This window comes from Haliotis rubra, unplaced genomic scaffold (assembly GCF_003918875.1).
Source record: "Haliotis rubra isolate DU_JTF1 unplaced genomic scaffold, ASM391887v1 Scf674, whole genome shotgun sequence".
NCBI lineage: Eukaryota > Metazoa > Mollusca > Gastropoda > Lepetellida > Haliotidae > Haliotis > Haliotis rubra.
The window spans coordinates 283627-427805 of record NW_025767384.1 but is presented as its reverse complement, the minus strand read 5'-3'; the positions used below and the strand labels follow the sequence as shown (position 1 = coordinate 427805).

Genomic DNA, 144179 nt, shown 5'->3' with positions numbered 1-144179 from the left:
TTGTTTTCGAGGTGGTAACATGATCATACCGCACATACCGCATAGTTGTCGTGACATGCATAGAGTTTCAGAACAGCTTTTTGTAATGTGTCAGATACAGTCATTATCGTAAAAAGACATACCTTAACGCCGTCGGAAGAGGCGCACCCTGATGTTATCATAATGTGATACTGTAACTCTATCCTATTCCAGTATATGGATTATACTTGCTTCAGTTTCTGTAGAATGTGGTCGTATATTGATAACTGATAAAGAGTAAATTCGCAAAGCTCAATAATCATCCCTAGTGCTGCCTCGACACGTTCCATTATATTCGATTCGCGAGACCAATTGTTCCTTCTTCGATCATGTGACACACTGTTAAGCACAATTCTATGGAACTGCTTTCTGCGACAGAATATTAGAATGTCTACATCGATGCTTGATATGCTGATAGGACAGAGAGAGGAGAGAGGGATTACATGTAACGAACAAGTCGCCAGCTATTGATCCGGGGCGGTGGGACAGCCGAGTGATTAAAGCGTGTGCTCGTCACGCCGAAGGCCTGGGTTCGATTCCCGAAATGGGTACAATGTGTGAAGCCCATTTCTGGTGAAATTGTTGGAATATTGCTATGAGCGGTGCAAAGATAAACTACTCCAACTTATCCTAGATCACACACCCCACACACAAACACACTCCCATCACCTTTCGAGACAATATCTAACTCTACTACCACGTACATCGCGCCGCACAACTACAACTCTTTCCTAACAACTTCAGACCTGGCAAAGACTTTGCCTCCCTCAGTGTCGAGCGTCGTTGCATTATGTATGCCTGAAACGGGGAAACAATCAACAATGAAAGGAATTAAAACATTAAAAAAAATAATAACATACATAAACTCTCATAGAATTATTTTATGCTTATGGAACAAACCAGCGTTACAGCTTTCTTATAACGTCAAAGTAGATACTGATCCACTTTAATAGAACCCGCCCCCTGTTGGCGCCATGGGAACTAACGCCATGTACTTTTTAATGTGGTTATTGTTGTCCAGAACCCCAACACAATCCGATAACGTCAGTCTCACAATCAGGACATGCACGTGTCTTTGTATCTATATGTCAATGTACATCAAGATACAGCATGGCACGTGTGTTGTCCAGGAGATAACGGCATCTCTGAAGGAAATCCTTGTTCTGATCAACTGAAGCGCCACCTGGATGAAGCGTCCTGGTGAAAGAGTTTCACTGGTTGTATGTGTCTGTTACGGAAGACACAGAGGCTAATCAGACTGGGCTCCGACAAGGCTGCCACACAATTATACCTAACAGGAGAATAAGACATTCCTTTTCCCGACACTGCCTCCATTATCACCAGTAAAACACTTACCGTGCTATCTCACTGACATTCCATTCGAAAAACGCAAATGTATATAGCTATATAGATATGGCGCCTGTCAAGTTAACAGTATTAGGTTTCGAAATTTGAGATCTTTTTAAAAAGAATTGGGTTTTTTGTCAGCACTTAATTGCATGTGATATGCCTCGTTAATGCGCATGTTTTAACATCTATCAATCTCCCCCACCCCCACCCCAAATTTATCGTCCATGTGCCACAAACTCTCTCTCTGCCACCCTCCCCGTTATTATCAATGCTTCAGACATGGTATCACTGTGGCCAACCTGGTCGTGATTTCATCTGATTCTGTGATGCATTGTACATTTGTATCAATACCAGAAGAATCAAAACCCATATCTGCATCTCACAACCACGATTAGCTATAGCCATTAGTGGTAATTGACGAAGCTGGATTGCATCACTATAGTGCAGTCCGGAATTTGAGTGTGGAATATTCATCCGTTTAAAGAGGCCATTCATCCGAGAATTTGACGCATGCGCAGATAGGTTTCAGTGACCGAGGCGAAGAATGATGGGACTATAACGAGATTAAGGTCTCATTAAGAAGCTCATTCAGAACTAGTTTGAATATATGATATATTATACTCTGCTTGAATATGCAATCGGTTTAGACATATGAATGCTTCACGTCTTGTACCTCCACACAACGGCACCTTAAAGCTCCCGACAGCGCACCGACATGCCTGACCGGCAGGGCGGTGTGATAGCCTGGTGGTTAAAGCGTTCGCTCGTCACGTCGAAGACCCGTCGGTTCCACACAGGAGTACAATGTGTGAAACCCATTTCTGGTGTCCCCCGCCGTGATATTGCTGGAGTATTGCTAAAAGCGGTGTAAAACTAAACTCATTCACTCACTCCTGACCGGCAAAGTTCTATGTCTACCTGTACTTAACATATATCGCGTTATCGTCCGACAATATACGCCAATCACCCCTCGCTGTTGGGCAGTGGTTGTGGCTTGTAGCAATATTCCAGTGATGTCTGGCTTGAGTCATTACACACGTGTACGCCATCAAAACAGGGCCTTAGGCGTGACGATCGAAATCATTAGCCTACCCATCATCCTTAGGATATGAATTTTACTTCTTGTAAATATGCACACTAGTAGTAGCAGCAGCAGCAGCAGCAGCAGCAGCAGCAGCAGTAGTAGTAGTAGTAGTAGTAGTAGTAGTAGTAGTAGTAGTAGTAGTAGTAGAAGTAGTAGTAGTGGGTGAGTGAGTGACTTTAGGTTTACGCCTCTTATAGCAATATTCCAGCAATATCACGGCGGGGGACACCAGAAATGGGCTTCACACATTGTACCCATGTGGGGATTCGAACATGGGTTTGCGGCGTGACGAGCCAACGTTTTAACCACTAGGCTACCCCACCGCCCCGACACCAGAAATGGGCTTCGCTTCACACATTGTGCCCATGTGGGTCATCGAACCCACTAGACTTCCCACCGCCTTTAGTAGTAGTAGTAGTAGTAGTAGTAGTAGTAGTAGTAGTAGTAGTAGTAGTTATGAGTGAGTGAGTTATTATTTAACGTCACATCTGCAATATCTCAGCCATATCGTGACGAGAACTTATGTGACATTGAAATGGAATAGATGTATATTATAAAAACCTGTCGACGAAGGACAGTAAAACAACTAGAAGTAGTAGTAGTAGTAGTAGTAGTAGTAGTAGTAGTAGTAGTAGTAGTAGTAGTAGTAGTAGTAGTAGTGTGTGAGAGAGAGTGAATATGTCGAACTTTGCATACGTAAGCCGAGAGGTAGCCGACCCCTAGTCAAGATACAATGAGGAGATCCATATAATACGAGTTCACTTACGTTCACAGCAAGTTCTACTCAGTGGGTTCAAACACTACTTTGTCTGTCAGTATTTTAATGTATGTCAATCTAACAGTTTATTATTACCGTAATTACGGAGAAACATTGTCTTGGTTTCTCACCAGGCAATAATTACATCGTCTAGACATAGAGCACATAGTTTCAGATGTCAGACGCAGCCTCCATCTTGTCTTGAGGCTCAGGTGCCTAACTTTGTGGGAACTTTAAACCACGTTAGTAGATGAAACCTGATTAATCCTACTGTAATAATATAGGATGCAACTGGAGGTAATCGTAATCAGTTTGGAGTTTCAAGGTATTTTTCCTGCAAAATAAACATGATTTTAATTTGAAAGCGAGAGTTTAACCTTGGAGTTTCAAATGCTTGAATGAGTAAACAATATGGCATTTCCCACTGTAGGTGAGGTGAGGTGAAATTGGGTTTAACGTCGTACTTGAGAATATTTCGATCATATGACGACGTGCATGCGTGTGTATGTGTATGTGCGGCTGCTTGTACTAGCCAAGGCTTAAGCTGGTTTTATAGTGCTAGCTCACTGAGATACCATGCCGCAGTGAAGCATGAATACCCCGCTCAGACACATTATACTGACTCCGAGCCGACCAGTCCTTGCTGTACCCATTAATGCCGAACGCCAGGCAGGGACCAACAAGTACCATATTTTAACGTCTTTTGGTATGACGCGGTCGTGGATCGAACCCGCGACCTTCCGCTCTCCGGGCGCCCACTGTAGGGGTGACAGATTGTAGAATAGTGACATGCAAAGACGGCTAACCCAATATATGTCTCAGCCATCTTTAACAACATGTTGCCAACTGTAGATGTGCTTAGAAACGAGTCGGTTTGGAAAAAAACTCCCTCTCTCCATGCATCTCGACCTTCAACATGGCCGAACCTGACCAACGTCCGTTACTCTTCATCGTCTAAGGCTGCGGAAATAGTTCAGGATTGACCTTTCTGTTTCCATATTGCATGAACAGAGAGTACAATCCCGATCTCCAGGTTAAACATTAATCGGGTGATATACTGGTTGAAATAAGGCAACATGTACATCATTGCTGCCGGAAATACACACAAGTATGACCGTGTATTCCATTTGAAAATGAGCCAGTCCCACCCTACATGGGAGACAACTGAGCCAGTCCCACCCTACATGGGAGACAACTCAGTTTTGTGACACAGAGGTTGGTGTATGTTTTACGTAATTGTATGTGTCCAAAATAGATTTTGTTACCAAGTGTTTGTGCAGTGTATCATGATATTTCGATAACCAACATTCACCATTCACCGACGTGACCTCAAGACAGTTTTGTTAATATTGTTAATTTTTAGTTATAGAAGTATCAGCCAGATACCTGATATAAATATTACGTTGGCTAATCACAAGTTAAAACATTGATTACACAACAGTCTCGTTTCCTGCTGACTGGGTTCTGTCCTAATGTGCAACTTAGTACAATAACCAGTCCAGAATTTTGAGACCTACTCATTCAACTGGATATATAAATATTGGTCAGTATTATTTGATACATCTATAATCACTTGTATATTGCAACACTCCGCTCCTTCTAATCCTTGCAAACACGTCGTGCAGTGTGCTCTGTCGTACAACGTGTACTGACAAACGGAAATCTGGACATCGTGGAAATCTCAAAGCGAGGCTGGGCCGCTAGAAACGTTTGGCAGTCTGGTACGGACTTGATATTATATCAATCACATTGTACGTTACACAAATACATTTAATAAGCGCAAAGAATACATAACAGGAGTAACCAATGAGCCAGATGAATTGTTAATCATTTTGCGCCCTCATCAAACAGGGGCAGTCTGTGACGTGTTAGTTAAGGTCATGCTGCCTCGCCACAAAATATAGAACTACGATTTTTTTAAAGTTTAAAATTACAATTATGAAACAAGGAATTATAATTTAGTGTAACCGTAATTGCTTGTAGTGTCTCTTTTCGCCTTCGATCGAGACAATTCTGATCGACTGAAAAGTAGGTCATTGTCTGAATTGGTAAATGAGACTCATGTTTCGGTTTGTATCCATGTGGAATGTTACATAATGAAAGAGATACCGCATTACCGCATTGGATGATATGTCGCGTATTTTTTTTAGAAGTGATGTCAAGAGGATATACCACATATCGCCTAGTCTTGCACGTTTAATTTATATCTTATGAATAACAACCGAAACAAATGATTCAAAGAGGCAACTGTAAGTAGCTAAATATCAATTCTAATCGTGGACCAATCAGCATTTTCTGAATTTTTTTTACAAAAGAGTGACACGTATTGTATGGTGATAGACTGTATGTTTTGTCCCTGTTTGAATGGGAGACGCATTAACGAAAACGGTGTTGTTGAATATAAGTAGCAACCTCCTGCCAATTTAAGAACAGACACAAAATAATGGATAACAATCATTGGTTTATTGCGTTTAGCGACGTTTCATTGTGATTTAGTTCGACTTGACAATCTGACTGGATTGTCTAGTGGTGTCGACGATGGCACTGATTATGTATCAGACATGTGTAGTCTGACACAGTGTTCATTAGAACGTGACGCTGAGGTCGTCGTCATATGACTCCAATCAGTTTCGACGTCCCCTTTCACATTAAAACATATGGCAATAGTCCTATATGTCCTATATTTCTTAACGATCATCATCACAGCGTTTAACAAAATGTGCGTTATATCTTTTTAGATTGTGTATCATCAAGATATGCGTATTATATTTGGCACAAGTTTCCGTTAAATAGACTTAAAGAGCTAAAAAAGCAACACCGTGAAGATAGTTATATGTCCGTGTCTAATAATGGCCTCTTTGATGTTTTTTAATGTTAAAATAGAAAATTACGTTTCTGTTACGCACACCACGTGTGTCAAATCAAGATACAGCAGATAATTCCAAAGACAGAGTATAGGATCTGTTACCCATTGATGGCTCTTTGGGCTAGAGGTTACTTACAAGTGATTGAAACTCTCGAACAAGGATAAGTATGCCCCCGAGTGCCCCCGGGAAGCAATTAATGCGTTTGTTTACTTGTATGGGTTTGTCTGGCGATCATATAAATATATTATCCTCGTGAATGTTTTCAATATCTTAAATCTCGCTGTCTCGTCATCTGCCAAAAATCGTCAAATTTAGACCTCACATGGACTCCAGATGGTGGGACTGGTGTCACGTGACCTGCAGATGCCTGGCGCAAGTTCGACGTGTGCCCGGTAGGTAATTAGATCGTGTATCAGATTACTTCACATGTGCTTCATCCGATAAGTATTTACACGCAAACTACATGTATCGACTCAGTGTGGAAATGTTTATCAGTGTTTAACCAGCGGTTGAAGAACTCGAAGCCTGGTCAATTTCATTTTAAAATATACAGGTATGAAACATTTACTCATACTGCGCAGTAAAAGTGAAATAACTCGTGTATCTCGATTACTTAAATGAAGTACACTTGCGTAGTAGTATTCTTGTCTTGACGTTATTTATCACAAACACTGCCATTCCTAAACTCTGTCAAAAAAAGAAACGCAACCCCTGTATTTTAGAGATTTTGATCTGAAGTTTTAGGACGACACGGCATTTTTATTATTTAAGACAGAAGTCTGAAATTTGGCAGAATAATAACCCAGATGGGCATGTTTAAAATTGTCATTTCAAAAGTCATCTCACAGACACCAGTTTGTCACCAGGGGGGGGCGTCTTTCTCAGTATCTCGTATGAGCACCACGCGCTGCAATCACTGCACGGCATCTCCTTGGACAAGAACGGATAAGACGCTGGATTCTTTCCTGGGGAATGGCTCTCCACTCCTCCTGCAGTGCAACGGCAAGCTGTTGCAGCGTCTGTGGCGGCGGCTGACGTTGACGTACGCGTCGATCCAGAGTATCCCACAGGTGTTCAATAGGGTTGAGGTCTGGTGATTTAGAGGGTCATGGCAAGACATTGACGTTGGAATTCTGCAGAAAGTTCATTGTTGCACGTGCAGTATGAGGCCGGGCGTTGTCCCGTTGAAAAATCTGTGTCTGTTGGTCAATAATCGGGAGAAGGTGAAGCTCTAACACGTGGTTGATGTAACGTTGGGCTGTCAGGTTCCCTGGAACGATCACCAAGTCTGATTTCTGGTTGTATGAGATGGTTCCCCAAACCATGACGCTTTCTCCGCCAAATCTGTCCACCTGTCGGACGCAGATGGGCGCAAAACGTTTATGACGTCTCCTATACAGACGCTGTCTTCCGTCGTGACGTTGCAAAGAAAACGTGATTCATCAGAAAACCAGATTCGCCTCCAGTTTTGTAAAGTCCGTATCCTTACGTTGTTGCACCACCTGAGTCGTCGGCGTCGATGTAGGGGGCGTAGTACAGGTCCAACAACTGGTCTACAGGCACGTAAACCCGCTTCTTTCAGACGGTTCCTAATCGTTTGAGCTGACACTCTCCTCAAACCTGGTATTTGTGTGGCAGTCACGGTTCGTAGGGCATGCTGATTACGCAGGTGATGGACCCGGATGTACCGATCTTGAAGGGGGGTCGTGATTCTTGGCCTTCCACTTCTCGGGCGATCGTTGGTCAAATTGAAGTTGTTGTAGCAGCTCCAAAGTCGGGATATCGTTGTTTTGTGAACATTTAGGTGCCGTGCAACAGTTCCAAAACTTTCTCCGGCTTGAACACGACCAATGCCGATATTTCGGTCGGCAGCACTCAATCGTGGCATTTTTAACACAGCTTTTCGGCGACAACTGAATGAATATAATACGGAAGCACATGGGCTTTTATACACCCCTACATTAACTGCCATTTTCATGATTTGCATGTGTTTTTTTTTGTGCGAAGTCACCATGAGGGTCATTTCATGCGTTGTGACGGAATAAGCAATAAAATACACTTATGCGTACAAATGCAGTTGTTTGGATGGTAATCTTCATTAATTACGTGTATCATTTCAATACATTCGAATAAAATTTAGTTTGGAAGCAATAACTTCATTCAAACGAATTTTTCATATCTGAGGACAGGGGTTGCGTTTCTTTTTTGACAGAGTTTATTTGTTTCTCAAACCTTCCTCATGGAACATGTGACCGGAAGTAAACTTGTATTTAACGACCTTCCACCTGGCGGGCAAAGTATTTTTCATACCTGTTGACATGGCAGCAATAAACACAACGTTATTTACGACCTCGTTGCGCTAAGTACGCACAGGGGAGCACGTAAGTCAGTCGGTGTTGGGGGACATGTGCTTTGATACACGGTCGAAAGTGAAGATTGTTTGATTACAGAAGTAATTGCATGATGTTGACAGATGTGCAGAGTGCACTTATCCTGACAGGATCTTTTACTACGGGTGTCAGATACGATTTACACCGGTTTACGATCAATTGCCCCTGTGTCTACTTGATTGTTCTATCTGGCGTCGAGCGGTATTCCCTATCTCGGGAGACAGTGAAGCAAAAACAAGGCAGATAACGGCTAGACTTCGCGTGCGGTTGTTAAGAAAAGATACAGCTATACAATGAGAAGCGATACAGATAATATGTTTTATTCAGTTATATTTATTCACTGCTAAACAAACCCCAATGGTTTAATTGTGACAGTAGTTTACCGATAATAGTCCATAGGTGGGAGTTGTTTATTTGCAGTAGTGCAAGATGTTTGTTTTAGAATGGGTGTATTGTGAAAGTGGTTAATTGCAAATGGTGCACTTATTTTATTTGTTGATGATTGATCCATTTAAATGTCTGGTCTATCGATACTCCATTCTATGCCACAACAACATCTGGTTCATCAAGGTTCCAGTATTCAATAAATCAGTATGTAGTTCATCGCGGTTTCATTATATGATATATCTCTGTCTGGTTTCTCAAAGTTTACTATTGAACATATTGGTATTTTCTTTGTCGAGATTTCACGATGTGATATATCGGCGTCTGGTTCATCAAGGTTCAGCTATTCAACATATCGGTATAACCATCATCGAGGTTTCACGATGAATTAACGGCGTCTGGTTTGTCAAGATTCAATAATTCAACATAAAAGTATATGTTTCATCGAGGTTCATCGATATCATATAGCAATGTCTGGTTCATCGAGGTTCATCGATATCATATAGCAATGTCTGGTTTACAGAGGTTTCACTATACGGCTTAACAATATATGGTCTTCCGAGGTTCCACATAATACGATAGCAGGATCGATTCAAGAACATAGGAATTCCAGATTATTGATGCTCAACACTATTTGCTAAAACGACGATGCACTGTTGGACGTCACGGTGTTTGCTATGACGCCCCACTGGAGGAAATAACAGTTTGATATAACGAGGTTACACTACTCACTATAACCATGTTCCACTAAAGGACACAATACTGTGTGACATAACGATCTATAACTATAGAGTATTTACTGCTTGATGCTGTGTGATTCTTATATTGAACATAAAACTGTTTGTTACAACGAGAATCCATTGAATGCAGGAACTCTGATTTGGATGCCGTGATTTCACTGTAGGAAATTACACTGTTTAGTATAATGAGGTTCCATTGTAGCAAATAACGTATGGAGGTGCCAAACTGACTACAAGTCAGATTCACATGGGAGATTTAGATTCACGAAGCAGCACATACTGTATAACCAGCTCCCTGGAATGGGTTTTCAGTGCCGGGGTGGCGCCATCTCATCCCAGACTCCTCCAGAACAAAGCCTGACCCCCCTGCCCAAGATGGCGATCACGTGATACACAACTGTGATGTAGCACTCATGAGTACCTCCATAAATACTGATTTGGCCACAGTGTAAGCATCAAACATTTACATTAAACTAAGTAAACCTTGGAACTTGAAAATGTATTTCTACTTTCATTTTACAAAGCCATTGACATATTTATGGTTTATTTCTTTCTCTATTGCCCGGGACCACCTCTGCTATTACAATCATATACATCGAGGAAAAACGAAATCGCGGAAGTGTTTGAAATATATCTGTTTGATTCAAAGGCGATAAGAAATTTGCTCCTGGCTGTTTACGTGATATTCATCACTTTCACATTAAGCCTGATATCATGATATCGGCCGTCGTAGGTGCGTCCTCTTTAAGTTGCCATTATGCGGGTTAAAAGCAATAAATGGTGAGCACATGTTCAAACACGGTCCAGAGTACTTGAATCACGGAGGCTAATTACTGCGATTTAAGGGATCACTGCGCGGGTGACACTTCACTCCAGTCTACACTTCGGAAGTCTCTCCGCTGATAAGATAACACAGACAAATGGAAGGAGGAATTCCTTAGAAATCATGCGTCATAGCACACATGCATGTTCCACTAGCTGCTACACGTCTTAATGATTCTCCTGACATGGTTTGCACTTGGGACATAAAAGATCAACACGTGGAAGATGCTCAGTGGGAGTTAGTTAACATCTTGGCTTCATGTGCAAGAAGTAGTTCCTGTGATGTTTTGGAAAAAATATTATTTGTGCCCCACATTCAACGAAATATACTTAACACAAGTCAATTACGTCCCATCATATCATGTATGCTCATTTAAGAACATTACTACTATTTACAAAGGTACCATCAGAGACTATATCTATTATATGGTCTCTGGTACCATTCACGAGAAAACACAGACAGACTCCAGCCATCACTCAACCACAACCAAGGTTATTACATACCTCCTGCATATGCTACCAACTCATTAAAGATCCTCATCATCGATAATCGCCCGTTTATTTATACCAAGGGCTTCACTATCCCCTTGTATATTTTTGCAGGCTTCATTTGTTTACGCCTGTTATCAAAGCCCTTGTGTTGTTATTGTGTCTGGCTCCCTAATCCGCTATTGTACTGTACAAACATCTCCTCTAACGTGTTGCTTCTCTATCCTTATGCTGTTCATCACTTGCTTGATAACGGCGTTAGAACCTACACCGAAACGTCGCTCTCATAGCGAAATAAAGTTGTTCATCCATATATTGTTACCCTTCCTTACTGCCCCAACTTCTAAATGCCTCTCAAAAAAGTGATTAATTGATTCAGATCCGTCCACTTTACCGGCATATGGGCCACGTCAGTGATCATCGGATAAATACGAACACAGAACGACTAAAATGAATTACCTACTCATCAAGCATATCCTGAAAGCTTTGAGAAAGAAGATTTATACATGATGCAATTAATTTTAGAAAGCGGTCGACACATAAATATATTGCTCCATGGCGTCAACCCAGACAAGCATGGCATTTTATGGTAACCAATACCCGTCCATATGGCCACTGTCACTCAAACATAAACTATCAGCTAAGACTATCTCAAGGCTTATCAAGGTGTTTGCTCCACACTTATATTGGTTCTCAAGCCTGTAAAAGATCACCAACACTACTTAATATCTAAATAAATGCTGAAAGTGATATTTTTAAATTGGAAGCACTGTGATATAAACATATCATAGATAACATTAAAAACTTGTCACTTGTAATTTCTTTCAGAAATCTACTTACAATCAGGTTCACTAGGTAAATGCTATTAAACAATCTATCCCGATATTTCATTATGAATTAACCGTGATAAGTCCCATGTAGTTTGATAAACTTTGATAAGCGTAGTATAAGAAGTGATGTCTGTAACTCACCTCAAGGAAAGAAATGGCAACAGCTGAGAGATACAGGTACCAAGAAACTTACAACCAGGAGAGAGCCACAGGTGCGTCCAACGGATTGCTTCCTCCTCTGTTTCCTGATGGCAAAGTTAGCAATAAGATATAACGCTAAGATACCATATGGACTTAAGTACCAGAATTTGGTACCTGCTTTAAGTACAAGAGCCCTAGGTTTGTAGTATAGCAGTACCTGTAATCATATTTACTAAGAAATACCAATTCTAAAATGCTTTGGAAGTGAATACAAACCTTTCTGGTGAATGTGTTGACTGGGTTCATGAACCTGATAAAAACAATATAAAATATCCATGTTAAACAAGACATAGGCATTATCGGCATGCAAAACAGTTCTTTGGTATTACGTTATCAATCGATATTCATGCCGGATACAACCATTGTTGAAGATATATATGACGTCATTATCAGAGAATAACGAACGCTTCCAAGTGGCGTTAAAGGCAAACTGGTCCTGAAAATTATATGAATTGATCACTGAAATCAGAGAGATTATTGATATCTGGAATGGTTTCTGCACATGAAGTCGACATTTTTATTCAAATTTGACACGTTAAGTTGTTTCATTGTAAATGTTTGCCTGCGATTGTTTCACGGCAACATTCATCTTTATCGCTTTTTACAAGCCAAACAAATACCCACACCCTTGCAAATGTTTTATATTCTGTTCATGTAAAAATATTACCATAAACATACTCTTTCATCATTTAAACAGTCAAACAGGTTTAGAAAATATTTTATACAAACGACAAAGCCTTTTCCACAACCATCAGAAATCTGGGCATTGTTACATTCCGACTGTATCATAAGAATCATTACCAAACAGGTTCCATACTTTTGGTTGGAGAACTTTCTCGTGTAAAACTAATTTCGATTATGTAAGTTAGTAGTGAGTGGGTGAATTTAGTTTTACGCCGCACTCAGCAATATTCCAGCTATATGGCGGCTGTCTGTAAATAATCGACTAGTTGAGTCTGGACCAGACAATCCAGTGATCACCACCATGAGCATCGATCTGCGCAATTGGGATACAATGACAAGGGTCAACCAAGCCAGCGAGCCTGGCCACCCAATCCCGTTAGTGTCCTCTCACGACAAGCATGGGTTACTGAAGATCAATTCTAACCCGGATCTTCACGGGTCATGCAAGTTTATAACCGGTTAGTGGACCAATGTATAACCTAGTGACACAAACGCCCAAAACACCATAACAGTGCGCTTCAGATGCATATATGAACGTACATACAAAAATACCAGGATATAAAATATCAAACATTGAAATTTGAAACAGTGAGGGGAGTGGTTGGAGCCCGGGGAGTCATATGGTCATGCGAGGCTGAGTACTCGAAGTATGGCTAGACAGCGTGATGTAAACCTAGGCTGAAAGCCCTCCAGCGTGATGTCATCCAAGCTCCAAGCAAGTCAACACTAACTTTGACCGTAATTTGAGTTGGCCTTTCTGCTTCGGTGCATAGTATCAGGTATCCGCCTGAAGTGGAGCATGTATTAATGAATATCTGTCACACTTTTGTGTGAAACGGATAAGCAGGTGCCCATTAATTGACAAAAAGAATACAAAGCAACGGTTATTGTTTTTTATTATCAAGCCTAACGTCAATATAACATTCCATCCTGAAAACAACGTGAAGTGGTAAATTGAGTTGTGTAAGAGCGCCTACAGCACTACGGAGAACGGCGAGGTGCTGGTTCCAGCTGATGGTTTTCCCTGTCTTCCCAGCAGAGCAAGTATGTCAGGATGTCAGATTTTAGTGTTATTTACGACAATTGTTAACGGGCTTTAAACGTAAAACCTTACAATATTCTTTAAAGAAAGTGTTTCTTGTTGGTTGTTTTTACAGAATTCCGAAACATCATTCATGTTTTTTGCGGCTTTTACACTTTATGTCGTGCTTATGCAGGATGCAGTGGAGGACATGGGTTAGTGGCCGTGTCAAGCAACAACTGTATACTCCAATCAGTGAGTGAGTGAGTTGGGTTTTACGACGCTTGTTTGCAATATTCCAGCAATATCACGGCGTGGGACACCAGAAATGGACTTCACACATTGTACCCATGTGGGGAATTTTACCCGGGTCTTTGGCGTGACGAGCGAACGCTTTAACCACTAGGATACCCCACCGCCCCAGTATACTCCACCACTGGTAACGGGGGCATAACAACTGTCAAACACTTGTCTGGCAGGCCAATGTCACACATCTTTGCATAAGGAATAGCGACATCTCAGGCCTCAAGGACATGATGCCCCAGAGGAGCTGAGGATCGGGCACGTGCCTCTTTCAAGACATTAGGCTATGACACATGTTAGCTAATTGTGAGTCCTTCTACATATACACTGAGTAACACCCGTGAAGGGCCGGGTTAGAAAATTGATCTTCAGTAACTCATGCTTGTAGTAAGAGGCGACAAACGGGATCGGGTGGTCAGGCTCGCTGACTTGGTTGATACATGTCATCGGTTCCCAGTTGCGCAGATCGGTGATTGTTCATGCTGTTGATCACTGGATTGTCTTGTCAGGCTCGATTATTTACAGACCGCCACCATATTGCTGGAATATTGCTGAGTGCGAGGTAAAATTAAACTCACTCACTCATATACTGAGTAACTCATGGAAACGAATAAGGGAACACATGAAATACCAGAATTCCACCCGCAGTACAATACAAAGCTTGTGAAGAAACCTGGAAAAGAATAAAGGAACACTTGTACTTTCATGTGTTATCTTATTCGTTTCCATGAGTATATTATCGTGGCTGTTGCCTGTTGGCGCTTCTAATTATTTAGCCAATTATATTGCCTTTTGGCACTCGATTATGATTTGGAAATCACATACGGAGAGAGAACCCAACTGTCTGTGAGACACTAAAGTGTTTACACACAGATTATTATACCTACCGGGTACCCATTCAGTGCTGTGTAAGCAGAGGCATTTTTCGAACCAAGTCATGTGCCACAGCGCACATGTTACACACGATTCAGTGCCAAAGCCAAACCCGCAGAAACTCAAAAGGGTCAAGGTTACCGAGCACGGTCACCTGTCCATAAACTTTGGCTACGCTCCCTTATTTCACCTGATGTGTGCCTGAGCCGTACGCTGAACCACATGCCAAACCCTTGAATTCTGACTTATTTAAGATACCTCGTTCAACTTTCTGTTAATGTGGAGATCCCGGCTCTGTACTGGCATTGGTATCGTTCAACCATGTCAGTTAATCACAGAATATCCCTGACTTGGTCCTACGTACTTGATATGAACACTTGATTATTTACAGAACGTCGATGAACGATAAACATTGACTCTTTTTCCTTGTGCTTCGTGCACAGAATGTCCAGACACTGACCTTAATAAGTATTAGTACTTACATTAAACAACTTCTTAACAGTCAGGATGTATACAGGAGCAGTTTGAATGTTTTGTTGAAAGAGGAGTTGCGCCTGAAAAAAACGAATCAAACTGAAATCAAATCCGTTGATTTAAAGTTGTAAGAAATCTAACTTCAGCGTGAGGACGTGTGATATCGCCCATACGCCATGCTCACATTACCCAGAAATATCAAGATAGCATTATCTATGTCGGAGAAAACTGCCCAAGCGGCGTCTGTTCCAAATGAGTCCCAGAGGAATGAGTGTCGAAGAGGGCTACTGGTATCCTTAATTCCACTGCAGCAACACCACAGAACCAGCACCAAGCCCCCTGAACACCACAGAACCAGCACCCGGGATTCTGAACACCACTGAAGCATCACCTGGTCTCCTTTATCCCACTGTAGCAACACATAGATTCCTCAACACCACAGAAGCAGCTCCCTGCCTCCTCAACACCACAGAAACAACACCAGACCCCTTGAAATCCACTGTAGGGTTACCCGGTCTCATCAACACCACTGTAGCAAGACCTGGTCTCCTCAACACCACAGAATTACCACCTGGCCTCACCTATCCTACTGTAGCATCACCTGGTCCCTTCAACACCACAGAAATCACACCTAGCCTCCCCTATCACACTGTAGCATCACGTGGACTCCCCAACACCAAAGACTTAACACCTTCCCCCCCTCCCCCAACACCACAGAATTAACACATGACCTCCCCTATCACACTGTAGCATCACCTGGCCTCCCCAACACCACTGAATTAACACCTGGCCTCCTCAACACCACAGAATTAACACCTGGCCTCGCCCATCACACTGTAGCATCACCTGGCCTCCCCCACACCACATCATTAACACCTCTTTTCCCCCACCCACCCAGCCCCCACACACCACAGAATTAAAATCCGGCCTCAACACCACAGAATTAACACCCAGCCTCCTCAACACCACAAAATTAACACCTGGCCTCCTCAACACCACATAATTAACACCTGGCCTACTCTATCCCACTATCGCATCACCTGGCCTCCTCAACACCACAGAATTAACACCTAGCCTCCCCTATAACACTGTAGCATCAACTGGCCTCAAAAACACCACAGAATTAACACCTGGCCTCCCTATCCCTATGATACTGCAGCACTATAGCACCACAGAATTAACACTGGCCTGGCCACTGCATCAACACCACAGAAATTACACCTGGCCTCCCCTATCACACTGTAGCATCAACAGGACTCCTCAACACCACAGAATTAACACCTGGCCTTCCCTATCACACTGTGTATCACCTCGGACTTCCTCAACACCACAGAATTAACGGGCCTTCCCAATCCATCACCTGGCCTCCTCAACCACACTGTACATCACCTGGCCTCCCAGACCACAGAATTAACACCTGGCCTTCCCCTATCACACTGTAGCATCAAACCGGACCTCCTCAACACCACAGAATTAACACCTGGCCTTCCCTATCACACTGTAGCATCAGCATCACACACAGAATTAACACCTGGCCTCCTCTATCACACTTAGCATCACCACAACACCACAGAATTAACACCTGGCCTCCCCTATCACACTGTCACCTGCATCACCTGGCCTCCCCCAATCCTCAACCTGGCCTCCCAACACACAGAATTAACACCTGGCCTCCCCACTGTAGCATCAACCGGCCTCCCCAGCATATCACACTGTAGCATCACCTGGCCTCCTCAACACCACAGAATTAACACCTGGCCTTCCCTATCACACTGTAGCATCACCTGGCCTCCACAATACCACAGAATTAACACCTGGCCTCCCCTATCACACTGTAGCATCACCTGGCCTCCACAATACCACAGAATTAACACCTGGCCTCCCTATCACACTGTAGAATCACCTGGCCTCCCCAACACCACATAATTACCACCTGGCGTCCCCTATCCCACTGTAGAATCACCTGGCCTCCCCACCACCACAGAATTAACACCTGGCCTCCCCTATCCCACTGTAGAATCACCTGGCCTCCCCAACACCACAGAATTACCACCTGGCCTCCACTATCACACTGTAGCAACACTCAACACCCCACCACCACCACCACCACCACCCCACCCCCCACCCCCACACCTGTAGTAACACCCGACGAACTCCTCAATCCTTCAACTGTAGAAAGTTGACTACCCGAGGGTGCTGATCTGTCACATAATAGGTGGGTAAGTCCCGATGTTAATCTCTGACATGATGTTAGAGTGAAGGCGTTGATCAGCGACATGACAATAGGGTGAATGAGGATGTTGACCAACGAAATGACACTGGGGTAGGCAAGTTTGGTCTGTATTTCATGAGAGTATATGGTAACATGCAGGCACATCAACACTCCCAATTTCAATCCTGGAGATAAATGCTCGTCCTCTCAGACACCAGCACGTTCCTGGTGCATGTGGCCCTTGGCTGTCAATGTATCATACTGTTATGATCGTTTGAAAAGATAACCGACAGCTAGAAGTACTTGTGTACATTTCATAGAAACACAGGGATTGCTATAGGAAACTGACACGCTCGTGCTTTCTACCTAGGAATCCGTGTTGCATTAAATGAAAGTGAGAGTGAGTGGGAATGTCTTTATGGCGCCTCAGGCACAGTAACTTTGAAATGGCTTCATGTAGTGCAGAAAAACACCAATATTCATATTTTTTTACAAAAAAGCAGAAAACACAGGACCTTGTTGCTTAATGCCGCACTCCGCAATATTCGAGCTAAATTACGGTGGTCTTTAAATAATCGAGTCTGGACCAGACAATCCAGTGATCAACAACATGAGCATCGTTCTACGCAATAGGGATACGATGACATGTGTCAACCAAGTCAGCGAGCCTGATCAGCCGATCCCGTTAGTCGCCTCTTACGGCAAGCGGGTTACTGAAAACCGATTATAACCCGGATCTTCATTTGTCAAGGGGATGTTTTCATCATTAGAGGGGAGTGTTTTCATCCTGGGGATAAATATATTTTTATTCACTTCAGTTGGATACAAGCATCAATTATCCGAAACATACTTAAAGAAGAAACAACAAACATAGAAAGGCACACATACATGTTCAGTTCAGAATAATAGACTAAGTACAAGATCGTGGAGTTACGATGAAATGCCGTACTGCGTTATCGTAAGATAGGGTCATAACAGTGACAGCGCTGGTGATAATATATTCCATTATTCCATTTCCATCCTGTACTGTGCAATATATCAGTTCTTAGGGTCGGGACCGCCTCCGTGGTGTAGTGGTTAGAGCATCCGCCCGAAGAGCGGAAGGTCTCGGGTTCTATCCTTTGCTGCGTCATACATTAAAATATGGTACTTGTTGGTCCCTGCCTGGCGCTCGGCATTAATGGGTACAACAAGGAATGGTCGGCTCGGAGTCAGCATAATGTGTCTGAGTGGGATATTCATGCTTCACTGCGGCATGGTATCTCAGTGGGCTAGCACTATAAAACCAGCTTAAGTCTGGGCTAGAACAAGCAGCCACACATGCACACGCATGCACGTGGTCATATGAGAGAAATATTCTTAAACCCCATTTCACCTCACCTCTTAGGATCGAGTCACTCTAGACTGATTCTTTCCAATGCCAGGATTGCTATTGAGTGTAGTTTGGGGGAAGTGACTTAATCCTGCCACAGCGGGTTAGAATGAATTTTCAGCAACAATACCTGTCACAGAAGATGAGTAACGGAACCAGGTGGTCAGGTTTTCTGACTTGATTTATGTACATCATCGCATCCCAGTTATGGAATGATGCTCATGATGTCAGTCACTGGATTGTCTGGTCCAGACACAATTATTTACAGACCGCCGGCATATAGGTGGGATATTGATGGGTGCAGTCTCAAAAATAAACAAACAGGTTATAATAGGCCGCGCCGAACCATTAAGAAAGCGACCACATGTTGTAGGTCCAGGGAAAGAAAAATATACAGGGCCAAGGACGCAACTTAGCCCCATCTCAAATTCCCTGGCAGACTGCATGTATTCAGCCTTAGACAATTCCCCTATCAGCTGTGTTGGTCCCAAGACGCACGATACCGGGAACAATCTGAACAAACAGATAGCCAGATAAACCTTCACCTTGTTGTACACCTTGTCAGCTGGAGACAGAACGGTGTTTATGTAAACCCCTCTCAGGAACAACTCGCACCAACCAGGTCTGAGTATCCTTGCCGTCAAAGAGTTCATCTCAGTTCGTGACGTTCGGATAGTGCACTTGATCCTGCAATGTGAAACCTTGATAATCCGGACGGCACCATTCCTAGTGAATTCGTCCGCAAAAACGTATTAATTAATACTCATAATTAAAGAGTATTGTCTTTGGTGTTGTTTGATGACGTCCCTGACAGAAACTGTCACACCGGTAACAGCAATATCAAACTCTGTGTGAAGGAAATTGAACTTCCGTGCTAAAGAAAGCTTACGCTTGAATATTGGATGTATTATTAAGATCCCCACGTTCTTTCAGACGTTATGTACACGTCGCCTGTTGGGAAATAGTTGTTGATATGATACATGTATTATTGCCTATTCCTGTGTGATCACAATCAGTGACATCTGTATCGTATCATGCCTAGCTGAAAGAGCCCAAAAGTAACGCCTTCGATGGAAGAACGTGCACAAAGCATGCTATAGCTGAAAACTTGGTAGATGGACATGTCGTTTTTATGTGTTGACGACTTGAACGTCGGGAACCAGTACAAGTATAACATTACGGAAACAAACCTATCGATAGACCTTGTGCTTAAAGACAATTGGAAGCCCTGAATACAAACAGGGTGACCAATGGCTGATGTGACATCATGCTTCACGTGCTGCTACTGGACCTCAACCTTTCGATACTGGGGTGGGGGGATGAGGGGTGGAAAGGGGAGAGAGGTTTTGTTATGTTGATCATGTATTTGTTTTTGTCCTAATGATGGTACTATACGCGTAAAGGGTAGGAGAGAGGTTTTGTTATGTTGATCAGGTTTTTGTTTTTGTCCTAATGATGGTACTATATGCGTATAGGGTAAGTCGTTAGTTTGATACCCTTGACATTACAACTCCTGTCTTTTGAAGTGGTAGGATACGGAACACCCAGAAACAGTCATAGTCAGATAGCCGTTGTGCATTCTCTAGGCAATCTGAGACATTTTGTTGCGAATATGTGACAGAAATGGGTCGGAATCCAAAGGGCAACTAGCGGGAACCTCTTCCATGTGATGTCAATAAGATGAGGTTCTCCATGAGTCATAAATCTGTATTAAGCTCACTTCTAAAATATCACCTTTGTAAAACATACAAATCATGACCATTGAGACCCTTGTGTCTTCTGTAAGTATATATGTGTTAGCTGACAACCTGGACTCCCCGAGACATAAGTAACTTGGTATGTGGCTCCTTCCATGGACTCCCTGAGACAGAAATCCAGGTAACTAGGTACGTGGCTCCTTTCATGGACTCTGAGAGAGAACTCCAAGTAACTTGTTCCGTCCGTCACTAGCCGGGGGCTCTTCTCACTGCAACAGAAAATGAAGTGGAGACTTCATCTTTGATGGGAATGAGGATGGCATTTGAGTTATAGGGTAATTTGGACCAACAAAGGTATATTTGCGGCCAACACTTCCATTGATTTCAAATAACAACAAAATGAAACGATGAATTTATAACCAATAGGCTTTATGATAAAGATTGTTTTTAAACCGCAAGTAATCACAATTTCTTTTCCGAAAAAATAAAAACTCAGTATAATATAAATATAGCTCAGATGAAACAAACTGTTAAAATGTGGAAGCCGCGCTGGCTGACCGTGTGTGCTAGTGAGTAGGTGCCTCATTTTCAGAGTGTGGGCTTGAATCCCGGTGTGACTCAACCTAACAAAAGTACTAGAATCTGTACTTTACTGGAAAGTGAAAACTCAAATATCACACATGCTACTTGTTAACAATAGCAATGCAGCATTTAATCCACAGTGACAAAAACGAAGTTACTTCCTAACGTTTACTTCGTGGACGAATGGTCAAATTTGTCTTTCCAGGACAAACTGTGGGAATTTGCAGGCCCAGCAAACCACAACTGTTGCCACCTCGAGGTAAAAGATGTAAAATAGAATCGGGTTTGAATTCTGACCCTCAGGATTTGCAACCCAGATTTTGCAGTTGGTCACCTATCTCATTTCCAACCCGTAAAGATCCGGGTTAGAATTGATCTTCAGTAACCCATGCTTGTCGTAAGAGGCGAGTAACGGGATCGGGTGGTCAGGCTCGCTGTCTTGGTTAGGTTAGATCGATACTCATGCTGTTGATCACTGGATATTCTGGTCCAGACTCAAATATTTACAGACCGCCGCCAAATAGCTGGAATATTGAAGAGTGCGGCGTTTAACAACAACCAAACCAAACCAAATCATGTCCATTTAGCCCACATTCAGTGACCTGGGATCAGCACAATACTACACGTAATATACTTTGAGTTGGGTTTTTTTCATTAACGATGTCACTTCATGAACCAGATTTGTTTGCCTTAATAGCTGCCATGGAGTAAATATGCCTCCTGATCATAATCATCAACTCACATTAAGGTGTTAAGAATAGTTACAAGCTCAGCAGCAAATAAAGACAGATTGACATATAGTCTGGAAACACTACAGCTGTAGACATTTGAAAACCAATGTGCGACAGCAGTTGGAATCAAGAGCGATTCCTTAGAGACATCAGTGTGCGACTCTTGCATATCATTTATCTTGATATTCAACTTTATAACAGTTGGGCTCAATCTGTTGTTAATGGTTGAATTCAGATCAGGACGAAGGCCTGGTTTGGGAAGCGGTGAAGGAGGTGTATCTGGAAGTGGAGACGAATCAACTGGGTTGTACTACTGCAGCAACTTTCTGAATACTCAAACCAAAGGGGATCTGGCCATGTGAGCAGTCGCAAATCACGCACCCAACACAATCAATAACACTATAGTTGGTTTTAAGATTTCAGTCTGAAATATTATTTCACGAAGAAGGCATTCTGGCTTTCTAACTGGGGGAGTTGCAAAAGCACCTATGCAGATTTTCAGAGCTTTTGACTACATGTGGTCAAGTTTGGAAAGATTTTGATCCGGACAAAGCTACCTGGCAACCATAACCTAATCATGTGATAGTATTATAGTGCAAAATATTTTCTTCATACGTTATAGATATTTTTCACGAATTCTTCCAAACAAATGGAATATTTACAAGCCACTGTGCATAGTGTATCTTGTAAATATCACCATCTGTCAAGCGTAGCAGCAGTCATTTAGCAAACGCGTTCACGTGAAGTGATGGCTATCTAAAGCATCGTCTTGGAATACATTCGAGTTACATTTACCCAAATTCACTCTGGTGATTTTACCATCTCTTAGAATCATGAATACACAATTCCACATATAACACGTGGTACGTAGAATCACCTGGTCTGATTCATCAAAAAGGTTTTCAAAGATTGTTCCAATGTCTGTCGTATTTCTCACAACATCACGACCATTAAAATCTCCACAGATAAACCTTTCTCTAATAATTTCACATAATCGTTTATTTTTTATTTTTCGAGTGATGTTAACATTCATTACTATAACAGAAAAGCTTAACAGCACTGGATTCAAAAACACTTAAGGCAACTAATGCTATTTGACTGACAAATCCGAACGAGGATTCGTGACATTTAGTTTGCACTATCACAGTTGAAACTGACATAAACCTTGATTGTATTATTGTTCTCCGACCAACGGAATGTCTGATGAACTCAGATCAATTCTGGAAGATTAGAATTATTCGATATGTCTTGCTTACGATTATCGTCATGAACTACCACACTTGGAAGATTCCAGTGGCAAGGAAACCAGCTTTATCCATTAGTCTTTTTCAAGATGTAAACTGTTCAAAATATCTTTTGACACATTAAGCAGGAGATTAGTTTAAGCATCTGACAAAATTCGATGTATGTTATCCTCCTTTGCTAGCTGAAGCAACCAGCTGTGGCTTCGGACAAAAAGGTCATAAATGACAGAGGGCAAGTACCTGGTTTTCCGCTCTGAGCCACGATTTAAGGCTGCCGGTTTCTTTTGCTCATTGGGAATTGATTTTGCTTGTTAATTAATTACTTGATCCATGCACTTGAGAAGAACTAACAGTATCGGCAAGTGGAATATTAGCTGGTGTGGGTGCACATTTATTACGCATCTCTGCTGCAGTCTTATTGGGCGGCGGTACGGAGGTATGTGTTTTTACCACACACTGGATTTTTACCCTTGCGAAGACACGTTGCCAAACTGATGACAACTGTAATGTCATCTAATTGTTGGTGATACGTAAAGGCGGACACGAAATTACTGAAAATACATCTTTTTGCGCTCAGGAAGACGAGGTGTGTCAAACGTCAATAGAAAAGGTGTGGTGATTCATTGTACTTTCCCTCTTAATAAGCACTTAGCTCATTGACATCAACATTATATGCACATGGAATACATTATCGCAAAACCTATGTTTTGACACCCTAAAAGCCATTTATATTCATATAATAATTATATTTGTTTCGATTATTTTTTTTAACATTCGGGTGCACCATACATTGATTTTAGATATGCACGTACTACGATCGTAGGTGAACATCACGTGCAATACGTGTTTCCGTCATTCAAGAGTAGTATAGGGGCCTTTATAGGGTCAAAATCTATTTTTAGCTATGGGGCTTTATAGGGTCAAAATCTATATTTAGACCATGACTCATGTGAACACCTGGTGTGTCTATTTTTAGAATAATATAAAGTCCCCCGAACAGTCTTCATACACAGTTTCAGACACTACACCTAGTGATTACACATTATACTACCAGTGTTCCTTTTGCAACCCTAGTGACTACAGTTACTGGGTTTAAAGCCATTCTTGGTTTAGACGCTGTACTGTGCGGACGTGTTGCCATTTCTCAAGAACTGGGAAGTAGATGATGATCCCTGTGCCGAACATGAAAAATGGTCTCCAGATTGTCCGTATTTGGCCCTGGTGGGAGTACCTCGGAAAGAGGTGACCCGTTGGGGTAGTCATGTGGATTTGCAACCAAGAGTGTGATGTCAAATGTGTGACTATTGGAAATAAATCAATGTTAAGAGTATGTCTGCCTTGGTTGTCTATGTATAGTATAAATAGAGGTTGACTCAATACTAATCTCACTGAGATCCCAACCGCGATAAGAGTTTGTTTGCTTGAAATAGTATGGCTAGGCACGTGTTGAAGCATTACGAATTTTTAAGGTTCATGCTAATGTTTCAAGACATTGAGGAGATTGACAAGACATCTTAGAAATGAACAGAGAACAGATTCTTGCCATCAATGGTATTATCAATAGGTTATTAAAGGAAGATTACCAGTAACTCGATATGAAAGGCGCCGCTTTCCTGAGGAAAAATGATAGAAATAACTATCTAGTGGTGTTACGAAGATTAGTTCACCCCTGTGGACGACAGACAGTAGGTGGAAGAGGCTTTTGCCAGTAACATGCCAATCGTAGCATTTGTTTTGAAACCACAGTTTGTCAATGCACTTAGAGATGAGGCCATTCAAAATGCCTGGTTGTTTGACAGAGCATTGGGTTAGTATGTTTGGTACACCCGGTTTAGTTTGTCATAGTAGTGCATCCGAACCATCCCTGGCAGCGATGTTGAAAGCTATACCAAGGTCAATGAAGATATCTATATAACAGGCTCACAAGGGCTATCTAGCTTCATTTAGCCGTGGACCAGTGACAGTGACGATCACTCAGGCCGCTCCCATTTTCATCATGAATAATCCACGCGATACAAACTCTTCGTGCCGGATGCTGAAAAATGGACACGATATTACATGCTCAGGGCTGAAGGGAAAGAGACCCTTATCATTCTATAACACGTGGAGGAGAAAAATCTGCCATGTTGTCTGTCGATCGATATTTGGAACTGTATGATCCAGAGTGGAAGAAAGACAAACAAAACCAGAAACCACAGAGCAACCTAAGATTAATTTCGTTACCCCTACTCAACAAGTGGTTGAACAAGCTAAAGCCAGGTTGAAGAGAGAAAGGAAAGTGCCATCAATACGGAAAACACAAAGCGAATGAAAACATATTTTTAAATAGAGACCTAAAGGCTAAATGTATCATTTGTAGTAGGACTGTTGACGCGTGAACATCATTATGCATCCCTGTCCCATATGCTCCAAACAATATGTTTGGGCTCATGACTTGTCCCGTCATATTCGAACAAAACATCCAAAAGATATCAAGCAGCAGCAGCAGCAGCAGCAGCAGCCGTCACCACCCTCTCCTCCTCCTCCTCCTCCTCCACAGCAGCAGCAGCAGCAGCAGCAGCAACAGCAGCAGCAGCAGCAACAACCACATTCATCAGAAAGTATTACCCAGTCATTGGAAGAATGTAGACTGATTCACCCCTTCACCATGATCGTCTCAGGGCCAACCTCCTGTGGGAAAACCTACTTAGTGAAACAGATTCTAGAAAGGATGAACATTAAACCTTATCCTGAACGTATTATATGGCTCTACAAACGATGGCAGCCCTTGTATAATGCCATTCAAACCCATGTTTATCCCTATGTGGAATTTCATCAAGGCATTCCTTCTGATCTCGAAAAGGATGCATTTCTGGACCCTGTGTGGTGAACGTGGTTATCCTCGATGACTTAATGTCGCATGCCAGCAAAGATCCACGATTACAGATCTGTTTACGGAAGGAAGTCATCATCGTAATCTCAGTGATCGCCTTTGAACCAGAATTTGTATTTCAGTAAGGATCCCACACAACTTAAGAAACTGTCATTATTCGCTTCTGTTCAACAACCCTATCGATCAACAACCCATCATGACTTTGGCGCAGGCAATGTATCCAGGTAACGAGACCATTTCCATGGAGCCGTTTCAAAGGGCTACCCAGAAGCCTTATGGCTACTTGTTGGTTGATCTAAAACCCAAACACCTCCCCATAGACGACTTTGTCCCAATGCATTCAGTTTAAAAAGGACACCTCCAAGCCAGGACAAATCAGTCCGAAAGTTAGATGTTCAGCGTGAGCAGACGGGTGAAGAAAACCTCTCAACCATGCCAACTTGTGATGCCTGTGGACTCGTGTTTCAAGATGTGCAAGATTTGCAAAAACACAGAAGAAACTGGTGTCCCGAAAAGTCTTCAGTGGGTCCTCCTGGGATACCCCAAGTGAAAAGGCAGTGGAGGAAGACAACAACTTCTCACCTGTGAAGAGACCACGTCCTCTGGTGGATTGTGACTATTGTGGTCAAGTGTTTAGCACTAACCATAACTTACAAAGACATTTACACGATAAACAATGTCCTGAAATGGAAAAATGAGGACGATGATGTTGAATCACTAAGCGGCGTCACACACAACAGGAAAAATAAGATGGTTGATCCTCGAAGAGCAAGGTATAAGACAAATGTATTCACGCACGCCAAGTGAGCTGAATAAAGACTTTTGGATGAGAAACGACAGCTGTACATAAAAAGAGGTTTAAACGAAGACATGATTCAAGCCAAACTGAACAAATTGATGTGGAGCACGCTTAAAGAGACGTATGCCCGATTTATTACTTATCTGTACCATATGCAGGATGGTCCAAAGACACAAGGAATACTGAAACGAGTAAAAGACACAAATAATATATGTATCATGAAGTGATTTCAAAATTGTACCAATATAAGTCTTGGGTCGAAGGCATGACCGAAGATGAAGACATAACATCTGATGAAGAGAGTGAAGGACAGGTGGATGATGCTGAAGGGTAATAAGACAACAGATGTAAAGTAGGCATTTGGGAGAGCTCCTATCCTAATGTCTACTCATTTGAAACGGAGCTAATAAACAATGAAATCTGTATATCTCTCTTGTTTCTAATGTATTATACCTCTGGGTTACCCTTCAGTAACCCATGCTTGTCATAAGAGGCGACTAAGGGGATCGAGTGGTCAGGCTCGCTGGTTGACACATGGCACATGGTGTAGAATGACGCTCATGCTGTTGATCACTGGATTGTCTGGGCAATTGTGTACAGACCACCGCCATAGAGCTGATGAGAGTGTACTAAACTCACTGAATGTATTGCTGTAGGATTGACATAAAACAACTGTTGTACAATTCTTGGTTTTTTATAATACCAATTTCAACCCTATTTCACTGAATCCACGAAAATGTTTAACTCTCCTCATACTATTATCAGACATACAAGTTTCAGTTTAATCGCCATTCTTGTTGATTGAATACAAGATAACAACTGTTTCAGTTCATGGTATTGAAGATAACAACTGTTACAGTTCATTGTATTGAATACAACAACAATTTTAATGATCTGTAATGAATATATTTATATATATACATATATATATAAACGGTTTATAAATACATAAGCTATTACAAAAGGTCACTAGTGTTGTAAGCCGGTTTGGACATGTAGCCGGTTTGGACATGTAGCCAATTTGAGTCAGAACCGTTTGCGAACCGGTTTGATAGACCCGTTTGCGATCCAGTTTGACAGAACCGGTTTTAGGTAGGGGCTGTTGGCGCCAATCTTGAATGCTCTTTGTTCACTGCCATGTGCAGCCGGCATGTTGTGCTGTGCGTGTTTAGGTATTCTGGCGGTTTCATGACCGTTTAAAACAGCACAGTAGGTGTGGAATTTATGTGATGGATCATTCTCTATTCTAATTTGTGAGTATTTTTGCGTATAAAACGTATTGTGTGAATAATGTTGTTGACGACAGTATCGTGAGTACACATGTTAACAATGCGAGTACATCTACACACCAACATTGGTTTTATGTAAGCTGTAGTTTAGAAAAACGATGAATCTAGGAAAGGTTCTGATTATGATTGACTGTGTTTATTGTGTTGGGATTTAAAGATTCATGGCATATGGGGGTCATGTCAACTTTCTATCGATCGTATCCTGTGTGTGTATCGGGCTGTGTTTATTCATGTGATTGTGTGTGAGTTTTAAAGTAGGCTCATGGCATATGTGAGTCATGTGTAATCAATTTTCTATAGGTTGTATTCTGTGTGGGCTGTATTTATTCATATGATTATGTGGGATTTTTAAAGCAAGTTCATGGTGACTCGTTCTTCATGGGATATTTTGGTGAGAAGCATGCTGTGAGTGATTTCGCGATGAGTTTCAACATTATACTCAGTTTTTTCATCGGCGGGCATGGCTAGGACTTTGTTATTTGTTTAAATCTATATATTTATCATTTTGTTTCAAAATGGCGGCGGGGACGCGATCTATGACCTGGTTTCTTCAATGGGCGAAGGCCGTCATGCTTCTCGGTTCATTGAACGTAGGGAGAGGCAATGTTATGGCAGAATGAACATGGCACACCTCACTCGGAGGCTGTGGCAAATTAAAAGAAAAGTATTAACATGGACACTCGGTAACATGTATTTGAAGTTATTTTATTTTTCACTCCATTATACGCTTGTTTTCTTAATCTTCATGCTTGGTTGGGAGAGGGGATTCCCTTCCCGTAAACATAGCTTTGAATGGCTGTAGGTCGGACTTACGGGTGGGCAAATGAGTCATTCATTGTTGGAGTACAGTATGAATCAATCTGTTTCTTCACATGAATGGGTTACTTGTTCCAACCCCTCTAAACATCTAGATTTACCACCACTGTTTGCCTCAACAATGGATATGATGAACAGAGGTGAGTTGACTTCATGTACACTTTATCACCAACACTCGTTCAATCTGATGATGATGTAAATCTTAATCTGTGTTACGATGTATTCTGTGTTACAATGTAAGGACTGAAGGTAGGACGTTGTATGCATTTGAATTTCACATTTTTAATAGTTATAGTTAGTCAGACGGGAATTGATACTGCGATAATGGGCGCTCGCTTTGAGATTAAAGAGAAATACACTGGTAGTTGAAATCACTTGAATGTATAAAACATTGATTATACAACAGTCTCGTTTCCTGCTGACTGGGTTCAGTCCTATTGCGCAACTTAGTACAATAACCAGTCCAGAAATGTCAGACCAATTCATTCAACTGAATATATAAATATTAATGATTCAGTATTATTTGATACATCTAATCACTTGTATATTGCAACACTACGCTCCTTCATGGAAATCGCAAAACGACTCGGCCGCTAGAAACGTTTGGCGGTCTGGTACGGACTTGATATTACATCAATCACATTGTACGTAACACAAATGCACCGAATAAGCGCAAAGAACACATAACAGGTATAACCAGTGAGCCAGATAAATTGTGAATCATTTTACGACCTCATCAAGCAGGGGCAGTCTGTGACGTCTTAGTAAAGGCCATGCTGCCTAAACCTCGCCATAAAATATAGAAATACGATTGTTTTAAAATTTAAAATTCAAAGATATTTCTAAATACCATTTTCTTATGAAACAAGGAATTGGAATTCCGTGTAACCATAGTTGTTTGTAGTGTCTCTTTTGACATTCACACGAGAAAATTCCAATCGGCTGAAAAGTAGGTCATTGTCTGAATTGGTTCATGAGACTCACGTTTCGGTTTGCGCAAATATTAAGTTTCAGTAGACTGTTCTTACAGTACGATAACTTTAAAATATACTGATTTCGTTGTTGATAAGCAACTGACAACTGCTCTAAGACACCTGTATGCGGTATCCTGGCATGTCATAGGGGCCTATTGCATGCTAGTTGTCATCCATTCACTGTCAACAGATTGGCCAGACAACATCAGCAAATGTATGATGTTAAGGACCGTCAGTGTTCAAATCGATTACAATTGACAATTCCTTGGGAGGATACAGCCATTCTCAGAATCACAACAATTCACTTTTTCATGTCAAGAGTTTGTCCAACAGAACGGTCCAAAATGAGTATTTATGTGCCACGTACCAAACTGCCAGTCGAGAATACACACAATAAAACCCTGAACCCTGCGTTCCGAAAGGGAAAATGGTTAAACCTTGTGGTCAAAACGCTCGCTTGTCACGCCAATGGTTCTATCAACCATTTTCTGGCGTTGTCCGCTGCGATATGGCTGGAATATTGCTATTTAAGGTAGAGTAAAATTATACTCTCTCACTCACTCACCCAAACCGGGTTGGCATTTTTCCACGAGTCAGTGCAATGACCTACTCCAGACCAGCAGTCTGTTTGCTCGACAATAGCTTGTTCCAATAAATCCGTCAGAATGAGGCGTCTCTGTTGCTATAACCAGTGTGATTAATTGCTGGTCTGTTTATAACTTCATTCAATTCCATCTGTCAACAAACAGAACTAACTGCCTCATGTAAACACAACGCTCTCGATGTGACTGAGAAGTTCCAAGACATGAGATGGGTAACAGGGGCCAATTAGTGAAGCCCCGATCTGCAGGGATCTGGTATCACAGACTCTAACCTACACATTCCAGATATAGTCTATGAAATCCTTTCTTACAAAATATAATTCACCCATCCATGTTCAATTTAAGTTAAGTTAAACAAAACTGTTTTATCATCTAGACTGGTTTTGGTTTCATAAAATACATACATTCCATAGCCATGGAGCGTGAGAAACGGGATCTCTACATGACTGCGCCTTAAACATAGGCTAGGGGATGGGTAGTCTGTCCCACCGTGCCTGAACCGCATTACATTCCCTTCCCCCCAGTTTGTCATACACACCCTGGAACAAATATATCCAAGAAGGACCATGCAAGTCTAGATAATGTGGTATGTCTAGATTTCCATGGGAAGGGCTCCTGTTCAATATATTCTATTTTTATTTTTTACTATGAACTGCTTTTTCTGGAAAATATGTTCATTTCAGAGACTAGCCGTTTGTCTACTCTTCGCCTTTTTGCAATGCTAATGCCCTTAAGGAAGCTAGTGGAGATTTCCCAGGGCTCCTTTTCAATTTAAGACGAATTATTTGTAACTATCCACATTAAATATTGAGAGACTAAGCGTTATTCTAGGAGATAGGAGGGAGGAGGTATGAACTGGTCGGTCGAGCCGGTTTGAGTACAATTATATTGGGTATGCAGCAAGGTTCATCACTGCATATAATGATATAATGACTTAGACGCAATGCGCAAAGCAATACAGTTGAGTTGAGTTGAGTTGAGTTGAGCTTTACGTCACTTCGGCATTTTTCCAGCCATATAGTGACGAGAACAAGTTTGCATTAGTAAATATTGTAAGTACATACTCGGAATGAGTTTTGTTTCAAAGACATTTATTGATTACATTGTCATTCAAAAGCACGTGTGTATACTGTGGTAATAATTTCAGTCGATGGGACTACACATTCCTGGGGCGGTGGGGTATCCTAGTGGGTAAAGCGTTCGCTCGTCACGCCAAAGGCCCACATGGGTCCAATGTGTGACGCCCATTTTTGGAGTTCCCCGCCGTGATATTGCTGGAATAATGCTAAAAGCGGCGTAAAACCATACTCCCTCACTCACATTCCTAGCCCTGTAGGTCGGGCGGGCCCTTCGCCAGGTAGTAAAACATGGCTCAGTTCCTCTATACTCACTTACTGGAACGTCGTAAAGCGGTGCTGTTAAAAACAGCGGATTTTAAAACGCTTAGACCACTTTGTAAGCTAACTGCTGTGCAGTTATTTTCCTCTTTTCAGGGTGGTAAATGCGATATGAACCTAGGATTAATTGCCGCTTTCTGAAAACTGATACTGTGATACTGCATTGGGCTGATACCGCATTCCTAACTCTGCAGGACCCTCTCAGTGATCGGGCGATCACTAGTAGTAGTAGTAGTAGTAGTAGTAGTAGTAGTAGTAGTAGTAGTAGTAGTAGTAGTAGTAGTAATTTATGCCCAGCGATAGTATGCACAGCGCGCGGCAGCGTGTCGCCGACGATAACGTGTCGTAGCTTATAAAAAGGCTACCGCTCGACGATTCAAATCATAACTCGACATCGCAGTATCAATATGCCACCATACCATATCTGTAGGTCAGAAACACGTGGTCGCCGGAACACGTCAAGTTCGCCGACATATGTCAGTATTCGTCGGAGGTAAGTGGCGAAAAGTCACACACATGCTCAAAGCACGTTCCTCATAGGTTAGACTAACCACTAGTCTCTTAATGAACCTATTTTACAGAAAAAAGGCTCTTAGTAAAAAAAAAAAAACCAAAATATAATAAAAAGGAGCCCTGACACTTTTTTCATCTTTAGAAAGCTGTGGAAATCTAGACTTGCCACATTTTCTTGACTTGCGTGGGACTTCTTGGATATAATATTGTTTGCTTCGTCTGTATGACAGACTACTCATAGATTAGAAATAAGGTTTGGTAACGCTAGACATTATTTCGACATATGAGTAACTTACAAGTAACGTGTGTGAACGTGTGTCAAGGATCGCATAACTTACGTACAACGTATGACCCGCGTATGCAGGACGTATGCGCCATACGTTGGCATGCGTCGAAGGTTTGTACATGCACACAATTTTCCGACGACCTGGCCGTACAACGACGTATACCAGCGTACTTCAGCGTGCGTTCAACTTATACAAAACTTACCCAAAAACTCACTAGTTGGACGGCAGCGTATTCGTCAGATTTTTCATACACAGACATACGCTGGCTAAATCGTCAAGGTGTGGCAGGCCCTTTACAAACAGTTATCTATCTGAATCAGCGCGTGAACAACAGAAGAACACTACATTATTGTTATCAGAATTTTAAGGAAATTTCTTTGAAATTTCCTTAAAATTCTGATAACAATAAAGTCTTGGCTAATAGAGTTTTCAGATTTAACGTCTCCCACAGAGCGCACGCAAAAGTCTCCAACCGCGCATATCAAGCTCTGTCAATCAGTCACATCCGCCAATGCTTGTTTCATCTGCTGTTTATCTATTAAAAGAACGCCATTGCTACAAGCTGTTCCTCGCTTCCCTTGTTGCCAGCGAACTTTGCCGTCAAATGATAACGCTAATACACTGCACATTATGACTAGTCGTCTGGAAAACACGTCCGCTTTGATGTTGTACTTATCGCGACTATATCTGACATTATACTATCGGTATAAAACAGATTGCATGTGTCTTGCTTTTAAAGTTTTTTGACTACCAAAAAAGTCCATTTACCTCAGCACATATCACCTTTCCGGAAATATGGAATTTTAATTTCTTTCCCACACCACGTGAGTGTAAATAGCCGTCTTAATCAAAATAGGCTTCATGATTCGATGTCGACAAGTTTTCGTGTTACTTGATCTGTCTGGTGTTTGTGAATGTCATACATTTTACATTATGCGCTTTATATACATTATAAACAAATAAATTACCACTTCAAATGATCCTTGAGTCTACCGCTCGGTTACAGTAATCTTGGCGTTTAAGAAGAAAATGGACTTTTGATAGTACTGCTGTTTGAGCGTTTGCTAGTCACGATGAAGACGGTTGTTCGAACCCGTGAAGATCCGGGCTAGGAGAGGTTTTCAGCTACTCATAGTCATCATACGAGGCGACTAAAGATAATGATCGCTGAGCTGGTTGATGCATGTCACGGTATCCCAAATGCAAAGATCGATGCTCAAGATGTCAATCTATGGATTATTTTGTAAAGACTCGACTATTCGAATAATAAACACAGAATGCGTGTAATTCCACTTGAAGACCTTGATCCAAGCTGACTGACTGTCCACCATTATACGCTCATATATCGTCACGAATGATTTCATTCAGAGTTCCTCTAAAATATTACAGTGTCATTAAAAGCTGTTAAAAAAACAATCTCCAGAAACCGTTTGAGCGGCACAGGCGAGACAGCTGTGTCAACGTGTCTCCTATCTGGGAGGTCACTTACGCTCCCTCGCCAGTCCTTGACATCGTTAATGGTTACATGCTTCTCTAATTAAATTCTAATTTGACGAAAAAAACGGTATCCTCTCATGATATCGGATCCTGATCCCCTCATGATATCGGATCCTGATGACTCACATCGCCCTCACCTACTGTCTCCATGGTGTTACCTCCAATGTTCACTAATGGTTAATCATCACTTTTCACTCAAACGTTAAAGTGTCATTAAAAGCTGTACAAAAAAACAATTTCCAGAAACCGTTTGGGCGGCACAGCCGAGATAGATGATGTGTCAAACTGTCTTCTATCTGTGAGGTCTTTTGCTCCCGTGCCAGTCCTTGACATTGTTTATGTTGACATGCTTCTCAAGCTAAAATCCTAATGTTTAAAGAAACACTATATGCGGTTATTATATCTTGTTTTGAGCGACCCCATACTGGCGTCGCCCGTCACCTATTGTCTCCATGGTAATACTGTGACTGGTGACTCACGGTTTAAGACACACGCACCTGCAAGGGTCATCTCCCTATGTCTGTTTTTTTAATAACCTATGAAGACGTCCTTTTGACCCTTTGTCCCCATGGGGATACGTTCAGTGGCTGTTGAATCACGGTTAAGCATCACCATGTTGACGTCTTTGAGACGCATTTTGTGAAGATGTATGGATAGTCAACTTCTTTATTGCAATGAGTGCGACGTTTCGGTGTAGGTACTATCCATTCAACTTGGTTTTCCTTCATCATCAAGTTGAGTCCCATCCGGGTGTGTGCTGGCGATAAGGTGCCTCTGCGAGTGTAATCGGGGACTCCTGGATGTATAAGTTTTGCATTCATAATGAATACATGTTTATTTTTATAAGATCCAGTCATCAAAGGGATGTAAAACAACACGTCTATCACAGATGTTCTTCAAAACTATATGTAACCATAAAAGTATATAATCATATTTAACAATACAACCAGCATCTGAGCGGATATCACCTTACTATAGGCCATGGTTACGTATGGTACCTTATCTGCGATTATCGGATGTAAGATCTACTCGAGGGTTTATGATCGGAAGGGGTGTCACAGATTGTTGAGTTCTGCCTTTGGTCTCAGCATCAGCCATTGTATTACCGGTGATTCCCACGTGGCTGGGAAACCAACAAAAAACGCTGTGGTATTAGCTAGTAGCAAGATCATTATAAAATTCAATTATTTCGATTAAAGGTGTATGTTTACATGACATATTTATTACAGCCTGAACACACGAAAGAGAATATGAAAAATGTATATATATTGTAAATATTTAGAGTGTTTATTGATATGTTGAAGAGCTGTTAGGGACAATTCATAATTTTTGGCTAGGGGGTGATGATAAAAAAATTATTATTTTTTTTTTCCGGGGGGGAGGGGTCACCCCATTTTGTTCGGGGGGGGCATCAAGTTTGTACACACGTACTAGGGGGAGTCAGCAATTTTGTACATAAAACAGTATGTTTACAATTATGCTTAGAAATTATGGGAAGGGAATTTTGATTTTGTACATGACATGCATGGGGGTCACTTATTTTGTACATACAGGGGCGGTGGGGTAGCCTAGTGGTTAAAGCGTTGGCTCGTCACGCCGAAGGCCCGGGTTCGATACCCCACATGGGTACAATGTGTTAAGCCCATTTCTGGTGTCCCCCGCCGTGATGTTGCTGGAATATTGCTAAAAGCGGCGTAAAACCAAACTCAGTCAGTCAGTCAGTCAGTCAGTACATACATTTTAGGGTCATTCACATTGTACATGCTTCTCCATAAAAATCATCACCTTCACCCTAGCCATAAATTATGAACGGTCCCTTAATATGGTGGTTGTTTCCGCTGTGAAAATAGAGCTTTTATCTGGTGTTCGAGAACATATTGTTCTGGATCAACAAGCAACTGCGCCATCAGCCATCTGTTAACAAAGATGTGCATGTATTGTAGTTATTTCTTAATTGACTATACTCTTTTTTATACTGAAACTGCTGTATTTCAAATTTCTTAAATGTGGCCACACTTATCCGACCCGTGAAGGTCCGGGTTAGAATGAACCTTCAGAAACCCATGCTTGTCTTCAGAGGCGACTAACGGGATGGGGTGGTCAGGCTAGCTGACTTGGTTGACACATGTCATTGGTTCCCAATTGCTCAGATCGATGCTGATGCTGTTGATCACTGGATTGTCTGGTCCAGACTCGATTATTTACAGACCGCCGCCATATAGCTGGAATATTGCTGAGTGCGGCGCAAAACTAAACTCACTCACTCAATCATACTTATCGGCAAGGTGGAGAAGAAAAAGGAGATATATTTTCTGGCTCAATGTATGCAGCAGAGAATGAACGCTTTGGTTCTTGTTCAAGGAGGCAGAAAAAGACAACATTTATAGTACACAAAGGCTATCACCGGGGGGAAGTTGGAATAAAGATCAAAGTCTCAGACCTTTGTGGTGGATATAATCAAGTAGTTTAAGGCTGCTGTTGCAAACAATTGATAATAGTCTCATAATGCTCAACTGGAGTTTCGTGTTCTGTGTGGTGAGATTAACACTGGGACAAACGAATCAATTGTCATCAGGTTTGTGGCACGCTTCCTTTCACTGCATTCACTTAGTAGAGCAACCGATGTGTTTTACATCACCTGCAACGCCTTGTATTCCCATAGAAGATACCTCAAAAGGAGTTAACTTTAGTGGACGTACGGGGATGTTCAAAGTGGGATCTAGTCAAATGGGCCGAAGGACAAAAGGGCCGAGAAGTGCCAAGTCAAATGGGCCGATGGAAAATGTCAAATGGGCCGTGAAAAAAATTAATGTCAAAAGGGCCTTATTCTTAGTCATATGGACGAAACAAACAAAAAAGTTTACAAATGTTTTTAATTTTTCATTGACATATATACAATACAACCAGAAATTATTGAGAATTTACAGATTGTAATTTTTTTAATTTTTTTCACTCATTACTCACGTATTAAATGTGAATATTAGCAGAACATAACTCCAGATTCAGAGATAGGTGAACAGTTAGTATTTTGTCAAGTCACCATAGGCAGCAATGCAGGCTTCAATGCGGCGGGGCATACTACTGATCAAAGAAGTTAGAAAGTCGTGGTCCATGCTGTCCCAATATCGGACCACCTCTTCTTTCATTTCAGCAATATTTGTCAGATTTTTCTTATTGACACTTTCCTTCATAAGTCGCCAAATATTTTCTACTCGATTTAGGTCAGGGCTATAGCTTGGCCAATCTAATAATGTCATATTTTGGGTCCGAAACCAGGCCTGTGAATGCTTTGAACGATGTTTTGGGTCGTTGTCCTGCTGGAAAATCCAAAACTTTCCATAGAACATGTGAGCAGATGGAAGTAAATGTCCCTCGAGAATATCTGTGTACCGCTCACTGTTCATATTCCCTTCAAATACACAGAGGGGCGTTGCCCCTAACACAGATATGCCACCCCACACGTTAAATTTCGGACTGTACTTTGGGCGCTGATACAAAGATTTTTCAGTTTGTTTGGTCCAGAATTTCAGTGTATTAGGAAACAGCCACACAGAACTTTCATCTGAGAAAATCACATTGTCCCAGTTAAAATTAGTTAAAATCCATTTGCAATATTTTTCAAAACACGATAAACAGTGGACAAAGGGATGCCTGTTCTACTTGAAATCACTTTAGCTGATCTGATGTTCTTGTTATAATACTCTAAAATCAACTTCCTCTTCTCTACATCATCCATACTGAGGATCACTGAAAATGTCGTCTGCTAGCAAGTAAACAAAGGGGGATGACTCTTCACAAACTAATGAAAAAGGATTAACGGAGTTGTCTCTCTTGAATGAAACCAAGCACTTGATAGCTGGTCAAGATTGTTTATACTACAAATCCAATTAATCATATTCCTAAAATTCTCAATAATTTCTGGTCATACTGATAGTGTTGTCATAGAGCAAATCATTTCAATAAGTTTCTTTAAAAACTTCATATATTCAAATGATCTATTTGTTTCAATATATGTCCAAAGTGCACCGAAATTCTATTCCCTTTGTCTATTTAATGTATTCAGCTAACATTCGGAGTATCCCCTCTGATCATAAACCCCCCTCCGGTCAGGACCCTTAATTCTCAACGCTATCAATAGATGTCAATTAACACCTCCCTACGTCGGCGGATCTTACTTATGTACATGTGCATGGGTCAGTGACCTTGCACAACGTGGCGTAATGTCCCTGTGTATAAAACCTGACTGATATGGTCATCGACCGAAGCGACCAGATCATCGACCGAAGCGGACGGACTATGCGGCTAGTCGGGGCGTCGGCCAAGGCCGTCTCCTCACCAACGACTACGTCGACGATGAAGAATCGCCGACCGACTTCTGAATGTGTGTAAGCGTCAGAGCAGGTCTCCACATCGGGAACATTGGCCACTCGGTCCCGATGTGCGTTCTGTCACGTGATTTCCACCTTATGTACCACTTCTATCATTATTCCCCAACCATAATAAACATGGCTGCTGCTGTCTTCAACTTCACACCTGACTTGTCTTCCATCTCCTGTCCACCATCCTGAACTACCATCCGAGAGCTAACTCCGTCGGACGCTCTTGGACAATACTATAGCATTAAAACATAATATCATAACAGTAATAAAATGGTAATTGCCAAGCATGTCTTTGGATTTAATGGCAGACCATATAGATTCATAATTCATAATTTAAAGCACTAAAGTATCAGTTCAATCCAGCTCTGGTATATCTGGTTCAGGTACTACACTACTTTCAGTTTCTCACAAGTTCATTCAAACACACTGGGGGCATACACTCTTGAACACATCATCAGAAGCGCAGTTGGGCTGAGTTGTCCTTCTTTATACAGCCGCCAAGCAGCGAAGATTTCCGACTGGTCAGCAGATGCAGACTTATTCACAAATCGGTGGAGCTTGCCATCACGGAGGAGTTGGGCGTGGAGTGGCAGGAGACTGGCTTCTTTGTGAAGAGCGGGATTCAACTTGTACAGGCACAATTGTTGATCTGATGCCTTTACATTCATCCGGCGATGCCAACCTAAAATTTAAAAAAATATTTGTTAAATATTATATACTGTTTGTTCGATTTGACATTTGAATATTGATTTGATTCAATTATATATATATATATATATATATATATATTATACTGAACATCATTGAAAACGCACGAGTCTAAAATTGTCCATATTTACATTATTTACATCAGGATGGATTTCAGCATGACAATGATCAATGAATACATGTATAACTAACATGAAGTCGAAGGGCATGTCCAGTTGAAAGAATGCTTTAGAAACAAATTCCTGTCCACAGTTTGACCCTCAATTCCAAAATGCATCTACATGCAGCCACGCCATGAAACAAGCGCGAATTTCATTCTGAAATCATACTGACTGACATTAAAAGCAGGTGTATGAGAACAGATTCTCATTGCTTCACTAACGATTGTGAAAAGGACAGAGATGCCGAGGTTAACACGTCACGAAAGAGAACGTGCACTAGGCATGATTCAGGTAGGCACCAGCAGCAGGGATATTGCTCGACAACTTAGACTTGGCCACTCCACCATCGTTAGGCTTCATAGACGACATCAGTAGACAGGCAGCACCCGTGACCTTCATTGACCTTGGCAACAACGTGTTACGACGCTCCATCAGGATCGCCATATTGACCTTGTCCATATCAGTGATTGAACACTGCCGATTGCCAGGACTGCTGCACTAGTTCAAGGTTTACGTGGAGGTCATCAGCGCTGACTCCATGCGACGCTGTCTACACGCTATGTGCTCCATGCTCGACGTCCTTACGTTGGACCAATTCTGACTGACAGACACCGCAATGAGCGTATACAATGTGCATGGTGTGGTAGTCACTGACGAGTCACGTCTTCATCTACGTAATGCTGACGGCCGATTACGTGTTTGGCGTAGACGTGGTGAACGTTATGCTGATGAGTGTGTGGTTCAGACAGACCTTTGGGTGGTGGGAGCGTCATGGTCTGGGGTGTAATAAATTACAATCACAGGACTGCCTTCATGTCTGTCAAGGGAGAGTTAATGTCCTTTATTACCGTGAGCAGATTCTTCAGAATCACATCGTATCTGTCTTCAATCACCACCAATGCAAGATGTACATTCTTTTCAACAGGACAACGCACGGGCACACACAACAAGACTTTCTATGCAGTATCTGGCCCAGCAACACATCCAGGTTATTCATTGGCCAGCACAGTCGCCAGATGTATCCCCCATGGTGCACTTGTGGGACGAAATTGGTCAAAGTCTTTCGCGGCGACAACAGATTCGAAACATCCGGGAACTTGAGGCTGCACTAATGCAGAAGTGGAATGTCATCCTCAAGAACTCTATTCGGACACTTATTGATTCAATGAGGAGACGTTGAACGGCATGTGTCAATGCAAATGGCGGTCACACGCGATATTGACTTTTCGATTTGACCCCACGTGTGTTTGATCCTTTCTGATTGTGGAACATTTCAATGAATGAGCGACTGTTCTATGTCAGTCGTCCATCTGTTATTATCCACTCAAAACATATCAATTCCTTACACGTGCTTTTAATAATCTGAACTTTTATGTGGTGCGTTTTCAATGATGTTCAGTATATAATTGAATCAAATCAATATTCAAATGTCAAATCGAACAAACAGTATATAATATTATTTCAATTGTATTTTAATCATTTTTCGATTTAATGACAGTTACACACATAACTTCATATTTAATTCTATATACCTTCAACATTGTTGTTGGTGTGGACTGACTTGTTGAAGACACACCAACTGACCACTGTGAAGATGGAATGATCCATCCACTGTCGCTCCATGCAGTCACAGAGATCAACCAGCTTCTGCAACGACGCCCTCATCTTCAACTGACGGAAGACCGGTCTGATGTGTGCCGCTGGAAGGAAGGCCAAAGCCATCATCTTCCTGATGAATTTGTGCACTGCGTCGTTCTCGCGATACGCTCTCTAAAAAATAATAAAAAGGAATATGATTATATGAGTATGAAAAGAATATGAAGAGAAGATGACTATGAAAAAAATAGAAACGGAACATGACTATGAAAAGAATGTGACTATATGAATATGATGAATATATGAATAAATGAATGTGATACCTGAAGTCTAAGTTCCTGGCAATGTCGCCAGATGGCTTGTGTTAGGTGGAAGACACAGACGCGTAGCTTAACATCCACGTGGCAGCTTCAAAATCCACCATTATATACTACCCATCAAAAGTTTAGACTCACTAGTGTAAATAAAGCCACTTACTTCAGGCAACTGTTCTAAACTAAATTTTGCAAATATTCCATACTGTTTAAAGGTACTGTTTACACATGAACTGATGTATTGTAAAACAAATTCGTAACGTTGAAACGGTTATTGTCATGAGTTCAATAAATGATAAAAATCAGTGAAAATTGGCGAATGCTTAACAGCACTGTACACCAAAACGCAGCTGTTCACATGCATGATATTTGCACATGTTTTTCAGTATTTTGATGCATGATCCTCGTGCATTCATCTACATAAGGTTTGCAGTTGGTTCCCCCAAGTTAGTGGAGAAATCAATCTTCGATGTAACCATATATATATACATAACATATAGTGAGTGTTTTAACTGAGTCTATACTTTGATGGGAAGTATACATCGGATTTGGGGCGGACGGGGTAGGACATGCACCCTGACATCAGCGCGCAAGAACCCTTCAGGCAGGAAGCTCTCGACAAGCTGCAATCCATATAATACACTTTAACTATTGTGTGGTATTTAGTATATTTAATTAATTAATTAACTTAATTCAAGTAATTAAACTTAATGATAGAAAAGATAATATGTAAAAAGATTACTTCAAATTCAAGATCTTTCGGATTCTTTGTCTTAAGTTTCTCTCTACACTTGTTGGCGATACGAGCCAAATATTCTGGGCCGTCTCTGCTCCCGGTTGGCAGTACTGGATCCACCATGTCGCTGGTGACATCGTCAATTGACTTGAAAAGGTCTTGTGTTGCAGCCTTCTTCACCTATAACAACAAGGTTAATTGATCTAATTAAGAATCAATTCGATTCGTGAACATCTCCAATTATCAATTAAGGAAGTTCAATTAAGAGTTCGTTAACAGTTATGGTCCAATTAACTACTAATTAAGCCTACGGAATCAATCAATAGGAAGTACTACTCACCTGATCTCTTACTTGGACTGAGACAAGTTTGCCTGCCTCTGCTGTGTGGCTGTGGGTATGTTTGCCTGGCGCTCTGTCTCATGTGGACTTGGTCTCGGCAACAGTTGCCTTACAGGGACGTTTGCTACATCTGTAGTAAATCTTATTCTGAGTGACCTCCTGAAAGATTTAATTGACTAACTTGAATATAACGTCAAAAACAATATAATCAAATATAGAAATGTTCAGGTATAGTATGGTTAATATAATATGATTAAGATGTAAGAAAACCTTTATTAAGTAGGTGAATCCGTTCCTGTCTACCAGCTTGGGTTTTGATTTCTGTGATCCGTCCGATACCAACGTGTATGGAGGATCTTCCCCCTCCCGCTCCTCCGCTAGAATCTCCTCCTTCATGGATCTGTTACGTCAATAACAATTCATGTTATTAGAATGCATAATGTTGAATATATATTAATATGATACATGCTAATTATCTTCTAATTATTAAGAATCATCATAAGGTGTAATGTAAATTATCTGCGCCTATTATTGTTATAATGTTAAATATACTTACACTTCCTAGCTGAACTTCAAGAGTGTCATCGAAAGCAACTGATGGAGCATCATTGAAGAATTCAACTGGAGAGTGAAGTTGGGAATAGCTTCAATGCTGTTGTCTTGCATAAGTGACACAAGAAATTACATTCCTCACCACTTCTGCATAAGTCAAAGTAGTCTTCACGAGTCATCCATGTGCCACAAACCCTGCGTGTCCATGACGGATATTGTAATGTATTAAATTTATATTTTTCGGCCTTTTTACTTTCAACTTTTGGCCTTGGCCCATTTGACTTTTTTCCCCGACCCTTTTGTCATTCGGTCCATGTGACTACAACCCTTTCAAAGTGATTTCATAATCAATGTCCAGTGTATAAGTTTCATCATCCGAGCTCCCCACTCACCATAGAGTATCATGAAGACAATGCTGGAAGCAAGTGCAACACCAAGTTACCCGTATGATATACTCCAATAGAAAAACACACTATTGTTTCCGACAGATTGGCCCATGGCCTACCGCCTTCATGTAACAAATTACAAAATAGAAGCTATATATCTGAAGCGAAATATCATTTCCCCGAGGCGTTTTGCAAACACTGATTAGTTGAAAAGTTATGTGCACAGTAATGCACACGGCTTCTCATGACCAGTTCCCGTCTACGTGAAGTAAGTGTCGAAGTGGTGTATAAGGCAAAGGAATTATATTTCTGGAACCAGTGCCCTCAATCACCAGATTCCCTTCCTCCACCAACACAGGGGCGCAATCTACGGCAAACAGGTTGCCAAATTTAATAGTCTTTTTATGAAAGCTATTTCTGGCTTTGTGACTGATTGACATGTTCATAAACAATAGGTTTTATAAACAGAGACTTTTCACAACCTTTGAGTTTTAATATTGATAATGTTTTCGTTTTTGTATGGATTCCTGTTTCGTATATTGACATACTGCATTTTGTTACCTGTGCTCTGTGTACGTTGTACCAGCTGTCCATCTCGTAGAAACTAGAACTTTGTTAAGCATTCGTTATTGCATCTCTTGGCTTTAGGAGATTTACGTCTGATTGCGAATCAAACTGCAATTCTCAGACTATTAAGGCTGGAGCTTTGAAGGCATATGAATGGCTTTCTGGAGCTCAGAGGCAAAAGTTTGGGTCTGCTAAGAAAAGGGACGGAACTACTATTGTTGAGCTGTTTGGGAGAAGGAAATTTTGTTTGATGGATAGTGTTCTTCTAAAGAGGTCAGTGGTGATTTGGATAGTTTGTGTTCGTTGGTACTCCTTGAGGATTTTAAACAGTGTGCGTCAGGAGACACTTGGACTTATCTTGAGGAGCAGAAAGTGGATCAATTACTACAGGTGGCTGACTACTTGCAAACACATAAGGATAGCTTTATGCAGTCTGGGTTTTCAGGCAGTAGTTCACGGGGTTATAACTGAAGGAAAGGATACTTCAACCTCTCGAGGCTTCATTTCATACACCTAAAAGTCGGGTTTCGAGTTTGCTGACAAAAGGTCAAGTTCTATGCCAGTTGTTGGTGAAGACACTTCTAGATTTTCATCGGAGTCATATCATTTCTGGGTGTGTAAAACTCATTCTTCCCCCAATGCTTTTGTCAATGTCAGGTCACAGTTTTATTTTGATTCAGCCAATAAGGAGTTTTGTAGACCATCGAAGTAATGTGTTATAAGAGTGTAAATGTTTTTCATTGGTAATTATCTTGAGGTGACAGTTTTGAAGAAAACTCCAGCTAGGGCCCACGCATGCAGCAAAAATTCTGTAAATCCCCATTGACCCTAGTATGGTGATCTACCTTCAGTTGTTGGCGATCTGGGGCGGTGGGGTAGCCTAGTGGTTAAAGCGTTGGCTCGTCACGCCGAAGACCCGGGTTCGAATCCCCACATGGGTACAATGTGTGAAGCCCATTTCTGGTGTCCCCCGCCGTGATGTTGCTGGAATATTGCTAAAAGCGGCGTAAAACCAAAACTCAGTCAGTCAGTGTTTGCGATCTATAGCATATTATGTATTGTCCATATAGTGCTATTAGTTTTTACATTCACATGCTAGTTTTAATTCGAACTGTGATAGTCTAGTCGTTTTACTGTCCCCAAGAAACAGGTTTTATAATATATGTATACATATATTATTTATAAACGTCAAATCTGTTCTCGTCACGATATGGCTGAAACATTGCCGATGTGACGTCAAATATTAACTCACTCACTCACTTGAAGCATTTACCTGAATCATGTCTTGCAATACTTTTAGATATTTTTTATGAAATTTGGAAATTTCTCCCGTATGCCATTGTTGTTCCTATACCTAACCTGGAAAGGATCATTCAGATGCATCTAAGTATCGACCGATATCATTAACTAGCTGTGTATGCAAAACTATGGAACGAATGGTAAATAATCGTTAAGTGGTATTTGGAAACAAATATACTGATTTCCAACATTTCATGCGGTTTCCATAAAAATCGAAGTACTTATTGACCATCTAGTACGTTTAAGATATTTTATTATAAATGCCTTCGTCAGAAAAACAGCATGGTGTATCTATTTTGTTATCTTGAAAATGATATGCTCGATATTTCCCACTTCTCACAAACGATTTCTGATGGTTTGGTCGGAAATTCTTCCAAGACCAGGCACGTGTCCTGCAGTGTCCCTTGCTGTAGCAATTCGGTGACGTAGGTGAAACACCCGGATGAATTGGTCCTGAGCAGGAGTGGTCACTCTTGGTCTTCCACTTTTGGTGTTATCTTGGGTCGGATCGAAGCGGCTACATCCATGCTATAATCGAGATATGGTGATGTTGTGGACGTTGAAGGGTCTTGCAACGGCACACTGGGATCCCCCTGCTTAAAAAACGCCCAATGGTGATATTTCAGTCAGTAGCATTCGATCTTTTTTTTATACCTTCGTTTACGTCGTAAATTTCGTAATGGAATGATGAATTTGGTTTGGCCTTTTAATAGTCGATGTCATGTGTCCAACACATTGCACGTGCATTACGTGGAAAACATTTTATGCATGCACTTTTCATGTATCGCTTTCATTTTCATGACAAACGTTTACAAACACTGACTGACTGAATTTAGTTTTACGCCGCTTTTAGCAATATTCCAGCAATATCACGGCGGGGGACACCAGAAATGGGCTTAACACATTGTGCCCATGTGGGGAATCGAACCCGGGTCTTCGGCGTGACGAGCCAACGCTTTAACCACTAGGCTACCCCACCGCCCTTTACAAACACAACATCCACGACATGATTAATGGGATCAAAACATAGGGATTGTTTTAATGACGATTGCTGTAAAATATATCGAAGTGAACTGCTGAAAACACCTATGCGTTTCTTTTTTTCTTCCCCTTTCTGTTTGGGAAGATCGCTAACCAGCAGTAGCTGTTGGGTCTATAGTTCTTTTATATGCAGGTGATACAGTCTTATTTGTAAATGATCATACCGCGCTTCAGAAGTCAATACAAGTATTCTGAGACTACTGTATAAAAATGAATTAATATATCTGCGACACAAATAGTTGATGTTGATAATGGAATGCTCAGAAAAATACATCCTCCTTCAAGTAGGCAACAACCAAAGGGGAACGGTTGAATTGTCTTGGCATCAAACTTTAATAAAAATAGAACATTTCTCCACACAGTTGAAAGGCTTCATTTTGTTTCCTGAAATATGCTAGAATTGATGATTTCCTAATTGATTGTCTGATTAGAGTGACTGAGTGAGTTGGACTGAGTGAGTTGGGTTTTACACCACGTTTAGCAATATTCCAGCAATATCACGGTAGGGGACACCAGAAATGGGCTTCACACATTGTATGTCTGGTTATGGGGGCTAAGGTACTCTGAAGCTTAAGCTTGCCTTTGGGTTAAAATCCTCAAGAACAACTCCATGGTGAACTTGAGAGAGTACCTTCAAATATCCAAATTTAACTAGAAACGGCCATAACAAATCATAACTTACCTGTTGAAACAGGCCATTGCCATCGAACCCTTGGAGAACATAGACTTACACATTGTGTAAATCTCTAGCTACTACCAATAAATTTGTAAATTCTTATTTTGTACATCAAATTGAGAGAAATGACATCTCTCGGTTTATATCAATTATTTGTTCGAACATAATAAGGAATAAATTTTAGTCATCTTATTATATGTGATACACATTAATCTTGCACAACCATTGGTGGTTTCCGGATATGAAATAGCATTTTCAGTGTGACTGACCCTGGTTTTCAGATTCGATAGTAATAGTAATAATAATGTAATTTTTGGAGTAAAATTGATATTTTATACTTATCCTGACTCATGCTCTTTTTGCTTGTCTTCTTCTTCTTGCGAACATAGTGGAACACTTGTATCTCCCTAATTGAAGCTCCCTTCAATTTAAAATCACTAATTAGTATTCACCACGAGTTACCTCCTTTCCACAAGCGCGGGAACGAGGGCGCCACCTCTACCCATGTGCCTCACTCTCTCCTCATATACTGAGCCCAACATTTGAATTTACAGGGAAATCCAAAGTGTTATTTGGGGAGGATGGGAGGGCTGACCTCATGAGTCAGGATAAGTATAAAATATCAATTTTACTCCAAAAATTACATATTTTTCCTTATCCTGACTCATGCTCTTTTTGCTTGTAGCATCCTACGGAACGGAGGTGGGAATATCTAATACTTTGGATTTTTAATAATTAGTGATTTGAACTGTGATGATTGTAATAACCCCTATGGGAACTTCATAAAGGCACTGAACTGATGAATTCCTGCTGCTAACTTATCAGCTGCCATATAAAAGGTTATTACCATGTACTTATTATGATAAAGTATATATAACATTAATACAATGCTTAAGACTAATAGACTTGCTTGTTAATATGCTAGTATAAACTCCTTAGAGTTTGTTAGCTAAAATACTTTAAGATATAACATAGTACTAAGCTTAAGATATGATTAAACTTAAGCTAATTATATAATAGCAAACTCTTTAGAGTTTGTTAGTTAATATACTTATATGATATAGATATAATGCTGAGCTTAAGATATGAATAAGCTTTAGCTACATATATAATAGCAAAAACCTGTAGAGTTTGTTAGCTAATATATTTTATAATATGAGTATAGTACTGTGCTTAAGCCATAATTAACTTAAGCTACATATATAATAGCCAAACTCTGTAGAGTTTGTTAGCTAATATATTTTTTATAATATGAGTATAGCACTGTGCTTAAGCTATAATTAACTTAAGCTACATATATAATAGCCAAACTCTGTAGAGTTTGTTAGCTAATATATATTTATAATATTAGTATAGTACTGAGCTTAAGATATAATTAACTTAAAGCTACATATATATAGCAAAACTCTGTAGGGTTTTGTTAGCTAATATATTTTACAATATGAGTATAGTAGTGTGCTTAAGATATAATTAACTTAAGCTACATATATAATAGCAAAACCCGTAGAGTTTGTTAGCTAATATATTTTACAATATGAGTATAGTAGTGTGCTTAAGATATAATGAACTTAAGCTACATATATAATAGCAAAACCCGTAGAGTTTGTTAGCTAATATATTTTACAATATGAGTATAGTATTGTGCTTAAGATATTATTAACTTGCTACATATATAATAGCCAAAAACTCTGTAGAGTTTATTAGCTAATATGTTTATAGTGTAACCATAGTACTAAGCTTAAGATAAGATTAGATTCTAAGCTAAAAGTATATAGCAAAAATAAACTCCTTAGAGTTTATTAACTAATATACTTTTTATGTTAAAAACATAGTACTGAGCTTAAGTTATGATGAAACTTAAGCTATATATATAATAACAAAACTCCGTCGAGTTTTGTTAGCTAATACCTTTATAATGTAAACATACTGCTTAAGATATGATGAAACTTAAGCTAATTGTATAATAGCGAAAACAACCCTTTAGAGTTTGTTAGCTATGATATAAACCTAGTATTGAGCTTATGAAGGAAAACTTAAGCTACATATATAATAGCAAGAACTCCGTAGAGTTTGTTAGCTAATACATGTTATAATGTAACCATAAAGCTTAAAATATGATGAAACTTAAGCTGAAATATATAATAGCAAAACCCTCTTTTAGAGTTTTGATAGCTAATATACCTATATGATATAAACATAGTACTGCGCTTAAGATATGAATAAGCTTAAGTTACATATATAATAGCTAAAACTCTGTAGAGTTTGTTAGCTAATACATGTTATAATATAACCATATTGCTTAGAAATATGATGATACTTAAGCCAAATAGCAAAAAACTCTTTAGAGTTTGTTAGCTAATCTACTTATATGATATAAACATAGTACTAAGCTTAAGATATGAATAAGCTTAAGCTACCTATATAATAGCAAAACTCCTTAGAGTTTGTTAGCCAATATATTTTAATAATATGAGTATAGTACTATGCTTAAGGTATAATTAGCTTAAGTTACCTATATAATAGTAAAACTCCGTAGAGTTTGTTAGCTTAATTAACTTAAGCTATGTATAAAATAGCCAAAAACTCTGTAGAGTTTGTTAGCTAATGCATTTATCATGTAACCATAGTATTACTCTTAAGATATGAATAACTTAAGGTAAATATATATAATAACAAACTCTGTAGAGTTGTTAACTTATATATTGTATGATGTAATAATCATAGTACTGTGATGATAAAAGGAACTTAAGTAAATTATACATAGCATGAAGCTATTTAGTATTGTTATAAGATAAGTAAAAATCTGTTAGATTGACTTATCTTCCGAGGAACTGTCAGCTGTTGTGCGAGGACCATGGATCGAATTGGTGTATACCTGAGACGTCCTCGGTGGTGATATCTCTCAGATAATGGTTTGCAACCACCATATCGGATTTCCAGAAATAAACCCTCCATTATTTCAATCACATTTGTGTAGAACAATTGTAGAAGTTAGCGCTATAATATCATGAGTATTAAGCTCATGGAGGGTCGGAATAGGTCCATCCGCATATGCACGTAGTATGACAGTTCTGATCCAAATGGAGATATAGTACATGAGACTTCACTCTGCGTAAGTTGATGATAGAGGAAATAATCTGTTGCATTTTTCCTCCTGTTTGGTTTGGTGGAGATAAATTTACAGTGCTCTTGCTGGCCAACTTGATAGAATCATCGTATCATGGGGTCCAAGTATGTCATCCAGGCGTGTTCATAAACCTCACTTGTGAGGTGTTGGAGCACTATATTCATATCCCCAGGTTGGGCGTGAAATTTCCGTTTTATTCTCCAAACAGAAGTTTAGTAGGTTTACTAACCATCTAGTTGTGTTAGTCGCTTGATGAAATTCAGCTGTAGTTCTGAAACGCTGTGGATTTAGATCCACTTGTATCTTCGCCTAGGTAATTCGCCGCGGTCCTTTGACGATGTAGGTGCACAACCAGGTGTGTCTGTCCCTCGCTGAACTTTATGTAAAATCGCCTGACTGCCGATCCCTCGTCTTAACTCTGACAGGGGAGGTCTCTAACTTGAAGAAAGGCAGTCTAATCATGAATGTTCAGGTTAACTGGACTGTAATGAGGCTTGCTCGCTCACTGATATATAGTTGTCACTTGTGACGTAAGTCTTGAACTGTGAATTGAGATCGACCTCTGTGTAGGTCGCTGTCCCTCAAGGGTCCAATCAGAACAAGGCATTTTGATTCTGTATAATACCCGCTGTGATGTCACCGGTGTAGCGGAAAAACCCACCTTGAATAAATTCTTGTCGCCGCTGATATTAGCATAAACGTCGGTCTTCACCGTAGCTTCCCCGGGTTATCCGAAAGTGACCACGCGTTTCGAGGGTTAATGGTAATCGCTAATAAACCTCGGCGCCAAATATCTCGCCTGTAATTTTATGCTGGGTAGGTTATTTTCCTGGTTGTCGAAAAGTAATTTCAGTTTTGAATATAATTCCGACTTCCTTATATATATAAGGGTATAAACAACTTGCAAGTTGTGAGCTTGTAGACTGTATACATGAATGTATCGGCCATAATTGTAGAATTAACGCTGAACTTGTTGTACATATTTCTTCCTCAGAAACTTTGACGCATTAAGAGTTATACTCGCTGTAACAAGGCTGCTGTTCAATTTCGATATTGAATTGTCTGCAGATATGCGAATGGTCACGATGTAGATAATCGATCGTCCGTCCGGGATTGTATATTAGCAATTTATACGGAATAGTTGATTTCTGTGAAGATCTATGAAATGTCGCTGACTAATAATACAGCCACGCTCTGTGTTGTAAATAGCCTGAGCAATTATCTTCGCTACAGAGGGCTTATAGATTCGCATCTGGCATACAGTTGATAATCAACTTATGCGACGCCTTGAACGGACTGACGAGTAGCTATATATGACGAAAGTGGCTAGTATATGGAAACCTTGAGGAGACTTCCTCGGTGAACGCCGAGACTTCGCAAGTTCTCGGCATATCCCTTCTAGATCTTCTGGGTGAAGTAGACTTGAGTTATCTTTTAGCCTTCGCGACCATCGCTAAGGTGTCGAAGTCAAAGCCCGATTAGTATATATATATATATATAATATATATATGAGCTTTGCTTCGTGAACAGCCTCTGTGTTTAACAGGATGTGGATCGGCTAAGCTTGCCTGCAAGTAGGGTCACGCATGGATCATCTTATCATATTCAGAAGTCGTGTTACACGAAGTCTGGTGATAAGTGTCTAATTGATCGCTCTAGATCTATTTAGGCCAGCTTAACATATGTCTCTGGCATGGATTCAACAGAACCAATATAATGATTGTAGTTCTTATACTTGATATCGATGATCAACTTGTCTATGGGTTGATCTTCTCGGAGACTTGTGAGGGGAACGCTTGATAGTTTCGCAAGCTCTTGTATACCCCTCGATGTCCTTCTAGATGATGATGATCTGGATTCAGATTCGCTTGATTTTCCCTCAGAGGTCGACGCGCTGCCCTGGGTGTGCGACGTCCTGCGCTGGAGTGTTGGTAATGATGGGACCCTCAGGACGATCATCGCGATATCTGGCGCTGGTACATCAGGCTGCATGCTGATCTGAGCCGACATCGGGTCAATCTTTGATGTACATCTGGTATGATGACCGGCTGATCATCAAACAGGCCCAAACTGGCGATGGGAACGGTCTCGGCTGTTGAGATGTGGTAGAAAACCCTCTAGTCTTCTGCTGCGACGATGGGATGTCTGGGGAAGCAGGATGCTTCTTGGAGATGGCGGACTACGCCCCACACCTCTCCACCACTCTAGCGAACACCACAATCGGGAGGGAGTCGGCCAACAGCAGTAGACTGGCGAGGGTTCAGGTGTATCAGTCATACTAGAGTCTGCATACGCTGACCTATCTGCTGTGCGTGCCAAACGCAGTAAATATTAATAAAAAGGTAGAATTGGATAAATTAGTACCGCAACTGCAATGTGAATATAATAAACATGGCTACCGCACATCATATTAAAGGCGGATCAGCAGCAGCATAAAACCAAAAAACGTAATCTGCAATAGTACAGAATTTTCATCAACGTAATCCACTGAAACAAACACGGGCGCCCGTGAATAAACTGTAGAAAAAACGACTAAATATCAATATATAATCGTTGAAGGATACTAGCTAAACCTCTATAGATGTCTATACATAATAATAGTCGCAAGAAGAAGAAGACAAGCAAAAGAGCATGAGTCAGGATAAGTAATAATAATAATAATAGTCCGCTTATATGGCGCTCATATCCAGGCACATTGTCTGCTCACGGTGCTATGTACATTACTATCCCCGGTCATAAAACACTATCCTACTTTCCGATACTTTTTCAACTCCCTGGGGATCATGCTGCCATGCTGTCTGTTAGGCACAATGAACAAAACACACACTGCCAGAACATCTTCAGGGGTACCCATTTTACAGCTGGGTGAACTGAGACAATGTGGATCCAAGTATCTTGTCCAAGCATACTACCCAAATGTGCTCACCCTGGAACCCGAACCTAAATGCCTCCACCGGGGATCGAACCCAGGCCTTCAGCATGATAGCCAGACGCCTTACCACTGCACTATAGCGCTCCACTAGACTAAGATTAAGACTGACTGACTGAGTTTGGTTTTACGCCGCTTTTAGCAATATTCCAGCAACATCACGGCGGGGGACACCAGAAATGGGCTTCACACATTGTACCCATGTGGGGATTCGAACCCGGATCTTCGGCGTGACGAGCCAACGCTTTAACCACTAGGCTACCCCACCGTCCCTCTAAGATTAAGAAAACAAACAAAACACAAAGAACATTTGGCATTTCTTGTCAGAACAATATACAACAGGCATGAGAACATATATTTGGCAGGTCACTCAATGATATCATTTAACAATAAAGCCACACATGCAAAATAATATATATGTCTCAACACTAAGTTCACCACTCTTCATCATGTTAAAAACCTTCAAAGTTCATGACTCATTTCAATCTTTATTTGCTCAAAATTGCAAAACCATAAAAAATACAACATGTAATAGATTCCTGTTCGCTGCATTGATGAACTGATGAACTGTGTTACCCACAGACATCCGCTCTAACACCATTGAAAATGCAGGCAGGACGGGAATGACTAGTTAATAGGAAGCAGTGTTTGGTATACATTAGCAAACTAACAAACATTATTCAATGAAATCATAGATTGTAGCACAGTGTGGTACCGAATCAAAGAGTCACAATTCCTCATCCATACCGGGACTTCCAGGAGTGCCTGATTTCGGTAGGCAAATCATCTTTTCTGCTACCTGAGACGAGGGCATCTCGTGTATTGCCAGCGTGGTTACAGCTGCACCACAAGCAACAAGTGCACCTCCAGCCGTGAACGCACAGTGATGAGCCTGATCAGTCTCCCCCTGCAAGAACAGTGAATGAGTGAGTGAGATGGGTTTAAAGCTTTTTTAAAGGTATATGGTGATGTGACCTGTGAAGATCCGGGTTAGAATGGGTCTTCAGTTACCCATGCTTGCTGAAAGTGGCAACCAACGGGATCGGGTGGTCAGGCTTGGCGACTTGGTTAGCACAGGTTAGTATATCCCAATTGTGTAGACGATGCTCATGATGTTGATCACTGGATTGTCTGGTACAGACTTGATTATTTAGAGACTGACGTCATATAGCTGGAATATTGCTGAGTGCGCCATTAAACAACGAAACAACCAACATTGTGGTGTGTCAGCTTTATGTGAGAGGAAAGCTAGAAATGATGAAGATTTCACCACTTTTGTGAAACCCACAAGCATGGTATGGTGCTCCAAACCTAGAACCACAAACCAGGCTTCAGATCCACAAACCTTGGTTTCAGGCATGAATCGCATGACCAAGGCACATTAATCTTGCACAGTGAATGTGGCACCTATGAAAACTGGGCCACATGAATGAGTAATTAGACTTTGAACTTTGAACACATTTAGTGATAGCACTTCGGATGCTTTATTTGTTATCTCAAATGGTGACTATTGGAGAAATACTGATGTCGATGGTTGACATTACCCACTTGCTGAAACAATGGTTTGACGTTGTCAGACCAAGGAACATAATCAAAGAGAATGTGAGACTGAAAACCATAACAAGCAGCCGATACTGGCACCATTCTGGAATATACTTTTCGAAACACATTTGACCGCTTACAGACCTGTAAGATGAGAAGAACTGACCCAGTAAGTTAACTGAAGAGAGTTCATGACAATATCTAAAAAATAATAAATCATCGAAATATGTTCTTGAAATTGGCTCTGTCATTATCTTATCCTGTCTTTTTTAAACAGGAACAGAAATATATTCTAATTTATTTAAAAGATCTGAAAATGGCTTATTTGCTTCAGCACCAGTGCTATTGGTTGTTCTTAATCCATGTACCACTTATCATTCAATAACACGCTGTTGTTGATGTTAATCCGATGTTTCTCACAATATACTAATTATATATGAGTCATTCTCAAAATCTGTGCATATTTCCTGTAGGTAAAAATTGTACATTTGTTTGCTTGTTTTTACTTTGAAATGTTGTTGATTACGTTTGTAGTATTCAGAATGTACAAAACATTGGTCTCAGTTTTTGAGGAAATAATTGTCAGCTTGACATGTACATGTGTAGAACAAACCATAATCTTTCCCATTCACTTTGAATGAATACAATTTATGTTTACATTAATGGTATTTGTCATTATTTGGGGCTTAGAATATCTCTCTGCATAACATATCTCAATACATAGAAAATATTCCATGCGTAGATATAAGAGTGAAATGTCCGTTACCACTGCCAAATTAGGGAATTGTGGTCTTTTTCACATAGTTAGAAAATATTCAAAGCTTGTATGTGATTAATGGTAACTTACTGCTTGATTTGCCAGAGTATGTAATATCCGTGATTGAAATGTTCGTTACCAGGGTATTCGAAACTACATAGCTTGTGAAGGTTGGGAAGGTTATCTCCCAAGTGACAGACACCCAAATCATCATTGTGTACTCGTCACATATCTTAATCTTGTGTGCAAAACATTTAACTTCTTTATTCCATATGAATAATATTTAGGTTCACATTTGCCTTTCACGTGGATATAAGATTTAAATGATACAGTTGCAACAGAGTCACAATTTCTAATAGCTAAGGGAATACTATTCCTCATTTTAACTGCTGATGGAATAAAAGATGATGTAGAGTTTTTAATTTACTCCCTCAGTCTTGTACATGGTTGTCTAAAGTATCGGAGTTTCTTAACGCATAGCTTGTACGGTTGCCTACTACAGGTGGGAGTAAATCCTGAAGAGTTGTTCTATTTAGTAGGAAATGCTCCAATCATTTCAGATATCGTTTTGACAATGTTTTCAATATGATGTTGCCAACTCCCGTTAGACTAGAAGGTTACACTGAAATGTTTATGAAAATCAACTGTTTTTTATATTGCAGCAATTAAAATTCAAATTACTGTCTTTTCGGCCATCTTCAAAGTAAATAATACAGCTTCGGTTTGCTCCTGTGTTTTTATTTGGACTATTCCATTATAATGTGTAGGTAACAGGTAGTAGCTAATCTGTTCATTGAACCATAAATGTTGTTGTTTTAAGGCATATGCAAACTGCCTGTCTGCGTAATGGGAGGACACCCTTTTGAAGTTTTGATACTATTTTTTAAATATCACATGACTCCTATCCCATCTGGGAAGTCAAAGAGGACGTATACCATCACCAAAGACTAAAAATTGAGAGCCATCTGAAATAGGAAGTAGTGATGTAACGAACGTTTCATTTCTAAATAAACATTGACACCATCACTTACTGTTCAGTTATTAGTCATGTTTCGGAGTTTACAAAGTAATGTCACTCTGTATTTGATGAGGCAGGCTTACAATTGGGCAATAGAAACATTACCATAACATCAATAACAACCACAAGGAACATTTCGTCCTAGTAGCAGATATTTCTGTCGCTTTGATTGGATCAATATTGAGCTACTGTCCTATTATTTCCAGAATTTTCGTTGTTAGTCTCATGTTAAACAAGAAGACAATCGTCATCAATTTCCCACAGTGTTCTGTTCCTTTATGACCACTATTCATCATTCCTACAAATAGCAATACAGAAGTTGTTAAATGAGAAACGCATGACAAGGGCCATATCTCTGAAAAGAATTGTAACATGGTTTCCATTTTCGAGCTCCATCAAGGCATTTGTGTCCTGAAAATACATATTACATTTGGTTTCCCCTTCTATAACAGTTTTTGAGAAAATCTGTCCTAATTGGGGATACCGTGCACTAAGTCAAGAAACACATGATAAGGGCCATAACTCTGTTAAGTATTTGCAACACAGTTTCCGTTTTCGAACACCATCAAGGCATTCATGTCCTGTAAATACATACCAAATTTGGTTTCCCTGTCTATAACAGTTTTTGAGAAAATCTGTCCCCATCATCTTGGACGAATGGACAGAGCTCAAACCTATATCCCCCTCCCACTTCGTGGTGGGGGATAATAATTACAGTATCATCATTTGAAATTTATACCCCAAAAAGACTGAATGATAATTAAATTTAAGAACAGTTTACTTTTCTGCCTTTAAACAATTAAGATTTATGAAGATAATGTTAATTTTAAGTTTGTACCAGAGACCATATACACAGCTCCCAAACATTCTATTTAATTCTTTAAATGATTGTTTTCACTTTTCAATATCTTGAAATCTGTCCAGTTTAAGTCTATCTGAGGACAAGGCAGTGTTTCTGAAGACATGACGTTGCCTAAAATGTTCGTCACTTACATAGTGGTTTATATCTAGTGGTTGGAAAACTATTAAACCATGTTTCCTCTTCAAATAGATGACACATATGTTTTATGATTGAACTTTCAGAGGATTTAAAAGTATTTATCACTTCATGGCATTTTGTTTCATGTGTATTCTGCGTTCTTAAAGTTTGCTTTCACAAAGTTTGGTCAATGTTTGCAAGTTTAGTATGTTTTATCCTGCACTGTACTTGCTGGGGATTAGGTAGTCTACCTAGCAAGAACACAGTTACAATGTTAAGGAAACATGTCCTCCCAGGCTTGGTAATAAGGGCCATGACTGCTTTCCAGGTGAGTGTTTTTATCAGCTTAGGTGGTCATCCCTTGTTACAACAAACATGTAATTTTTAGAGTAAAATTGATATTTTATACTTATCCTGACTCATGCTCTTTTGCTTGTCTTCTTCTTCTTGCGAACATAGTGGAACACTTGTATCTCCTTATTTGAAGCTCCCTTCAAAATAAAATCACTAATTGGTACTCACCACGAGTTGCTCCCCTTTGTCTCCCCTGGCGGGAAAAGGTGTCGCCACCCTCTGGCCATGTGCTCCACTCTCTCCTGATTTAGCGAGCCCAACACTTGAATTTACAGGGAAATCCAAAGTGTTATGTGGGAGGATGGGAGGAGCTAACCTCATGAGTCAGGATAAGTATAAAATATCAATTTTACTCTAAAAATTACATATTTTTCCTTATCCTGACTCATGCTCTTTTGCTTGTAGCATCCTACGGAGCGGGAGGTGGGTAACAGAATACTTTGGATTTATAATTGGTGATTTTGTATAGATATACTGTAATATCCCCTCTGACGGGAACTTCATGAAGCCTTAGATTTAGGATGTTTCCTGTATAAAAAAACCATAGGTTATATAAAGCCATTAAAGGGAATTACATTATGAATATATTGAACAATACATATAAATTATATATATATATATATAGGTGACTCTGATAGAGGCACTGAAATTGACTATATCAAGTATATGCTTAAGGTAGAATACTTAAGCTGAACATATATACATAGCCCTAAAACTCCTTAGAGTTATAAGCTAGATGAGTATGTATAAAATACATATTAATCTTGTGAGGCTAATATTTTAGCATCTCTGAGGGACTGTCAGTTGCTGGCGAGGGACCAGTGGTCGAAATGGTGAATGCCAGAGACATCTTCTGTAGTGATGTCTCTTAGGTAGTGATTAGCAAATACCATGTTAGATTTCCAATAGCATCCTTCCATAATCGTGTTCAAGGAACAGTTACGTGTAGAGGCGAGGGTAGAGGCCAGTGCCCTGATCTCATGTGGATTTGATGCTGTTGGTGGGTCCAAGCCTGCTGCCTTGTAGAGCACGGAGGAGAATGACAGTCCTTATCCAAATAGATATTGTGGTCCGTGACACTTCTGTTTGATTCGTAGGCGATAATGGGATGAATAAGCGTTTGAGAAATCTTCTCCTTGTTTTGGATAAATTAAAGTAAATAAACTTTGAAGCTCTTACGGACACAGTGATAGGTCTTGTGTATCTTGTGATCGAGAATAGAGGATAAGCGCCCGGGATGTGGAATAATCTGTCTGGTTGACCTGGCAGTTGATTCTTTGCAATGAAATCCCATCTTAATCCGAGGTGCTGTGTTATGATTGTCATCAAACTGTATCCTCTAAGTAATCCAGGCGTGAATTTCAGACATTCTTGCTGCTGTGGCTAGCGATAGCAGAAACAATGTTTTCTGTGAGAGAAATTCAAAGTTTGTCGATTCCAAGGGTTCATAGACCTCACTCGTGAGGTGTTGTAACACTACATTCAGATCCCAAGCTGGAAGTGGAACTTCGCTTTTGGTCCTCAATGGGAAGCTCGTTAGTAAGGCCAGTAACTCTGGAGATCTTGTCAATTTGACACCCGTTCTCATGGTGATTACAGAGCTAAAGCGTGCGACAAGATATGTTGATATCGTTGAACCTTTTAAATGTTTGTTTTGGCGTAGGTAACACAAATAGTCTGCCACTTGAGGTTGTGAAGCCTCTCTTGCTGTAAACCCTTTCTTTGTTGCATAATTTTTGAAACTGTGCCACTTGTCGTCGTACAAATTACGAGTTGAGTAACGTAAGGCAAAGCGTGACTGCTTTTGCCGCCCTGGCAGAATATCCTCTCTTGTTTAAACACATTTGTATACAGTCCATACGTGTAGTTGGAACATTGCTGGGTTTCCGTGCACTTGTTTGGTGTGAGGATGAATTAACAGGTTTGCGCGCTTGGGTAGCTCCAGTGTTGGTTGACCGATTTCTTGAATTAGTATGGGAAACCGTTCTGGCCGACCAGTAGGGCGACCAAAGTGAGTTGTAGGCTCTGTGTTTGTCTGATTTTCTGTAATACTTGAGGTATTATTGCTGGCGAAGCAGCGTCGCGTGAGAGGCCTTCCATGATAGACTTAAGCGTCCGTTGCCCAAGCTTGGGGGTCTGGGACTGGTGACACGAATGTCGGTAGCTGTTTGTTGAATCGGCGTGGCGAATAGGTCTATTAGCGGCTCCTAATTGCTTGATTATCTGTGCAAAAATTTCCCGGTTGATCATCCACTCTGTCGGTGATGGTAGATGAGGCCGAGAGAGAGCGTCTGCTAGTATATTTCTGGCTCCAGGAATGTGCACTGCTCAGACATGTAGATTTAGATCTTGTATTAAATCGAACAGTTGAAAGCTTAGGTTCAAAAGGTTCATCGATCTCGTTGAGCCTTGCTTGTTTATGTAGAAACGCCACTGTCGAATTGTCTGTATGGATCATTAGGCGCATTTTGTAGAAATGTGCTCCAATGTAGAATGGCGTTGATTACAGCTTTCATTTCTAGACTGTTTATATGGGTTTGCATTCTTGCTGATTCCATAACCCTGATATCGTGTGGTTGGTGAGATGAGCTCCCCAACCTTGGGTAGTGATGCGTCTACATACAGATGGGTTTTGTATTCCTGCTCTGCTAAACAAATCCCTTCGCGAACATTCGATTTCTTGGTCCACCATAGTAGATGTGGTCTGAGATGTTTCGGTAGACTGAATGGTTGTACATCGTTGAGATGTCGTTGATGAGGACCTGTAGGGGCGTAACTGTAATCTGCCTGTGACAGTCATGTCTTGGGCTGATGTGAGAAGACCTAGTAGGCTCTGCCATTGTCGCGAGTGGTAGCGGAGGAGAGTAGAGCTGGTGGAATGGTCTGTTGTATCTTGAGCCAGCGGTCTTCTGGTACCATAATATCTGGGTTGCGATTTGTGATGAATCGAATACCTAGGAACTGTAGGTCTTGCGATGGTACTAGGTCCGACTTGCGTAAGTTTACTAACCAACCTAGTTGTGTTAGTAGCTTTATGATGTAATTTAACTGTAGTTTGAGGCGCGGTGGATCTTGATCTACTTGTATCCCGTCGTCGAGGTAAAGCACTCGTGGCCCTTGGCGATGTAGAAATTTGATAATCGGTTTAGTTATCCTAATTGAATAGCCAGGGGGCTGATGATATTCGAATGGGAGTACTTTCCACTGGTAATGTAGCCCTTCTAGAGTAAATCGTAGGTATTTCCTGGAATCGGGATGAATGGGGATGTGCAAGTAGGCATCCTGTAGATCTATGCTGCCCATGTAGTCCATAGGACCGAATCATCTGGCGTAACTGAGGTAAATGTATCATCTTGCGAAACTTCGATTGGTTTTGCGTAGATAGTTCTTGTTGAAAAAGCTCATGTTGTAGATGAGTCTGTATTTCTCCGTGGAGTTTTCTTGGGAACTAGGAAAACTGGGGGTAGAAACCTGGTTCGACGTTTGCTTGATCTATTACTTCTATGGCCTGTTTGGATAGGAGTGATGAGACAGCCTCTTTTATCTTTGGTAGTTGTTAGCTTGTAAATCGAACTTGGGGGTTTGATTGTCAGCGGAGGCTTATTGTCCTGTAGAGGATCTGAAATCCGTGTTGAATAATGTTGGAGGCGTAAGGATCTTGCAGTATTCCCCAGTTTTCCCAGTGTAGTTGGGCGTCCACCCACTTGAGCTGGTTGTACTGGAGCGGCTGGGGTGGAAGACTCCAGTCGTTCGAACCTGTGTTTCAGCGTCTATAATTGCGGGAACCTCTGGGTGTCCTGCCTCTTCCTGATCCTCCTCTATAGTTGCCATATGGGCGTGAAAAAGAATCTTTACCTCTAGAGCTGGCTATCTTCCTGTCTCTTGCTCTTTGTAGGCCCGTGAACTTAGATCTGCCTGAGTATCTTTGTGAAGTCTGGCGAATGGCGCTGGCTAGTGTGTCCATCGATCTAATCATAAGGACTTCCTGGAATCATAGAGACTTCCTTGGCGACCTTGTCGATTTCTCCGTCAAAGATGGATGTTGTCGACCACGGGGCTGTATAAAGTGGGGCTGTAAAGTTCTCCCCAATTACAGGAGGCGAGGAGGCCTTGACGACGAGCTAAGGTCAATGCTGCTGAAACAGATGTAAGATGATCCGTTAAAACTGCTGATCTTTCTTTTGCATAAGTAAGGCAGAATAAATCATTCTATCATCTTCCGTCGTGGAATCCCGAATCTAGTAATAAGAGTCTCATTGATCGTCCTAGATCTATTTAACCCAAAGAACATCGTCTGCGTCATGGTTTCTATATGAGCCAACTTGCGATCATCCATCTTGTAAATCTTGTTCTTTACATAAGCTGATGATCTTATAGTTCTCATCGATGTCCTGGGCCTTGTAGAAGGAGTCCATGTTATCGTGGAGAACTTCTTGGCTTGAAAGTTGGGTAGATGTGGTATCTGAACTTTTCGTAGCTTTCTGGAAAGCTGCATCTAGATTCTGTGGCACTGCCTTAATCGGGATTCGATCGGGGGTAGAGTGATTGCATCTGGATCATCTTCCTTCATCAAATCGTCTGAGCTGTATTGCCACTTTTAGATGGTGATGTGAGATCTAGGTTATTGACCATCAATATACGTATCTCTGCATCAGAAAATATGATTCCTCCATCATCCTCAAAACCATCATCATTAATAAATTGTAGATGCTCTTCGGGACTGCGTGTAGCTGTCTGTATATCTGATGAGGTTTGTGGCGATCTAGTTGACTTGTGCGCTCTATGTGGAGATCTGATGGGTGATCGACCTGGTGATGAGCGGTGGAGATCGTCTATGGGATGATCTTCTGGGAGACTTGTGAGGTGAATGTTGATAGCCCGCGAAGCTCTTGGCAGTCCCTCGATGTTCTTCTAGGCGATGAAGATCTGGAATCATATGTCGCCAGCGAATGCCTTCAGCTTCTTCATTTCGCGTCGGTCCGGGGATCGATGATATGACCTTGAAGGCTTCCGTGATGTCTGATGGTCTGAGTCCATATCTAGAGATGAAATCGAAGATGGTGATGATCTCTCCCGCCAAGGCCTTCGCGAAGGCTGTACATCTAGGTCCTTCGTCAAGGTGGTGCGGGACTTCCTTCGCGAAGGTGACATCGTCTTGGCTGCTACGTTGACGGGGGGTGCCTCTGGGGTGCTGTCTACGTTGGAGCCTTCGCGAAGGCTCGGACCCTGCTTGCGCAGTTTGTAGTGGTCCTCCATGATGTTCATAATCTGCCGCATCATGTCTTCTGGGATGATCTGTGACGAAGTCGTCGGCGTCTTTTCTGCGATGGGGTTCACATCAATGACGTCTGACGTCGGTGTAGAGGCATCAGGCTGCATGGAGATCTCTGCAGAAGTCACAGTCGCTGACACCGGTCGCTTCTTCTGCCGTAAGTCGGGGATGATTATCGGCTGATCATCGTAGAGGCCCAACTCTGCTGCTGGAACGATCTCGGCTGAGAAAGTTCTTGCTGTCTTCGTAGATTTCCCTTTGGAAGTCTGCGCTGCCCTGGGTGTCCTCAATCTGCGTTGAGGCGGCGATGAGGCCCTCTTAGACTTAGTCTGCAATGACGGGATGTCTGGGGAGGCCGGTCGTTTCTTCGAGGTAACGGACTGCGTCCCACGTTCCTCTGCCGCAGGGGTCTCTAGCAGAACACCAGACGGGAGAGGGTCGATCGCTAGCAGCTGACTGGAAGGAATATCTGGACTCTCTGCCATGTTTTGCCCTTGTTTATGTGATCTATCTGCAGCACGTCTTAAGGCATAAAGATGATATTTATTAAATGCAGAATGAGATAAATTAATGCAGTAACTGCAGCGTGAATTAAACGCTTACGGCGTAGAACAACTAGGGCATATTACATGTGGATCGGAGGCAGAAAAAGCGTAATCTACAAATTGTACAGATTTTCATGAGCGTAAAGCTTAGCTGAACAATCACGAATACACGTGAATAAACAGTAGAAATCACGATAATTAATCAATACAAATAGTAAAGGATACTAGCTATACCTCTATAGTAACCTATGAGAGGTAAAAACTAAGAGATTATCAAAGGATATGTGTGTAAGGAGACACAAGGCGCTCTCACATCCTGCTCACTGGGCGAAGAAGGAGAGAGTGGAGCACATGGCCAGAGGGTGGCGACACCTTTTCCCGCCAGGGGAGACAAAGGGGAGCAACTCCTGGTGAGTACCAATTAGTGATTTTATTTTGAAGGGAGCTTCAAATAAGGAGATACAAGTGTTCCACTATGTTCGCAAGAAGAAGAAGACAAGCAAAAGAGCATGAGTCAGGATAAGGAAAAATATTTCAGTGTTAGGATTCTCTAAGAATGTACCTATCTTGTTAGCTTGTTATTTTTTGATAATAATAATAACAATAACGGATATTTTTTGGCATGCTACTTTCCACCCACTGGTACATGCTCAGTTTTCAAAAGCTTTCAATTCTTGGGGAATTCCCATTGGTTTTAAGCAGCACAATATGTTACCTTGTCAAAATCTATGATTTCACTCAAATACAACTTGATTTATATTTCAATACTTTCATGAGCAACTTGCACCTTGTTATTGAGAGAGCGCGATTATGTTCATGTCTTGGCCTTACCTCCAGCACTTTGACACACTTGCCAGTGATGACGTCCCACACACGCACGCTGTCATCATCACTAGCACTGGCCAGATATGTCCCATCAGGGGAGAAGGCCAGAGCTTGGACCCATCCCTCGTGACCCTCACACACATGGAGGATACGCCCAGTCCGTGGGTTCCACATCCTCACCGTCTTGTCCCATGACCCCGGAAGCCTGCAACACCAACATCATCTACACATGCAGGTAAACAGTTTCTAAAATCTCAAATATCCATGTCGATTCTGCTGAAAGTTATTGCACCCACAAAGACACTGATATTTTCATAAATAATGTACAATGTGTTATGCCAATATCATTCAGACTCAGTGAATCTGTAAGTGAATACGTCACTGGTTCTCCGCTGGAGTTGAACAGTATTTCAGTTACATGACAGCATGTCAGTTTGATGTCACAGAAGGGACTATAGTGACACAAAGATGTTAACAAGTCTGGTGAAACCCAAGAGCAGTAATAGGACAAAGACTAACTAACAAAAAACAGGGCTCCACATAATTCAACATCAGGAGTACGTACCTCTTTTTTTCCAATATAGAAGTACTGGAGTACATTTAGAGTACTGAATAGAATTCAATGGAGTGTGACCACGAGTGCTACTGGTAAGCAGTCTGTTCATTATTTGTACAGCAATTTGATTACTAGACCGTTTACAAGTCGTCGAGGCACAGTCTTGTTTCTGAAAGAAACTTGTAATTTGTTTCTGTGCTGCCATGTTTACGTACACATGCACAATTTTGACCAATCAAATTTAACCGAGAAGATTCGCTGCGTTCCTTAGCAACCGGGATTCTCAAAACAGCACAAGGGAAAACAACAATGTGTCGCTATCACATAAATTCAAATATGGTACACTGCTTGAAATCAGATAGATATGTTTTATATAAATATATTTGTAAATGATTGTTAGACCGTGCACCATTGCTGTGGTGCATGTCTCCTAAGTTTTCTACATTACTTCCTACCATATCTTGCATACATTTTCATCCGTACATACACCGATACGGTTTTCTTATCTTCAGCCCTGAAGTAATCAAGATGAATTCGGGATTCAAAACATCAATCATGGGATTATGTCACCTGGGCCCCGTTTCCCAAAGCTATCGTAGAGCTACAAATGTCGTAAGTCTATGTTACAGGGCCTAGATTTGCGAAGCTCTCTTAGTGGTAAGATGGCCATGAGTACCATACATTAACGTTAACTTACGACTGCCTCAGCTCTAAGAGAGCTTTGAAAATCTAGGCCCAGTATAGGAGGTACGACAGTCGTAGCGCTACAATAGCTTTGAGGAACGGTGCCCAGGAACCCACATGGTACGTTCACCATACATCGTCTGAGTAGACTCCGGTAAGAACCAGAGTAAATATACTGATTGTTCTGAACCTTTAGTTATCTGGCAAAGCCCATGACTTTTGTCGACTGGTACAGCTGTATACCAATTCACTCACTTATTCACACAAAACTCATCCAGTAATTGAAGAGAATCCCACAGCTTGAGAAAGACTTGTTAAATACCATGTATAATATATGCCCTTTCTGGCCCACTTGAAATGTCTGTATCTAAACAAGACACACAGAAACTCAGAGGCCCAGATAAGCTGCGTATCCAGGTAAAATACGCATAGAAAATTTCCAATTACGCATTGAAAATTAATTGTTGCGTACCAATTACGCATTTAAAATGTTAGATACGCAAAAAGTTTAAAACAAATGCGTACGGAATATATTTATAAAAATCACTTGCGTAATGAAAAAGACATCGATTGATATCAAGTTGTACTGTTAGGATACAAGTTTTGTACTGTCAGTATAGGATGAGTGATTTTTTTATGAAATCACTTCCATTATATTTAAGTTGGTTTTGATTAGGTATGACATGAGGCAGAACATACCTGCTTAGTAAACTTACTCAATGACATAATACTTAGGTGAGTAAAATGACTGAAATACGCACTTATTTGAAAGCAGTGGGTAACGGAAAATGAAATACCCATTCAACATTCATAATACCCACTCCAATAAAATACAGTGGGTACAGTACCCACATGAGCTAAATCTTATCTGGAGCTCTGGAAACTGGTGCAATAATATTGGCCATGTTCACAAATGACAGGTACTCTTTCTACATTACCTATATGCATCTCAATACAAAGCAGTTTGGATCACTTACTTCAGATATGAGTAAAAGCTACCTAAAAACCTCTAAATTACTCTTTAGACAGTTAAAACCTGTACAAAAATGACAATTAGACTTTGTTCCTTTCAAAATGTAGATATATTGGAGTTACGACAACATCAGTTATACCATTGAAGCTTAGCTATTCAATAAATTTAAGCAGATCATGTGGGCTACAAAACGTGGCTGGTTCCTTCAAACAAGGATATGATATCATTGTGTGACTATCATACAGACATTATGTGTTTTTTCAATTTACAAGTATTATTCAGTATTTTATATCCAGTGACCAAATAATGACACATAGTGACACATAATATGTTTATTGCCATTAAAAAAAACCACAATTTACCACTTATTATTTCACAGTATTCAATCTTTTATTGAACTCTCACATTTGTCAGATGTCTGAAATGCTATCAACTCTATGACATCACAATGGTTGGTTGGTTTATTGTTTAAGGTCACGCTCAGCAATATTCCTGCTACATGGCAACGGTCTGTAAATAATCCAGTCTGGACCAGACAATCCAGTGATCAACAACATGAGCATTGATCTGCACAACCAAGTCAGCAAGCCTTACCACCCGATTGTTTTAGTCGAATTTTACGACAAGCATGGGTTGCTGAAGACCAATTCTAACCCAGAGCTTCACGGGTAGACATCACAATGCAAGAGATCAGGTGAAGAGCTTTATAAACCCTGGAAGACCCAGGTTAGATCACTGACCAGCATTCCGTCCTTGGAGAAGGCGACAGCGTGGATGTTTCCCTTGTGTCCTGAGAGCACCTTCACCCCCTCTCTGTTGGCTTCCCTCGCCCCCTGGCTGGTGGATGGGGTGGGGCTTTGTGAAGAGGAAGGAGCAGGGTTGGGTGACAACGTTGATGTCTGAGTGGATGCTCCATCTGCTGATGTTGATGCTGATGTTGATGCTGTAGCTGAGGATGTTGTAGATACAGTTGGTTTGGGTAGATCCCATACTCTAATAGTCAAGTCCCAAGAGCCAGTTGCCTGGATATAATGGTGATGGGAAAAAATAAGGAAAGAAAAATACAATGGCACAAACATTTTCACTGGTGTGTTCAGTTGTGAGTGAGTGAGTCAATATTTAAGGTCACATAAGAATAAATTCAGCTGTATTGCTTTCAGCACCTACCTAATGGTTGGATTTAGCACTATATAAATTTTCAGTATTATCATTATTATCATTATCATTACAATTTATACATTAAAACTGAATACATTCAGAACATAAAAAAACTGTCATAAACGGACAGTAAAACTACCAGAGTATGTCCGATTTTGACTTAAAACTAGCATGTTATCATAAAATGATATCATTAGAGAAAATAATACAATATACAAACATGCTGTGTATCACCAGAAACTGAAGGTAGATCACCATTCTAGGGACCATGGGGTGAGTTAGTGAGTTTAGATTTACGCCGCACTCAGCAATATTCCAGTTATATGGCAGCGCGCTCTGTAAATAATCGAGTCTGGACAAGACAATCCAGTGATTAACAGCATGAGCTTCGATCTGCGCAACTGGGAACATATGACGTGTCAACCAAGTCAGCGAGGTTGACCACCCGATTCTGTTAGTCGCCTCTTACGACAAGCATGGGTTACTGAAGGCCAATATTCTAACCCGGACCTTCAGGGAGCATGGCAACAACATGTTTATTAAAGAAATTCAAATTAACACTGTATATCACAGTTTGAAATGTCAGTGTCCATGCTGCATTCTTGTTTATCACGACCGAATCCCTCCACTGAATCCCAGTCACACCCAAGTCTCCCTCCATGCCAAGTCTCCCGCCATGCCAAATCAACACATACATCCACAGCAACCAATCAGAGCATATGTGTTTTGCTCAAAAGTCTCCAAAGATCAATTCTGTTTTAACACATATCCAAGACACATATGTTTTAAAACAAATTACTTAACTTGCATTTAATCTCAACAACAACAACTATCATATTTTACACTTTTTCACCGTTTTGAATTATGAAATTATTGTAGCTATGGTATTTCTTCCCCTTTGATAATATTCAGACAAAACCATATTACAACAAAGATGTGGTCTTTTCATTGGTTGTTGATTTTCAGTTTAAGTGCAGAGGAACAAATTTTATGGATAAACGGCTACTTTATCTCAATAGATGCAATGTTTTGGTGTAGATGCTAACACTGTTTTCCAACATATCTGTGTTAGCATCTACACCATAACGTTGCATCTATTGCAATAAAGTAGCCATCTATCCATAAAATTTGTTCCTCTTCATCGTACCAGTTTCTAAAATGCAACTTAAAGATGATTAAGAGCAGGAGAAATTCTGTGCTTTAGAAAACAGAGAAGGCACTTGTAACAGAACTACAACAGAAAAGTGTCATGACAGATGGGTGAAGGTTATCTATCAGAGATGCAGAAGCTCCTGATGGGGGATATTATTTAGCACAGAAGAAACAAACACATGTCGTAAACATAGGACAAGTCAAATGATTATAGTAACTGATTATTACGATATGTGCATGAAAATTGCCCGGCTGAAATGCAGACACACAAATTTGTGAGATTTTATCACGGTTATGTCTAACAGTAAGTTAACAGTAAGTTAAACATAGCTATGATAAAATCTTACACAGTTTGTATATAATCAAAACTAACAGCACAACAAAATCAGTCACTGATTGGTATTTTTGCAAAATACAAATTGCAATAATGAAACGAAATTAGGGTCAGTTGTCCCCATGTTTCCTACCAACAGTGAGAGTGAGTTGGGCTTTAATTCGCTTTCAGCAATATTCTAGCAATATCACAGCGGGGGACACCAGAAATGGGCTTCAGACATTGTGCCCATGTGGGGAATCGAACCCGGGCCTTGGGCGTGATGAGCGAACGCATTAAGCACAAGGCTACCCCACCGCACCCACTACCAACAGACTGATGACATGCAGTCCCCTGTCTGGACCCTCATACGGTATTCATGAAAATTCTCCTTTCTCAATTTGACTTACAATCCATTTGCCATTGGGGGGGAGAAAGCGATGGACTGTACCAGGTTCTCATGTCCCATGAACATCCTCACTCCACCACCAGACTGCAACAGCAACCACCACAAAAAATCTATAATATCCAAAATGGAGGATTTCTCACTGAGAAACATTACTTTTCCTTTGCACTGTTTAGATGAGAATAAGATGTGACAGAAGTGCAGTATCACAAATATTTGACTAAGTCCATGACATGTGAGTGAGTGAGTTTAGTTTTACGCCACACTCAGCGGCGGTCTTTAAATAATTGCGTCTGGACAAGACAGTCCAGTGATCAACAGCATGAGCATCTATCTACACATTTGGGATACGATGACATGTGTCAACCAAGTCAAGACCATCTGATCCCATTAGTCGCCTCTTACGACAAGCATGGGTTACTGAAGATCAATTCTAACCCGGATCTTCACAGGTTTCATAACATGTACAATACATCTCATAACTACAAATCTACAAATGAACCCTGCTTATCCAGACCCCCCGATATCTGGTAACCTCACCCACTGGATGATATTTATGTGTAACAAAATGAAATTATATGAAATTTATCAGTTTTATGGAACCTGGTTGCCGGATCTAGACAGAGAATTTCAATTACTGGCGATGTCAGATACACACTATTGTGTCCCACTCAATAGACCAGTGGTTGACAATGTTGTTTTGCAATTGTCAACTGGCATCCAAAATCATGAGATTTATTTTGTAAAATTTTATTTAAATAGTTCATCGAGCAGATATCTGCTGTTGATGCCTTCAAACAGAAATGTATACATATTAGCCAACTGCCATTTTAGATGAGTTAAAAGTCTTATTTGTTGCAACCTGTTATGTGCCAACATAATGGTTTCTCAAATGGAATAATACAATCGTGGGACATCTCCACTGTGATTGATCAAATTGTTCACTTATGCTAAAATATCCAACAATAGCAATCATTTACTGCAAAGTGCCGTGTATATGGTCACTGTTAATTTGAAACATGTTGTAAATGCTGAGTAAGTACAATAACACAATATTGAACATTTTAACTATTAATTGTATATTATATTCTAGCACGACATCGTGTGCTACTCATTGGCGGATCCGGTGCGTGCGTGCGTGCGCGCGTGCGTTGTATTTCCAAACAAATATATGAGAAATCGCAAGTGTCTGGATACAAGGAATCTGACAACATAGTAATAAACCACCCTTTTGGCTTATTGTTTATATTTGCTACATTTCAGTTAAATATAATCTTGTTTCTCATATTTTGAATTCAAATCTTAACTCACCATTGTAACAAGGCACACATATAAGACATTAAAACAGCCTTTCCTGATCATGAAAAGCATTGTTGACTGTCAGGTATACTGACTAGGGGTGCAACGGTATACTGCGGTATTAGTAGAACTGTGGTATTTGTATACTGCAATGCAATAAAAAATTCAGTATTTTCGTTTTTCGTACCGTCATTATATAAATCTTTTTCTCAAATGTCTAGAAAAGGAATCATTTTGTCAAAATCAGTGCATTTCCTTGTTAGATGGACACTATTTTCCTGGAAGTAAGTTTGAGATTGCCTGAATGAAGTCTTCAACTTACAAGTCAGCAAGACCGCAACTGCAGATACCAGATCAGTAGCTGGGTTCCGTTTCTCTTTCAGTTATTTCAAATTTGACGAACAGCGGGAACATCGTAATAACTTATAAAAGACAACTTTATCATAAAGACCCACCATCAGCTGAGTTCTTACATGTTTGCTGTGATGCAACACACTGCGTTGTAGCGCAGGTATATACTGCCATCCGAAAACTTATGATGTCAGAAAACCCATAATAAAATCTTCTTCGATTTCATTCTGTTTGATTGAATTTAATCCCATTTTCATTTAGGTGTGAAACGGTACGCTCTTACCACGGTACGGTACGGTACGTATTGCGGTACAAGGCCTTCAGTTCAGTCCGTTTCGGTTCGGTATATGAGATATGATCATAATTAAAACAATGGGCAAAAAAGAGCTAAACCTTACATTGCTTAATGACAATGCTTAATCATAATCTTTGCTATTTTAAATGAGCAAAACTGTCATTTCATGACTAGATAGAAGAAGCAAAGTATCACTGGAACCTAGGAGCTCACAGCTGTGTGGCAAAATAGCAATTAGCCAAGTATGATTAAAAGTCACTAACATCACATGAACATTTACTGCAGTGAAATCACCACTATGTTCCAGAAATGTTCATGTTTTAGAAACACGATTCACAAATCAGATGTTGTCGATGTGACTCTGTTGATGACATATCACAGATAAATAGATTAAAGAAATTAACACAACACAGAACAAGACACTTAATTTCGGTATGACTGATCATTGTCATTGTTCTAAATCATTGTATATCTCTCGTTTCAGTCTGTTAAACATTTAGAGACTGTCCACAGTCCTTGGGAAGTACTGATACACAATCTTGGCACATTCCAGAGTCTTGTTTTATTCAATTTTCAGATTCAATCAACATATCTTTCAAAGTTCACTTAAAAACATAATTTTCCTTTTTTTGAAACAAATATGTTTTGGTTGCTTTCTCTCTTTATTGGTTGTTAAATGTTCATTGTGCTGATACTGCTTGTGATGAGATCAGTTCAGATCTTTGTGTTGTGGTAACAACAACTAACAAACATTAGGCTTAGAACTGTGATGGAAAGCCACCAGATCCATACCCATAATTGCAGTCATCCCTCGTTATACATAACACAGAATAAAGGCCAAGTAAAAACGTATTTTCCGTGGACATAACAGAACTGCTATTTCATGTATTGTGCCCGGTCAAAACTATATCGCATCGTCGGAGGTGACGAAACAAACTTTGCAAATGAAAATAGATATGTGAATAGGTCACCTGCAATCAAACATGACAACATGATAATTCAGTTTTCCTTCTCGTTATGCTACCTGTTACTAAAACGAAGCCGGGAAATAGCAATCAGCTGTGTACAAATGTTTTGCTCCAATCTACCCCTGATTCAGTTAAAAATGAACTGAAAATATAACATCAAAGAATTTATTCCATTACCAGAATAATTCTGGTAATAGAATAGAAATTTGTTTTTATTTGAATCACCGGTAGATTCTAGCAAAACATGTGTACACAGCTGATAGCTATTTCTGGCTTAGCTGAATAACAGGTAGCATACAGGAATGACAATTGAATTATCATGTCTAGCAATGTTTAATTGCAAGTTTCCTATACACATATCTATTTTCACTTTACAAAGTTTGTTTTCTCATCTCCGACGATACAACATAGTTTTGACTGGTCACAATAGCAGTTCTGTTATGTCCATGGAAAATACCAGTTTACTTGGGCTTTATTCCGTGTTTTGCATAACCTGGGAGTCTCATAACACGGGGTCATCCATGGACCCCAAGACCCACATTATGGCGAAGGATGACTGTAGTTATGGGTATGGATATGGTGGCTTTCCTATTAAGCCTTATGTTTGTTTGTTGTAGCTACCAGTACACAAAGATCTGAGCTCATCTCATTACAATCAGAACAATGAAGATTTAACAACCAATAAAAAGAGAAAGCAGCCTTTTCAAGCTAAAACATATTTGTTTCAAAAGGGAGAATTACATTTCAGAGATAACTTTGAAAGATATTTTGAACAAATCTGAAAACTGAATAAAAGAAAATTCTGGAATGTGCCAACATTATGTAGGTGTACTTCCCAAAGACTGGAAAGTTTCTAAATGTCTAACTGACTGAAGTGAGAGATAGACAATGATTTAGAACAATGATACTGATCAGTCACACAGACCGTAACTATCTAATGGCTACTGTGTTGTGTTAATTTGTTTCATTTATTTATCTGTGATATGTCATCAACAGAGTCACATTCGACAAGATCTGATTTGTGTGATGTTTTTTGTTTTAAAACATGAACATTTCTGGGACACAGTGGTGATTTCACTGCAGTAAATGTTGATGTGATGTTAGTGACTTGTAATTATACTTGGTTACTTGCTATTTTGCCACAGAGCTGTGAGCTCCTAGGTTCCAGTGATACTTTAGTTCTTCTTCCTAGTCATAAAATGACAGTTTTGTTCATTTAAACAATGTAAGGTTTGGCTCTTGTTAGTTTTCTGCATTATGATCATGTCTCATGTACCGAACCGAAACGGACCGAACTGAAGGCCTACCGCAATACACCAAGTGCATGTGGGTTTTATCACAACACTTGAGTACACTGATTAAAAATATGAACAGATTTTAAAATATTTATCAATGCCTAGTTGATGCTAAACATGTTTTGTTAGTTTTGTAGCGGACTGAAATCTGCATGGCAGTCACTATCTTGTTTACAAACAGGATGTGGATTTAGTAATGTGGTTTTGATTAGACTCTGCATGGACTCGTCAGTCCAATCAAAATACCAAAGTTCCAGCCTAATTCAGCAAGCATATAAAGAGGATGTGGTATAGTCAGCTAACGCCCTTGCCTCATGAAGATGTACACACATGTAGATAGAAAGTGGTAGAATTTGTTACCTCAACGTCCCACAAGATGGCTGACCTATCCCATGATCCTGAGCACAGCAGAGCGCCATCTGGTGAGAAAACGACTACCTCCACACTTTTGGTGTGACCTACAACAAACATGTGACCTACTGTAGGTGATAATTAAAACATTTCAATGATGGTTACAAAGCAATCAGATTGATCAAGAATTTGGTCAGGGCATGATAATAAAGATTACTGACAGATCGATCAAGAATTTGGTCAGGGCATGATAATAAATATTACTGACAGATTGATCAAGAATTTGGTCAGGGCATGATAATAAAGATTACTGACAGATTGATTAAGAATTCGGTCAGGGCGTGCTTATAAAGATTGTGACAGATTGGTCAAGAAGTTGAACAGAAATATTGCAACTGATGAACAGTGAAACATTTTAATGACCAATATACTGTAGAGGAAGTGATATACTGCTGATATACTGCACCCAAAGACATATGTTGTTATTGATATATCATGGAATAAAAAGTTATACAAAACCTATAAATAACTAATTAGAAAATAAAAATGTTAGGCAGTAGGGTATAGAATCCCTAATGGAGGTTAGCTCTGGCCCTCAGCCCAAGGGGTTGTACCGACTCTTTGCGGTCACTCCAGTTATATGTTATTACACTCTTGTAAATAAAATTGTAATTAGCTTCTTGTTATTTTGGACTTTTTGCTGAGCTATTTCCCCACAATGATCCGCACGCCATTTAGAAGGGGTTTCACTAGAAACCATATAGGTACTACACGCAGTACCATAATAGATACAATATGATACAATGTACCTGGATTGAAAACTGTAGCTGAAAATATATAATGAATTTTGGCAGATGTGCGGAATTGTGGACATCAGTGAGTGAGTGAGTGAGTTTTTGTTTTACGCTGCTTTTAGCAAGATTCCAGCAATATCATGGTGGGGGACATCAGAAATGGGCTTCACACAATGTACCCATATGGGGAATCGAACCCGGGTCTTTGGCATGGCGAGCAAACGATTTAACCACTAGGCTACCCCACTGTCCCTTTTGTGGACGTCAAGTTGTGGTCAAGAGATATGATGCTGTCGCTGCTGCACTTGCCTTGTAAGAGATGTCTCAGTGAAGCATCTCGCATACGCCACACCCGCGCAGTCTTGTCATATGATCCGCTCGCAAAGTGGCGACAGTCACCAGTTATGGCCACACTCTTTATTGCTCCTGCAAGAAAATATTAGCACAATTGAAAATTTTCACTATAAATTGTATATTTACAATGCTTATCCTAACTCTCTCTTTATACGACTGTTGAGTGGAAATGAACTGTAAACAAAGTTTTAGGCCACTTTTGAACCCTTCGCCCAACCACTCCCAACTGCTCCAACTCTGGGACAGCCTGGCACTGCTCCTGAGAAGGATATGATTATGGATATGGATATGATTACAATATGATATGAACAAAATAACTTTTACAAATCCAGAGATTTCATTTTTCAATGTAAAATCTAAGGAAAAATGATATTTCCCAAAACAAATTACCTCCAAGGTCAGTCCCATAATGACAGAACATCTACCATTGGGTCAGCCTAATAATGACACAACTTTCAACAAAGAATCAGTCCCATAATGACACAACTTCCATCATGGGGTCAGTCCTACAATGACACAACATCCATCAAAGAATCAGTCCCATATGACAACACCCATCAAAGGCTGTCCCGTAATGACACAACATATATCAAAGGATCAGTCCCATAATGACAAAACATCCATCAAAGGGTCAGTCCCACAACATCCATCAAAGGGTCAGTCCCACAACACCACATCACAACACATAACATCAACATCCATCAAGGGTCAGTCCCACAACAACACAACATCCATCAAAGGGTCAGTCCCACAACAACACAACATCCATCAAAGGGTCAGTCCCACAACAACACAACATCCATCAAAGGGTCAGTCCCACAATGACACAACATCCATCAAAGGGTCAGTCCCATAATGACACAACATCCATCAAAGGGTCAGTCCCACAACAACACAACATCCATCAAAGGGTCAGTCCCACAATCAACACAACACCCATCAAAGGGTCAGTCCCACAACAACACAACATCCATCAAAGGGTCAGTCCCATAATGACACCACATCCATCAAAGGGTCAGTCCCACAATGACACAACATCCATCAAAGGGTCAGTCCCATAATGACAAACATCCATCACCCATAATGACAAAACACACATCAAAGGGTCAGTCCCACAATCAATGACACAACTTCCATCAAACGGTCAGTCCCACAATGACACAACTTCCATCAAAGGGTCAGTCCCATAATGACACAACATCCATCTAAGGGTCAGTCCCATAATGACACCACATCCATCAAAGGATCAGTCCCAAATGACACAACATCCATGAAAGGGTCAGTCCCATAATGACACAACATCCATCAAAGGGTCAGTCCCATAATGACACCACATCCATCAAAGGGTCAGTCCCATAATGACAAAACATCCATCAAAGGGTCAGTCCCATAATGACAAAACACCCATCAAAGGGTCAGTCCCACACAACACAACCCATCAAAGGGTCAGTCCCAAAACAACACATCCAAGAAAGGGTTAGTCCCACAACAACACAACATCCATCAAGGGGTCAGTCCACAATCACACCACATCCATCAAAGGGTCAGTCCCATAATGACACCACATCCATCAAAGGGTCAGTCCCATAATGACACAACATCCATCAAAGGGTCAGTCCCATAATGACACAACATCCATCAAAGGGTCAGTCCCACAATGACACAACTTCCATCAAAGGGTCAGTCCAATAATGACACAACATCCATCAAAGGGTCAGTCCCATAATGACACCACATCCATCAAAGGGTCAGTCCCATAATGACACAACATCCATCAAAGGGTCAGTCCCATAATGACACCACATCCATCAAAGGGTCAGTCCCATAACAACACAACATCCATCAAAGGGTCAGTCCCATAATGACACCACATCCATCAAAGGGTCAGTCCCATAATGACACAACATCCATCAAAGGGTCAGTCCCATAATGACAAAACACCCATCAAAGGGTCAGTCCCACAATGACACAACATCCATCAAAGGATCAGTCCCATGATGACACCACATCCATCAAAGGTCAGTCCCATAATGACAACACAACATCCATCAAAGGGTCAGTCCCAAAACAACACAACATCCATCAAAGGATCAGTCCCATAATGACACCACATGCATCAAAGGGTCAGTCCCATAATGACACAACATCCATCAAAGGGTCAGTCCCATAATGACACCACACCCATCAAAGGGTCAGTCCCATAATGACACAACACCCATCAAAGGGTCAGTCCCAAAACAACACAACATCCATCAAAGGGTCAGTCCCATAAACACACACATCCATCAAAGGGTCAGTCCCATAATGACACCACATCCATCAAAGGGTCAGTCCATAATGACACAACATCCATCAAAGGGGTCAGTCCCATAAACAACACAACATCCATCAAAGGGTCAGTCCACAATCACACAACTTCCATCAAGGGTCAGTCCACAACAACACAACATCCATCAAAGGGTCAGTCCCATAATGACACCACATCCATCAAAGGGTCAGTCCCATAATGACACCACATCCATCAAAGGGTCAGTCCCATAATGACAAAACATCCATCAAAGGGTCAGTCCCAAAACAACACAACATCCAACAAAGGGTCAGTCCCACAACAACACAACATCCATCAAAGGGTCAGTCCCAAAATGACACAACTTCCATCAAAGGGTCAGTCCCATAATGACACAACATCCATCAAAGGGTCAGTCCCATAATGACACCACATCCATCAAAGGGTCAGTCCCATAATGACACAACATCCATCAAAGGGTCAGTCCATAATGACACAACATCCATCAAAGGGTCAGTCCCAATAATGACACAACATCCATCAAAGGGTCAGTCCCATAATGACACAACATCCATCAAAGGGTCAGTCCCATAATGACACCACATCCATCAAAGGATCAGTCCATTATGACACAACATTCATCAAAGGGTCAGTCCCATAATGACACAACATCCATCAAAGGGTCAGTCCCATAATGACACAACATCCATCAAAGGGTCAGTCCCACAATGACACAACATCCATCAAAGGGTCAGTCCCATAATGACACAACATCCATCAAAGGGTCAGTCCATAACGACACAACATCCATCAAAGGGTCAGTCCCATAATGACACAACATCCATCAAAGGGTCAGTCCCATAATGACACCACATCCATCAAAGGGTCAGTCCCATAATGACACCACATCCATCAAAGGGTCAGTCCCATAATGACACAACATCCATCAAAGGGTCAGTCCCATAATGACACAACATCCATCAAAGGGTCAGTCCCACAATGACACAACTTCCATCAAAGGGTCAGTCCATAATGACACAACATCCATCAAAGGGTCAGTCCCATAATGACACCACATCCATCAAAGGATCAGTCCCATTATGACACAACATCCATGAAAGGGTCCAGTCCATAATGACACAACATCCATCAAGGGTCAGTCACCATAATGACACAACATCCATGAAAGGGTCAGTCCCACAATGACACAACACCCATCAAAGGGTCAGTCCATAATGACACAACATCCATCAAAGGGTCAGTCCCATAATGACACAACATCCATCAAAGGATCAGTCCCATAATGACACAACATCCATCCATCAAAGGGTCAGTCCCATAATGACACCACATCCATCAAAGGGTCAGTCCCAAAACAACACAACATCCATCAAAGGATCAGTCCCATAATGACACAACATCCATCAAAGGGTCAGTCCATAATGACACAACTTCTATCACAGGGTCAATCTAATAATGACACAATACCATCAAGGGTCAGTCCCACAATGACACAACACCCATCAAAGGGTCAGTCCCAAAACAACACAACATCCATCAAGGGTCAGTCCAAGAACAACACAACATCCATCAAAGGGTCAGTCCACAATCAACACAACATCCATCAAAGGGTCAGTCCCATAATGACACAACATCCATCAAAGGGTCAGTCCCAAAACAACACAACATCCATCAAAGGGTCAGTCCACAATCACACACATCCATCAAAGGGTCAGTCCCATAATGACACAACATCCATCAAAGGGTCAGTCCCATAATGACACCACATCCATCAAAGGGTCAGTCCCATAATGACAAAACACCCATCAAAGGGTCAGTCCCACAATGACACAACATCCATCAAAGGGTCAGTCCCAAAACAACACAACATCCAAGAAAGGGTCAGTCCACAACAACACAACATCCATCAAAGGGTCAGTCCCACAATCCACACAACTTCCATCAAAGGGTCAGTCCATAATAACACAACATCCATCAAAGGGTCAGTCCCATAATGACACCACATCCATCAAAGGATCAGTCCATAATGACACAACATCTATCAAAGGGTCAGTCCCATAATGACACAACATCCATCAAAGGTCAGTCCCACAATGACACAACTTCCATCAAAGGGTCAGTCCCATAATGACACAACATCCATCAAAGGGTCAGTCCCATAATGACACCACATCCATCAAAGGATCAGTCCCATTATGACACAACATTCATGAAAGGGTCAGTCCCATAATGACACAACATCCATCAAAGGGTCAGTCACATAATGACACAACATCCATGAAAGGGTCAGCCCAACAATGACACAACTTCCATCAAAGGGTCAGTCCCATAATGACACAACATCCATCAAAGGGTCAGTCCATAACGACACAACATCCATCAAAGGATCAGTCCCATAATGACACAACATCCATGAAAGGGTCAGTCCCATAATGACACCACATCCATCAAAGGGTCAGTCCCATAATGACACAACATCCATCAAAGGGTCAGTCCCATAATGACACAACTTCCATCAAAGGGTCAGTCCCATAATGACACAACATCCATCAAAGGGTCAGTCCCATAATGACACCACATCCATCAAAGGGTCAGTCCCATAATGACACAACATCCATCAAAGGGTCAGTCCCATAATGACACCACATCCATCAAAGGGTCAGTCCCATAATGACACCACATCCATCAAAGGGTCAGTCCCATAATGACACAACATCCATCAAAGGGTCAGTCCCATAATGACACAACATCCATCAAAGGGTCAGTCCCACAATGACACAACTTCCATCAAAGGGTCAGTCCCATAATGACACAACATCCATCAAAGGGTCAGTCCCATAATGACACCACATCCATCAAAGGGTCAGTCCCATAATGACACCACATCCATCAAAGGGTCAGTCCCATAATGACACCACATCCATCAAAGGGTCAGTCCCATAATGACACCACATCCATCAAAGGGTCAGTCCCATAATGACACAACATCCATCAAAGGGTCAGTCCCACAATGACACAACATCCATTAAAGGGTCTGTCCCTTAATGACAAAACACCCATCAAAGGGTCAGTCCACAATGACACAACATCTATCAAAGGATCAGTCCCATGATGACACCACAGACATCAAAGGGTCAGTCACATAATAACACAATATCCATCAAAGGGTCAGTCCCATCATGACACAACATCCATCAAAGGATCAGTCCCATCATGACACAACATCCATCAAAGGATCAGTCCCACAATGACACAACGTCCATTAAAGGGTCAGTCCCATAATGACACAACTTCTATCACAGGGTCAATCTAATAATGACACAACACCCATCAAAGGGTCAGTCCCACAACAACACAACACCCATCAAAGGGTCAGTCCACAACAACACAACACCCATCAAAGGGTTAGTCCCATAATGACAAAACACCCATCAAGGGGTCAGTCCACAATGACACAACATCTATTAAAGGATCAATCCCATGATCACACCCATCAAAGGTCAGTCCCACAATGACACAACACCCATCAAAGGGTCAGTCCCACAATGACACAACACCCATCAAAGGGTCAGTCCCACAATGACACAACACCCATCAAAGGGTCAGTCCCACAATGACACAACACCCATCAAAGGGTCAGTCACACAATGACACAACACCCATCAAAGGGTCAGTCACACAATGACACAACACCCATCAAAGGGTCAGTCCCACAATGACACAACACCCATCAAAGGGTCAGTCACACAATGACACAATACCCATCAAAGGGTCAGTCCCACAATGACACAACACTCATCAAAGGGTCAGTCCCACAATGACACAACACCCATCAAAGGGTCCAGTCCCATAATGACAAAACACCCATCAAAGTGTCAGTCCCACAACAACACAACATCCATCAAAGGGTCAGTCCCAAAACAACAGAACATCCATCAAAGGATCAGTCCCATAATGACACAACATCCATGAAAGGGTCAGTCCCATAAGGACACAACATCCATCAAAGGGTCATTCCCACAATGACACAACTTCCATCAAAGGGTCAGTCCAATAATGACACAATATCCATGAAAGGGTCAGTCCCATAATGACACAACATCCATCAAAGGGTCAGTCCCACAATGACACAACATGCATTAAAGGGTCTGTCCCTTAATGACAAAACACCCATCAAAGGGTCAGTCCCACAATGACACAACTTCCATCAAAGGGTCAGTCCCATAATGACACAACACCCATCAAAGGGTCAGTCCCACAATGACACAACATGCATTAAAGGTCAGTCCATAATGACAAAACACCCATCAAAGGATCAGTCCCATAATGACACAACATCCATTAAAGGGTCAGTCCCACAATGACACAACATCCATCAAAGGATCAGTCCCACAATGACACAACATCCATCAAAGGGTCAGTCCCATAATGACACAACATCCATCAAAGGGTCAGTCCCATAATGACACAACATCAATTAAAGGGTCAGTTCCATAATGACACCAGATGCATCACAGGGTCAGTCCCATCATGACACAACATCCATAAAAGGATCAGTCCCATAATGACACCACATGCATCACAGGGTCAGTCCCATCATGACACAACATCCATAAAAGGATCAGTCCCATAATGACACCACATGCATCACAGGGTCAGTCCCATCATGACACAACATCCATCAAAGGGTCAGTCCCAAAACAACACAACATCCATGAAAGGGTCAGTCCCATAATGACACAACATCCATCAAAGGATCAGTTCCATAATGACACCAGATGCATCACAGGGTCAGTCCCATCATGACACAACACCCATCAAAGGGTCAGTCCCAAAACAACACAACATCCAACAAAGGGTCAGTCCCACAACAACACAACATCCATCAAAGGGTCAGTCCCATAATGACACAACATCCATCAAAGGGTCAGTCCCATAATGACACAACGTCCATTAAAGGGTCAGTCCCATAATGACACAACTTCTATCACAGGGTCAATCTAATAATGACACAACACCCATCAAAGGGTCAGTCCCACAACAACACAACACCCATCAAAGGGTCAGTCCCACAACAACACAACACCCATCAAAGGGTCAGTCCCATAATGACATAACACCCATCAACGGGTCAGTCCACAATGACACAACATCTATTAAAGGATCTGTCCCATGATCACACCCATCAAAGGGTCAGTCACACAATGACACAACATCCATCAAAGGGTCAGTCCCACAATGACACAACACCCATCAAAGGGTCAGTCCCACAATGACACAACACCCATCAAAGGGTCAGTCACACAACAACACAACACCCATCAAGGGTCAGTCCCATAATGACAAAACACCCATCAAAGGGTCAGTCCCACAATGACACAACACCCATCAAAGGGTCAGTCCCACAACAACACAACACCCATCAAAGGGTCAGTCCCATAATGACAAAACACCCATCAAAGGGTCAGTCCCACAATGACACAACATCTATTAAAGGATCAGTCCCATAATGACACACACCCATCAAAGGGTCAGTCCCACAATGACACAACACCCATCTAAGGGTCAGTCCCACAATGACACAACACCCATCAAAGGGTCAGTCCACAATGACACAACACCCATCAAAGGGTCAGTCACACAACAACACAACATCCATCAAAGGGTCAGTCCCACAACAACACAACATCCATCAAAGGGTCAGTCCCACAATGACACAACACCCATCAAAGGGTCAGTCCCACAATGACACAACACCCATCAAAGGGTCAGTCCCACAATGACACAACATCCATCAAAGGGTCAGTCCCACAATGACACAACACCCATCAAAGGGTCAGTCCACAATGACACAAGCAATCCCGAGTGGCCACTGACCACTGTAACAATGTTAGCACTTTGACTCTTCCTGCTACAAACTCAGATAAAGTTTTCAGGGTTATCCTAGTCTGTCTCACAGTCCCTGAACCACATTAATTTCCCTACTGCCAAGCCTTCTCTGCAGTGCTAAAACCCTAAATAAAGCATGTCTAGATTTCCTCAGGTTCTGAATCTCTGGTCTCCCTAGGGCTCCTTTTCAATATAAATGGGCTTGTTTGTTACTATCAAAATTATATATATTCAGAGACTAAGCCTTAGTCTAGGGTTATACCTGTATGACCTTTCACTTTACAAACAAACTCTCCAGTTCTGGCATTGAAGATTCGAATTCTCTCATCATCAGAACCAGTTATCAAAATCTGGAAATCACTGGAAAATGCCACACAGTTCACCTGAAACAAAACACAGATGTCATTGGAAACAGATTCTAAATGAAGGAGACAGGTGCTATACAATAATCTTCTCAACCTTCCCAAATGAATATCCATGTTAGAATCTATCTTCTCCAACCTATAACAAAACTTGAGTGAGTGAGGTTAATATCCAGCGTCCCATCAGCAATATCTCAGCCATATTGTGATGAGAACAATTCATAAATTAAAGATGAAAAATTTTCAAGATTGAAATCTGTCGATGATGGACAGTAAAACTACTAGAGAATCTCAGATATTAAGATAAAACTAGAATGTTATCATAAAACATATTACTATAGAGAACAATGCAATATAAAAACGGCCTATAGATTGCCAACAACTGAAGGTAGATCACCATGCAAGGGACCATGGGGACTTACAGTACTTTTGCTACCTGAATGGATCCTCGCTGGATTAACACCATCCCTTCAGCCGCTGGCGATTAAACTTCAATTAAACCAAAGCAATATAAGAACATTTATCCATGTAGCATGATAAATACCTTGAAAGAGATGGGACTTACATACTCTCTCAGGGGACAATAATTGTATGCTACTTCAATCCTCTTGAAGGTGGTTGTATTTGACCACATTCTAAATGACATTGTACGTGTATTCATAACTTTCAGCCAATTTACACATGTCAGAGGGGTACACAAAGTCTGTGGTCTAGACTCCTGGTTGTGCAGGGATGCCTAGTGGATAGCCTAGTGGTTAAAGCGTTCGGATTGACATGCTGAAGACTGACTCACAGGTTGTTGATTCCCCATACATTGTGTGAAACCCATTTCTGGTGTCACCTCCATTGATATTGTTGGATTATTGTTTTTAGCAAGATATTGTGTCCATCAAAAATCAAACTCACTCATACTCAGTACCATCAGTCAGGGTCAGAAATTTACCAGTATGTCCGACTATCCCCATTTTGAGTGGAATTAATATTTTTAGGCATACAAGAATATTGTGTCCATCACTCTGTAAAATTGCCCATGTGGTAGCTTCTTTTCCATACTCAGCATCATGGCTAAGTCATGAGGAACTGGATTGGTGGACAGTCAAAGGCTATTGAAACACCTTTTCATACAGACATTAAACAATCAACAACAGTAATCTGTACATGAAAGTAAGTGAATGAGTGAGTTTGGTTTTAAGCTGCTTTTGTAATATTCCAGGCTAATTTCCAGCAATATTACAGCAGGGTACACCAGAAATAGACTTCACACGATGCTTTAACCATTAGGCTACCCCACCACCCTGTACATAAAAGAATACATTTAGATAACTGTACCTAATGAAGAGGAACACTTATTTATGGATAGAGTGAGTGAGTGAGTGAGTTTAGTTTTACACCCGCACTCAGCAATATTCCAGCTATATGGTGGCGGTCTTTAAATAATCGAGTCTGGACCAGACAATCCAGTGATCAACAGCATGAGCATCGATCTAAGCAATTGGGAACCAATGACATGTTTCAACCAAGTCAGCGAAGTCTGGCCACCTGATCCGTTAGTCGCTTCTTCGACAAGCATAGTTGCCTTTTGTGGCAAGCATGGGTTGCTGAAGACCTATTCTACCCGGATCGTCCGCGGGTATTTATGGATAGACAACTTCTTATTGCAATAGATGCGATGTTTCAGTGTAGATCCTAATACCATTATCAAGCAAATAACAGTGTTAAGATCTACACTGAAACGTCGCATCTATTGTAATAAAGAAGTTGTCTATCCATAAAACAGTGTTCCTCTTCATCATACTAGCTTCTAAATGCCACTTACCTAATGTTGAAAATATTACCTAATTAATGTTGAAAATATTACGATGCAATGAATGAATACATCTCATGAACACATTTCCACATAACAGCATAACACAACTACAAAGTTTATATAATTATAAAGAAGGTAAAATATTTTTTTTACCCTTTTATCTTTGTAATTATATAATATCTGCCATGGACAGGAGCGTAGTTAGGTTATTCTTCCCCGACCAAAAAACGAAATTCTGCCCCTTTAGTCCACTCCCACAAATTTAAGGGTCATTTTTCTTTTTGGGGGCAACTGTTTTCCTTGTCCATGTTTTACATTACCCATTTCGCCAACGCACTTACCCATCCCAGCAAACCATCTTAAAATGTATCAATACTGTTATTTCAGTAAAGACATATATTTATTGATCTTAGCAATATCTTTATGCACTTAATTTCATAATGCTAAATATACTTTTATGTTGCCATAGAGACATAGCAGTTTTTCCAAGCTGTCTGTGAAAACATTTTATTCACTGTTCATAAACACTCTCTGGAACATCAACTATTAAAGGTGAATCACCTTGGACTCGTTTATTACCAAACAACTTTATGGTATTGTGTCTTTGTGATTTTTGTATTTTTGTCTATTTAAAGTGTGTACATACTCCAGCTATGGTTACTATTTGCTGGTTTTTAAGTGATATGCCTGTAACCAAGTTTTATTTCCTTTGGAGAAATATTACTTGTATTTGAAGGCACTATAAAAATGTGACATAAAATGTAACTGATTGGTTGAGGGGCTAGTTTACAAAACATGATACACAATCTTAACACCAGTCTCACATCCACCTCATCCCCTAAAACAAACAAGCAGAGTGGTGTTGTGCAAAACAAGCTTAGCGCTAAAGTGAGTGACTGAGTTAAAATTTAACGTCACCCTGGCAATATTTCAGCCATATAGTGACGAGAAATGTTGTACATAAACAATAAATACAAGTAATTAAATACACAGTCATTGACGGACTGTAAAATAACTAGAGTATCACAAAAAGAGTTAAAACTAACTAGCATATATTTTTAAAAGTAGGAAACTATTTTAGGTAATACAATGTAAAAATGGGCTAGTGATTGCCAACAACTGAAGGTAGATCACCATACTAGGGACCATGGGGACTTACAGTGCTTTTGTAACCTCCATGGACCCTAGTTGGATTAGCGCTAAAGTGACGTAAATCAAATAACTTTATACAGAAGCACAACAGTCTTAGTGTTAAAGATGTGTTGCACAACATCACCAAGACCGACGGCAAGTTTCAATTCAACAAGAGACACTAGTGCATCCTCATACATGAACAAATCATATCTTTATTTATAGTCAATAAATATTAATAGCAAAGAATATTTCAGTGGTTACTGAATGATATTGGCAAAATGATACCTATTGAAGAGGTTACAAAATATTATTGCCAGTATGAACCACATAATCCAGTGATTGATGTCATAAGCATCAATTCACACTTTTAAATATGATGATATGAATCACAAAATCTGACACTCCAATACATTTAGCTGCCCTTTACAAACAAATTACAAATGTTAACAGTTATGAGGGATATTGGTACTATGTTTGGTTCTCAGATATTTTACTATGTTAACAGTTATGAGAAGGTTCCACACTATGTTAACAGTTATCAAAGATAGTACACTATGTTAACAGTTATCAAAGATAGTACACTATGTTAACAGTTATCAAAGATAGTACACTATGTTAACAGTTATCAAAGATAGTACACTATGTTAACAGTTATCAAAGATAGCACACTATGTTAACACTTATCAAAGATAGTACACTATGTTAACAGTTATCAAAGATAGCACTATGTTTGCAGTGTGTTAACAGTTATCAAAGATAGTACACTATGTTAACAGTTATCAAAGATAGTACACTATGTTAACAGTTATCAAAGATAGTACAACAGTTATCAAAGATAGTACACTATGTTAATAGTTATCAAAGAGATAGCACTGTGTTAATATTTATCAAAGATAGTACACTATGTTAACGGTTATCAAACATAGTGCACTATGTTAACAGTTATCAAGATAGTACACTATGTTAACAGTTATGAAAGATAGCACACTATGTTAACAGTTCTCAGATAGCACACTATGTTAACAGTTATGAAAGATAGCACACTATGTTAACGGTTATCAAAGATAGTACACTATGTTAACAGTTATCAAAGATAGCACACTGTGTTAACAGTTATCAAAGATAGTACACTATGTTAACAGTTATCAAAGATAGCACTGTGTTAACGGTTATCAAAGATAGTACACTATGTTAACAGTTATCAAAGATAGTACACTGTGTTAACAGTTTATCAAACATAGTGCACTATGTTAACAGTTATCAAGATAGTACACTATGTTAACAGTTATGAAGATAGCACACTATGTTAACAGTTATGAAAGATAGCAGTGTTAACAGTTATCAAAGATAGCACTGTGTTAACAGTTATCAAAGATAGTACACTGTGTTAACAGTTAGCAAAGATAGTGCACTATGTTAACAGTTATCAAGATAGTACACTATGTTAACAGTTATGAAAGATAGCACACTGTGTTAACAGTTATCAAAGATAGTACATTGTGTTAACAGTTATGAAAGATAGTACACTATGTTAACAGTTATCAAAGATAGTACACTGTGTTAACAGTTATGAAAGGTAGTAAACTATGTTAACAGTTATCAAAGATAGTACACTGTGTTAACAGTTATGAAAGATAGTAAAACTATGTTAACAGTTATGAAAGATAGTACACTGTGTTAACAGTTATGAGTGAGTGAGTGAGTTAATATTTAACGTCACATCGGCAATATTTCAAGCCATATCGTGGACGAGAACATTTGATATTGAAAAACAATATATATACATAGATATTATAAAACCTGCCGACAAAGGACAGTAAAAGCAACTAGGGTATCACAGATAAAAATGTAAAACTAGTAATTGAATCTAAAACATTTTAACTATGGGGACAACACAATATAAAAATGGGCTATAGATCGCCAACAACTGAAGGTAGATCACCATACTAAGGGCCATGGGGACTTACATTACTTTGCTACCTGCATGGACCCTAGCTGGATTTACACCATCCCTTCAGCTGTTGGCGTTTATACGAGAATTAGCCATACATTAAAATGACAAAATACTACGATTAAAACACCTGGTATACTTAAATTTACTTGAAATGTTTTGGGACTTCACGCCTCCCTCTCAGGGGACAATAATTTTACAATACTTCAACCCCTTTGAGGGCACTGCCACTAACAATCTAAGTTATTAATCAAGTCTACCAGTAATTAAAATACAAATATGTACACAGCATATTATTCAAAATTCATTCATTAAGTCAATTTCTTTAAAAAAAACAAGAATTAAATGAGAATTAACAGTAGTAAAATGATCCTTAATTGTTTTCACATTGAAGTATTTATCCCTTATGAAGGAGAATTCAACACAGTCAAGCAGGACATGCTTGACCGTGGTTCTCTCATCACAAAGGGATACAAAACGGAGGATCCTCACCTTTCAATAGAGTACGCATGCGTGTATCTAGTGTGGCCAATCACGACATCGTCATGATGACCTCTTCAAATCTGGACTGACAACCCAAGTAGGTGTAACCCGATATAGGGTTTTATTTCATGTAATTTATTGATACCTACTTGGGTGTCCCACTTCTTTTGCATCAGATCACGGATGTAAGTTCTAATAGCAGCTTTGTAATCAGAGTATGGGATCAGAAGTGGTGTCACAGATTTGTTGAGTGCTGCCTTAGCAGCAAGATCAGCCATTGTGTTCCCAGAAATGCCAGCGTGGCTGGGTAACCAACAAAAGACGATGTCGCATTGGCCAGTAGCAAGCTCATTATGCAATTCAATAACTTCTAATATAAGTGGATGTTTACTAGAAATATTTTTAATAGCCTGAAGACATGAAGAGAATCGGAAAAGATTATGTACTGTTTATGTTTAGGATGTGGATTGAATATATTTAAGAGCTGTTAAGATGGCGTTTGCTTCTGCTGTAAATATAGAGGCTGTTATCCGGTATTCTAGAAGATATTGTTCTGGATCAATGACAGTGGCACATGCCACTGCGCCACCATCCTTGGACCCATCTGTAAATAAGGATTTGTATGAATTATATCTATTTCTTAATTGACTAAATTCTTGTTTATACTGTAATTCATTTGTTTCTGATTTTTAAAAATGTAGTTAATGTTAGGTCAACTTGTGGCCTAACCAATTTATAAGGCGGAGAAGAAAGAAGACGGGAGAAGGAGATATAGTTTCAAGATCAATGCCGGCAGCAGAAATGAATGGTTTAATTCTTAGCCCAAGAGGTGGAACAAGAGCAGTCTTTTTGTTGTACAAAATCCTCATAAAGAGGATTGAAAACACAGTTAAATGCAGGATTAGACTCGTTAGAATATAGTTTTGTTAAATACTGTAAGGATAATTTTATCGCCGTTGTGGAAGAGAAGGCTCAGCGGCCTCGACATAGAGACTGTCAATAGGAGAAGTTGAAAGGACCCAAGACAAAGTCTCAGGCCTTGGTGGTGGACAGAATCTAAAAAGTTGAAGGTTGCTTTTGCAGGCTCCACCATATACTGATGGAGCCATAATCAAGTTTGAGCGAACCAATGATCGATATAGATGTAGGAGAGTGGCTTGATCCCCTCCCACTTAGAATTTGAAAGCGACTTTCAATAAATCAAGTGCCTTCATGCATTTAGTTTAAAGGGATTTAATATGCAGAAGAAACGTTAAATGAGAATCAAATATTAAACCAAAGAACTTGGCCTCCTTTACAACTTTGATGGGAGTGCCATTGAGAAACAGTTCTGGGTCTTTTAGCGGTTTATATTTTCTACAAAAATGTATACAATTAGTTTTTGATTTAGAAAATTTAAAGCCGTTTTCAAGACACCATTTATTTATTTTATTTAAACACAGCTGCATTTGCCGTTCAATAGTATGCATATTCTTACATGACAAGAAATATTAAAATCATCCACAAATAGAGATCCATCAATTGAATCATTTAAAACTTTTGACAAACTGTTAATCTTGATACTAAATAAAGTGACCGACAAAATACTGCCTTGAGGGACACCCTGATCCTGATTATAATGGTCAGACAGGGTAGAACCCACTCGGACTTGAAATTGCCTGCCTCTTAAAAAACTGTGATATAAAAAGAGGTAAACGACCCTCAAACCAAAATCATGTAAATCCTTCAAAATGCCATGCTTCCAAGTGGTATCGTGTTATGCTTTCTCGAGATCAAAGAATATCGATACAGCATGTTGTTTATTCTGATTGCATTTTTAACAAAGGATTCTAAGCGTACCAAATGATCAATGGTACTCTACAATTTTCCTGAAACCACATTGAATATTTGTTATAAGGTTATTGGTTTCAAGATACCAAGTTAGTCTATTATTCACCATACGTTCCATGGTTTTACAGACACAGCTAGTGAGAGATATTGGTCTGTAATTAGACGGATCTGTATGATCCTTGCCAGGTTTTGGTATTGGGACTACAATGGCATTACACCATGAAGGAGGAAATTCTCAGACGTCCATATTTTGTCAAATATATCTAAAAGTGTCATCAGACATGGTTCAGGTAAAGTGTTTCAGTAGCTGGTAATGGATATGATCATCACCAGCTGCAGTGTCATGAGCTTGCTCCAAGAGCAGTATGTAGCTCATATAATGAAAACACTTCATTATAATCTTCACCGTTATTGGATTGAAATTAAGTTTAGTCTTTTCCTGTTGTTTCTGGTATCTCTGAAACTCAGGGACATAATTTACCGATGAAGAATTTTTTGGCAAAGTTTAACCAATTTTATCTGCAATTTTAGACTTGTCAGTAATTAAATTATCACCATCTTTAAGATGATGAACAAGCAGATTTGGAACCTTTGCCTTTAATTCTTTGAACCATGTTCCATACTCTGGACATTGGCGTCACGTGAATTAATTTTGGAACATAGTTCCTCAAAGATTGTGCGTTTGTTTTGTTTGAAGATGCGACCTTAGCATTGAGTATTTTAAATTTATTTAAGTTATGGACAGTTGGGTGATAGGCGGAAATAGTTCTCTGCCTTTTTCCTCGCTTTTCTGGCTTGCCTACAATCTGTATTAAACCATGGTTTCCGTACATGTGGAGTTGTAGAGGACTTTGGTATACATTCATCAGCTATTTCATTTAAAACGTCAGAATAAACCTCAATAGGATCAGTTATATCACTGAAATATTGGGTCTTAGTTTAGATGTGCATAACGTTTGAAATAAGGACCAGTCTGCCTTGGAAAATTGCCATCTTGTATAAGATGTAGAATCAGATGGATAAATTGCTGATAGGATAGTTGGAAAGTGGTCACTTCCACAGAGGTCATTGTGGACTGACCAATCAAATTCATTGAGGAGGTTAGAGTCTGCAAGAGACAAATCTAGAGAAGAGTAGGTGCGGTTGCAGGATGCAGGTAAGTGCTTGAATCGTCATTGTATATACACAAATCATTATTGGATATAAAATCTTCCAGTACTTTACCTTTTGGGCTAGTGTTTGTACCACCCCAGATCGGGTTATGGCCATTGAGATCACCCATTATAAGACAAGGTTTAGGAAGTTGGTCATAGAGGCTTGAGAAGATCAGACTGCTGGAGTGTTGAAGAAGGGGGAATATACAGAGAGCATAGTGTAAAGGTAACATGAAGAGTAAGTCTCACTGCAACGGCTTGGAGATTACTTGAGAGTGTTACAGGACTATGGATAACATCCTGCTTAACAAGTATCGAAGACCCTCCAGTGGCCCTGTCACCCGGAGGTGAAAAGAATTATATGCAACGAACTGGCGACGTAAATTAAAAATATCTGTCTTCTTCAGATAAGTTTCCTGCAGACAGAAAGCTGATGGTGCAAAATCTTGGATTAATAGCTGTAACTCATTAAAATTGGACCTTAATCCTCTACAGTTCCACTGTACTATAGTTTTGGAATGGACTATCGTTTAGGAGGGTTGATTGGGGATCTACCCGCACTGTCTTTGAGGAGCGACATGCTATGTGCCCTGGGATGGAATAATGATCAGATACATCCATTTCCTCCAGTGATCAAACTTGTTAAACAATTTTATTTTATTTTCTGACCCTTTAGGTGTTCGATTTGATTTGGGCGTTTCTGTTCTGGTCTTGAATTTCGATTTGGCAGTTTGTTTTCATTTCTATCAAACTGAGAAGGAGTGATGGTTGTAGGAGATCTGATTTGTTGGTAGAAACTATTGTATCTGTCTGAGTAGACTGTTCAGGGGAGATAGACTTGGGAATATCTGTATTCACCCATGTCAGGTCAGTCTGACATGAACTTGGCCTTGATCATTATTGGTGAAAAGTGATGTCGTTTTGAGGGCGTTTCAGGTGTTTGGGTGACTGAGGCGTGCGTTTCCGTGTAATGTTCAGTAGATAGGACAATCTTTTTTGCTTCAGCAAAACTGATATTCTGGGGAAAATTCGATTTTATTAACTTCCATTTTGCCTTTTCCAAAATTGGACAGTCTTTGTTAACAGTTATGAAAGATAGTACACTATGTTAACAGTTATCAAAGATAGTACACTATGTTAACAGTTATCAAAGATAGTACACTATGTTAACAGTTATCAAAGATAGTACACTATGTTAACAGTTATCAAAGATAGTACACTATGTTAACAGTTATCAAAGACAGTACACTATGTTAACACTTATCAAAGACAGTACACTATGTTAACAGCTATCAGAGATATACTTATATTACTATCATGCCAACTTTATTACATACTTTGAGACTAAAAATGGTCCCATTTAATCAAAAACTATCATCCTTGTTGAGGGGTGTATGTAGTCCCATCAGGAATATCAACGATCATTAGGGCTGCTATGATTCACCCAGACCACGATTTGATTCGATTTTCGATATTGGACTCTTGATTTGCTCTTTTTCGATTCGATTCTTCATTCAAGTAAAACATCAGATTTCATTTAACTCTCAGAGTTTGTTAAACAAAACGTATCAAACTGAAAACTTTGTTCAAGATTTGACTTGGAAATCAGGAATGTAAATGATATAGCGTGAAATCCATTGTCAACTTGGCAATGTCTACTAACAACGATTCTCATTGGATAATTAGCCTGGCACCAACCAATCACATTTTGCCTTATTTCAGCGCTTGAAACTGTTCGAGTTGGAGTCAAAATTGCGTTCTCGCTGTGTGGAAATAATTTAAATAGATATTCAAATATCAAATCAAAATAGTGATAATGACTGTCGAAAAAGGAAATTAAGGTATCAGATTCGATTTTCGAATATTTGAACCGAATTGTTGCAGCTCTAATCAACGACTGTCATCGTTTCATAATTTCATTATTTTCTCAGCATTTGGGTGATCTACACAGGGTGGTAGATCAGTAAACCAAACAAATGTGTCAGCATGGTTTTACCTCGATTATTTATTTCAAGGGTCCTTGCAGGCAATATGACTATTATGAGGGTCCTGTGAAGGAACAGTGTAGAGAACTGTATGTTTGGATAATTTCTTTAGAGCCTGGGAATGAATCACTGATCATGTGGACAGATATATCCCAAAACATCCACATTCCAAAACTTCCATATCCAAATACTACCACACATTGTTAAAACAACAACTCCTTGTGATCTCCCCTTTTTAGGTAATAGGGTAGCCCAGGAAGAGTACTGAGCTGAAACAACAGATAATGATACATCACCTGATTGTTTGTAATGTCCTTTACAGGAAGCACTAGAGTAGTAGAAACTTAGCAGTAAGGCTGTAACGATTCACTCGCATATTCGGTGAATTGAACCGTAGCCCTTCATGAATTCAATTCGTTATTCGTGGTCACCAGAACCGAATATTAACGAATATTTACGATTTTTTAAGGGAGCATGTTTTACTTGAACCCTTGTGTACTTTTGGAAAGTGAGATACGCAAGGATTGAATATAAACTGGCATTGCAGTAGCGCAAGTGATGTTAGTTTGCCAAGGCCGCACATGGTACTGTCGACTATAACTATTACATACCAAATTTGAGTGTCATGAGATCACTGGTTAATGCTGTGACAAATCAAAACTGTCAACATGGGCATTCCATATTGTACATCAATCACTTAACTACAATATTGTATTCGTAAATAATTATTCGTATTGGTTACCCAATATTCATGATACGTATCATATTCGCCACATAGTGTATTCGTTGCAGCCCTACTTAGCAGAGTAGATATTTAATAGAGAAGTGTAGTAATATGTTCGTGTGTGTGTGCATGTGTGCGCAAACCTGCATGCATGCATGTATGTAATATAAATCATTCCAATATAATCTGCATCAACTTATTAAATTATCTCACAAATTAATATTAATTCATATTGAATATAAATTCAATTAGAATCTATATGTACCATATCAATCACAACATATTTATTTGTCAATAACACATATGAAAATGGCTTTAATTAATGTCATTAATTTTGCAACATATAGATATTTTTCATCATATACATTAGGACACATTTTAATCACTCAAAATTTCCACTGAAAGTAACAATATTCACCTCATCCTTGTGACCTCCAAACTGCCTGAGATCCAGTTTATGTAGTTCTTGTGGTCCCTTAAACATGTCCGCTCTATCCTGCTGTTTCACGGGCATTGTGACCCAAATGATTACGCTGTTAAAGTTCAATCAGTATCCTTACTGCAGTCTCTACATAATTTACAGCTGACACTTCCCAGTCTACACCCGTAAGTCTGATCAGGCTCACACAAGTACACAGACTTGCTGTTAAACTTAATAAATGATTAATGTTCCTATTTTCAAAAGCCTCCTCAACGTCTTGGGTAAAACTTCTTGATGACCTCATAAAACATTACAGGCAACATTCCTCTCAATCAAATGTGTAGCGCACTCCTGACACAATAAAACTGGATTTAGTTTTATCGATTAAGTCTCCTGGCCATAGCCAGGCAATGTACCCAGTTGTTCGACACAGAATACTAGGATACTATCCTTAACCAAACGGGGTGACTCACGGGTATTTCTCTAAGGTTATATGTTTCAGATCAGTATTCATGACGGCCTGAATGCCGCAAATGAGAAATTACGACTGGGTTCCACGCGATCTCACATCAACACAATCACCACCACCTTGTTTAGATCTATCGACAATGTATCGTCGCGATTTCACAGCAAATACGTTGTCTAGGATTCTAACTTTTTTCTTCTCTACATTCTAGAACGCTGCGTTTTATTTCCGACTGAAAAAATGTACACACAGCTTTCTCGTGATCTTGTTTATACTACCGACACCTGTTCGAACCATCTATAGTGATGATAGATACTCTTTCTCACAAGTTGCTAACGTATACAAATAACACTTCCGGTTTGTGTTAGAGTCAAAATAGAAATCAGATTTAAAGCGAGCCAGAGGTAACTCGTGCGTTTTAAGCAACAGCAAATTCGTTTCAACTCTTCATGCAAAATTATAATTACTATAAATATATTTTGAAACATAATTAACATTAAGGCAAGCTTTCTGGAAAACAACATTCATTTATTATTGCAAGTATAGCGACCGCTGCCCTTTCTATAAATACAAAGGGGTGCTGATCTATGGCTGTAACCCAGCAGTTTGATCGGGTCTGATTACCTGGCATAAGACGATTTGCCGACGGACGGAACAGAGCGTGACACGAGACTGGGTTATCTATTTAGGACGGAGGACATAAACTTTGACGCTATATATTTAATAACGCAATGGCAAAGGGCATGTGTAAATATATTTCTTCAAACTAAACACGCACACAAAGAGAAGGATAGAAGCACCTTGGTTCTAAACGTCCCTCGCTAATGTGAGCACCCCTGTCAAAAGCCCCTCAGTTCATGTATTTCATATAAGAATGAGAACATTTCTCACTGTTCTTATATATTTTATACAGTATTTTAAGTAGGAAAAAGTAGTTTATATTTAATAAAGTATAATGAACTTTTCTCATTGCTTTTTTTATATTTTATAAAGCATTTAAATATTTTATCGCATCAATGTAAAAGAAATGAAGAACATGTGACCATTTTTGTTCGCCACAGATAATGGATTACACCACCTTGCGGAATCAACATCAATATTCACTCAAATTATTTGCTAACTACATATTAATTTATATATTATTTATGGTCAAGTTTATTATGAAACAATAAATGTTTTCATGTCATTACTCATTTCTTGTCTTTAATCTTATTTTTCCATTAATACACAAAGTGAGGGACTTCTTATGTCATTTTTCGAGGGGCTTTTGTCCTGATGGGCTTTTGTAAGGAGGGGCTTTTGACCAAGACTCAATGAGAAGGGTGGATGCCCACCAGATGCCCTTATTTGGAAATAACCTCGATGGGTCTAGTCTGATTTCGATGAAGTATCCCAGCAGTGCGTACATTTTTTCATGTGGATCCCATTTCTGACCTATAGTAATGAAAACACACATTTGGTGTATTCAACAGTAAACAAATTCAACCGCATTTTACCATTGCTATAATATCAAAATCCGCATGCCTGAATATGCATATACAATTATTACCTTTAGGGACCGCTCATAATTTATGGCTAGAGCGGGTAATGATTGTTATGGAGAAGCAATTGCAAAGTGAATTAAACCCCTTCCCCACCCACCCCCACCCTTAAATTATGTACAAAGTAAGGGACACCCCACCCCACCCCACCCCTGCATATCATGTACAAAATTGCTGACCCACCCTATAGTACATAGAGAACAAAATGGGTCACACGCACGCACGCACCCCCAACCCCCCAACACACACACACTTAAAATCAATATCACCTCCCATTAGCCATAAATTATGAACGGTCCCTTAGCAAATGCATGTACATATTATTTTATGAAACAAATAAGTTCCCTTAATATCCTAAAACAACCACGACACTTCAGGTTTTTACATTGTGCACAATTACTACATTCCTATTTATTCCTAGTTGTCATTCATGTTTTGTGACAGAAACCTACCCCCGTGAGTTTTCCACCATTCGCTTGATGCTCAGTTAACGTATATATAACAGGCATAATTCGCGTAACCACTCTGACAAAGCTACATCAGTATGGTTCCCAAATGTAAAATACACTATACCAAAATGAAACGCACAGGTATTTTGTATTTTTAAAAATCTATTAATTACCTTTTGTGTTCAAACAATCGTCAAAATATGTAACAAAAGTGTTGATAACATGATTTTACACAATTGCACAAGTGAAGAGTCGACTTTACCTGAAAATGTTGATTTTGATGAGATTTCTTACAAGAATTAAAAAGGCACCGCCACAACGCAACATAAATCACCTTCCAGTTGAAATTGTGCAGCAAAGAGCATGCACTGTCTGGCTATAAAATCCAGATTACTTTCGGCAATCGGCATCCGTTTTGAAGGCGTTTCAAAGACAAATCTCTACGCCAAGTCTTGACGCTGCGACACGGAACATCGCCATTGAAAGAATGCACGCTGGAGATTACCAATTTTCTGTCGCCAGGCGTCTGAATGTTAGTCTTAGCACGATATCACGGCTTACAGCTCGTTACAACCAAGCAGGTATAACAAATGACCGTCCCTGTACAGGCAGACCTCGAGTCACCACTGCAGCCCAAGATCGGTACATCCGGGTACTACATTTGCGTGATCGGATCGTACTGCCACGGGTGAGAGCACATCAGCCAGGGTGCCTGGACTTCGGTGGATATCCTGTCAAACTGTACGGGACAGGTTGAGAGAGATTGGACTGAGAGCCAGGAGACCCGACCTCGGGAACATCTGTCAACGGAGGACTAAAACAGCTAGATTATCACAGATACAAATTTAAAACTATAACTAGTAATTAAATCTCAAACAGTTGAACTGTTGAGGATGATACAATGTAAAAACAGGCTGTAGATCGCCAACAACTGTAGGGAGATCACCATACTAGGGACTGTGTAAATAGATGAACCAATAATACGTTGATAGATTGCTCATTGTTCTCTTCCTAAATATAACCTAAATAGAACCCTGGACATCGTGAAAATAGTTGTCACGTGTGATATCTGGACTGACCAATGAATCTTTAGGCCAGTGTGAAAAACCTGAAACAAAGTTACGAGACCAGCAGTATCATCTTTATACATCGTGCCAAGTAGTCGGACAGTTTCAATGTTCTATAACTAGTGTTAAAACACATATGTGATATATTGCTAGTTTTCATTCTGTCCACCGATAACAGGTTTTAAAATTACCACTGTATAACTTGATCAAGTCACAATATAGCAAAAAAAAATGCTGACGTGACTTAAATTAAACGCACGCTCGCACTCGCACGCGCACGCACGCTCACACTCACACTCACTCACTCACGCACTCACTCACTCGTCACGCCGAAGACCCGGGTTCGATTCCCCACATGGTTACAATATGTGAAGCCCATTGCTGGTGCTCCTCGCTGTGATATTGCTGGAATATTGCTAAAGCGGCGTAAAATCACACTCACTCACTATAATTTACGACCTTTGCATTACGTCTTCCTTCATTTACTGTAGCATTGCACGCAATCATTTCACTTTACGTTGTGGTTGCGAAGTTCTCTGATGAGAGACATGTCTAATAACAGAGCCCACAACCCTCGTTCCTCTCTTAATCGTTTATTTATGCCAATCAATTCGGGTGGTTGGGGTTTGATTAATGTGGAGGCTCTTCATTATATTATTTTACTGTGTACCTTTGCACATATTTATTTAGCGGATGATCCTCTGGTGATGCAAGACTCATGTTGAAAGCAAGGAATTCCACAGCTATCTTAAGCGTGCCAAGGACATTGGGCAGAATCTGAAATTTGACGTTGATTTTGTTGATGGCGATGTACTGCTGGACGGTACAGGGATGGGAGTAAACCAGGTGAAGTCCTACACCAAGTCTGCCCAGAGTCGGTCATTTGTGGAGAGTGAGTGAGTGAGTTAAAATTTACAGTCACATCGGCATAATTTCAGCTATATCGTGGCTAAAACAAATTGACCATAAATTCATGTAAATTATAAAAACTTGTCAACGAAGGACAGTAATTAAACCAACTAGAATATCACAGTATCAAGAATTAAAACTAGCATCTGTCTCTAAAATTGGATTTCAAATTAAGACAAGAAAGAATATAAATGGGCTATAGATCGCCAACAACTGGAGGTAGATCACCATATTAGGCATCATTGGGACTTACACAGTGCTTTTGCTGCCTGCATGGACCATAGTTGGATTTACACCATCCCTTCAGCCGCTGGCGATTGTAGGAAACATTTAGCAGAAATTAGGCAATCGCCTAAATGCGATTCTTAAAGAAAATATGTGCATGAAATGTCGATTATGCAATGAATTTACAGAAACTGTCCAACACCTTGTCAGTGGAATCCCTTCCTTGGCACAAACAGCAAATCTGAAAAGACATGATGGCATGGCTCGTTGCTTCCACTACTGTCTTCGCCATGCCTGTGGCTTTGACTCCGAGGTCCATCCATGATACGATCCTGAAAATGTCCACGGCGTCATGGAAAATGACAGCTTTAAAAATCTGTGGATTAAGCCCATATATAGCCTCAGAAGAATTCCAGCCAACAAACCCGATGTTGTCCTTTTTGATAAAGCCAATTTTTGTATATCATTGAATTATCTGTCCCGTTTGACAGCAACCTGATTGGCAAGATTTAGGAAAAGCATGCTAAATATGCGGACCTCGCCTTTGAAATGTCTCGCTTGCATCCCAAGTACACTGTCGTCAGGCTCCACATTGTTCTCGGTGCCCTTGGTTTGGTACCTCCTGATCTCTTGGCGCAGATCAAGAGCGTGCCCGGGGTTCTCCACCGGGAGCACAGCCCTTCTGACACTTTGGGTAATGCAGACGGCTAGAGTGTTGAGGAGTGTACATATTATTCAGAAAGTTCTTGGTGGGTTTGACTAGGCAGCGTTTCCAGGGAGAAGTCCCATTCGCTGTCTGGGTGAGTGGGTTAATATTTAACGTCACATTGGCAATATCCCAGCCATATCGTGACGAAACCAATTTATACAATTAAAAATGAAAACAGTTTGGAGAGTAAAACCTGTCGACGATGGACAGTCAAAATACTAGAATATCACATATATGAACATAAAACTAGCATGTCAAACTAAAAGATTTTAATTAAAGAAGAAAATACAAAATAAAACACGGGCTATAGATCGCCAACAACTGAAGGTAGATCACCATACTAGGAACCATGTGGACTTACATTACTTTTGCTACCTGCATGAACCCTAGCTGGATTTACACCACCCCCTCAGCCGCTGGCGATGTAGGAAGACTTAGCCGAAAGTTAAAATAACAGAAATACTACGATTAAAAGTATGGTTGTGCGAAATTGACTTTGAAAGTGTTTGGGACTTACGTACCCTCTCAGGAGGAAAATTATTTTACGATACTTTAACCCCCCTTTGAGGATACAGCCACTAACAATCGCAGTTGCTAATTCATACTACCATGGTTAACATACTATTTATCTATTTACAAAACATATTATTCAAAATTTATGCAATAATCTTACATCCTTTAAAAATTCAATTATTAAATGATATTTAACATTATAAAAAAGATCCTTAATTGATTTGACATTAAAATATTTATCCCTTGTTATGGAAAAATCAATGCAGTCAAGCAGGACATGCTTGACAGTGATTCTTTCATCACAAGGGATGCAAAACGGAGGATCTTCGCCTTTTAACAAATATTCATGAGTATACCTGTTGTGGCCAAGGCGACATCGTCGCATGATGGCCTCTTCAAATCTGGACTGACAACCCAAGTAGGTGTAACCAAATTGTTAATACCTACTTGGGTGTCCCACTTCTTCTGCATCAGATCACGGATGTAAGTTCTAATGCTAGCTTTGTAATCAGAATATGGAATAAGAAGTGGTGTCACATATTGATTGAGTGCTGCCTTGGCATCAAGATCGGCCATTGAGTTCCCAGAAATGCCAACGTGACTGGGTAACCAACAAAAGACGATAAATCGCATTGGCCAGTAGCAAGCTCATTATACAATTCAATAATTTCTAATAAAAGTGGATGTTTACAAGAAAGGTTTTTAATAGCTTGAAGACACGAAAGAGAATCGGAAAAGATGATGTACTGCTCATATTTACGGTGTTTATTAATATATTTATGAGCTGTTAATATGGCGTTAGCTTCTTCTGTGAAAATAGAGCTATTATTTGGTAGTCGAGAAGATATTGTTCTGGATCCAATGACAGTGGCACATGCCACCGCGCCACCATCCTTGGACCCGTCTGTAAATAAGGATTTGTATGTATTATATATATTTTAAATTGTAATTTATTAGTTTCAGATTTCTTAGACTTTGTCAGAGTTAAGTCAACTTCAGGCCTCACCAGTTGCCAAGGAGGAGAAGAAAGAAGCGTGTGAGTTAATATTTAACGTCACATCGGCAATATTTCAGCCATATCGTGACGAGAACATTTTACATTGAAATGGAATATGTGTATATTATAAAACCTGTCTCGAAGAACAGTAAAACAACTAGGATATCACAATTTGATTTAAAACTAGTGTGGAAGGTTAAAACTAATAGCACTATTAGGACAATACAAGATAAAAACAGGCTATAGATCGCCAACAACTGAAGGTAGATCACCATACTAGGGACCATGGGGACTTACAGTACCTTTGCTACCTGCATGGACCCTGGCTGGATTTACACCATCCCTTAAGCCATTGGCGTTTATACTGAGATTTAGCCATACATTAAAATGACAAAAATACTACAATTAAACACCAAGTAGACTTAAATTTACTTGAAATGTTTTGAGACTTACATACCCTCTCAGGGGGACAATAATTTTACAGTACTTTAACCCCCTTTGAAGGTACAGCCACTAACAATCTCAATTACTAATCTAAACCACCAATAATAAAATATGTATCTATTTACAAATCAGTTAACAAGTCTAATTCTTTTAAAAATGCAATAATTAAATGAGAACTTATATTAGTAAAAAGAACCTTCATGGTTCGTGCTTTGAGATAGTTATCCCTTATGATAGAATATTCAACACAGTCAAGCAGGACATGATTGACCGTGATTCTTTCATCACAAGGGATACAAAACGGAGGATCCTCACCTTAATAGGTACTCATGAGAGTATATAGTGTGGCCAATACGACATCGTCGTATGATGACCTCTTCAAATCTGGACTGACAACCCAAGTAGGTGTAACCGATAGTTGGTTTTATTGCATGTAATTTAATGATACCTACTTGGGCGTCCCACTTGTTTTGCATCAGATCACGGATTTAAGTTCTAATGCTAGCTTTGTAATGAGAGTAGGGGATCAGAAGTGGTGTCACAGATTTGTTGAGTGCAAAATCGGCCATTGTATTCCCAGAAATGCCAACGTGGCTGGGTAACCAACAGAGGACGATGTCGTATTGGCCAGTTGCAAGATCATTATATAATTCTATAATTTCTATTAAAAGTGGATGTTTACAAGAAATATTTTTAATCGCCTGAAGGCAAGAAAGAGAGTCTGAAAATATTATATATTGTTTATATTTAGGGTGTCTATTTATATATTTAAGAGCTGTTAGTATTGCGTTTGCTTCTGCTGTGAAAATTGAACTGTCATTGGGTAATCTAGAAGATATTGTTTTGGACCCAATGACAGTGGCACAAGCAACCGCGCCACCATCCCTGGACCCATCTGTAAATAAGGATTTATATGATTTTAATTGATTATATTCTTGTTTATATAGTAAGTCATTAGTTTCTGATTTTTTAAATTTACGAGTGTTAGGTCGACTTGTGCCCTAACCAATTGCCAAGGAGGAGGAGAAAGAAGACGGGAAAGAGGTATATTTTCCAGCTCAATGCCGGCAGCAGTAATGAATGGCTTAATCCTGAGCCCAAGAGGCGGAACAAGAGAAGATTTCTTGCTGTACAAATCCTCATAAAGAGGATTAAAGATGCAGTGAAATGCAGGATTAGACTCGTTAGAATATAGTTTGGTCTATATTTTGGAACTTCGCCTATGTGTTACCCCAAAGACATGTCAGTGTTACTGATCAGATCAAGTTGATGGAAGACAAAGAAGAATTACATTCTGGTGTTCAATAAAAACTTTAGACAGTGTGCTTTGAATAACAACAATAAAAGTAGCAGTTACCATTTTGAAATTTGTTTTCTAGGAACTCAGAAACTCATTTCACAACAAGTTTGACTGTAATTGCCATGAATTTATCAAACTGTCAAACAGGTTTGCAACTAGCAAATGTATCCAAGTTTGGATCACATTCCTCAAACTGTCAAACAGGTTTGCAACCAACAAAAGTATCCAAGTTTTGATCATCTTCCTCAAACTGTCAAAAACAATTGCAACTAACAAAAGTATGAATGTTTTGATCATCTCCCTCAAGCTGTCAAAGTAACAAATCAATCAAACATCAAAGAAACATACAGAAGTGAATATTTCATTGAAATTTTGTTTCAGATTATAACACATTAACTTTATATAGGAAACTAGATGTTAACACCTTGATGGTTTTGCAGACTGATCATTACGATGTCATATATATTATAGTCACAGTCACACACTGTTTTTCAAATAACAGTCTTTAAAAAGTGCATAAAAGCATTCAAAGTTTCTGGAACAGACTTCTTTGTGAAGCATAAGGTAATCTTATCTCATTTATTTGATGCTCATCTGAATGAATCAGGAAAGAAAGACAAAATGAAAGATAATTAGTATTAAACTGTCTTTGCAGTTACAACATAAGTCTTTAAAGTAACAGCTATTTTTGAAAGACATATAGCATACAACTTTTTAGGGAAAATATGAATTGTTACTCAAAATATAATCTTAAAGGTCCTAATATGAGCACATAGCAAATCTAGATGAACAAGGTCCTACCAGAGATAATGTTTATTTTCAAATTTGTATTGAATTTTCTTTGCAGTTACAGAATTTGTCTTTCCAATAACGACCTTTGACAAATATTAGTATGATTGCATTCAGACAAGAAAGTGTAAACATGTTTCAGCCTCAGCATACATAGACCTTAGATCATTACAACAAGTCAACTGTTAATGAAATTGACATTAACATAAAAGAATATGTGACTAATCAATATTGATGTTTCTTTGAAGCAACACTGAAGGACTTTCCAATAACAAAATAGCTGTTACAGAAAAGACTGGTTATATGAAAGACAAATTGTAAGAGTAAATTAAGAGAAAAATAATGACCAGTCCCTTTCCATTTCAGACAACATTCTTATGTTATACTTATGGTTCCAAATGCAAAGAGAAAAACATGCTTGTGGGAAATTGGGTATTTTTTTGATAATTGATGTTATCTAAAAGACACCGATAAAAAATACTCGCAAATACTGACCTTTTAAACTTGACTTTCTTTGAAAATTGTGTCTTGAACACAACACCCCATGCTCATCACTCTCAACCAGTTGTTAATAAGCATAACATGTAGTTCCACTTTCACAGGATGAGGGGTCATTAATCATTTCATAATTCTTTGGAACTGTTACAGGAAAGACACTTTTCTTGTATACAAGAGAAAAAGGTTGTTTTTTATATCAAAATTCAGCTTGAAAATCATGAACATCTACCAGGAATGGGAAAAAGGTCTATTCTTTTCAACCACTCTAGAAACAATACCTTCTTAAATAAAATTTAGTGCACAGCAGACACACGATGTTAGGTTTTTGCACCTGGATACATGACAAAATGCATGTCCCTTGTTATAAAAAAGGAAAAAATAAATATTATTTAGTCCTTTTGTTTGTGATAAAAAATTCCCAAGTAAGATTAGACATTGGCAATGAAAGAGAAATCAGATTTTTAACACACTGATAAAATTTGACGGTTTTATTGAGGTTTTAATCCTGATACGGGAAAAAGCTGCATCTTTTGAGAATGACTCTTATACGGCGTTGGGTAAGAGATGGTTCATCGGCCTCGACGTAGAGACTGTCAACAGGAGATGTTCTGAATGACCCAAGACAAAGTCTCAGACCTTGGTGGTAGACAGAATCTAATAGTTTTAGGTTGCTTTTACAGGCTCCACCATATACGATGGAGCCATAATCAAGCTTCGAGCGGACCAGTGATCTATATAGGTGTAGGAGGGTAGTTTGGTCTCCACCCCACTTAGAATTAGAAACGACTTTCAGTAAATCAAGTGCCTTCAGTCATTTAGTTTTTAAGGATTTAATATGCGGAAGAAAGGTTAAATGGGAGTCGAAAATCAGACCCAAGAACTTGGCCTCTTTTACAACCTTGATAGGAGTGCCATTTAAAAACCCAGTTCTTGGTCTTTATGTGGTTTATATTTACGGCAGAAATGTATGAAATTAGTGTTTGATTTAGAAAAATTTAAAGCCGTTTTCAAGACACCATTTATTTATTTTGTTTAAACACAACTGTAGTTGCCGTTCAATAGTATGCATATTCTTACCGCGACAAGAAATGTTAAAATCATCCACAAAAAGTGATCCATCGATTGAATCGTTTAAAACCTTGGATAAACTGTTGATCTTAATATTAAACAATGTGACAGACAAAATACTGCCTTGTGGGACACCCTGATCCTGATTATATTGGTCAGACGGGGTAGAACCCACTCAGACTTGAAATTGCCTCTGTTAAAAACTGTGATATAAAAAGAGGTCAACGACCCCTTAATCCAAAATCATGTAAATCCTTTAAAATGCCATGCTTCCAGGTGGTATCGTATACCAGGTGGTATCTCAAGATCAAAGAATATCGATACTGCATGTTGTTTATTTACTATTGCATTTTGGACAAAGGATTCTTAACGTACCAAATGATCAATGGTACTACGATTTTTCCTGAAACCACATTGAATATTTGTTATAAGGTTGTTGGTTTCAAGATACCAAGTTAATCTATTGTTTACCATTCGTTCCATGGTTTTACACACACAACTCGTTAAAGAGATTGGTCAGTAATTTGATGGATCAGTATTATCCCGGCCAGGCTTTGGATTAGGGACAACAATGGCATTACGCCACGAAGGTGGGAAATTCCCTGAAGTCCATATTGTGTCAAAAATATTTAGAAGTGTTTCCAAACATGATTCCGGCAAATGCTTTAAGAGCTGATAGTGTATATTATCAGCTCCTGTTGCTGTATCGTGAGCTTGCTCAAAGGCGGTATGTAGCTCATGTAGTGAAAACAATTTGTTATAGTCTTCAGCATTGTCTGATTTAAAGTTCATTCTTTTTCTTCTCCTGTTGTTTCTGGTGCTATGATATTCAGGAACATAATTGGATGAATGTTTGGCGAGAGTTTCGCCAAGTTTGTTGGCAATGACGGTTTTATTAGTTAAGATATTGTCACCATCCTTCAGATGGTGAACAGTAGATTTGGAACCTTTACCCTTAATTCTTTGGATCATGTTCCACACCTTTGAAATCGGTGTGCGTGAATTTATTCTAGAAACATATTTTACTCCAAGACTGACGCTTATTCTGTTTAAATGTACGTCGAGCCTTGGCATTTAAAATTTTAACTATATTTAAATTATGGACAGTAGGATGTCGCCGAAAATATTTTTCAGCTTTCTCCCTGCTCTTTCTGGCCTGTTTACATTCATTATCAAACCATGACTTACGAATATGTGGAACTGCAGAGGACTTAGGTATAGTTTGGTCAGCAATGTCATTGAGTAAATCGGAAAACAACTGTATCGGATCTTCACTGTTCACAAATACATCATGTTTTACGTGATCAGCACATAATGTCTCATATAATGGCCAATCAGCCCTGGCGAAGTGCCTTCTCGATAAAGGTGGATCATCACCAGGGTTGATTGTCTTGAGAATGGCAGGGAAGTGATCACTCCCACATAGATCATCATGTACCATACATTCGAATTCATTATACAAGATGGAGTCAGCAAGTGATAGATCCAGGGAAGAATATGTTCCCGTAGTTGGATGTAAATAAGTGGCTGAGTCATCATTAAAAATACATAAATTATTATCGGAAAAAAATTCCTCAAGGATTTTACCTTTAGTGTTGGTATGGACACCTCCCCAAAGCGGGTTGTGTCCGTTAAGATCGCCCATGATAACACATGGCTTAGGGAGTTGATAGTACAGATTTTGAAGATCTGTCTGACGGATATTAGAGTGAGTGAGTTTAGTTTTATGCCGCACTCAGCAATATCCCAGCTATATGGCGGCGGTCTGTAAATAATCGAGTATGGACCAGACAATCAAGTGATCAACAGCATGGGCATCGATCTGCGCAATTTGGAACCGATGACATATGTCAACCAAGTCAGCGAAACTGACCACCCGATCCCGTTAGTCGCCTCTTACGACAAGCATAGTCGCCTTTTATGGCAAGCACATGGGTTGCTGAAGACCTATTCTACCCCGGATCTTCACGGGTCAACGGATATTAGAAGAGGGAGGGATATACAAGCTGCACAATGTCAGGGCAACGTGCAGAGTCAGACGAACAGCAACAGGTTGATGATCCGTATTTAGAGTGACAGGGCTATGAATAAGGTTGTGATGTATCAAAATAGAAGCGCCTCCAGTTGCTCGATCCCCCTTAGGAGAAAAAGAATGATAAACACTATACTGTCTCAGATTAAAATTATCTGTATTTTTAAGATATGTCTCTTGGAGACACAAGATCATCACCCGTCAGCATTCTATGAGTAATTGTATCTCGTTGAAGTTATTTTTAAACCCTCTGCAGTTCCATTGAATTATATTGGCCAATTGAGTGAGTGAGTTAATATTTAACGTCACATCGGCAATATTTCAGCCATATCGTGACGAGAACATTTACATTAAAATGGAATATGTGGATATTATAAAACCTGTCATCGAAGGACAGTAAAACAACTAGAATATCACAATAAAATTTAAAACTAGTATGGAAGGTTAAAACTAATAGCACTATTAGGATATTGGTCAATTGAGTCATGGTGGCTCAATTGGCGATCTTTCACGAGAATGTGAGAGGGGTAAGCCCCTCTGCTTATCCTGTGAGTACAGGGTCACCTCCATGTCTAGAGGCCCAAAAGTGTTCTGTAAAGGAACCTCTAAAGGTAAAGGGACGACAGGTGTTTCTTTCTATTTAATTTTTTTCCTTTCTTCTTTTTCACTAGATCAGTGGCTGGCTGTGATGTGGCCATTTGCGGAGCAGTCATCTGTGATGACTCGGACTGAACTTCTGTCTGAGACTCAGACGTTGACAAAGTGGATGTGGCAGTAGGTGTTATAGGTTGGGAAGCAGGTTTGTTAGATGAAACTTGACCAAGGTCAAGTCAGTCTGACATGCAGCTGAGGACATTGCTACGGAGCGTTTAACTGCAGCGGAATATGTGATGTTTGATGGAGTTGAAGATTGACTGGTGAAAAGTTTTTTTGGCTTCAAAATGGGAAAGGTTTTGTTCACATTATATTTCCATTATCTTCGATTCCCTTTGATATATAGGGCATGACCTAGAAGAAGCAGGATGCCTCTCCTTACAGTTGACACACTTGGGATCATTCTCGCAGCCTGTGCCATCATGGTGATCTCCACAGCAATAACATATTGCAGGATTACGGCATGAGTCCCGTAAGTCCATTAAGTCCCATGACCAAACTATTGACATTTATAACACCGGAGTGGATAAGGGACATAGACATCCATCTCGATGTTAAGATAGCCTGCCTTTATTGACTGTGGTAGAGATGATCTGGCAAATGTTAGGGGATAGGTATTTGTTTTGGTTACGATGCCATCCTCTTTAATGGTGAAACGTTTCACCGCTGTAACCGCCTGATCTTCAAGCTCGGTAGCAATGTCCTCTTCAGTCATATCATACAGATAGCGAGCCCTGTCACGTATGATACCACGGCAAGAAGTGAGAGTTTTGTGCACGGACACAGCAACCTCTATGTTAGCAAATGTTTTGACAGACAGAAGATTTAAAGATTGCTGTTTCCGTGCGCACTCCACCAGAAGTGAACCACTACGGAGACGGGTGACATATTTCACCTCCCCACAAATCCCATAGATAGCTTTTGACACGGCAAACGGGTTCAGATTGATGGGCAAAACAAACGACGTCTGGACGAACAAGATCGTCAAACTGACATTCAAGTTCGTCTAGACGTCGGTTTTTTTTCATGTCGAGTTGAACCAGCTTATTGGAGAGTCGTGATGAAAGGAAAATTATTCGCCATCCCTGCTCCCCCCCCCCCTCCCCCTCCCCATGGGGTGCCAACAAGGACGGTGTCAAATAGCACCGGATATCCACAATGCTGACACCAGGGATACAGGGATGGTATACTCCAGAGAATATGACACAAATAGCTGTATTTGTCTACCAATTCAATGCCAGGCTGGTTCGGCCCATGACAAGGAATGTGAGACATACATCATTCGGAGGTCAACATCGCTAGATTGGCCCATGAGCCACCGCCTTCTGGCATAGGACTCTAGGCAAACATACATAGTATAATAATTTCAAAGAATGACATTCATTGTCAAAAATGTACCATAATTGCTGAGGAATGCTGTTCATGCACAGGGCATGGCGTGACCAGCCGATTGATAGAACTGGGCCAGTTCTACCACCCGTTTAGGTGAAGTGAGGGCCGAAGTGGTGTGGTGTGTTGGGGCAAAAGGAACACGGTTCCAGGATCCTATTGCCATCAACCACCAGACTCCCGTCCTCCACCGACACAGGGGCGCAACCCACGGCAACATGTTGGTGGACCAAATATATACCCGGGTCCACAACGGGGTGTTGAAGAGTGCTTAGCGTAACCCAGCACCCACCACGAGGAGGTGGCTCTTCGCAGGTGCCTGTCCTGTAAGGACAGAGTGGCCTCCATATCTAGAGGTCCAAAAGAGTTTTCAAGAGGAACTTCTGACGTTGAAGGGATGGCAGGGGGTGTTTTATATTTAAATTTCTTTTCTTTCTTTTTTGTGGGGGTTTAGGCATCTGAAGGTTGTAACGAAGACGTTTCAGATGGTTCTGTCCGGCAGACTCTCTGTTTGGCATCCAGTGATACTTAGTGACTCTGGACGTAGACTAAGAAAATGGCGATGAAAGTCGATTGGTTTTTTTAGACCTGACCCGTGTTAAGTCAGGCTGACAATCTGTAGAGGAAGTTGCTATAGAGCGTGTAACTGCAGCAGAATAAGTGATATTCGATGAAGTTGATGTCTGGTTTGAGAACGCCTTTTTAGCCTCAAAGTATAAAACATTTTTTTTACACTTGAGTGTCATGATTTTTTACTCTTTTTGCCGCACATGGCATGATCTGGATGAAGCAGGATACTGGCCATCAGTGTTCGCGCATTTCTGAAGTTTCTGACAATCTGTATCCTCATAGTGTTCTGCACAACGGTGACACACCACAGAGTTACGACACGACTGTGATCCGTGGCCGAACTTCTGACATTTATAACACCGGAGTGGATTGGGGACATACACCTCCACTCCGAGGTTGAAATATTCTGCAATAATTGACGGAGGAATACTAGCACGAGCAAACGTCAAGAGATAGGTATTGGTGTTAATAATGCCGAACTCCCTCTTGGCGGTAAAATGACTCGTGTTACTGCTGTAACAACAGGAATTTAAAGTTCTATGCATGCAGTTCTCGATATTTGCAAACGTTTTGATTGACAAAGATTCAGAGATTGCTGCGTCCGTGAACACTAGCTAAGAAGCGAGCCACTACGAAGACGGGTTACATCCGAAACTTCACTACAAATTCCAGAGATAGTTTTCCTGATGGCAATTGGATTTAGCTTTATTGGCAGATGATCTTTACCTTCAATGACTATGAATCTAGCCCATAAATCAGCATTTTGACAGACATTTTACTAGATTGCTCAGTTTCATCTAGGCGTCTCTTCTTTTCATAACGTCTCCAAGAAACATACTTCAAACAAACAGATAAATTTGACTTACGTCAATTCATCTTACTACTAACCTTCAGGCTGTTGCAGTCCGTTTATCTTTACACATTGCCTTTACTTTATGCTTTGTATATATCCCTCCATCTTCAAACCTCTAGAGGCACCCATGAAGAGCCACCTCCTTATGGTGGGTGCTGGGTAACGCTAAGCGCTCTTTGACACCCCGTTGTGGACACGGGGGTATATTTGGTCCACCAACCTGTTGGCCGTGGGTTGCGCCCCTGTGTCGGTGGAGGAAGGGAGTCTGGTGGTTGAGGGCACTGGTTCCAGGAACCGTGTTCCTTTGCCCAACACACCACTTCGCCCCTGACTTCACCTAGATGGGTGGTTGAATGGGCCCGGTTCAACCAATCGGCTGGTCACGCCAAGCCCTGAGTATTACATCATGAAATGTTGTCCAAAATTTTGAGAATTATAATATGCTATGTTTTAAGTCTTGGCGAACTTTTAGACCTTCAGATTTTCAAATGCACACTTTCATGTTCTTGCCAAGAGTCTTATGCCCAGAAGGCGGTGGCTCATGGGCCAATCTGGTGGAATAATTAACCTTTTAATTTTTCTGCTCGAGTTTTTCATCCGGGTATCCTTGGTGCTGCAAGTCGGAGACCCGCTTGTGTTAGCATTGTCCGTGGTGGGTGGGGGAAACCCCAACAAAGAAAACCAAACGTCCTCTTGAAACTGATCCTATTGACGATGACCTCAGACCGTCCAAAGCTATTGACTTTTGGCGACGTTTTGTAGTGATTGAAACTGTTGACAAGACACCGTTAAAGTTGAACCCTTTCGAAATATCTAAGGGTATTCAGGGTATCGCCGGAGAGGTTAAAAACATTAAAAAGTTACGTACAGGTGCGCTGCTGGTTGAATGCGTTAAACGACAGCAATCAGCCAACCTGATGAGCACTGAATCGTTCGTCGGCGTTGCCGTTACTGTCTCTGCTCACACGACATTAAATACAAGCAAAGGTATAGTCAGAGACCGCGATCGCCTGTTTGCTGACATGTCGGAACTTGATATCATGACTGAAATGAAAGACCAAGATGTGCTGTACGTCAAACGCTTTTCAACCCGTAAAAACAATGAAACTGTTCAAACCAACACTGATCTATTTTCCTTTTCTTCTCCGACAGCTCCCAAATCACTGAAGGCAGGTTACTGCAACATCCGCTCAGAAGTGCCAGAAGTTTGGCCATGGTGTAAATACGTGTACATTGTCCGTTGTGCGTGCTCACTGTGGTGAGAAGACACACACAACTGAAGATTGTACAAGTACCTTTAAAAAATGCATCAACTGTTCAGGAGAACATTCATCTTTCTCAAAAGAGTGTCCGATTTGGAAAGAACAAATGCAGATCAACAAGATCAAATTTATCCAAAACATCAGTTTTTCTGACGCCAAAAAACTTGTGAAGAGATCTGAACTTAAAGAAAGTTATGCTTCAATAACCAAAACACCAACTGAATCAAGCCCTACAGTATCTACATCATCCACAAGCTGTCAAACAAACTTGACTTGGGTCAAAAGTGACAGTCCACAGTGTTTATATCCTGCTATATCATCTGAAACCACGGAATCACTTCCTAGTACATCTGAAAGACAGGCAGAGTCATCTTCAGATCACAAGTCACTCACTCACTCACGTTCACAATCTCCATCGTCATCTGAAACTCAGCAAACTGCTTAAAGCAAAAATAAACAGAAGCTTGATGATTTCAAAAAACAAAGTGGCAGAGCCCCAAAAGGGTCGGAAAATAGAATTCAGTTATGCAACAAATATGGATTTCTTGAGGCCATGGACGTATCTGAAAACGTCCATTCTAGGGCACATAGCTTGTCGCCCTCCAAAACAGTGCGGCGTAGATCCCCAATAAATCCACCCCAAAAGATAATGTCTTTCAGTAATATTGTACAGTGGAACTGCAGAGGGCTAAGGAATAATTTCAATGATTTGCAGCTATTAGTCCAGGACTTCACACCATCAGCCATATTTAAAACAGACGGATACATTTGATTTACGCCATTTCAATGCATACCATTCCTTTTCACCTCCAGGTGATCGGGCCACTGGAGGATCTTCGATCCTTATCAAATAAAATGTTATCCATAGCCCTGTTATACTTAATACTGGTCTCCAGGTGGTTAACGTACGACTGACGTTACATGTTGCGTTCACATTATGCTCTTTATACATCTCACCGTCTTCAAATCTTCAGAAGACTGACCTTCAAAATTTATATGACCAACTCCCGAAACCTTGTATCATTATGGGAGATTTAAATGGCCACAACCTGCTCTGGGGTGGTACAACTACTAATGCTAAAGGTAAACTATTAGAAGACTTTTGTTCAGATAATGATTTATGCATATATAATGACGGTTCTAACACTTATTTACATCCTGGCACAGGAACGTATTCAGCTCTTGATTTATCAATTACAGATTCAGACCTATTGAATGAATTGGAGTGGTTAGCCCATGACGACCTATGTGGAAGTGACCATTTCCAAACAATACTAAAACCCGTGAATCCATCTGATGTTCCTCCATCATCAAGATAGAACTTTAAGAAGGCTAACTGGCCTTTATATGAAACTTTTTGTGCTCACAAACTCAAACCTGAACTCTTTCATGATCTTCCTGATGCCATAAAATGTTTTTCAGATGAGCTCAAACACATAGCTGACAAGTGTATCCCCAAATCCTCTGCAGTTCCTCATGTACGTAAACCATGGTTTAACGCTGAATGCAAACAGGCTCGCAAGGGTGTCCCGCAAGGCAGTATTTTGTCTGTCACTTTATTTAGCATTAAGATCAACAGTTTATCCAAGGTTTTAACCGATTCAATTGATGAATCACTTTTTGTGGATGATTTTAATATTTCTTGTCGCGGTAAGAATATGCATAATATTGAACGGCAACTGCAGCTGAGTTTAAATAAAATAAATAAATGGTGTCTTGAAAACGGTTTTAAATTTTCTAACTCCAAAACTAATTGTATACATTTTCGTAGAAAATATAAACCGCATAAAGACCCGGAAATGTTTCTCAATGGCACTCCCATCAAAGTTGTAAAGGAGGCAAAGTTCTTGGGTTTACTTTTTGACTCTCATTTAACGTTTCTGCCGCATATGAAATCCCTTAAAACTAAAAGCCTGAAGGCACTTGACTTGTTGAAAGTTGTTTCAAATTCTAAGTGGGGAGGGGATCAAGCCACTCTCCTACACCTATATCGATCATTGGTCTCCTCGAAACTTGATTATGGCTCCATCGAGCCTGCAAAAGCAACTTAAAACTATTAGATTCTGTCCATCAACAAGGTCTAAGACTTTGTCTTGGATCCTTTAGTACTTCTCCTGTTGACAGTCTCTACGTTGAGGCAGATGAACCATCTCTTACACAACGCCGTATAAAATTGTCCTTGCAGTTTATAACAAATCTTTACTCTAACGAGTCTAACCCTGCATTTAACTGTGTCTTTAATCCTCTTTATGAGGATTTGTACAACAAAAAAGAACAGAACAGAAAAGAACATAATGTTATTCCAGTAACAGGCCTCCGGCCCAAAATACATGTACATAAATTGATGATAAGTAGAGCACATATATATTTCATGTAGATTTGTGTTTCTTGTCAACAAAGTATAAAAATAGACATACATCCTTGATAATATTAACATTTTTACTCTGTAATATTGATATAAAATTAATAATTAATGGACATTTACTAAAATATTTTGATATGTACTTATTTCTGATATGAGAATATGCATCACACATATAAAACACATGCCATTCATCTTCAACAACGAAGATACCATTTAATTTGCAAAACAGGCAATGCCTTTCATTATATGCAACATCAGTGTACCTGCCCGTTTCAACTGCAAGTTTAAAATAACAGCACCGAAATCGGGCATATATAGTTTTAAATATTGAGGGATATCATTATTTATCAAGTAGCTCTCAACATTTAACAAAGATTTGAATTGCTTATAGTAAAGACATTTACAGTTACTGTCCAAAGATGAATGCCAAGATTGAAATAAATTATCATGTAGTCTCTGTTTAAATGATTCCTTAAATATTTTGTGATCACCAATTTCCTGACTTATCCAAACAAATCCAAAACCAAATTGAAAAAGAATATTTTTAATTCTAGTTGCCCATGAATTTCGTCCTACCCTGTCTAAAGATAATAGCATAAAATAACATTGTTTTGGTAATCTATAGTCAGGCATGTTTAGAAGTCTGCACCAGTATTTCACTGCATTGGTTGTATAAGTAAACTGTAAAGGCACTCTTTCACATTCACCCAAGACCATACTGTTACAGGTGGATTTTCCAAGTTTCAAGACATATTTACAGAATTAAATATGGACAGATTCAATAATATTACAACAAAAAGCCTTCTCTTGTTGCACCTCTTGGTTTAAGAATTAAACCATTCATTTCTCCTGCTGGCATTAAGCTGGAAAATATAGCTCTTTCCCGTCTTCTTTCTTCTCCTCCTTGGCATTTGGTTAGGCCACAAGCTGACCTAACATTAACAGCATTTAAAAAATCAGAAACTAATGAATTACAATAAAAACAAGAATATACTCAATTAAAAAGTAAATATAATATATATAAATCCTTATTTACAGATGGGTTCTAAGGATGGTGGCGCGGTGGCTTGTGCCACTGTCATTGGATCCAGAACAATCTCTTCTCGTTTACCAGATAACAGCTCTATTTTTACAGCAGAAGCAAACGCCATATTAGCAGCTCTTAAATATATTCAAAAACACCCTAAATATCAACAATATATAATCTTTTCTCACTCACTTTCTTGCCTTCAGGCTATTAAAAATATTTCTTGTAAACATCCACTTTTATTAGAAATTATTGAATTGTATAATGAGTTTGCTACTGGCCAATGCGACATCGTCTTCTGTTGGTTACCCAGCCACGTTGGCATTTCTGGGAGTGAGCGAGTGAGTGAGTATGGTTTTACGCCGCTTTTAGCAATATTCCAGCAATATCACGGCGGGGGACACCAGAACATTTCTGGAAACACAATGGCCGATCTTGCTGCTAAGGCAGCACTCAACAAATCTGCGACACCACTTCTTATTCCATACTCTGATTACAAGGCTAGCATTAGAACTTACATCCGTGATATGATGCAGAAGAAGTGGAACACTCAAGTAGGTATTAATAAATTACATGCAATAAAACCCTACATTGGTTACACCTACTTGGGTTGTCAGTCCAGATTTGAGGAGGTCATCACACGACGATGTCGTATTGGCCACACAAGATATACTCATGAGTACCTATTAAAAGGTGAGGATCCTCCGTTTTTGTATCCTGCTTGACTGTGTTGAATATTCCATCACAAGGGATAGCTATTTCAAAGTAAAAACTATGAAGGATCTTTTTTGTAATACCAGTTCTCATTTAATTATTGCCTTTTTAAAAAAAATAGACTTGTTAACTGATTTGTAAATAGATACATATTTTCAGTGCCCTCAACCACCAGAATTCCTTCCTCCACGGCAAACGGGTTTGTGGACCAAATATACCCCCGGGTCCACAACGGGGGGTTGAAGAACGCTTAGCGTTACCCAGCACCCACCACGAGGAGGTGGCTCTTCACGGGTGCTAATAATAACAGAAGAATACTTGAAAATTTCAACAATTTACTTATCATCCACATGGGGGCGAAGAGCTATTATTACCAAGCACCCACCACGAGGAGACTGCTCTTCAAGGGGGCCTTTTCTGAAACGAATTTTGTCAGCATATGTTACAAACAGGATATACGGCACTCGATATGGAAATATCATATCCGAAAATAGTCCGTATTAGTTGCCAAGAGAAATGCCGTCATTGAGAAACTGTCATCAACACTGGAACACACCTAAAAATCTGTATACATATAAACTGACATCTCATCAGTCAAGCAGACAGACCTTAGAAGTCCTGGAGCAGTGAGACATATTGTGGTCAGTAACGCTTAAACCTTTCAGAAGAGGAGAGTGAGCATCAAACAATCTCAACATATTCATCAGGACATCTCAATTTCCAAACAGCGTCACATTCTCACAGAACGTTACCTCAAGAACAACCCAAGAGGGCTTCACGAAACGGACGACTCGAAGGCTTCTCTGCATTTCATCTTACATTTAATAGAAATGGCAGCTGAAAGTGGCAGATTTATGAACATTGTTCGCTCCTTTTCAATGTCCCTGACAGGGAGAAGGGAGCGTCCTCGATCAAAGGAGTGCCGTCTTCTAGCATGTGGCCCAAGAGATGTAACTGAAGCCCTCAAGCAAACCTTCCAGACAGAAACAGACATGGCATCAGCGTCACTGAACACCCTCAGCATGAGCAGACTTCAGGGCCTGGTAGCTGGGATAAATCGACTTTCTGTGATGATGAATGATGCTTTCATCCTCATCTTCTACATGGACGATGAAGACTGCTTCCAGACCATCTCAGCATTCAGAGAACGTATAATTGAACTGAAGGGAGAGAACGTGCCATTACTGGTTGTTGGCTTCAACCGCACCACGTCTGCTCCACGCATCATGGGTCCAGAGACCGCAGACTGCCTTGTTACAATCGAGTGGGGTTTGGGCTACAAGGAAGCATCCGCCGGCAATCCAGGAGATCTGAAAGAGGTGTTAAAAGAGATGTTCAATATTATCGGAGCTAAGCAGTCATTGAAAAGTGCACCTAACCGAAGAATGACCTGATGTGTTTGGGCCTCAGCCTCAAATCCTTTTAACAATTACATAGTTGAAAGGTGTCTGATAAAGAAGCATTACGATGATTATAGGACAACATTTGTAGGACTCAACAACTCAGCTCACGTGCATGAACAGCTGCCAAGATATTGATGGCATTTGAAATGTTCATGATAACAGTGATGATCCTGTTGATAATCTGCCTTTTTCATAATATTGTCATCACATGAATGCTTGTTCTTTTAATGTCCTTGTATATATCGATATCTGTTTTGGATGAAGACAGTCAAATAGTCTGTCTATAACGAAGCTTCAAATAAATAAGATTATCACCTGAAATACGCATTTGATTCATTAAACTGTCTTATTAGTTTGATATACATCAGAGGCGTCCTGGGCTGCATCAGACCTTTTGAGACCATCGGTCAATCAGCGGCCTTAGGACAGGTTTATGCAATGTTCATTATCACCACCATTATCATCACTATCATCATCATCATCATCATCATCATTGGAGTGAGTGAGTGAGTTAAGATTTTAAGTCACATCGGCAATATTTCAGCCATTTCGTGACTAAAAACAAGTTATAATTTCATAATAGATAAAGGTAAATTATAAAACCCTGTCAACGAAGGAAAATAAAACAACTAGTTTATCACAGATTTCAAAGCTATAGTCCGTCAACTTAACTTTTGGCACCCTGTTTTTCACAATTTATATAAAACTCCTGAATATTTTAAAACACTACTCTGTTCATATGATAATTGTATACCGTGACCTAACAAGATATCGATTTTAGTAAATTTAAAACGATTATTAAAGATTTTGCCTTTAAGCCTGTCATATACTAATTGTAAAACTGTGGAGTGTTTTACGAGTGGTTAACGAACCTGATAGAAAAGCCAACAACACTGTAAAATGTGTGTCAGCGTGATATGTACATGCACGGGTATTTACATTAGCATGCTTAAGTGATGTCAAAGATCGTCAACATGCACAGGTTGTAGGGAAAACGAGGGTGCACAAAGATGACCGGCAAATCATCAAAACAGTTTACAACTTTTACAAGCGCAAGTCAAAGCGAAATTAATTTTTTTTCAATTGAATGTTTCTCCAAAAGACATTTAATGCCACGAAGATCTGCAAAAGAATATTGCAAAGAGTTATCTCCCATGACACTATTTCAGAGCCTGACGATGACATGGCAGTTAAATCGGGGACCGTCTCAAATAATGCAAAGAAAACAAAGCTTGATGAATTCGATAGAAGGGTTGTGAGGGACGTCATGCGTCGGTTACATCGATCCATATTGTCAAGCAAACTGAAGAAAATATTGTTCAAAAGAAGACCATGACATCATTGTATCAAAGCATACAATATGCAAGCTGTTGCTCAAATTTGGATATAGATACAAGAGATCAAGCAACCAGTCTTAAGAGACTTCAATATTTGAGTGAGTGAGTGAGTTAAGATTTTAAGCCAAATCGGCAATATTTCAGCCCCTATCGTGACTTCAAACAAGTTATCATTTTACAATAAATAAAGTTAAATTATAAAAAAAACTGTCATCAAAGGACAGTAAAGCAACTAGTATATCACAGATTTCAATTTAAAACTAGTAATTAACACTAAAATATTTCAACTATAGAGGACAATACAATATAAAAACAGGCTATATATTGCCAACAGCTGAAGTTAGATCACCATGCTAGGGACCATGGGGACTTACAGTACTCTTGCTTCCTGCACGGACCCTAGCTGGATTTACACCATCCCTTCAGCCCTTAGCAATTTAGGTAAATCTAGCCATAGATTGAAAGAACATATATACTACGATTAAAAATAGTAGTAGGTTTAAATTACTGGGAATGCATTGGGACTAACGTACCCTCCCAGCAGGACAATAATTTTACAATACTTCAACCCCCTTTGAGGGTACAGCCACTAACAATCTAAGTTACTAATTTAAACTACCAATCATTAAAATACATCTATCTACAGAACATATTAATCAGAATTCATCAATGAAATCAATTTCTTTTAAAAAAGCTAATAATTAAATGAGAATTAACAGTAGTAAAAAGATCCTTAACAGTTTTAACATTGAAATATTTATCCCTTATGATGGAGAATTCAACACAGTCAAGCAGAATATGCTTGACCGTACGGAGGATCTTCACCTTTTAGCAAGTATTTGTGAGTACAACGCGTATGGCCAATGCGACATCGTCGCATAATGACCTCTTGAAATCTGGACTGGCAACCCAAGTAGGTGTAACCGATAGTTGGTTTAATTGCATGTAACTTATTTATACCTACTTGGGTGTCCCACTTCTTCTGCATCAGATCACGGATGTACGATCTAATGGCAGCTCTGTAATCAGAGTATGGGATAAAAAGTAGAGACACAAGATCGGCCATTGTGTTACCAGAAATGCCAACGTGGCTTGGTAACCAACAAAAAACGATGTCGCATTGACCAGTAGCAAGTTCATTATATAACTCAATAATTTCTATTAAAAGTGGATGTTTACACGATAAGTTTTTAATAGCCTGAAGACAAGAAAGAGAGCCACATAAAGAAACTGTGCATTGTCAAAATATTATCCCAGTTGATAAGTACGATAACAATGTCAAAGGTACATATAAACTTTAATGGAGGGATCATGAGACCATAACAAGTCGGGAGAATTTCAATTGAAAAGTCAATCACAATGACGTCACGAGTCCACAAGCCGGACAGGGGTCAAACGACCATGTCACAAGCTCAATAACGGGTATGTCCACCATCGGCATTGAGAACAGCAGTGCATCGACGACGCATAGAGCCTATCAAACGTACAAGGAAGGCTTGTGGGATGTCACGCCAGATTCTCTCAAGTTCTGTTGCAAGGTCAAGGACGTTATCTGGCGGAAGAGAAAGCCGGCGTAGACGTCGATCCATCTCGTCCCAAACATGCTCTATCGGGGAGAGATCCGGTGAATTTGCAGGCCAAGGCAGTAAGTCAACGTTGTGGTGTTGCAAGAAATCCATAGCAACCCTTGCCGTATGAGGGTGGGCATTGTCCTGTTGGAATGTTAACCCAGGGCCATGACGTTGCAGAAAAGGAATTGCCACAGGTCGAAGAATCTGATCCCTGTAGCCCACACCAGTTAAGTTGCCCTGAACAATCACCAAAGGAGTTCTTTGGCGTGCTGTTATTCCACCCCAAATCATCACGGAACCACCACCAAAGCGATTCCTCTCCAAGACACAGGCCTGTGCATAACGTTCTCCCACACGTCTATAGGCACGTTGACGTCCATCACTATGGGAAATGTTAAACCTGGACTCATCTGTAAAAACAACATTTCTCCACCAAAACAAGGGTCTGCGGACATGATTTCGGCACCACATTCGACGAGCTTGTCGATGACGTTGTGTCAGGATAGGCCGTATGGCGGGACGTCGTGGTCTGATCCCGTGATGACGTAAACGTTGTCGAACTGTGTTGGGGTGGATACGGCGAAGTCCTGGGATGGTTCGGGCAGTCATCACTGCAGTCTGTAGCGCAGATGGGTCACCCTTATCCATCTGTCCCGTCTTGGCGTTGTTACACGTGGACGTCCAGAACGTGGCCGATCGATGACGTCATTTGTGTTCTGGTAGCGTCTCACCAGTGCAGAAATGGTGTTCCGGTGGCAGTGGAAATGTGCAGCCACTTGTCGTTGAGACATTCCCCCCACGGACCATCCCAATGGCCTCATGACGTTGTGCAGACGTGAGCCTTGGCATGCTATGCGTTTCAATAGCCGTTTAATTTTTTGAACGATCGCAAGGGCAGGGGTTGAGCTTTCCAAAGTGACAGTATTGTGTGGCATTCATTTGCTCTGTTTCTCTTTCCCGGAATGCACGTGCAACAACGTATTGCACGTCTCAAGGACGAACCTACTGACGTCACGGAACGTGGCACGTGCATGCATGTTGGATACATGTCACTAATTCTCTGAGTTTAAATCCTTATGTGTCTACACAGGTTTGATAAATTTAGATTTTAAATTTTTGTATGCACAGTTTCTTTATGTGCCTAGTATATTGAGGGTGTTTATTAATATATTTTAAGGCTGTTAATATGGCGTTAGCTTCTGCAGTGAAAATAGAGCTGTTACCCGGCAATCGAGAAGATACTGTTCTGGACCCAATGACAGTGGCACAAGCAACTGCGCCACCATCCTTGGACCCATCTGTAAATAAAGATGTATATGCATTATATTTATTTCTTAATTGACTAAATTCTTGTTTATATTGTAATTCGTTAGTTTCTGATTTTTTAAAAGTTGTCAGTGTTAGGTCAACCTGTGGTCTCACAAATTGCCAAGGAGGAGAAGAAAGAAGACGGGAAGGAGATATGTTCTCTAGCTCAATGCCAGCCACAGAAAGGAAAGGTTTCACTCTTATGCCAAGGGGTGGAACAAGAGAAGACTTCTTGTTATACAGATCCTCATAGAGGGGATTAAAGATAAAGTTATATGCAGGGTTTGACTTGTTGGAATATAGTTTTGTTATGTACAGTAAAGTTAATTTTATACGGCGTTGATTAAGAGATGGCTCATCAGCCTCGACATAAAGACTGTCAACAGGAGAAGTTCTGAAGGATCCAAGACAAAGTCTTAGACCTTGGTGGTGGACAGAATTTAATAGTTTTAAGTTACTTTTGCAGGCTTCACCATATACGATCGAGCCATAATCAATCTTCGAACGGACCAGTGATCTATATAGATGTAGGAGGGTAGCTTGATCCCCTCCCCACTTTGAATTAGAGACTTTCAATAAATCTAGTGCCTTAAGGCATTTAGTTTTTAGGGATTTGATATGTGGAAGAAAAGTTAAATGGGAGTCAAAAATTAGACCCAAGAACTTAGCCTCCTTGACAACTTTGATGGGAGTGCCATTTAAAAACAGTTCTGGGTCTACAGAAGTGTATACAATTAGTTTTTGGCCTATTAAATTTAAAGCCGTTTTCAAGACACCATTTATTTATTTTATTTAAACACAACTGCAGTTGCCGTTCAATAGTATTCATATTTTTACCACGACATGAAATGTTAAAATCATCCACAAAAAGTGATCAATCAATGGAATCATTTAAAACCTTAGAGAGACTATTTATTCTAATGCTGAACAATGTGACAGATAAAATACTGCCTTGCGGGACACCCTGATCCTGATTATAATGATCAGACAGGGTAGAACCCACACGGACTTGAAATTGCCTGTCAGTTAAGAACTTGGATATGAACTGAGGCAAACGGCCTCGTAATCCAAAATCATGTAAATCTTTTAAAATTCGATGTTTCCATGCAGTGTCGTATGCCTTATCTAAGTCAAAAAAGATAGACACTGCATGTTGGTTGTTGATAATTGCATTTTTAACGAATGATTCTAATAGAACTAAATGGTCAATGGTACTTCGATTTTTTCTGAAATCCACACTGAATATTTGTTATCAGATTATTGGAGTCTAAGTACCATGTCAGTCTATTGTGGACCATGCGTTCCATGGTTTTGCAGACGCAGCTTGTTAATGAAATGGGTCTATAATTTGAGGGGTCAGTATGGTCACGTCCAGGTTTTGGTATGGGCACAACTATTGCTTCACGCCATGATGGGGGAAAGTTACCAGATGTCCAGATTTCATCAATGATTACTAGAAGAGTTTCCAAACATGCTTCTGGTAAGTGCTTTAGGAGTTGATAGTGGATATTATCAGCTCCCGTAGCGGTATCATGAGCTTGACCAAGTGCAGTATGAAGTTTGTGGATGGAAAACAACTCATTGTAATCTTCTCCATTATCTGAATTAAAATTGATAGTTTTCTTTTCTTGCAGTTTTTGATATCTTTTAAATTTAGGATCGTAGTTCGAAGAGGAAGAATGCTTAGCAGGAGTTTCCCCAAGTTTATTTGCAATATCTGATGTATCTGATGTAACTTGGCTCTGGATGACACCTTGTTTCACTAAGACTGATCAGCCTCAGGTGATCGGTATTCTTCAGATACGTTTCTTGAAGACAAAATGCTGAAGGCCTTATGTCTTGTATTAATAACTGTAAGTCATTTAGATTATTCCTAAGTCCTCTACAGTTCCATTGAATAATGTTACAGGAGCTATTCATGGTGGCTCGACTGGTGATCTAGACCGGGGTGGAGCTCCACTCCCATGCACTGGAGGCGAAGGGAGAACCTCCATATCAAGAAGCCCAAATGAGTTATGGACCTCAACAGGTGATGATGAAGAAAGAGGAACCTTCAAATAGTGTACGCCCCTGGATCGTCTCATCTGTTTCTTTTACTTTTGCGTTAAATGGACATCGTCCTGAATGTTTTCACTTCTAATTTCTGGTTCTGTCAGATTGAATGATCATGGTCTGTGAAGCTGAAGTTGAACAATTTGAATCATTGTGACTGTGAGTAGTATCACCAAATGTGATCTGCTCGTCTTTCACCCATGATATGGTTGTTTAACAACTTTTCAAAACGGTAAGAAATGTGTGAACAGGAGCAGGAGCTGTAGATGAAACTGTAGCAGAATACGTTTTTTGCATCTCGGTAAGAAATATTTTGAGTATACTTTATTTTGAGAATGTTAGATTCTTGAACATATCGAGGGCAGATTTTGGATGAAGCAGCATGGTCATTTTCGCAGTTTGCACATTTGTTGGTGTCATTAGTGCAATCTGAGTTCCCATGAGCGCCAGCACAATAGACACATACAGTGTTGCGAGTGCAGGATTTTGCACCATGACCAAATTTCTTAAAGCATCGGATTTGGTTTGGTATGTATACCTCCACCCCAAGGTTGAAGTATCCAGCTTTAATTGATCTTGGAATTTGTTGAAGATGAACAAGTATGTGTTTGTTTTGAATATTTTCTCATTTTGGTTTTTGGTGAAACACTTTACAGCTGTAACACCTTGATCTTTTAGTTCAGCAACAATCTCATTTTCGTCCATATCAGAGAGAACACGAGCAAAATCTCGAATGATACCTTGACAGGAATTGAGAGCTCTGTGTACCGAGACAACAACCTTGTTGTTAACTAATTGCTGTAATCTCAACAGATTAACAGATTGTTGCCTCCGTGCGCATTCAATTAAGAGAGAACCGTTTCGAAGGCGTTTAACATTTTTCACCACTCCACAAATACTTTCAATGCCTTTGAAAATAGCAAACGGATTCAATTTCATCGTGGTACCATCAGCAGAAGTGATAACAATAAACCGAGGCCAAGAAGTACTATTGGTAGGAATTGCTTCATCTTCAGATGAAACACAATCTAAATGTCTCCTTGGGTAATTCTTTGATGAACCCGATTGTGTCTGTTTAGCCTTGGTGATATAATAGGATTCAACACCCTTGCTCCCCACCCGCCATCGAGTGTCAACAAGGACGGTGGTGCAGGGGAAGCCAACCTGCAAGACCAGGGCTACAAAGGTGTCATACTCCAGAATTCATAGACATGAAAAGCCATGATATCTTAAAGAAAAAGTGCCAGACTGATTCTGCCCATGACACAGTTCTTAAGAACACGTAATTCAGAGGTTTATATAACCAGATTGGCCCATGAGCCACCACCTTCTGGCATAGGACTCTAGGCAATGAAACATATTGATAATTTGAATATTGAAATTTCAAAGAACCAAGACCCAGTAGTTAAAAAGGTGCAATAATGACAATCACTATGCAGAGGGCATGGCGTGACCAGACGTCTAGGTGAAGTAAGGGCCAAAGGGATGTGTTGGGCAAAAAGAAACACACGACTCCTCCTGCCCTCAACCACCAGACTCCCGTCCTCCACCGACACAGGGGCGCAACCCACGGGAAACGGGTTGGTGGACCAAATATACCCCCGGGTCCACAACAGGGGGTTGAAGAGCTCTTAGCGTTACCCAGCACCCAACACAAGGAGATGGCTCTTCACGGGTACCACAAAGTAACTGCAACGGCCTGCAGATTTTTTTTTTAAGTATAACGAGGCTGTGGATTACATCATTCTTAACAAGGATTGAAGATATCATATCATATCATCATATCATATATACATTTGTATAGCGCCGATATCCAGCTCCGCTCAGCTGCTCAAAGGCACTTTGTTTTTCCCTCGTTCACTGGATGTCAATCTCAACGGCACATCGTATTGTCAATCTCAACTCCCTGGGGAGCATACAAACTCTTGCAGCCACTAGGCGCACCGAGTTATTGTGGCATTCCCATCCTTACGAGGTACCCTTCAGTTGCCCTATCTCCTGGAGGAGAAAAATAGTGATATGCATTATACTGTCAAATTTGTACTGAGAACTCTGCAATTTCATTGTACTAGAGGTGAAGAACGACCCCTCGCTTTTCTCGAGGGTGACAAGCTATGCGTCCGAACATGTCCTCGAGTGATCCAAACTTACTGAACAGTTGGACCTGGTTATTGGCCCCCTTTGGGGATCTGCCACTGAGGTTCTTATTTGCAGGTTTAGTTCTAGATTTTGATTTAGATTTTGTAATGTGTTTCACATTTGTGTCAGATTTGGATAATTGAGTTGATTGTGATAAAGATTGCGTCTGATGTAAAGATGAATCCTTATCACAAGACGCCTGAGACATGAATGATTGTTTGGCTTGAAGGAATGGTTTGTGAACAAGAGCTCTGTTGAGGAGGCCTCGCCGCGTTTACATGCACCGTTTACCCCCGGGGGTAAAATACCCCCAGGGGCAAATGTGCCTCCAGGGGGTAAATTTCGTCATGTAAACGGTACATGCAGGGGGTAAATATTTACCCCATGGGGGGTATTGAGGCAAAATTTGCCCCAGGTCAAAAGGTAGGGCAAATCTGTTTACCTCCGGGGGTAAATATACCCCCGGAGGTAAACATGTCATGTAAACGCTTTTTATATTTTTTCACGGGGGGCAAATGACAAATATCTAACACCCCTGTACAGAAAATGGACTCTTTTTTTCTTGGAAATCTATTTTTAGCACTTATGCAATAGGTTGCTTCATTACCAACACTCTTGTGCACTTTGAGAAGTGAAAATGCCACCAAAGAAGAAGTGCTCGCGGGGTAATTCGTGGTGCGATGATAGCACAAAGTGCCTTCTAAGTATTTGGAGTGATTTGAAAGCACAATCCCAACTGGATAGTCCCTCGAAAGCAGACAATGCTGTATACAGCAAAATCAGCAATGCTTTACATGACATGGGTTATGAGAGAACGAGGTTTCAGTGTAAGGAGAGGATGAAAACTCTCAAAAAGTCGTACAGACAATGCCGTGATGCACTGAAGAAAAGTGGACAATCACGCAGAACGTGTAAATTCTACAAGGAAATGAATGAAATACTGGAGATAAGGCCAGCCACCTCTCCTGGAAAGGTGATCCAGAGTCTTAAACCACCAGTATCAGATGCAGAAGACTCTGATGCTGCTGCTGATGGTGGTGATCCTGCTTCTGAGGAGATGGAAGATGTCATACCTCTGCTCGAGGGTGAGGATTTGGACATAGATGTCTCAGGAATCGAAAACAAGGATGATAAATCATATGCTGAACCACAAACAAAAGAAGAGGCAATAATCGAAACTAAAACAACAAAGCAGAAGGGAAAACAAAGAAAAAGCCGCTTTCAAGCATCTTTAGAGACTGTAATGGACAGATTCACTAAGTCAAATGAAAGTATTGAAGCGAGTCAAGTTGAATTAGAAAAGAAAAGGATTGAACTTGAAATGAAGAAAATACATGACGAGGCTCACAGGAGAGAGTTTGAACTGAAGAAACTTGACAGAGAGGAGAAACAGCGAACAGCAGACAGAGACCACCAACTGCGAATGCTCCAACTGATCATGAGTAGCAGACCACAGTTTCCTCTGCAGGCAGCTATGCTTCCAGGTCAAGCTTCAGTCCACCCAGTGCCATCTTACAGCCAGGGTTCGGATGACTACAAGCAGCCAGTGCCCAGCACAAGCACTGCAACTCCACCAGGCGACCGCATATCAGATTACTCAGAGGTAGACATAACCCCCATCCAAGGTCCCAGGAGAAGCCGTGGTAGTGTTACCCACAACACTGATGGCAGCAGTTTTTATAACCTGTGACTGACTTGCTCACTGAGTGTGAATTTTTAGAAAACTGCTAAGAATGCAGTGTGTTTATGCAAGTTAGATTTTATTTCTGTTTGTTCCGAATGCAACTTAACTCTTGTTTTCAAATGAAGGCTGAAGTAATGTTTGGATAACAACTTAATTTAGCTATAGATTGAATTCTGGTAAACAAGGAATTCGTATGTTTCAAGCTGCGAAAGTCGTCTTTACCTATCTATTGTTTGACTGAATTGGGAAAATACTATCTATATAACTAATGGCAGCAGTTTTTTAATAATAATTTGTGACTGACTTTTTCACCTACTTTAATGTTTAAGAACAAATAATAACAGTGTTCTGTTTGCAGGTTGCAGTTTATTTCTTAAATGTAATCATGTTTGCAAAACAAAACTCTTGTTCTCAAGTCATGTATTGTTCTTTTAAAAGCTTCAAATAAAGAAATGTTTTGATGACATCTATTTGTTAATTGAATGAACAAGAATAGAGAAATCACTGTCTCAAATGTTCGTCAGAAAAGCTTCACTGTCTATCGTTGGCAAACTGTGCAGTGAGTGCTGTTCGAAGAGCTGATACAGTGACTGGATCTGGATGAACTTGTTGTCCACACACTCCTGCTCCAACATCTACGTCCTGCAGCCAGTCAGGGTCAAATAACTCGTGCTCATTTTCGCACATGTTGTGCAAGGCAACTGAAGCTGCAGTAAGTACTGGCACAAACTCCACATGCACATCAATGCGCTTAGAGAAACGTATCCATCGCCCCTTAAAGCGGCCAAATGTGTATTCAATAGTCATGCGTGCACTGCTCAGTCTGTAGTTGAAGTAAGATTGTTCTTCTGTGAGAGCCCCTCTGTTGCTATATGGTTTCAGTAGCCAAGGACACATAGGGTACGCAGGGTCTGCGATGATGACAACGGGCATATCCACTTTATGATCAGCAGGGCCTACACTGTCCATCATCTCTGCTGTTTGCGGTAATATCTCACCACTATCTGCCAAAGCCCTCAGCTTAGAGTTTGAGAACACCCGCGCATCGTGAACTCTACCTGGCCAGCCTATGCAGACATCAGTGAACCTGTACTTATCATCGCAAACAGCTTGCATGATAATTGAATAGAACCCTTTTCTATTCACATAATCAGAGTGGAACTGCTGCGGGGCCACAATTGGAATGTGTGTTGCATCTATAGCACCTCCACAATTTGGAAAGTTCCATTTCTGTTGGAACCCTGAAATAACTCTTTTAAGTTCTTCATCTTGAGGGAACTTGACCACAGCTGGGAATATGTGTGTGTAAATGGCATTACACACCTCATGCACAATGCAGCACACAGTGGACTTGTGTATTCCAAAAAGATTGGCGATGGTGCGATATTCTCCTGTTGTAGCGAGAAAATATACTGCAACTGCGACTCTGTGTTCAAGACAAAGAGCTTGGCGAATTCTGGATTGTTTTTCAAGATGTTGTCGCAGTTTTTGACAGAGAAGATTGAACATTGCCTTTGACATCCGGAAGTTCTCTCTCCACCGATCATCATCAAATGTCTGTACTGTCACTTCCCACCAGTGTCGACTTCTTTCTCGTTCCCATACACTTCGCTCACTGTGTAATGTGGATGTCACACATAACACCATAACTTGCAAAATTCTGTTTCTTCTCCTTTTCTTTGACAGCCGCCTGTACCTGTCCATGGTCAGATTGAAATGAGAATGATGAATACCCACCCCTGTCTTAAAACCCATGTAAACGCAAATTCTTTTGCCCTTTGCCCTTGGGGGTAAATTAGCCTACGGGGGGTAAAATACCCCGGGGGCAAATAGGTGTCATGTAAACGCATCTTATTGTGCAAATTGTAATACGGAAAGTAATTGATGCCAAGACAGTTCCATGAAACCTAAATTAAGTAAAGATATATTCAGTACAATTTCAAATACACAGGGCTTGGCATGACCAACCGATTGATTGAACCGGGCCCATTCAACCACCCGTCTAGGTGAAGTTAGTGCCAAAACGGTGTGTTGGTCAATAGGAACACTGTTCCTGGCTCCTATGCCCTCAACCAGCAGAATCCCTACCTCCACCGACACAGGGGCGCAATCCACGGCACACGGGTCGCCAAATTCGGTCCGAAGGTCAGCAATGGGGTGCTGTGGACCACTATGCACCCGGGTCCACTCAGGGGTTGAAGAGCGCTTAGCGTTACCCAGCACCCACCACGAGGAGGTGGCTCTTCACGGGTGCCAGAGGGACTGGAATACAATCTTCAGCAATCATATTCAATTCATCAGAAAATACTTGATTAGGATCAGTAACATTCAGAAATAATTCAGGTTTTAATTGCACAAGATCTCGAATAAAGACCAATCGGCCTTTTCAAAGTTCCACCTTGATGATGGTGGGGCATCACTGGGGTTCATGGCTGAAAGATTAGTGGGAAAATGGTCACTGCCACAAAGGTCATCGTGGACTGACCATTCAAATTCGTTATATAAATTGGAATCAGCAACAGACAGATCCAGAGAGGAGTAGCATCCAGTTGCAGGGAGAAGATATGTTTTAGAACCATCATTGAAAATACACAACTCGTTATTCGAGAAGAAATCCTCAAGTATCTTCCCTTTTGCATTAGGTGTTACTACCCCAAAGTGGGTTATGACCATTTGTGACCATTATAATGCGAGGTTTTGGCAACTGGTTATAAAGCATTTGAAGATCATACTGCTGTATAGAGGATGGTGGTGGGATGGTCGGTCTAACAATCAACTGACGTGTCATGGAACACGGTGCGGAACAGACTGCGAAATTGGCCGAGTAACGGCTGAAGAATAAGAAGTGCGTATGGATTGTTCTTCGTCCAGAACAGTCTTCTTCGCATCCATCATCATTAGAGCAGTAAGAATAGCAACTGACCACAAATACGTTCGGCTCTGAGAAAAGGGCATCAGTTCATGGAACGATCTTCAGCTCACAGTGATTCATAGAAACCTCTCTGGCTACTACGATACATTCCTTAATTAGTCTAAATTGTGGATTATGTGAGTGAGTTAAAATGTAACATCACATCGGCACACTTTCAGCCATATCGTCATGAGAAATTTAATATAAATGCTTAATATGTTAAGAATAAGAAATCTGTCATCGATGGAGAGTAGAATAACTAGATTATCACAGATATAAGTTAAAATTAGTTGATAGACTTCAAAAGAATAAATAAATAAACAACAACACATTGTAAACTTGGCTACAGATCGCCAGCAACTGAAGGTAGATCACCATACTAAGGTGAGGTGAGATGAAATTGGGTTTTTACGTCGTGCTTGAGAATATTTCGCTCATATGACGACGTGCATGCTCGTGTATGTGTATGTGCGGCTACTTGTACTAGCCCAGACTTAAGCTGGTTTTATAGTGCTAGCCCACTGAGATACCATGCCGCAGTGAAGCATGAATACCCCACTCAGACACATTATACCGACTCCGAGCCGACCAGTCCTTGTTGTACCCATTAATGCCGAGCGCCAGGCAGGGACCAACAAGTACCATATTTTAACGTCTTTTGGTATGACGCGGTCGGGGATCGAGCCCGCGACCTTCCACTCTCCGGGCGGACGCTCTAACAACTACACCACGGAAGCGGTCCACCGTACTAAGGTGAGTGAGTGAGTGAGTGAGTTAATGTTTAGCGTCACATCGGCATTATTGCAGACATATCGTGACGAGAACAATTAACTTTCAATCAATAATTCAAGACAATACAATATAAAAAACGGGCTATAAATCACCAGCAACTGAAGGTAGATCACCATACTAAGGACAATGGGGACTTACAATACATTTGCTTCCTGCATGGACCTTAGCTGGATTTACACCATCCCTTCAGCTATTAGCAAATTTACACAATCTAGCCAAAAATTACAATGACATACATACTGCGGTTAAAAAGTAATACATGTAAGTTTAAATTTACTTTAAACGTTTTGGGACGGACGCACCCTCTCAGAAGGTCAATCATTGTACAGTACTGTAACCCCATTTGAGGAGGTGTATCAGGAGCTTGCTCAAGGGCGGTATGTAGCTCATGTACCGAAAATAATTCGTTACATTCTTTCCTATTGTCCGAGTTGAAATTAATTCTTTTCTTCTCCTGTTGTTTCTGGTATTTCTGAAACCCAGGAACATAATTTGACGAAGACGAATGCTTGGCGAGAGTTTCACCAAACTTATTGGCAATGGCAGCCTTGTCCGTCAATAAATTCTCACATTCTTTAGATGGTGGACAGTAGATGTGGAACCTTTTCCCTTTATTCTTTGGAATTTATCTTGGAAACATAGTTTTGCCAAGACTGACGCTTATTCTGTTTAAATGCGCGTCGAGCCCTGGTATTTAATATTTTAACTTTATCTAAATCATGGACTGTTACGATTTCGCCAAAAATACTTTTCTCCTTTCGTTCTACACTTTCTGGCCTGTTTACATTCATTATTAAACCATGGCTTACGAATATGTGGAATTGCAGAGGACTTTAAAAAGCTTCGGTATAGTTTGATCAGCAATGTTGTTAAGAAAACAACTATATCAGATCTTCGCTGCTCGCAAAAACGTCATGTTTTGTATGTAATGACCAAAAGGTGGATCATCGTCAGGGTTATTGTTTTGAGAATGAAGGGGAAGTGATCACTCCCACATAGGTGATCATGGACCATCTATTCTAATTCATTATAAAATGGAGTCGGCGAGTGACAGATCCAGGGAAGAATGTTCCCACAGCTGGATGTAAATGAGTGGTTGAAGCATCATTGAAAATACATAAATTGTTTTGTCGCTTCTGTCGGAAACGAATTCCAAGGAATATACCTTTATTATTACTGTGGACACTTCCCCAAAGCTGGTTGTAGCTGTTAAGATCGCCCATGATGACACATGGCTTTTGAAGTTGATCATACAGATTTTGCAGATCTGACAGTCGAAGACGAAGGGGGGATATACAAGCTGCACAGCGTTAACGTGCAGAGTAGACGTACAGCTGCAGTTGGGAAATTGGTATTAAGAGGGACAGAGCTATGTATAATAGCCTGCCGCACCAAAATAGAAGCACTTCCAGTTGCTTTATCACCCGGAGGAGAGAACGAGTGGCAATAACTGTACTGTCGTAAATCAAAGTCGTATGTTTGAGACATGTCTCTTGGAGACACATTGCTGAGGATTGCAAATCTTGAATTTATCATTGTATTTCACTGAGGTTATTTTTCAGTCCTCTGCAGTTCCACAGAATTATATTGGCCAACTGAGTCATGGTGGCTCAATTGGCGATCGTTCTGGTTAATGGGAGGAGGAACTATTCCTCCGCCTGTCCTGTGGGGACAGAGTGACCTCCATATCTAGAGGTCCAAATGAATTTTGGAGATGAACCTCTGAAGGTGAAGAGTCAGTAGCTGGAAGGTTTCTATTAAACAATTTGCCTTTCTTCTGGTTGAAACATTCACATTACAACGTCAGAAGGATGCCGCGACTCACGACAGCTCAGAGGAACCAGGCGCTATTAAGACTTGAAGCTGGCCACACTGCACAAACCGTTGCCAGTCACTTCCAGGTCAACGTTCGGACCATCTACAGGCTGTCGGAACGTTTCTGGGCCATGACACCACAAATGATCGCCCCTGTACTGGCAGACCAAGGGTGACCACAAGACGACAAGAACGCCATGATGTGCGACAGCATGTACAGAATCCCTTCATGCAGGCATCCGAAACAGCACGCCAGACAGTGGGAACACACGGAAGACCGATCAGTACTGATACAGTACACCGACGTCTTAACAGCGGGAACCTTCATTGCCGAAGACCTTACCGTGGACCTATCCTCACCCCTCGTCATCGGCGTGAACGTCTACAGTTTGCCCTACAACACCGAAACTGGCGATACAGGCAATGGAGAACTGTTCTGTTCACAGATGAGAGTCGGTACTGCGTATCAACTGCATATGGCAGAACAAGAATATGGTGACGACGTGGCAAGCGTTACTCAGACCAATGTGTTATGGAAAGAGACTCATGGGGAGGTGCATGCATCATGGTATGGTATGGGGTGGAATAGGCCTGAACCAGAGAGTGGGTCCTGTGGTGTTCCAGAACCTTGGTCCAGGGAGAGGAGGCGGCATCACAGCGGTGCGCTACATCGACCAAGCTCTCAGACCCCACGTCATACCACATTTCGCACGTCACCGGAACAACATTTTCCAGCATGATAACGCCCGGGCCCATACGGCCAGAGCTACAGTCCGTTTGAGTCAGAAACGGACCGATGAATTGCAAATTTTATCATTGTACAAAATTGCCACATAAATATAAATAGTACACATGTTTATCATTTACTAATACCCAACAGCTTTCTTATATTTGAAAATGTCCCGGACTCCACCCAAAAGGTTTTTTTTAAGAAACTATCATCATTGAAAACGCAAAAGTTGTTACCTGTCGCGGCGGGGTGAAACCGCAGAAACGGAACAGCCAGTCATGGCGGGGGACATCTCAAAATCTATTCCGGGAGACCTGTCGGTTCCTCGTCTGTCGTAGTGTCATAGTCACGATTTAAAGGAATACAAGTGGTGCCACAGTTGCCTGTTGTAAGCCAATGTTCAATGACGTTAGCTGCCTTGTTGACACAGTTTTGCCAAGTTTCAGTCGTGATTTTGTTAAGGGATTCCTTAACCAAAACCTCTACGTCACGTAATCTAAAAGTTGTGTTTGATCTGGCAACATCTCCTTTGACAATACCCCATATCATTTAAATGGGGTTAAGGTCACAGTGATAGGGTGGAAGTCGCAGAATATCGTGACCCTTACTTTTTATGTAACTGTCAACTTTGAAGAAAGGTTCACCTTTGTGGGTTTTTATGATCTCATATAGCTCAGGCTTCGTTGCCTTTGAAGTCCGTGCGATCTGAAATTTGTCGAGCCATGATATCATATCACCTTTTCGACTGTTCGATGTCGGGGCTTTACTGTTGGGGTCCTGCACGCTGTGGTATGGGGCATTGTCCATTACGATAAAAGACTTCTCTGGTAGAGCTGGTACCAACTTGTTTTTAACCCAATCGAGGAAGACCGCACCAGTCATCTCGGAATGGTAGTCTCTGTTATCTGTGGACTATGCCCTGAATACCAAGTCGCAGCCTGGGAGAAAGCCTTTGCTGGAGCAACCAGCATGGAAAATGATTAGTCTCTCTCCTTTCCCTAGAGCCAGCTTTCTACGTGACCCCTTAACACACACACATACACACACACACACACACACACCCATCGGGTACCCACTGACTGCTGTCAGTGTGCGAGGCATTGACCCAGGTCTCGTCCAAGTACACTGGCTCGAGCCCTTCCTCGCGCTTCTCCTTTATAACCCTGAGAAAATTAATTTCTCAAGCGAACGATATCAGGGCGTTCACAGAGTACTGACCTATTCTCCCCCGAAATTTTCTTATAACGATACCCGAAAGAGTGTAAGAGTCGCCAGAGTGTGTACTTTGATACTCTGAGGTTGTGTTCTTGCTTCAAATGCTTTTTTACAATTTTCAGCGACATGTATTTGTTTTCACAATAGAGCTTGTTGATAGACTGCCTTACAAGGTTCTTTTGAAAGTTGTCCAAATGTTTTCATTTGATTTTGAAACGACCCCTACCTGCTTCGCATCACCCTCACAATGTTTGTTTTCCAGAACATTTGTCAGTGCCCTTGCTGATACTCCTAAAGCTTTTGCTGCCCGCTAACGGAATTTATTAATGGCATAAAATGGTTTGCCCCTTTCGTACACTTCAATCATCAACTGTTTCACGTCAGCATTCAACTTCATTTTTCATCAGGCATGTGTATCCCGTGCACGACGAGATAGTGGCTGTTCCGTTTCTGCGGTTTTACCCCGCCGCGACAGATAACAACTTTTGCGTTTTCAATGATGATAGTTCCTTAAACAACGTTTTTGGTGGAGTCCGGAAAATTTTCAAATATAAGAAAGCTGTTGTGTATTAGTTAATGATAAACATGTGTACTATTTATATTTATGTGGCAATTTTGTACAATGATAAAATTTGCAATTCATCGGTCCGTTTCTGACTCAAACGGACTGTACACGGGACTTCCTACAACAGAACGGTGTCAACATTATGCAGTGGCCAGCCCTTAGTCCTGATTAAAACCCAATTGAACTTCTTTGGGATGAAATTCAACGGGTTTTTTTGCTGCTGAGTATATTTTGGATGAAAAGACAGGTTTGCCTGACATGACAAGTCCGTCTGGCATGCAGTGAGGACATTGAACCAGCTTGTTGGTGAGTCATGATGAAAGGAGTGGCTTCAACAAACATGTTTTGCTTGACTATACTCATTTCTCCATTACAAGGGATAACTATTTCAAGGTTTCATCCATGGAGGACCTATTTAGCGACGTTTCAGTGTAGGTTCTAACACCGTTATCAAGCAAAAGATAGCGGTGTTAGAACCTACACCGAAACGTCGCTCTCACAGCAATAAAGAAGTTGTTCATCCATACACTGCCTCCTCCCTTACTGCCCCAACTTCTAAATGCCTCTCAAAGATGTTCTTTATTGTACAATAGCGACGTTTCGGTAGAGTGAGTGAGTGTGTGAGTGTGAGTGTGTGAGTGTGTTTGATCGAGAGAGAGAGAGAGTGCGTGTGTGTGTGTGTGTGTGTAAATTCATCGTCACCTCAGCAATATTTCATCCATATGGTGACGGGAAAGGTTTTACATACACAAAAAATATATATTGCTAAATACTCAGTCACCGAAGGACTGCAAAATAACTAGAGTATCACAGATGGAGTCTAAAACGAGCATGTACATGTAAAACTATTATAATTTACAAAGACAATACAACATAAAACAGGCTATAGGTCGCCAACAACATTTCGGTATAGATACCGTTTGCAAGCAAGAGGAAGCATTCCTATGTCAAACTAATAACAGATTAATGAATCAAATGCGTATTTCGGATGATAATTTTATATATTTGCAGCTTCGTTATAGACAGACTATTTGACTGTCTTCATCCAAAACAGATATCGATATATACAAGGACATGTAAAGAACAAGTACTTCATGTGATGACAATATTGTGAGTGAGTGAGTTACGATTTTAAGTCACATCGGCAATATTTCAGCCATATCGTGACTAAAAATATGTTATAATTTCATAAAAAATATTATCCAGCCTCATGTAAGAATGTCGAGTTGTGATTGGTTCTCGTGACTCTGATAAAATACCATGTACACCCGTCACGATCCGCGAGCAGGGAGTACAAAAGTCGTATTATCCCGCCACGCCTCGGTGACCACGCGAAGTGAGAAAAGCGTGCATCGCCAAGCCTTTAGTAACGTGCGCTGCATTGAGGTCAATCGATCAGCTGGTGTCAACATGGCATCTCACATAAATAAAAACAAGTCGATTCCATGCGTATTGTTTTCTTTTGATTTAGTAAAAACATTCGGCTAGATAAATGCGTTATCACATCGTGTCTCGGGAAATACGGGATTTTATCAGTCCCTCCCAGAGCCTCCGGCACTGGGAATACAACCTTACGAGGGACTGATAAAACCCTGTATTTCCCTCGACACGATGTGATAACTTATAGAGGTAAATTATAAAACCCTTCAACGAAGGACTGTAAAACAACTAGTTTATGACAGATCTCAATTTAATACTAGTAAGTAACTCTAAAACATTTTAACTAGAGATGACAATACAAAATAAAACAGGCAACAGATTGCCAACAATTGAATGTAGACATTATTATGAAATCAACCCAATAAAAAGGCAGATTATCAACATGATCATCACTGTTATCATGAACATTTCAAATGCCATCAATATCTTAGCAGCTGTTCATGCACGTGAGCTGAGTTGTTGAGTCCTACAAATGTTGTCCTATAATCATCGTAATGCTTCTTTATCAGACACCTTTCAACTATGTAATTGTTAAAAGGATTTGAGACTGATGCCCAAACACATCAGGTCATTCTTCGGTCGGGTGCACTTTTCAATGACTGCTTAGCTTCGATAATACTGAACATCTCTTTCAACACCTCTTTCAGATCTCCTTGGACCGTTCAGATTATGTGAGGAATGAAGCAGCTTGAGAGGTTTCTGTGAATCACGGTGAGCTGATGACCCTTCTATGAATTGATGTCCTTTTCACAGAGCTGAACTCATTTCTGGTCAGTTGACATTCTCACTCCTCAGCACTGCTACTGCTGCTGCTGCTGTTGATGATGATGATGATGATTATTGTGGTAACAATACACATCTCAATAACATGTGCTGGGGCTTCTATTTGATTGATGGCCTCTAAAAGACTCATGCAGCCCAGCCCACCCTTGACGTATGTCAAACCAAGTAAGTCCATAAGACGGATAAATGAGTGAGTGAGTTAAAATGTAACGTCACCTCGGCAATATTTCAGCCATATAGTGACGAGAAAGGTTTTACATACACAATAAATATAAGTTGCTGAATAATCAGTCATCAAAGGACTGTAAAATCACAGATGGAGTCTAAAACTGGCATGTAAATGTAAAACTATTTTATTTACGAAGACAATACAACATAAAAACAGGCTATAGGTCACCAACAACTGAAGGTAGATCACCATACTAGGAACCATGGGGACTTACAGTTCTTTTGCTACCTGCATAGACCCTAGTTGGATTTACACCGACGGCTAAATGAACCAAATGCGTATTTCGTACAGCAATCTTATCTATTTGAAGCATATTATGTATAAACAATTTGACTGCCTTCATTCAACACAGTAGGTAGGTCAATATATAAAAGGGCAATACAAGATCAAACACTTAATGTAATGACACAATATTGTGAAACCAGTCGAATAAAAAGACAGAGTGGCAAACGTGATCATCACTGTCATTATGAACATTTCAGATCCCATCAATATCGTGGCAGCTGTTCATGCGCATGTAAGCTTTGTAGTTGGGTAAACTCCTACAAGTGTTGTCTTACAATTATCTTAGATGAGACATTTCCTTATCAAACACTTATCAATGTTGTAATTTTTAAAAGGGTTTTCGAACCACCTCAGAGGCCCAAACACATCAGGCACTGGTCATTCTGCTTTCAGCTGCTCTTTGCAATGACTGCTTAGCTCCGATAATATTGAACATCTCTTTTAACACCTCTTTCAGATCTCCTGGATTGCCGGCGGATGCTTCCTTGTAACCCAAACCCCACTCGATTGTAACAAGGCAGTCTGCGGTCTCTGGACCCATGATCCGTGGAGCAGACGTGGTGCGGTTGTAGCCAACAACCAGTAATGGCACGTCCTCTCCCTTCAGTTCAATTATACGTTCTCTGAATGCTGAGATGGTCTGGAAGCAGTCTTCATCGTCCATGTAGAAGACGAGGATAAAAGCATCACTCATCATCACAGAAAGTCGATTTATCCCAGCTACCAGGCCCTGAAGTCTGCTCATGCTGAGGGTGTTCAGTGACGCTGATGCTATGTCTGTTTCTGTCTGGAAGGTTTGCTTGAGGGCTTCAGTTATATCTCTTGGGCCACATGCTAGAACACGACACTCCTTTGATCCAGGACGCTCCCTTCTCCCTGTCAAGGACATTGAGAAGGAGCGAACAATGTTTATAAATCTGCCTCTTATAGCTGCCATTTCTATTAAATATAAGATGAAATGCAGAGAACCGTCTTTGAATCTGTTGTTTCTTGAGGCCTGCGTGGGTTTGCTCTTGAGGTGACGTTCTGTGGAAATTTGACGCTGTTTGGAAATTAATATATCCTGATGAATATGTTGAGACTGTTCGATGCTCCCTCTCCTCTTCTGAAGGGTTTAAGCGTTACTGATCACAATATGCCTCTGATTCAGGACTTCTATGGTCTGTCTGACTGACTGATATGTCAGTATATATGTACAGATTTTGAGACGTGTTCCAATGTTGATGACAGTTTCTCACTGACGGCATTTCTCTTGGCAACATATAATGATTATTTTCGGATATGATATTTCCATGACTGTCGTATATCCTGTTTGTAACATCTGCTAAAGAGTGACGTCACTCAATCTTAATGTAAACAATGTAAGCGTCCTTGAGTGAGTGAGTGAATTAACATTTTAAGTCACATTGGCAAAAATTCAGCCATATCGTGACTAAATCAAGTTATAGAGTTGTAATAATTAAAAAGTATATAATAAACACTTGTCAACGAAGAACAGTAAAACAACTAGATTATCACTGATATAAATGTAAAACTAGTAATTAAATCTAAAACAGTGTAGTTATAGAAGACGATACAATATAAAACCAGGCTGTAGATCGCCAACAACAGAAGGTAGATTACTATACTAGGGACCATGCTTCCTGCATGAACCGTAGCTGGATATACGGCATTCCTTCAGCCGCTGGCGATTGTAGGAAAATTTAGCCATAACTTAAAATCACAAGAATACAACGTTTAAAAAATCTGGTAAGCTTGATGGTCTGATATCCGCTGATGGTTTTGGGACTTATTTACCCTCTCAGGAGAACAATAATTTTTACAAAACGTTAAACCCCTTTGAGGATACAGCCACTAGCAATCTCAGCTGATGATCTAAACTACCAATCATAAAGTCAATGCAGGTAGCAAAGGCACTGTAAGTCACCATGGTCCCTAGTGGGGTGATGTACCTTCAGTTGTTGGCGATCTACAGCCTGTTTATATATATTATATAATAGTTTTAGGTTTACATGCTAGTATTAATGTCATCTGTGATACTCTGGTTAATTTACAGTCATTCGATGACTGGTTGTTTAACAACTCAAATGTATTGTTTATACACAACCTTGCTCGTCACTATATGGCTGAAATATTGCTGAGGTGACGTTACATTTTAACTCACTCCCTCACCAATTATAAAAAAACTCATTTATTTACAAAACATATTTCAAAATACATGTGAGGACTCTATTTCTTAAAGCAATAAATAAATGATAATTTACGTTAAAAGGATCCCTTAAGTAACAGTACTAAAAAGATCCATCAATGTTTTGACATTCAGAGTGAGTGAGTGAGTTAAAATTTATAGTCACTTTGGTAATATTTCAGCCATATCGTGACTAAAACAAGTTATAGATTAACAATAATTAACCATAGATTATAAAATCCCCATCAACGAAGGACTGTAAAACAACTAGAATATCACAGATATAAATGTAAAACTAGTAATTAAACCAAAACATTTTAAATATCTGGACAACACAATATTTTAACAGGCTATAGATCGCCAACAACTGAAGGTAGGTCACCATACTAGGTTCCAAAAGAGAGTGAGAGGGAGTTAGAATTTTACATCGCATCGGCAACATTACAGCCATATAGCGATGAAAACAAGGTAATCAATTTAAAATATCTGCCGACAAAGAACAGTAAAACCAAATAGACTATCACAGATATATATTTACAACTAGTAATTAAGTCTAAAATACTTTAACTATAGAGGACGATACAATATAAACACACAAATCTGGACTGACAACCCAAGTAGGTGTAACCAATATAGGGTTTTATTTCATGTCATTTATATATACCTACTTGGGTGTCCCACTTTTTCTTCATCAGATCACGGATATAAGATGTTAGCTTTATAATCAGAGTATGGAATAAGAAGTGGTGTCACAGATTTGTTAATGCTGCCTTAGCAGCAAGATTGGCCATTGTGTTCACAGACATGCCAGCGTGGCTGGGTAACCAACAAAAGACTATGTCGTATTGGTCAGTAGTAAGATCATTATATAATTCAATAATTTCAATTTAAAGTGGGTGTTTGCAAGAAAGATTTTTAATAGCCTGAAGGAACGAAGAGGGGGTCAAAAAAAGATTATGTACTGTTTACATTTGGGGTGTTTACCAATGTATTTTAAGGCTGTTGATATTGCGTTTCCTTCTGCTGGGAAAATTGAACTGACGTCGGGTAATCTGGAAGATATTGTTCTGGATCCAATGACAGTGGTACAAGCCAGTACGCCACCATCCTTGGACCCGTCTGTAAATAAGGATTTATATGTATTATATTTACTTTTTAATTGTTTATATTGTAATTCATTAGTTTCTGATTTATTAAATGTAGTGAGTGTTAGGTCGACTTGTGGCCTAATCAGTTGCCAAGGAGGAGAAGACGGGAAGGAGATACATATTCCAACTCAGTGCCCGCAGCAGTAATGAATAGCTTAATTCTGAGCCTAAGAGGCGGAACAAGAGAAGATTTCATGTTGTACAATTCCTCATAAAGAGGATTAAAGACACAGTGAAATACAGGATTAGACTGGTTAGAATATAGTTTGGTAATATATTGTAATGATAATTTTATACGGCGTTGGGTGAGAGAAGGCTCATCTGCCTCGACGTAGAGATTGTCAACAGGAGAAGTTCTGAATGACCCAAGACAAATCTCAGACCTTGGTGGCGGACAGAATCTAATAGTTTTAAGTTGCTTTTGCAGGCTCCACCATGAACGATGGAGCCATAATCAAGCTTCGAGCGGACCAGTGATCTATATAGGTGTTGGAGGGTAGCTTGATCCCCTCCCTACTTAGAATTAGAAACGCCTTTCAAAAAATCGAGTGCCTTCAGGCATTTAGTTTTAGGGATTTGATATGCGGAAGAAAGGTTAAATGGGAGTCAAATATCAGACCCAAGAACTTGGCCTACTTCACAACTTTGATGGGAATGCCATTTAAAACAGTTCTGGGTCTTTATGTGGTTTGTTCAGATCAGTTCACAGATACTGATGCATTCATTCTAAATTCTAATATAGCTGAACATGAAATTACATCATCAATAAACAAGTTAAAAAACGGAAAATCTGCCGGACCCGATCAAGTGCTGATAGAGTTGCTTAAATGTTCCCAATTTGATATAATGCCATTTCTCCATAAATGTTTCAACAAACTCTTTGATAATCAAATATTTCCCAGCAGTTGGTCTTGTTCAGAAATAGACCCTTTACATTAAAAAGGCGATCCGAGAGACCCTGACAACTATAAGGGGATATCATTAATGAGTGTCCTTGGGAAAGTTTTACTACTGTTTTAAATAATAGACTTACTAACTGGGCCAATATGAGAGATAAGATACCGGAAGTGCAAGCTGGTTTTAGAAAAAAATATTCAACCATAGATCACATTTTAACGTTATATGCTGTAGTTCAAAAATGTTTATCACGTCGTAAACACAAATTATACGTGGCTTTTATTGATTTTATAAAAGCATTTGATATACTTGATCGTTATAAATTATGGTGTTGTTTGAGAAGGGAAGATGTTTAATAATATAGTTTGGTAATATATTGTAATGATAATTTTATACGGCGTTGGGTGAGAGAAGGCTCATCTGCCTCGACGTAGAGATTGTCAACAGGAGAAGTTCTGAATGACCCAAGACAAATCTCAGACCTTGGTGGCGGACAGAATCTAATAGTTTTAAGTTGCTTTTGCAGGCTCCACCATGAACGATGGAGCCATAATCAAGCTTCGAGCGGACCAGTG

The 144179-nt window shown here is 40.3% G+C and overlaps 4 protein-coding genes across 4 annotated transcripts; 2 read left to right on the top strand and 2 right to left on the bottom strand.

Moving 5' to 3' along the window:
• Nucleotides 1-53287: 53287 nt before the first annotated feature.
• Nucleotides 53288-96087, bottom strand: LOC124257824 (WD repeat-containing protein 38-like). Its single transcript, XM_046691964.1, is given in 9 exon segments — nucleotides 53288-53889; nucleotides 64281-64472; nucleotides 67222-67509; nucleotides 69521-69538; nucleotides 69541-69603; nucleotides 74085-74182; nucleotides 75179-75295; nucleotides 83683-83803; nucleotides 95269-96087. Coding segments are annotated over 9 exon segments (1173 nt in total). The 5' UTR covers nucleotides 95365-96087; the 3' UTR covers nucleotides 53288-53709.
• A 21855-nt stretch (nucleotides 96088-117942) lies between these two features.
• On the top strand, nucleotides 117943-118506 carry LOC124257822 (GTP-binding protein Di-Ras1-like). Its single transcript, XM_046691961.1, has one exon. The coding sequence runs from the start codon at nucleotides 117943-117945 to the stop codon at nucleotides 118504-118506; it is 564 nt and encodes a 187-aa protein (XP_046547917.1).
• Nucleotides 118507-127559: 9053 nt separating this feature from the next.
• LOC124257821 (myb/SANT-like DNA-binding domain-containing protein 2) lies at nucleotides 127560-128612 on the top strand. Its single transcript, XM_046691960.1, has one exon. The coding sequence runs from the start codon at nucleotides 127560-127562 to the stop codon at nucleotides 128610-128612; it is 1053 nt and encodes a 350-aa protein (XP_046547916.1).
• A 525-nt stretch (nucleotides 128613-129137) lies between these two features.
• Nucleotides 129138-130310, bottom strand: LOC124257820 (protein ANTAGONIST OF LIKE HETEROCHROMATIN PROTEIN 1-like). Its single transcript, XM_046691959.1, has one exon. The coding sequence runs from the start codon at nucleotides 130308-130310 to the stop codon at nucleotides 129138-129140; it is 1173 nt and encodes a 390-aa protein (XP_046547915.1).
• Between the last annotated feature and the right edge of the window lie 13869 nt (nucleotides 130311-144179).

Bases quoted from the DNA above. Each gene is read 5' to 3' on its own strand.
- LOC124257822 (XM_046691961.1), top strand. From the start codon at position 117,943: ATGGCAGCTGAAAGTGGCAGATTTATGAACATTGTTCGCTCCTTTTCA.
- LOC124257820 (XM_046691959.1), bottom strand. From the start codon at position 130,310: ATGGACAGGTACAGGCGGCTGTCAAAGAAAAGGAGAAGAAACAGAATT.
- LOC124257821 (XM_046691960.1), top strand. From the start codon at position 127,560: ATGCCACCAAAGAAGAAGTGCTCGCGGGGTAATTCGTGGTGCGATGAT.